The sequence below is a fragment of the Aquila chrysaetos genome, chromosome 9 (assembly GCF_900496995.4).
Source record: "Aquila chrysaetos chrysaetos chromosome 9, bAquChr1.4, whole genome shotgun sequence".
NCBI classification, from domain to species: Eukaryota; Metazoa; Chordata; class Aves; order Accipitriformes; family Accipitridae; genus Aquila; species Aquila chrysaetos.
The window spans coordinates 24,300,167-24,404,588 of NC_044012.1; the positions used below are offsets into that span (position 1 = coordinate 24,300,167).

Consider the following 104,422-nt stretch of genomic DNA (forward strand, 5'->3'; position numbering starts at 1 on the left):
GCGCGTGGGGTGGGCAGGGCATTGAACCCCCCCTGCTCTGCAGCACCCTTGGGTGCAGCACCCACTGCGGCACAGCTCGGGGCAGGGAGGGGGTTTGGCACCCCCCAAGCGTGGGGGAGACAATGGGGAGGGGGCGGGGACCCCCCCGGGCAGCCCGCTGCCCCCCGCCCCCCGAGCGGGAGCGCCCTGTTCCCACGGTGTGTGGTGTGTGTCGCCCCCACCTCCGCGTCCCCAGAGGGGTCCGCCCCCCTCCCCCCCCGGCCCGTTCCCCGGCGGTGCACGCACCCGGACACGCGCACAGGTGCGCGCACCCGCGTGTGCGGCGCCCACGGCGCAGCCCCCGGCACGGCGCGGGGACACGGACACGGACACACGCACGGGACACGGAGACACACGGTCACGCACGGACACACGGTCACGCGCACACGGACACACACGCGGCCACAGGTGCGCGGAGCCACAGGTGCACACGCGAGCGCACACACGTACACACACACACGCGTGTGCGCACACTCACACTCACACGCACGCACACCCTCTGCTCCCCGCGGGCCCTGCCCGGGCCCCCGCCCCCGGGGTTCGCCCCCCACCCCCGCCCTCCGGTCCCGCAGCCCCGGGCCCCCCCCGGCCCCCCCGCCCCGAGGCAGCCGGTGCCCCCGCCCCCGTCCCCGTCCCCACCCCCGATTCCGTCTGCTAGCCCGGAGCAGCCGGTGCTGCCGGTTCCGGTTCCTTCCACCTCCCCCCACCCCGGGAGCCGGTTCCCACCCCGGGTCCCGGTCGCGCCTTACCGGTGGCGGCGAGGAGGAGGAGGAGGAGAAGGAGGAGGAAGGGCGTCCCGGGCCGCATCCCGCGGGGGGCCATGCGGACACCTGCGGGCTCACGGCGCTGCTCGGCCCCCGGCCAGCACCATCCGGGCTGCACCGGGACGAACCGGGCGACGCCGGGACGAACCGGGCTAAGCCTCACCGGGTTAAACCGGGCCGCGCCGGGCCGCTCCGGGCTGCACCGGGCCGAACCGGGCGGCTCCGGGCCGAGCGCGGCGGAGGGGCCGGTGCTGCGCCGCTCCGAGACGGGACGGGACGGGACGGGTGGAGCCGGCGGTGGGGCGGGGTGGCCGGGGGCGGGGCCTGAGGGGGTGGGGTCGGCCGGGCGGGGCCGGGCGGGGCGGACCGGTCCGGCAGGTAGGGGCAGGGGCGGGGCCGAGGGCGCGGCCTTAAAGGGGCGACAGTCACCGACGGGGCGCGGCGGGTCCCGCCCGGGCGATCCCTCGCCGCGTCGGACGGCGGCTCCCGGTGACATCCCCTGTCCCGCCCCGGTACCTCCGGTGTCCCCGTGGGTGCCCCTCAGTGACACACACACCCCCCCGTGCCCCTCCCAGTCCATTCCCCCTGCCCCACGGCCTCCCATTAACTCCTAGGTCCCTCCCAGTTCCCCCTCCCTCAGACCCGCCCAGGGTGAGACCCCGCAACCATCCCTGTTCCTGCCCAAACCCTGGGAAGGGGGAGGGCTGTGAGCTGGCACCGACCCCCCCACACACACAATTTGGGGTCCCCAAATCCCACCGGACACCACAGGGCAGCCCATGGCGGGGGAGGGGCCTGGCAGTTTATTGGCACAGCAAGAGTCGGGGGGGAGGGGGCAAAACAGAGGGGGGGGGGAGGGGGTGGGAGAGCAGGGGGAGCTCAGCCCTGCAGTGACCAGGCACAACTCAGCACAGCAGTGACAGGACACAACTCAGCACAGCAGTGACCCGCATCCCAGGGTGCACCCAGCCGACTCCTGTGGGGAGGAGGGCGAGGGCGGGAGCGGGGACCCCCCCAAGGCGGCTGGGGGCCCTCAGGCACCCACCACTTCAGAGCTCTCTGGAGACGGGTCCTTGGCAGCGGCACAGAGGTGGAAAAGCCCTGGGGGAGAGAGGAGCCCGTGGGGCACGGGGACGGCTCAATGTGGGTGTGGGGGAGCCTTCCCTGCTGCCCCCCACCTGTGGGTGCTCTCGGCACGTGGCCGGCCCCAGCTCAGCCCTGCAGAGACCGGGCACAGCTCAGCACAGCAGTGACCAGGCCCTGCGGGCGCTGCTACCTGCTGAGCTAATGAGGACGACGGCGACCCAGCCCAGGATGTAGGACCAGGAGAAGCGCCAGGCGGTGCGGGCCGGCCCCAGGAGGCTCAGCGTGCCAGCCGTGTACACCCCCAGCCCCAGCAGTGCCAGCAGACCTGCGGGCAGAGGGGATGGGTCAGCAGCACGGGCCGGCCCAGCCTGCGAGCCCCCAGCCGGGCAGGCAGAGGCTAGGCACAGCTCAGTGCAGCAATGACAGGCACAGCTCAGCCTGCAGAGACTGGGCACAGCTCAATGCAGCAGGACTCCGCTAGGGACAGTCCCTGAGTTCCGTGTGCCCCAGCCCTGCCCCCCCATCCCATCCCCACGTACCAGCCAGGAGCAGGGTGACACCGGCCATGCGGGCACGCGCCCGCCTGGCAGCACTGGCCACGATGGAGAGCCCCAGAGCGAGGCCGGCAGTGGCAGTGAGCACCGAGAGCAGCATCAGCACCCGTGTGGCCTCCCATAAGGCTGGTGGGGGACACACACAGGTGTTGGGGACACAGGACCCCGAGCAAGTACACGCCCAGAACACTGCCCCCACAACTTGCCTGCAGAGGCCGGGCACAGCTCAGAACAGCAGTGCCCCCCCCCCCCACCACCCCCCGCAGAGACCAGGCACAGCTCAGCGCAGCAGAACTCCGCCCCATCCCCAGCCCACAGAGGCCGGGCACAGCTCAGTGCAGCAGTGACCCCACACACCCCACAGCGACCAGGCACAGCTCAGCACAGCAGTGCTCCCCCCCCCCATTCCCCACCCCTCAGAGACCGGGCACAGATCAGCGCAGCAGTGATCCCACACACCCCACAGCGACCAGGCACAGCTCAGCACAGCAGTGCTCCCTCCCCCATCCCCACCCCGCAGAGGCTGGGCACAGCTCATCTCACCCGGTGCCTACCCGGGGTGCCGGGGTGGGGGCGGCAGTGCCCCCCGAGGCAGGTTCGCCACAGCCCGAGGCTGGCGGTGCCACCGGGCGCCCGGCGCTGCAGCCAGAAGTGGGTGGCGGTGGCGGCCAGGAGCAGGGCCAGGCCGCTGGCCCCGCAGAGCAGCCCCCCGCCTGCCGGCATCCCCCTGCGCCAGGGAGGGGCTGTGGGGGCTGCTGCCACCCCCGGGGGGGGGGGTGGAGGCAGCACCAGGGGACACGGGGGACAATCGTGGGGACATCTCTGGGGGACAAGGGGGTACCCGGAGGGGGCATCTCCAGGGGATGCAGGGGACAATTGTGGGGACATCTGCAGGGGACGGGGGGTACCCGGGGGGGGGGGGGGGGGGGCGTCTTCAGGGGACCCTGGGGACACCCATGGGGACACCTGCAGGGGCTGTCAGTGGAAGCCAGGGTGGCATCTCAAGGATATGGGGGTACCTGGGCGTGGCATCTGCAGGGGACAATTGTAGGGACATCTTGGGGGGGGTGTACCCGGGCGTGGCATCTCCAGGGGACACAAGGGGCACCCATGGGGATATTTCTGGGGCACATGGGGGGCCATCTCCAGGGGACGCAGGGGACAATTGTAGGGACATCTCCTGGGGGGGGATGTACTCTGAGGGGTGACATCTCCAGGGGACACAGGGGACACTCAGGGACATCTCTGGGGGACATGGGGGTACCTGGCGGTGGCATCTCCAGGGGACACTGGGGACAATTGTGGGGACATCTGCAGGGGACAGGGGGGTAGCCGGGGGGGGGCATCTTCAGGGGATGCTGGGGACACCCATGGGGACACCTGCAGGGGCTGTCAGTAGAAGCCAGGGTGGCATCTCAAGGATAAGGGGGTACCTGGGGGTGGCATCTGCAGGGGACAATTGTAGGGACATCTCTGGGGGGGGTGTACCCGAGGGGGGGGACATCTCCAGGGGACGCAGGGGAAAATCGTGGGAACATCTGCAGGGAACATGGGGATACCTGGGGGTGGCATCTCCAGGGGACACAACAGGCACTCATGGGGACATCTCTGGGGGACATGGGGGTATGCGGGGGGGGGGGGGGGGCACCTCCAGAGAACACAGGGGACAATTGTAGGGACATCTCTAGGGGAGGGGTGTACCCGGGGGGGGTGCATTTCCAGGGGACACAGGGGACACCCACGGGGACACCTGCAGGGGCTGTCAGTGGAAGCCAGAGTGGCATCTTAAGGATATGGGGGTACCCGGGGGCGGCACCTCTGGGGACATTGGGCACTCGGGGGTGGCACCTTGGGGGACACCAGGAGCATCTCCGGGGGACATCACAGGGGACCCAGGGGTGGCACCCCCGGGAGGAGGGTGGGGAATGGGGGACAGACCCCTCCCGGGCACCCACCCCCGGCCACTCACCTGCCTTCAGCACCCGCCAGCCGTGTGCCCCATGGCCGCCTGTGCCTCTGTCCCTCTGTCCCTCTGGGATGGGGACAGGGGCCCTGGGCGGCAGGGGGGGGTGTCGAGGCCGTGGGGACACGTGGCTGTGCCATTGTCGGGGACACAATGCGGGGAAGGCTCTGGGTGCTGCCGTCACCCGCGTGCTGACACGGCAAAAGCTTGTCCCTGCCGGGGTGGCAATGGGGGGGGACGGCAAGGGACACAGCCGGCGTTCCCCCTGACATCCCCCCCCCCCAATCCCAGTGTCCCCTCCAGTACCCTGGGGACAGCGGGTGCCATCACCATGAGCAGGATCAGTCCCAGGTGGGCTGGGGACCCTGCGGCCACTGGGCTGGGGACGGGACGCTGGGAACACGGGGGACCCTGCGGGCAGGGAGGACACTGGGATCGGGGGGTCAGGGGGGCCGGGGAGACATGGGGGACACAGAGGAAAGGGACATTGGGAACACTGGGGGTGTGAGTTGGGGGGGAGCCCCCCAGGGTGGGGTCAGTCCCCAGGGGTGGCCAAGGAGGCGCCGGCCGGGGCTGTCCCCTGGTGCCACTGTCCGCGTGGCACATGCTGGGGGACACACATGCGCTGCACACGCGTGTGCCCTGGCAGGTGGGCACGCACAACCCCTGTGCACACGCTGTCCCACGGGGCCAGGCACGCTTGTGCACACCCCCACCACACACACACGGGTGCGCACACCCCCCCCCAGCACACGCACACCCGTGTGCACACCCCTCCCCGTTTGCCCCCGCACGTGCCCCCACCCCTCACATGCACACCCAGACACACGCACACCCCCCTGTGCACCCTTGCACATACGTGTGCACACACACACATGCACATATGCACACACACTCGCACACTCACACACGCACGGGCACACACTCTCGCCAGGTCACAGGCCGCAGGCCGGCGGCAGCAGCAGGAGGAGGAGGAGGCCGAGGCCGCAGCTGCCGCGGGGGGGGGGCCTGGAGCAGGGGGGGCTGCAGGGGGCACCTGCGGAGAGGGGGGGCAGGGGGGAAACCACCTCAGGGGCTGCCCACGTCCCCAAGGGCCTGATGCCAGGGTGAGGGGCTCCTGCTGCCCCCACCCCCCCTACAGCACCCACAGCCCCAATGCTAGGGTGAGGGGCTCCCACCACCCACCGTCCCCACAGCCCCGACACCAGGGTGAGGGGCTCCCACCCCCCACCATCCCCACAGCACCCACAGCCCTGACACCAGGGTGAGGGGCTCCCAGCATCTGCCATCCCCGCAGCCCCGAAGCCAGGGTGAGGGTCTCCCACTACCCACCATCCCCACAGCACCCACAGCCCCGACACGAGGGTGAGGGGCTCCCACCACCCACTATCCCCATAGCCCCAGTGCCAGGGTGAGGGGCTCCCACCATCCCCGCAGCCCTGACGCCAGGGTGAGGGGCTCACCGCCGCTGAGGAGCAGCATCACCTCCCCGCAGGCACAGTCGTCCTCGCCCAGCAGCAGGCAGGTGTAGGTGCCGGCGTCCTCATCCCGCAGGCGCCGCAGGACCAGCACCCCTGGGGTGTCGGTGGGTGCCGGCAGCACGGTGCAGTTGCAGTAGGGTGGGCCGCAGCGGGGGTGGCCACAGCTCTGGCTGCAGATGGCGGCACTGGGGCCCGCGGGGTCACCCCAGAAGTGCCAGTGCATGGCCCGCAGCTGGCCCAGGGGGGCACCCACCAAGGGGCACCCCAGGGTGATGCTGGCACCCAGTGTGCCGTTGGCCTGTGCCCGGCCCCGGTGGGGGCTGTGGCACAGCCCGCAGACCTTCGAGGTGTCACCGTGGCCCGCGGCCGGCTCAGCTGGGCCATGGCAGGCGCCCAGCGCCAGGGGGCCTGGGGACAACAGGGACTGTCACCGGCACATGGCACCGACCTGTGGTATGGCCTTGGGGGGACCCTGGGGACTGCCACCATCCCATGGCCACACAGGACACTGCTGGGGGACCCTGGGGATGGTCACCGTCCCACGGCCATGGGGGACACTGCTGGGGGACCCTGGGGATGGTCACCGTCCCACGGCCATGGGGGTCACTACTGGGGGACCCTGGGGACTGCCACCATCCCACGGCCTCAGGGACACTGCTGGGGGAGCCTGGGGATTGTCATTGTCTCACGGCCACGGGGGTCACTACTGGGGACCCTGGGGACTGTCACCGTCCCACGATGTGTCCATGGGGGGGACTCACCAGTGTGGGACACTCGGGGACCGCCACCACGGCAGCTCGGGGACGGGAAAGGGACCGGGATGGGGACACGGGGACAGGGACAGGGGCGTGGGAAGGGACAGGGACGGGGACAGGGACATCCTCCCCCAGCCCCGAGCCCCACCGCCTCCCGCAGTGTCGCCGTCCCCCCGCGGTGCTCCCGGTCCCCCAGCCTCGCTCCACGACACCGCAGCCCCCCCCCGACCCCCCCCCGGGACCCACCGGGGGGCAGCAGGGCTGAGCCCAGCCCCAGGGGCAGCAGCAGGACCCACATCTCCGGGCGGTGGCTCGGGGGGGGGGGCGGGACGGGGCGGGGGATGGGGCGGGAGGGGGCGGCACCGAGGGTGGCGGTGGGGGGGGGGACGGGGACGGACGGACACGACGACATAGGACACCCCCACCCTCATCCCGGGGCTGGCGGGGTCTCCCCGGGGTCCCCCGTCGCCCCCCACGCCGGGCGGACCCCGGCGTGGGGGGCGACGGGGGACCCCGGGGAGACCCCGCCAGCCCCGAGGCGGGGGGGGGGTGGCAAATAGGAGGACACCCCCCCGCCAGCCACGTGGCTCCTTTGCCTTGGTGGCCCCAAAATGCACCCACAGCACCCGGCTGTGTGTGTGCGTCTGTGTCCCACCCGAGACCCCGTGTTGTCACCTCAGCTCTGGCCCGGGAAGGGGGTCATTGTGACCCCCATGTCCCACCTAGGGGGTCACTGTCACCCCGATGTCCCACCACTGTCCCCACTGCTGGAGGATGCTCAGGGATGGCACAGGGGAGGTCACTGTCACCCCTATGTCCCATCCAGAGTGTCCTTGTCACCCCCATGTCCCACCCAGGGGGGTCACTGTCACCCCCATGTCCCACTGCCACCCCACTGCAAGCAGCTCGGCCCCACTGGGGTCCCCGCCACGTGCACCGAATCCACTGGGGCTCAGCATGGAGAAAGGGGGCTTCTTGCTGGGGGGGGGGGGGCTGCTGAACCCCAAAGCCACCACATCAACCCCCCAAAATCCTCCCAGGCCCTGAAGATGCTGCCCCCCCAGACCCCCCCGGCTTTCCTCTCCTCTCCTTTCCAGGCTGGAGCAGGAAAGGGACCCCCCTGGGCCTGCCTGGCGAGGGTCCGGTGCCAGCACCCGCGGAGGGAGGGGGACCGGACGCTTCCACCCACCATGGGGAAACCACGCCTGGAGGCCAAGTGCCACTTCGTGCCCTTTATTGGACGGGGGGGAGTCCCAGGGGGACCCCCGCATCCCATGCCCCCCCCTTTTCCTGCCCCTGCCTCAGTCCTCCAGGTTGCGGAAAGCCGCCTGCATCTCCTCGTTGAGCTGGGCGAAGGCAGCCGTGATGTTGGCTTCGCCGTCCTTCACCGGGTCCTGGGGACACGTGGGACATGGTGGCATCACCCCCCGCACCTCCCCAATGGGGGTCACAGCCCCCTGACACCCACCTTGAACTTCATGGCACTCAGCTTGTAGAGGATGTCCCCCAGGCTCTCGCGGATGGTGGCCCAGGTGATGCGGCGCTCGCCCGGCACAGTGGCCTCCACGGCGTGCCGCGCCAGCTCGTAGAAGGTGACCATGTTGTGCAGCATCCCCACCGTCTTGTAGAAGGGGCAGAACCTGGGGGGGGGGGTGTCATCGGGGGGGGTCAGGGCTGGGACTGGGGGGGCCAGAGGGCTGCGGGGGCGGTGGGCGTACCTGTCATAGGAGGAGTAGCCGTTCTGCTGGAGGAAGTCATCCTTGAGGAGCTTCGCCACCTCCAGCGTCACCTTGTCAGCCTCGGCGAGGGACGCCTGCAGGGGGACGGGTCTGGGGTGTCCCCATTCCCATCCCCATCTCACCCCATATCCTATGTCCTCATCCCCAGCCCATCATGACCCCATCCCCATCCATCCCATCCCAATACCATATCCCCCATTCCCATCCTCATCCCATAGCCCATATCCCCATCCCCACCCCAATCCCATCCCATATCCCTGATACCATTCCTCATCCCCCATTCCCTCCTCATCCCCATCCCCAACCCCTCCTATCGCCATCCCATATCCCCATCTGCTTCTCCATCCCCATGCATTATGTCTCCATCCTCATCCTCATCCCATATCCCATAACCCCATCCCATCCTTATCCCAGTCCCTACCACAATTCCATCCCATATCATCCATCCCACCTCCATCCCCTATCCCCTCTCCCATCCCGTATCCCACCTTGCCAACCAGCTGGACAATCTCGGCCAGCTCCTCTTCCTCCTGCAGGATCTCCCTGGCCCGGCTGCGCAGGGAAGGGAACTCGGGGTGCAGCCCCTCGTAGTGGGACTCCAGCGCCCGCAGGTACCTGCTGTAGCTGATCAGCCAGTTGACCGAGGGGAAGTGCTTGCGCTGTGCCAGCTTCTTGTCCAGCCCCCAAAAAACCTGGGGGGACACGGGGCAGGGGTTGTCAGGGATGGTCATGCCTGGATGGGGGGTCCCCGGTGCGTCCCGCTCACCTGCACGATGCCCAACGTGGCCGAGGTGACGGGGTCTGAGAAGTCCCCTCCCGGCGGGGACACGCTGCGGGGGACAGCGGGTGGGGGGCTTGGCAGGGTGGCCAGAGTGGGGATCCCCCACGCCACCCCCCTCCCAGCCGTGGCCCCCCCCCCACTCACGCGCCGACGATGCTGACGCTGCCCTCACGGGCAGGGGACCCCAGGCAGCGCGCTCGCCCCGCGCGCTCGTAGAATGATGCCAGGCGGGCGCCCAGATACGCCGGGTAGCCACTGTCTGCGGGGAGCGCGGCGTCACCAGGGGGGCTGGAGCCCCTCACTGTGGCCTCGGGGCTAGCGGAGGGGCGAGGGGTTCCTCCCACCCTGGGACCGGGGCTCACCCGCCGGCATCTCGGCCAAGCGCCCCGAGATCTCGCGCAGTGCCTCGGCCCAGCGGGAAGTGGAGTCGGCCATCATGCTGACGTGGTGACCCATGTCGCGGAAGTACTCGGAGAGCGTGATGCCTGTGCCGGCGGCATGCGGCTCGCACGCTTGGCACGGCCCTCACGCCCTCGGTGTGCACCCCTTGCACGCTTGGCACGCGCTCCAGCAAGCTCATGGCTGCCCTTCTGTGCACCCATCCATGCGCATGGCTGGGTGCACAAGTGGCCCCACAGCGTGCATGCACACTCACACATGCCACACACACTCACATGTGCTGCACACCCCCACCCCGCCGCGGCGGTCCCCAGCCCACCGGTGTAGATGGAGGCTTCACGGGCGGCCACCGGCATGTTGGAGGTGTTGGCCACCAGCGTCGTGCGCTTCATGATGGTCTCTGTCCTCCCATCCACCTCCATGGTGAGCTGGGGACAGCGTCACCGTCACCACCCGGCCACCAGCCCCGCGGCACCCAGCTGACTGTCACCCCATCACCGTGCCACCCATCCCCACCTCAGGGAAGTCCCGCAGGACCTCGGACATCTCGTTGCCCCTCTCGCCGCAGCCCACGTAGACGATGACGTCGCTGTTGGAGTACTTGGACAGGGACTGAGAGATGACAGTCTTGCCGCAGCCAAAAGCGCCCGGGATGGCCGTGGTGCCGCCCTGCACGCACCTGGGGATTGGGACGCATGGGGACAGCTGAGAGTGGTGGCTGCAGAGGGGGGATGGTCCCCCCACACCACCCAACTACATCCCCATGGAGATGGGAGGGACCCCCATCCCTGTCCCCATCTCTCCTGGGCACTGTTTGGAGTGATTGTGACCCCCCCCCAGTGTCACCCACCAGCCCCCACCCCCCTTTTTCCCCAGCAGGGCTGTCCCCACCCTTGTCCCTGTTCCCAGCCCCAACCCTGTCTGTGTCCCCATCCCTGTCCCCATCCCCCATCCTTGTCCCCCATCCCCATCCTTGTCCCTTGTTCCCATTTCCAGCCCTATCCCCACTTTCATCCCTGTCTCACGTCACTGTCCCCTGTCCCCAGCCCTGTCCCTGTCCCCAGCCCCATCTCTGTCCCTGTTCCCCCCCACCCCTCTCTGTCCCTGTCCCCACCCCCAACCCTGTCCCCATCCCTGTCCCTGTCCCCCATCCCTGCCCCCAATCCCCATCTCCAGCCCTATCTCCATCCCTCCCATCCCTGTCCCTGTCCCATCTCCCACCCTTGCCCCCCACCCCAGTCCCAGTCCCTACGGGAAGAGGGCGTCCAGCACCCGCTGGCCTGTCAGCAGCGGATGATTTGCCGGCAGCTTCTCAGCCACAGGCCGGGTCTGTCTCACCGGCCAGACCTGCAGCATGGTCAGCTTCTCTGCGCTGCCCTGGAAGTCCAGCTCCAGCACCACGTCCTGCGGGGGGGACAGGAGGGGCGGGCAGGGCAGTGGGGACAGGGGACCCCAACACCCACCACCCCGCCGCCCATCACCGGCCTCCCACCCTTACCGAGACGCTGTAGTGCCCGGGGGGTGCGATGTAGGTGACGGTGCCGCGGCTGCGGGGTGGCACCATGATCTTGTGCTGGATGAGCGAGTTCTCGGCCACCGTCCCGTAGATGTCACCACCAGTGACGTGGCTCCCAACCTGGAGGGTGGGGGTGGCCGTGAGGATGCAGGACCCCAGTGGGGACAGGCTGCGTCCTCTCCAGGAGTGCTGGGAGAAGGGGTGTCCGTCCCCACATCCCCAGGAGGCGTGTGGGGACACGCACCCGGACGTCCTTGCTGGGGGTGAAGTCCCAGGCGAGGTGCCGGGGCAGCGCGGGGACGTTGGTGCCCCGCGGGATGTAGATGCTGCGGGTGAGCTGGGCGATGTCCCGCAGCGGACGCTGGATCCCATCGAAGATGGAGCCCAGGATGCCAGGACCCAGCTCCACCGAGAGCGGCTTCCCCGTTCGCAGCACCGGGTCCCCCACCCGCACGCCCGCTGCCCCCATGCTCAGGAAAGGCCACCAGTGAGATGGGGACGGGGATGGGATGGGGGGGGACCAGAGGGGCAGGAAAAGATGGGGGGACAGGGCAGGATGGGAGGGGGCAGGGAGGAGACAGGACAGGACAGGACAAGATGGCAGGGTGGGAATAGGGATAGGGAGAAGGCAGGGAAGGATGGAACAAGGGGACAGCGGAGGATGGCAGGGACAGGGCAGAGGGACCGGAGGGGGGGACAGGGGCAGGTGGGGAGGGGGACAAGGGAGGAAGGGAAGGGCAGGATGAGGAGGTGGGGGGGAACAGAGGGGGACAGGGGAGGATGAGGGGACAGAGAAGGACAGGAGGGACAGGGAAGTGGGACGGGGGACAGGGGGGTACAGGAGGGTGGGGGGGACAGAGAAGGACAGGGAAGGGCAGGGGTGGTGGGGAGGGGACATGGGAACAGGCAGTGCCGGCAGGATACAGGTCTCCTCGTAGACCTGAAGGGTGGCCATATCCCCCTCCAGCCGGATGATCTCCCCCACCAGCTCCGCATGCCCCACGCGCACCAGCTCATACATGGCCGCCCCCGCCATTCGAGTGGCCGTCACCACTGTGGGGACACGCCACCGTCACCGTGACCCGGCCCCGACCCCCCCCCCCAGCAGCTCCCCTGTCCCCAACCCATCGCCATCCCTGTCCCCTCCCCATGACCTTCCTGGCTGCTCCCCCATCCCTGTCCGCTCCCCAGGCCCCATTTTGAGGCCAAAAAGACCATTGGGGTCCCTGTCCCTGTGTCCCCACTGCCAGTACCAGGACCCGAGACACCGTGGACGGAGCCCAGCAGACTCTCCCTCTCGGCCTCCGCCAGCCGCGGCCCCCCAGCCCCCTCCATGGCGTCTCCCGCCAGTCCCAGCGTCACCAGCGTTATATGGGGCCACCAGCTGCAAGGAACCGGCTGAGCCCGGTGGGGGGTGATGCCGCAGGTGGGGCCTGTGTACAGTCAACAAGGGCTACGTCCCCTCCTCTTGTCCCCCTCCTCCCGCCACCGCCCCGGACCCTGGGGTGCCACACGCCGGCACGCGCCGGCACACGCCGACCTCTGCCTCACTCAGGGTGACGGTGACACCCTCCTTCCCTGGTGCCACCACCGGCTCCCCGTCCCCTCCTGGGTGCGTGTCCTGGGGTCTCTGTCTCCCCAGGGACCTGCCCCCCCCCCCCCCATCCCCTGTCCCTGCCTTTTGGGGGGTCCACAGCCCCCAGCAGCACACATGTGCACCCCCCCATAGCACCCACCACCCTGATTTTGGGGCCCCCTCACAGCGTTTCAGGCACTGGGGGGGGAAGGGTCTCCCCTCCCCCAGCCCCACGTGCGGCTGGGGCAGCAGCTCCAGCACCGGTGGTGATCCCACGGCTGCCGGGGGGGGGGGGGGGGGCAAGCTGTTGGCAACCGCCCCCAGGGAAGCACCACAGAGCATTTCTGGTGGCCAGAATAAGAAACCAGCAGTCCAGGCCAGCCCGGTGCCACCATCTGCCCCACCGCATTGCCCCCGAAGTGCCACCTCTCCCCAGGAGAGGGGGACGGTGATACTGGGTCACCTGCGGCAAGCCAAGCCGGGGGGGGGGGGGGGGGGGGGGGTGTCCCAGCCCTGTTCTGGCCTTCCCCAGGGGCTGCACCCCGCTCTTCCTGCCCCCCATCCCCCACCCACCAGAGCCTGGGAAGTGGCAGCCACCCTCAGTGCCCACGCTTGGCCCGTGACCAAAGGAAAAAAAAAACCACATTTATTTAACAAAAACACAAGAGGAGCAAAGCTAAATAACAAGGCGGGGGGGGGGGGGGGCGGGGGGAGCTAGGAGACCAGGACACCGGCTGAGCCACCCTTGGCCCCAGCCCCCTCGGCCCCCTCCTTGGGGGGCTGCTTGGGGTCGTCCTCGCCCACCAGCCGAATGTTGTGCTTCTCCCGAAACTCGTTCAGCTCCCGACCCTTCGCCTGCAGCTGCTGGTTCAGCGTCTCAATGATTTTGCTGATCTAGGAAAAAAAAAAAGGGGGGGCGGTGGGAGGGGGGTGGGGGAAGAGAGAGGGGTCATGGGGGAGCCGGGGGGTCCCCGGGGAGTCCCTGGCCGCCCCTCACCTGCTCCTTGTTGCTCTCCAGGGCGGGCAGCACCTCCTTGACGGTGCGCTCCACCAAGATGCCGCCCACCATGCGGTAGCACTTCCGCGTGGGATCCACCTCCCGCAGCGTCTCGATGACCAGGCTGGGAGGAAGAGGAGGGTGAGGGAGGGCGGCGAAGGCCCCCGCGGCCCAGACGTGCCCCCCCATCCCGTCCCATCCCACCTGTGCTCGTTCAGCTCCAGCTCCAGCTCGGCCGCCTTCGAGGCCAGGCCCCGCTGCTCCTGCCGCAGCCGGTTGAACCGGGCCACCACCTGCGGGGACAGGGACAGGGGCGGGGACGGGGCTGGAACCCCCCCCCCCGGTGCCGGGGGCCTGCCCGGGACACACCCCTCCGCCCCTCCGCCGCCCTCCCCAATTCCCGAGGCCTGCCCGGGGACCCTCTCCCGGTGTCAGGGCCCAGCCAGAGACCCCTCGCCGCTCCCCGGCCCGGACCTGCTCCGCCGTCAGCGCCTTCCCAGCGGGCGCTGCCGCCGGCCGCCCCTTCGCGCTGTCCGCCATCTTCCCCCCCCCCCCGCGCCACCGGCGCCTTCCTGCGCCGCGGGCCCCGCCCCTTTCCGGCCGGCGCCGGAAGGGGCGGGGCCCGTAGAGGGCATTGCCCGGTGAGGCGGTGCCGCCGCCATCTTTGTTGCGGGCGCGGCTGGCGGAGGGGGTGGGACGGGGGACTTTGCCCGCGTCTTCTCCGTGCAGCCGGTGGGGCATGTACGGGCCGGGGGGCAGGTGGGGGGCGCGGGAGACGCTTGGGGGGGAGATTTGGGGCAAATTGGGCCATTGGGGGGGGGGATGATGGGGCCTGGGGACGGGTGGGGGGTTGGCGTGGGGCAGACCTGGGGCAGTTTGGGGGTTCTGGGGCAGTTTGGGGTCTGGCCTGGGCGCTGCAGGCGGGCTGGGGGCAGTGGGGTCACACGAGGGGACTGGCCGGTGACAGCCACGGGGGCCGGTGCCGTCCCCTCGGCCGTGGGTTCCTCCCGGCACAGGGACCCCGCAGCAGCCGTGACCCCCCCCCCCCACACACACACCGGGGTCCCCCCTGCCCCCAGGCTGAGAGCGGTGCCCTGGACTCTGCTGCGCTGCCTGCTCCCAGCCCCCCCCGTGCACCCTGAGATGGCTTCACAGCTCCGGTACCCTGGGCAGGTACCCCACGCTGTGCCACAGCTCCCCGCGCCTGCCCCACGCCATGGCAGACCCCCCCGACGCTGAAGCCGCTGGTGGCCGTGGGCCAGGTCACCTCCACGCCTGACAAGGAGCTGAACTTCGCCGTCTGTGCCGGGCTGGTGCGGGAGGCGGCACATCGTGGCGCCTGCCTCGTCTTCCTCCCCGAGGGCTTCGACTACATCGGCTCCAACACAGCACAGACCCTCAGCCTGGCCGAGGGACTGGACGGGGACCTCATGGGACGCTACGCCGAGCTGGCTAAGTACCGATGGGGACCCCCTCACAGGGTGGTGGAGACAGAGCCGCTGGTGCTGGCTGCAGTATCGCCAGCAGAGCCAGGGTGACCCCAGGTCCCTCTCCCCAGGGAGTACGGCGTGTGGCTGTCCCTGGGCGGCTTCCACGAGCGCGGCCAGGACTGGCCGACCACGCAGCGCATCTACAACTGCCACGTGCTGCTGGACCCTGCAGGTTAGAGCCCCCGGCCCTGCCCCACCGACCTGGGGTCCCCAGCTCCCACGGACGTCCCCCCCTCACACCCTCTTGTCCCCAGGTAACATCGTGGCCGCTTACAGGAAGACCCACCTGTGTGACGTGGAGCTGGAGGGACGCGTCACCATGAAGGAGAGCAGTTTCACCAATCCCGGTACCGAGATCGTGGCCCCGATCAGCACGCCGGCAGGGAAGGTACGGGATGGATGGGCACCTCTGGGGACGTTTGGGGTCCCTGCAGGGCGAGGGCCTCCCCTGGCTCTAGCACCACATCCCCTCTGCTCTCCCCTCACCTCTGCCCCGGGTGCCACGTCCTCACTGATGTCTCTTCCTTGCCCCTGCCAGCTCGGCCTCTCCATCTGCTATGACCTGCGCTTCCCCGAGATCTCGCTAGCGCTGCGGCGTGCCGGTGCCGAGATCCTCACCTACCCTTCAGCCTTCACCATCCCCACGGGCTCGGCACACTGGGAGGTGAGCTCAGCCCTGGCCCTCCCAGCCTCTCCCTTGGCCCTGTGCCCTGTTCCAGGCGGCTCTTGCTGCTTGTCCCTTGTCCTCTGCTGGGCTGGGGACACCCTGGGGGCTGGCAGCTTGGGGCTGAGCCCTCACCCCAATCATCTCCAGCAGCAAGCACACAGGGATGAATCCTGCAGCCAAGAGGGGCAAATTTAAGACAAAAAGCCTCTTTTTTGGGTATTTAAGGGGCAGGTGGCACAGCCAGCCCAGCTGCGGGGCCCCCACCCAAACCCCAGTCTCTGCCCCATTTCCCCCCTACCCGGGGCTGTGGTCCAGCACCACCGGCAGTGCCACGTCCCCCAGCAGGTGCTGCTGCGGGCCCGGGCCATCGAGAGCCAGTGCTACGTGGTGGCAGCTGCCCAGACTGGGAAGAACCACGAGCACCGGACGTCCTATGGCCACGCGCTGGTGGTGGACCCCTGGGGTGCCGTGGTAGCCCAGTGCCATGAGGGAATTGGGCTCTGCTACGCCGAGATCGACCTCGACTACCTGCACCGCATCCGCCAGGAGATCCCAGTGCACAGCCACCGCCGGCCTGACCTCTATGGCACCGTGGCAGCCACAGGGCTGGCGCCAGTGCCATAAGCCCCTCCCTGGTGTGGTAAAATCCAGAGCAGGGCCAGAGCTGCTCTGTTTCAGACTGTTTCTTCTTCTTCTCTCCCCAAAATGCAGCAGCAAGATAGGCTCAGGGCTCCCTGGCCCTCTGTGCCACAGCCAGAAGTGTCCCCCCCCCAAGCTCCCATAGTGCTGGGGGGCGGTCAGAGGTCCCCCCAGCACAGGCAGGGGCAGAAGGAGCCAGCCAGGCACTGCGGTAGATGTTTATTTCAAGAAACCCGAAAGCTACACAGGGAATATGACCATTATATTGAAGTTTAAAAAATACAGAAGTCACAGAAATTACACCAAGTTGTGCCAGAATCGTCCATAAGCAGAGGGGGGCTGCGTGCCCCGGGGCAGGGGAGGGGGGGCACACGCACCATGAGTCCCGGGGGGCTGCCCCCCACCCAGGAGCCCCCAGCAGCCGAGCAGGGACAGGGAGAAAAAACCACAAAACCAGGATGGAGCTGGAAAAAAATCCCCTCACCCCAAGGACCCACAGGCAGCAGATGGGGGGGGGGGGGGGGGGAACACAGCCATTTTGGGGGCTCTCCGGGGACAGGGAGCCAAGGCATGGGCCAGGCAGCCATGCACTGCACACTGCCGGCTGCCCTCCAACACATGCAGGCAGAGTGCAGGCAGAGGCTCAGCTGCCTGCTGCCAGCAACAGGCAGATCGTGCTGCCCCAACCTGCCCCTTGTCCCAGTTTGTCCCAGTTGCCAGCTGGAGAGGGGAGGGACAGAGCCAGGCAGCCACAGAGGGGAGAGAAGAGGCAGGGGGACAGGCAAGAGATTTCGGGGCATCCCTCGGCACTGGTCCTCCCCCCCGGGCCCCCGCAGGGGAGGGGGACACGAAGGCACATGGTCCAGGGGACGCCATGGGGACGGTTTTACTCCTGAGAAACCCACTGAGGCAATGGGGGAGGGGTTGTTATTTGAGGGAGAAACGGGGTGGGGGATAGCACTGCCTGTGGGGCAGCTCCCAGCACACAGGGCCCCCCAGGACGGTGACACAAGGGCAGGAGGGAGACAAAGCCACCCCCGAACCTGGCATGGGCACGATGGGGCTGAACCCACCCCGGTACAAGCCTCCACCAAGCACCCCCCCCCCAGCTCACCCAGCCCTGTCACTGAGGTGCCCCAGGCAGGATTTTTGCCTTTTCGTTTTTAATGGATACAAAATAAAAGAGAAAAAAGGAAAACAAAGTGAGAGAGGAGGGGACAGGACAGGAAAGGGGTGAGGAAACACGTAAGCCTCTGGCGCTCCCCCGTGGCTCCAGCCCGGCTCTGAACCCAGAGTTGCACAGTACCGGGTGGGGGTCCCGATCATCTTTTCCTTTTCTTTTAGAAAAAAAAAAAAAGAAAAAAAAAAGAAGGAAAAAGCTTGGATCCCACCGAGCAGCCATCAGGCAGTCAGGGAGCCGTCTGCAGCATCAAGTTCCTCAGGAGTTTCTGGCGCCCGACCTCGTAATCCTCCTCATCCACATTGACCAGCAGTTTGATGGCTTCGTGGCCCACGGCTTGTTTGAGCGAGTCCGTGATGAAGACGCCCTTGAGGGCTTCCAGCAAAGAGCCATTGATGTAATCACGCCAGAACGCGTCGAGGTAGGTGAGCTCTGAGAATTTTATGTCACAGATGATGGAGCCCAGGTCCCGGGACTTCAGGATGGTGTTGGCCTGGTTGAAGCGCTCAAACTGACGCTCCAAGGGGTCCTGCTTGTTGGAGAAGACATTGCCTTGAAGCGCCGTCTCATGCTGGCAGTACTCAGCTCGGACCCGCAGGCGGATATCTGAAGGAAGCGGGAAGGGTGGTGAGTGCTCTGGCATGGGGCCAGGACCCCCCAACACCCCTTGACCCCCCCCCCCCCAGCGGCTCTTACCACAGGTCTGCTTCTCCTTAGGGTCCGGCGTTGCCGACTTCCTCCTCTTGCGCTGGCTGCTGAGGAGGGTCCTGCCACGGCCGGGCCTCTTGGTACAGATCTGGGGTCCCGCAGAGGAGCAGCAGACCACGGGGTGGTGGGGAGGCACTGCGCAGGGAGAGGACAGGGGTTAGGGGACACTGAGCCCCCCTGCTCCCTGCCTGGGGACATCTTGGAGGAGCCACTCCCCCTCCCAGGCCCTGCTGAAGCTCTCAGGGCCACTTGCCCTTGGCTGGTTGCACTCCAAATCTGTGTTGGAGCGCTTCTGCTCCATCCCCGACACCAAGCTCCAGCCCTCCCCTCCTTCCCACACTGCTGTTGCCTCCCAGTTGTCCCCCCATCGTCCCGGGATGCTCGTCCCAAGGGGCATCTGGCAGCCCCAGGAGCCTGTGCAAGCCCCAAGAAGGGAACCCCAGATTACACCAAGATTGAATGGCTTCCCTGCAGTTATGGGAAGGGATGTCGCACTCCGTGCTCGATTGTCCCCCAAACTGTGGGGGCTTGTGGCAGCAGGGTCAGATGTCACTTCAGCAATGACAGAACAGTTACCACCAGCCAAAGGCAAGTCCCCGCACTCCCAGTGGGAGCAGACAACGCAAAAGCAGGATGGTCCCAATGAATTCCCACAGACTGAACCCCCGAATCCCCACAGACCAAACCCTGAGGTCTGGCAGTAGGCATCTGTACCCACCTGATTTATGGGGGTGGCCGAGCCCATGCTCTGCCTCGCTGTGAGCTCGGGGCGTCACGTAGCGAATGGACGTCTCCTCCAGGTACTTGTCCACCAGGTCCGGACACACTGGAAGAGAAAGGGGACACAGGTCCCTTCAGGAGGGACAGAGGGGACACGGGGAGGCCAGGGCAGGTCTTTCCCAATGCGGCGGGTGTCAACACGTGCTTAAGCTGCTCTGCATCCCCCTGAGCGTGGCTGCACATCAACCAGCTGTTTCTCCAGCCAGTCCTCTCGAAAAAACTCCATTTGGGAGCTAAGCCTTCCCAACTGCGGCACAGGAAAGGCCCTTTCCATTTGTTACCATAGGTAATCCCAACACCCAGACTCGGAACAGACTGGCAGCATCGCACGCACACAACCCCCCAGGAGAAACTCCAGCCAAGGCAGGCAGTGCCTCTGACACTGTGCCGGTGCCGTACCAGGTCGTACATACCTGGCGATTGCTCAGACCAGCCCCGCATTCGTCCCGTGATCCCTACTCGAGCTCCTGTGGCTCGTGTCAGTCTGAGCAAAGGTCTGGGGGAGCAGCCACTGCTCCTCCTCCTCCATAGCCCCGGCAGAGTGGAGCCACAGGGGGACAGTGGCAGTTCCAGGCTCCCGGGATGGACCCAGCTGCTTGAAACGCTTTAGGATAAACCGGCATACACTCAAAAACGTTAAGCCTACATTATTTACCCGACTTTAGCAGATCAAACCTTTGAAGTAACACACTGGCAAGACACGGGGTTTTGAGGAGAGTCAAGCTGCTGAGCAGAAGCAGCTGCTGAGCAAAGATTATGGGGTAAAATTAGTTATTTTTGAGGGCCTGGACATTTTCTGCGGGTTGTTTTTGTCCTGTTTGATGAACTCAGAGCACTGCCCATCCCTGCGCAGAATCCCTCCCATCCCTGCCGGACCAAAGCCGGCCAAGGCTGCTGGTCTCCCCGGCCCCCCCTGCCGCTCTCCGCCTTCGCCCAGCCGGCTCTGGCTGCGCCGAGCTAATTCAGGACAGGGTTTTGCTCCTTTTCAGAGCCATGAATAACGATGAGGCAGAAGGAGACAAGACCTCCTGGCTGCTGCAGGGTCTGGAAGGACACGGGAACCAGAAACGAGCATCAGCTCGTTAAGTCCAGAGGAGACTTCCTTTAACCAATCAATCCCTCCTCTTTAAATGCAAAGCGCTGCACATTATAAACCACATGTAAGGTGCCTTTCTTAATAAAGCTTTTTGGAATGCTATTTTTGCGCATTTAATTAAACAGTGTCCACCCAAGCGTGGCTGGAGACATTGCAAGAACGAGATCTCACGGGTAGGGAGCATCGCTTCTCACATGATGGCGGTGTACGGAGACGCGAATGCCAACCTCTAGCTCCCCAACCATGTGAGTATTGCACTTTAATACCACAATCCATCCATCTCGCCCTGAAAACACCAAAAGCTGACACGGGGAGGGCTCACCTGGCTTCAGCCAACTGAGGTAGAGCAACCAAGTGCCCCTTCAGTTTGGATTTTTGCACAAAACAAGCAAAAAGCTGCTCAAGAAACACAAAAATAGTGCTGTGACACCCCCAAACCCTACACAAACTGGGGGACACAGAGCCATGGATCCATCCAACCTCCTCGAATCCAAGCGCCGCACAGCTGGTCTGCGTAATGTGCCCACGCACCCCTTTCCCTTTTCCTCTAGTTTTTCTTGGCTTGGTGCAGAGGAAGAGCACCGCAAGGTTACACTGGCACCGGTAAACAGCCTCCTACACCCTGCCTGCAGCAAGCCACAGTGCTGGCTGCCCTGCAAGGGGCTCTGTGGGCAGTGGAACTGGCAGCGATGGCAGGGGAACAGGCTGGGATCCATCCCCGGGGCAGCCACTTCCAGAGCATGCGCTCCCACCTCCCAGAAAAGGCCAGAAAATGGGAAAATCCTCATGGAGTCTGGTCTGAACCTGCATGGGTGCAGGGTGTGGGTGCAGGCAGGGCTGCCCTGTGCTCAGGCTCCATCCCATGACATCGAGCAGGGCTGGAAGCTTCTGGCATTTCAGAGCGGCACAAGGCAGCAGCTGCCACCAAAAGGAGCATCCCCGGCCCCTCCCCGGCCCAATGCTGGTTAAGAAGCAACTGAGGAAAAGAACCCATTAATTTTCAAGCCACCCGATCCAGTTTCCCCCTGGCAGGGCAGAGGCTGCAGGCAGCATGGGACCACGCTCCCAGTGACAGCCCCAGCTCAAAGGGTTTGTTCACACCAGCGCTGCTGTCGCTCCTCTCATCCCCCCAAAAATAGGGAGTTTTGAATGCCTGCCTATACTTGCGCTCACCGCTTTCCCAAGCGCTGGCAGGGAACAGCACCATTGCCCACAGTGCGAGCAGAAACTGGGGAGACTCAGCAGCCTGGAACTGCCAAGAAAGCCCAATTATCCTCATTTAAAGCAAAGATGCAAATTTCAGAGGTTGAATCCTGCTGGAGCAGCTGCCTTACATATCCCCTGCAACAAGTGCTCTCTCCTTCATGACTCCTCCAGTTCTGGTTGATCTGGGGTATTTCTTTGAACTGTAAATTAGAGGGTTTTAGTCAAAAAAAGGCACAGGGCCAAGCTGGTGGAGGGCAGGGGATCAGCTCAGCCTGACAGCTCCATGAAGCAACCAAAAACCCATCAAATTACCCAGATCCAAATAGTTAGGTCACTGCTGGGGTTTCTGAGCCAGGAGAGAGCGAGGGGAAAAGGGGCGGCCAACAGAGGAGGGTTTGGGGCATCCCAGTGGAAAATGGGCGAAAAAAAATCTGAATTTGGACACGGGTTTCTCACTCCGGCCTCTCTGCGCACTGCACACCACAGCACTGACAGCACCAACTCGGGGAGAACATGTTGCCTTCCCAAACCTGCCTCAGCCCCGAGAGGACAAGCGGGTTTCCCCCGAAGCTGACGGCACATCGAGCACAGCAGCCACGAGTTTCCCCAGACCCTCCGGGCTCCTTCTCACTCCCCAGCACGAGTCCCCAAGGCATCTCACCCAGGCAGGATTTTGGGCCAAAAGGAGCATTTCCCTAAAAACTAGGGATGAGCAGCAGGAGCTGGGAGTCGCAGGCATGGAGCTGGGAGTCACGGAGCTGCACAGCACGCAGCAGGAATCCCAGTTCTCTGCCGCTAAAGAAAGGAGGAGACCTTGGCACTTGCCAGAAACAAAGCAAGGCTTTAAGCCCCCCAAAACCGTGTGGGCGCTTGCTAAAACCCTGTAAAATACCCCTTTGCCTTCTCTGCCTGCATTTCCCTGCTGTTTTGGGAGCTGTTTGTCCTTACAAGCCTCAGGTTCTTTTAACCACCGCAGCTCCAGCGTGTTAGCAGAGGAGAAACAGGAGACGGCCGAATAACTCGGCCTTCATTAGGGAGCAGGCCAGGCTGCCAGTGGCATCACTTACCGGCCCGTCGCCTCTTGAGGGTGACATAGGGCAGCAGGTCGTGGCGAGTGATAATCCGCAGCAACTGCAGCACCTGTCGGAAGTTGGTCTCGTCGCAGCGGCCCTGCCGCTCCAGCGCCAGCAAGAAGTCCCGGCCACTGCGAATCATCCCCCTCTCATAATCGTCGATCACATCGACGAAGAGGAAGGAGAGCACCCGCACATCCCGGTGGGTCAGGTGGGTGCCCACGATGTCGAACATGCGGTGCAGGCTGTACAGCCCATGCTCCCGATCGCCCCATTCCTCCGGCCATGCTTGCGCTCGGCTCCGTTTGAAGGCAGCCATCTTCCACTGCTACAGGCACGCGCCAGCCAAGCCAGGGGCTCCTCTTAGCACTGCAACCCTAGAAGACAGAGAGGGCCAACAGAATTTAATTCCTTCCCCATCGATACTTGATTAAAAAGCCCACTCTGCACCCGTCCACTGCATCTCCATGCTTGGCCGTGACTCGTCCTCTCCTCTGCTGGAGCATCTTACACCAAAAATCGAGGGCTGGGTACCAGACTGACAGCACCGGGATCTGCCAGCACCGACAGGTCTCTGCCACATTAACTTATGAACCCAAACACCATATGGAAGAAAAACCTACGAGCTACAGGGCTCCAGACCATGACACAGGTGAGGACCAAGGTCCTCCACCCGAGCAAAATGAGTTCTCACATCCCCCGGCAAAGCCAAGTGGGATGTCGACAGCCCCAGCTAAACCCTCTGCTGCCCCACCAGCGGGTACTAACCACACAAAGCCATTCGGCGCAGCCACTGGTATCATGCCAAAACATCAAGGGAGAAGGAAATCAGCCGCTCGGCAGGCCCCGACCTGTTCAGCTTCAAAGTCGGAGGAGCATGAGCCTCGTCAGACTGGCTTCAGTGGCCAACTCAGGGCTCACCCTCCTCGTCTCAGCAGGTTTCTCACCCGGTTACGGCCTGCCCCAGGGAAGTTCCTCGTAGCTCTGCCATCACCCAGCTCTCTTTCAGCAGCACTGACAGCTTCGTTTCTTCACCAAGAGCCACAGGGAGTCAGGCACCCAGCCAAAAAGAGTAGAGACCCGCAAGAATCACAGCCCATGTCTGGCCTCCTTTAGGGATCAAGCGCTGTCAGAGCAAACCGGGTGACATTAAGCCATCCCATGCCCGGGGATGGCACCATGCCACTGCACAGAGTCAGCCACAAGACACGCTGGGAACCGGTGACAAGCCATTTGGCAACACCAGTTGCCCAGGGCACACAGAGATTGGGTTAGGAGTAACCACACCACACAGCTTGCTGGGCACTGGGAGCGGGCTGTGGCCTGGGGCACCCCCCCGAGCTATTTGGAGGGGGCTTCAGACCCCCAGAGCACATTTAAACCCCTGCAGCACATCTCAGGCTAGGGGGTGGTGGTAGCACCCATGGCAAAAAGGCACCTGCCCCGGGCACACCCTCATTGTGCCAGCATGCATGCCGTATGGGGGAGTCACGCCATCGTTGCATCACAGCTATACCCTAAAATGACGGCCCTCGTTAGTTTAACTGGGTCAGGAGGAGTTCTCCCCTGTGAGAGGCAGGACCAGAGGCCGCAGGAGAGCAGAGATCGCAGTCCGATACCAGCCCTGCCGTTTTCCAGAAGGGATCCAGCCCCGAAGTCAGTGGCTCCCTGCTCCACACGGCACCGGGCCATGGCTCCTTCTTCCCTCCAGAGAGCTCACCCGAGCCCAGCCAGCATCACCACAGAGCAGCTTTCCTTGGTTACGGTTCCCAAAACAGAGGCGGCAGCAGCGTAAACACGGGACACAGGCAGGAATCTCCGGTCTATTCCCAGCACGACCTGTGACTCATGCTCTGGCCCCAGGCAGGCGGAGGAACAGGGAGCCCTCGACTGGGCCTGTCGGCCACTAATGCTCAATGGGAGGGTTTTAATTCCTATCGTGAAAAGCAAATAGCTTAAATTAAAAAATGTGTTGAGCGACTGCTGCTCTGAAAACAGTCTGACACAACTCTGACTACTCCAGCTGGGGAGGAGAGGGCAATATATACTGTATAGCTTCCCCCCAAGTAGAAAAGTCATATCAACACAGCTTCTGGTGAAGATATTTCTTGGTACCAACAGCCTATAGCCATCTCCATGCAGGAGAGAGGGGAGAAAAAACAGAATAAAGCACCCCGGTTCTTCTCCAACCACTCCTCCTGCCCTGGGTGCCAAGCCACATCAGCTCCATGGAGAAGTCAGAGTGCGCTGGGCTGCAGCCCGGCACGTCCCAGGAGAGGGAACGGATTTCTCTGGTCTCATAAACCCTGCGAAAGCCAAGTTATGGAGAAGCCTTTACCAGGAGCTGCAGCTGCATCACAACAGAATATCAACAGGCAGTGCACAGTAATTGTGTGAACACAGAATAAAAGCATTAAAAAAAAATTAAGACAAACAATCCCTAGTCTTGATGGTCGCTGTCGTGAGCGGAAAAAACACCAAGAGCAACCAAAGTGTTTGCCGAAAGCCACATTTCAAGCTGACAGTAAAGTCCCCGGCGCTCCTCAGCTGCATCCAGACCGGTTTTGGTGCTGTGCCACTGGTGTCGAGCAATAAATGAACCCACGTGCCGCTTGTTTTACTGGCCAGTGGTTCGAGTGGCAATCGGGCCCGCTCAGCTTGCACCCACAGCTCTCCCTCTGCTCCCGCCCCGCCGCCAGGTTTCGTAGGTGCTGCACGCACGCTCTGGTCCAGGGTTTTGCAGTGGGAGCTACAAATATTCCTGCACACAGTAAAAAACACAAGAAACAACCACATGCAGTGCAAGGTGATGTCTCTGCCTTCTTCCCAGTGTCCTGTAAGCAGCTCTGAGATAAAAAACTGAAGATAAACCCACACATCCGCTTATCAGCTAATTGCCTGGTTATTTACACCACACCATCTTTCTCAGGCAGGCCCAGAAACCCGACCTCTGTCCCCAAATGCAGCGCCCATTCCACCAGCCCTGCACCACAAAACCAGGAGGAACCATCCGAACCTGGGCAATGGCAAGCACCAGGAGCTGCTCTCTGGGACCCTCTTTTATGGCACCTTCATTTAAAATAGCTAATTTTTCTGCAGTCGGCTTTGCCAAGCACTGAATTGCTGTACTGGGTTTGTGGGGCAAGGTTTTGTAGCGGCGGGGCTACAGGGGTGGCTGCTGTGAGAAGCTGCTGGGAGCTTCCCCTATGTCCGATAAAGCCAGTGGCAGCCAGCTCCAAGACGGACCCACCGCTGGCCAAGGCAAAGCCTATCAATGACGGTGGTAGCACCTCTGAGATAAAGTATTTAAGAAGGGAAAAGAAAGTTGCTGTGGAACAGAAACTGCAGCTGGATAGAGGAGTGAGAACATAAAAGAGAAGCAACCCTGCAGACCCCAAGGTCAGTAAAGAAGGAGGGGGAGGAGGTGCTCCAGGTGCCGGAGCAGAGATTCCCCTGCAGCCCATGAGGAAGACCACGGTGAGGCAGGCTGTCCCCCTGCAGCCCAGGGAAGTCCATGGTGGAGCAGATATCCACCTGCAGCCCAGGGAGGACCCCATGCCATAGCAGTTCGTGAAGAACTGCAGCTCATGGGAAGGACTCACGTTGGAGAAGTTCGTTGAGGACTGTCTACCATGGGAGGGACCCCACACTGGAGCAGGGGAAGAGTGAGGAGTCCTCCCCCTGAGGAGGAAGGAGCGGCAGAGACAACATGTGACGAACTGACCACTACCCCCATTCCCCATCCCCCTGCGCCGCTGGGGTGGGTAGCTATTGAATTCAGGAGTGAAGCTGTGCCTGGGAAGGAGGGAGGGGAGGGGGGAAAGTGTTTTAAGATTTGGTTTTATTTCTCATTACCCTACTCTGACTTGATTGGTAATAAATTAAGTTAATTTTCCCCAAGTGGACTCTGTTTTGGCCGTGACAGTAATTGGTTGAGTGATCTCTCCCTGTCCTTATCTTGACCCATGAGCCTTTTGTTATATTTTCTCTCCACTGTCCAGCTGAGCAGGGCAGTGATAGAACAGCTTTGGTGGGCACATGGCGTCCAGCCAGGGTCAATCCACCACGGTTGCATAAACCCAAGGCAGACGCTATCCTTTGATTATTTAGTACCAACCACCCTGGAACTACATTGCATTTTTTCATTCCAGAGAGAAAAAAAAAAAAAAAGGCAATTTGACATTGTGCTGCCTAAACACAAGAAAACATTCAGCAGAAAGAGACTTTATGGGGGGGGAAGTACTGAGTCCCGGGGGGCAGTTCCTTATAGCTGCACCACCCAAAACCACAAACAGCTGTTAAATTTATTTTCAAGCAGGGGATTCCAGCGGCCGCTACTTGGAAGAGATCCCCGCTTCCCCTCGCCTTTGGCTCTCCTCCCATCTTAAACCCACAGGATCGGAAGGCTAGAGCACTTTGCTAAGCACGTACATTAAAAAAAACCTCTAAAATCCTTTGATTTTCATCAAGGAACGGCCCCATCATGTAGGGAACAGGAAAGATCTCCCAGGAAAAGATGAGGAGCTGCCTGTACCCTGGCTAGCTGATCACGCCGTGGTTTTGCCATACTGGGGCAGAAGCAACATGTCCCCAAAGACCCCTGCCCACCCTCAGCACAAACACACACCACATCACACCTGCTCAGGAGACTTTCCACAGGCTCCAGGATCATTAAAATAATTTAAGGTGAACAGGAAAAACAAGCTTTTGGTGCCTACAAAGCTCTGCAGTTAATCAGTCTGAGCCTTACTCAAATATCTGACTTAACCCATGCAGACGCTGGGGATTTTTGCCACTGAAGTTCAGGTCACTATCACAAAACCCCAGCTCCTCACAGCACATTCCTGCCTGGATGGGCACAGAAGTCACAAAAACCAACTTCAAGTTGAAATTTGGCTTTGAGGTGAATTTTCCGGAGCAGCCCTATCCCAGCCTCCTCTGCCCGGCGTGCTGCAAACAGATGCAAGGGAGACACCTAGTCGCCTTTTCACTGCAGACCAGACCTGATCCTGCTCAACTCGGCAAGGACCGGCGGCGGCAGAGCTGGATGAACGGCACTGCAGAGCCTCGGCAGACGCGTGAAGCCCGAGGCAGAACCAGAACCCAAACACCAACTTTCCCAATGCCCTCAATTACCAAAGAGAAGGAAACGCAAACAGAAACAAACAGCTGAACGCTTTGGTTTCACCACCCCAGCAGCAGTTAACCGGGAGATTTCTTCCTCTCCTCTCCAGACACCTTCAACCTGAAACTGCCTGTGCAAAAACCAATTAAGTCTCAAGTCGTTCTGGCTGCCCGACTCACCCCAGCTCTCCTCCTGACAGCTCCTGCGGTCACTGTCAGGCCAAACACGCATTTCTTCTCCTCTCCTTCCTTGGGAAAGAGCTCAGCCACCCCGCAGCTCACTGCACACACACAGCGAGCAGAGGGTACAGATCCCATCCGTCAGGACAGCAGTCCTGGCCCCAAACCTCTGCCTGCAGCCAGTTCCTCTCCCAGGAGCCTGGGACTGTGCTGGACGGGCCACAAGCTCAGGAGCCACTCGGCTGCTGGGGTTTTTTTGTGGGACCAAATACCCAGCCAGAGAGTCTAAAAAATCTTCCCGATTCCCAGGTCGGCAGACAGATAGGACACTGCCCACGGTGCAGCCACTCCGATGCCTGTCCCATCACACTCGTCATCCCAAGGTATCACACCCGCAGGACAGGTAACCTCAGCTGGCAAACTCGCTACAGGACAAGATGGATTAATGAGAAAAGTGGGGATATAAAGGGTTCTGCTGCACATAGGATGAACCGATCAAAGGGAGCTGAGGAAAAATAAGATTAATCCATAATCGTCCTCTTTGGAAGGGCTTTTTTTTTGACCTCCCCCCTGCAGCACTTTGTGTCAACCTTGGTGAGGGGACAGTGGGTCTGAGCCAGTACAATAACGTCTGTAGGGCAGAAAAAGATCCTAAACCCACCACTAACGACAAGAAACCCACTAGTCCCAGCCCAGGAAAATATGCTTGATTTCACTTGCAGAAGACCAGCATGCACAGCCATCCCCAGACACCCCACAGCAGGGAAGGCCAGAGGAGGAAGAAGCATTCAGCCACGCTGCGTCACTGGACAGAGTATTTGTAACCCCACGAGAACGAGCCAGATGCAAAAATAGTTCTGCTAGCAGCTGTTTCGGGGCAGGATTGGGGTTTTGGGGGGCTTTTTTTTTTTTTGGTGCATGGGTTTAGTTGGGGGAGGGGGAGTTTTATTTTTAAGTGCAGGAAGTGCGTCTCACTTCAATTCATCGCCCTGTCTAATTCCTGCCACCTCAACTAAAACCCCAATCTAATTTCTGCCACTGCATGGCAACTACAGCCTTGATTTCTAATGCTGCTAATGCCTGCTCTGACTGGCACCAGCAAAGGGACCCCACAGAAACAAACCCCTCCCATTACTACTGGAGTGCTGAGATGGAGCATCACCACCAGCCAGGGAACAGTGCCTGAGCCGCTGCACGCCGACAGGGGGAAAGAGCAAAATCCTAAATAACACCCCAAAGCTGGAAATTCCCAGCAGCGCTGGAGCTGCTCTCCCTGATGCCGGCGCGTAATCACATGCGACGCTCAAGCCATGGAAACGGGAGCGCGGGCAGGGGATGCGCCGCCACCGACGTCAGCCAGGCAGCGCCCGCCAGGTCCGCTCTGGAGTCCTGGATGGCACCCAGCAGCTCATCAGGAAGGCACCATGCAGCCAGCTTTACCAATCTTGCCCTTTCCATCAGCTAAAGGACACCTGATCAGGGTTCACCTGCAGCCACATTTCCCAAACTTTTCCAAGTCAGGACAATTAGCCCAACCGCAGAGTTCTGAACACAGGCAGGCATCATCTGACCTGAGATATAAATCTCGGCAGGCAGTGAGGCCAGACTCTGACTGCAGAGGACTGTGCCTCTCCCGATCCATCCCGACAGCACAAGGCTCATGCGAGCAGCTCCTTAAACGAGAGGAGGGATGGGCGAATCCTTAGTACATTAGAAAAAAAACCCAAACAAACATACAGGAACACCCACCTTAGCGAGAAGCTCTTCTGGTCTTGCTTAAATCCACAATTCAAACAGCAGCCAAGTGAGAGTGTTTTTAAGAAGTCTTCTATCCCCTTTTCTCCTTGACTTTTTAAATAAACTACCCAACAAAACCGCAGAAGCTCCGACAGAGAGTTTCACGTATGGCTCTTGTAGCGGGGAAGCCAAACTTCCAGCGTCAGGTATCGGTGGTCAGTGTTAAAGCTGGTCAACTTGTCAGAAGCCACCCAATTTTTTTTTCCCCTAAAACCTTCTTTTTTTCCTACTTAATAATTTAATGACATGGGGATGAGGAAAAGGAAAGTCCGGAACTCACTCTGCGCTCTCTAGGTCATTTTGTTTTTTTAAAGACACCACTCCTGAAGAATGAACTCCCTTGTTCCCTTCTTATCAGCAGGGCTGAACGCCGCCCTCGCAAACCCAGGCGACGGACAGGGTGCTCAGAATACCTTAAACCTCGATTTGCTTTCTTAGCATAGCAACTTCTCCAGAAACTGGATCAGGTTAAATGATAAACCTTAACAAAAGAGCTGAGAAAAGGTCATCTGAACTGGGTTACTCTTTTAAGATTCAGCCCATTCCTTCTCCTTTGCCTTTACTTGCAATTAGAGTGCTTGTCTCCTCCCCACCAGCTCCTTAAGACCAGCTTATCTCCCAGGAGAGAGCCTGCCCAGAGAGCTGGGCCCAGCGCTCGGCTGCTCCGTCCAAACCTCTACAGCCGTGCTGCCCTACGCTTGTGTTAAAGAATAAAACCCCTGACTCCCACAGAAGCTAAGCTCAAAGCTCCCAGAAATACAGCGCTAAATCACCAACACAAGGTTACCTGAGGGCGGCTAAGGCTTCGCTCCGCCGCTCACCCCTGACCCCTGCTCAGTTCTTCCCTCCCCGTTACCGGCACATGCTGCAGCCCGGCTCCAGCCTCCTCCCGCACCTGGGGAGCGCCCGGCTTTTTAAAGCCTCTGGAACCAAAGTCCGGCCACCGCGCTCGGGGACGGCCTTGTCCCCCCTCGCAAGGTCCCGGGAACGGCAGGGGCGGGGAGGGCAGCGAGGGGCCACCGGCCCGAGGCGGGGGGGATGGTTCTCCGCGGGCTACCGAGGAGAGCGGCTCGGCCCCGCGGCCACGGCACTGCGGGCCCCCCTAGGCCCCCATCCCCCGGGCACCCGAGGCCTCTCCTGCGCTGCCCCTGCCCGGTACCGGGCCGCGCTGGCAGAGGGGGGAGGCGGCTTGGGCCCGGGCCCGTCCCCTCACCCACAGGGACCGCCGAGGCCTCCCTTACGCCGCCCCCGCCATGCCCGCCGGCTCAGCTCCCGCTCCGCTGTGCGGGCCCCGCTGGCGCTGCGGGGCTGTCCGGGCTGAGGGCGCCGCGGCCTCCCCGTCACAGCCGCCCCAGCCTCGGCGCCGCCATGTTGGCTCCGTCCGCTCCGCTCCCCGCTCGCAGGCGGCCGCCGCGGCTCCGGAGTGACGCAACATCCGGGACAGCGGCCCCGCCCACATCCGGGCCACACTCACCTCTCCACCTTCACTCCTATTGGGAAAGCCAGGGAGCGCGGCGCCCTCTTGGATAAGGGCAGGAGGGTGGGTCCATCCGGGTCACCGGCCGCCGGCTTCAGGGCCCTTCAGGAGCATTGGCGAGCGGCCGCTATGTTGGGTGAGGGCAAGCTGGCAAGGCCGCCACGCCCTTGGGGCACGTGGGGACTTAGCCGCCATCTCGGGAGAGGGCAGGCGGGGTCCGCCCGGCGCGGCTTCGCGCCCATTGCGGCTTCGCGCCCATTGTGGGGCACGAGGGGGTGCCGCCATCTTGACTGAGGGCAGAGTGACAGGAGGGGGGTGTTCTCTGGGGTTGGGGGATTCCTTGGGGTCTTCCTGGGGACTGAGGGGGGTCTTTGAGGTGGGGGGGTGCCCCTAGGGATTGGGGGGGGCTGTGAGGAAGGGGAGGCCCTTGGGGTGGGGTTGGCTGGGGGGGGGGAGGAGGACAGTGGGCCCTGGGGACAAGGGGGTCCCTTGGGGGCTGGGGGGGCCGAGGGGGGGGATCCCTGGGGATTGAGAGGACCTGGGGGGATTGGGGGTGGTCCCCTCTGGAGGGAGGGGGTCCTTGGGGGCCCCCTGGGGACAACGGGGGGGTCTGGCGGGGGGGCTGTCCCTCCCCAGGAAAAGGCACCCCGGGGCCAGGCTCGCCTTTCTCCCCGTCTCCGGCAGATGGTGCCAGGTAGGCAGGGCCCGCACCCACGGCGGGGAGGAGGGGGAGGGCAGGCAGGGCCGGGGAGAGGCCCATGGATGCCCCCCCCCTCCACCTTTGCACCTTTTCGGGGTGGGGAAACTGAGGCAGGGGCGGGCCCGTCCCGGTGACCCCCTGGCTGGGGGGGGGGGGGGTGTCAGCCTGCCGGGGCCCTCAGCACCCAAGGGGGGGGGGGTCCCGGCCCGCCCCCCCCGCGGGACCCGAGTCCTCGGGACGCGAAGGCAAACGGCACCCCGGGGTGCTGCGGGGGCGGCGCGCGCGGCCGGGCGCCCCGCCAGGCGCTGGGTGCTGCCCCGGGGTCCCCACGCCTCGGCACCTAATTAGTCGTAAATTAGCCTGCACGCGCCGGGGTGGCGGCCCCGCCGGCGGCGATGACGATGGGGGGGGGGTGATGATGGGGGGGGTCCCCGGTGTCTGGGGGCGGCCCGGGGGGGTGCAGCGGGCGGAGGGAAGGGGTTAAGGCGGAGCGCGGCCGGGCGGGGAGCGGGTGACTCAGCGGGGCCGCCCCGGCCCCCCCCCCCCCCCCCCCGGTGCCCCCCCGGCCCGCCCCCGCCGTGCCTATCCCGGGCGGCGCCGCGTCCCGCCACTGCCCGCTCCGCGCCGCGCCGCTCCGCACCGCCCGTGAGTACCGAGGGGGTGGGGGGGCGACCCTCCACCCCCTGTTGGGGGCCGAGGCTGCATCCTACTCGGGGGACCCCATCCCTGCACCCCGCTTGGGGGAGGGGGGCGGGAAATCGCCACCCTGCTTGGGGGGGACTCAATCCTGCACCCCTCATTTAGAGGGGGGATTTCCCCCCCCCCGGGCAGGCACCCCGGCGGCAGGGGAGCCCCAGTCCTGCCCCCCCTGCTAGAGGGGGACCCCAATCCTGCCCCTCCCGGTAGGGGTGGACCCTATCCTGCCCCCCCCCGGGACCTCTGGGCATTGCCCCCTCCGTATTAAAGGGGGATCCCGAAGACGGGCCAGGGTCCCCCCAGGGCCACCCCACCCTGACCACCCCCCAGAAAATCGGGGTGTGCCCATGGAGGGGCATACACCCCCCCCCCCAAGAGATGCCCCTACACCCTGGGGGGCTGCATCCCGCTTGGGTGGGGCAAAGCCCGAGCTGGGGGGGGCCAGGGCAGGGCTGACCAGGGGAGCCCTGGTACTGAGGAGGGGTGGTCCAGCCCCCCCTTCCCCGGGGGCCCCCCCAAGTTTTTGGAGGCAAAGCCGCGGGCTGGGCCAGTTCCTGTTTCAGTGGCAGGCACCCACGCTGGGGTGTGGCACCGGTGCCCCCAACCCCGTCCCCACCCGGGGGGGGGCACACGGAGGTTGGGGGGGGGGGGGAGAATCATGGCGTTGGGGGGGTAGGGTGGGGGGCAGCGGACCCATGGGGCAGGGTGTCCCCGTGCTGCCGTCACCCCACATCTCTGCCAGGCCCGGGCATCCCTTCCCAAAATGATGGGTGGGGTGGTGGTGTCATCCCTTGGGGGGGGGGGGTGCTTTGGGGTTGCCCCCCCCCCCCGTGACCCCTCAAAGATGGGGAAACTGAGGCAGGGTGCACCCCACCCAGGGAGGAGACTGGGGGCTTTGCGCAATACCCCCCCATGGCTCGTTGGGGTTCCCCAGGGTGCCCCCGTAGCCCGGGGGGGGGGGGGGAACGACACGGGACACACCCACAGGACGTGTGTGCGTGTGCGTGTGTGTGTGTGTCCCCTCCCCGGCCACACCCCGCGGCCGCAGCCGGAGCTGAGTCATTCCCAGCGGCTGGAAAACTGCTCACACGTGTGATGAGCGGTGCCAGCCTCAGCCTGCAGCCTGCCAGCAGGGCGTGGGGGGTGGGGGTGGTGTGGGCACATGGCTGAGTATGCGCCCCCCCCCCCAGCCCCCCAGCCCTCCACCATGCCATCCCAGATGGAGCACGCCATGGAGACCCTCATGTTCACCTTCCACAAGTACGCGGGGGACAAGAACCACCTCAGCAAGGAGGACCTGCGGGTGCTGATGGAGAAGGAGTTCCCCGGCTTCTTGGAGGTGGGGGGGCAGGATCGGGCCCCAGGGGGGAACCCATAGCACCCCGGGATCCGACCCTATAGCACCCTGCCAGGATGGGACCTCCACAACCCCCTGCCAGGAACAGACCCCACTGCGCGGGGGCTCGGGGGAGCCTGTTGGGTGGGCGCAGCCCCGATGCCGGGGTGACGGGCCCTGACCCCCATCCCTGCCCCCCCTTTCCCCTCCCCCCCAGAACCAGCGGGACCCGATGGCCCTGGACAAGATCATGAAGGACCTGGACCAGTGCCGGGACGGCAAGGTGGGCTTCCAGGGCTTCTTCTCGCTGGTGGCTGGGCTCACCATTGCCTGCAACGACTACTTCGTGCTGCACATGAAGCAGAAGGGCAGGAAGTGAGAGCAGCACCCATGGGTGCTGCCCTGATGCCCCTGGGTGCTGCCCCCCCCATGGGTGCTGCCCCCCACCCCTGGGCGCTGCTCCCATGCCCATGGGTGCTGCCCCCCCCACCTCTGGGCGCTGCCCCGACACCCATGGGTGCTGCCCTGCTGCCCCCTGCTGCCCCCTGCCTCAGTAAAGGTGTTTTGTACTACGCTGGAGCTGCCTTGTTTCTTGGGATCCCCCCCAGGGTCACCATCGCCCTGAGGTTCCCGTCCCTCCAGGGTCCCTGTCCCCTGCCAGCCCCACCTGTGGGGTGACCCTGGCTGGGGGGGGGTAGTGGAGCACAGGCCCCCCCGGGTGCTGGAGCTGGCAGGTGAGGTGGGGTCCCTCAACAAGGCGGGGGTAGGGGGAGTGTGGGGCCATAGGAGGGCTGGGGGTACAGGGCTGGGGGGGGGGGGGGTGTTCAGAGGTCCTGGGGGGGCTGTATAGGGAGTGCGTAGGGCTTCTATAGGGGCTGCCCAGGGCTCTACAGGGGGTCTACAGCAGCCACAGAGGGCTGTATAGGGGTGCATAGGAATCTAAAGGGGCCGTATGGGGTCTATAGGGGCTGCACAGGGGTGTAGAGGGAGTCTATAGGGCCCATACAGGGGTATATGTGAGCATATAGGTGACCTGTAAGTGCTGCGGAGGTTTGTATGGGGCTGTACAGGCACCTAAAGGAGCCATACAGGGTGGTTTGGAGCTGTATAAGGCCTGCAGAGGGCTGTATAGGCACGTACAGATGTCTGTAAGGCCTGCACAGGCCTATATAGGTATGTATAAGGTGGCTATAGTGCCCCAGAGAGCTGCATGGGGGTATCTAAGGGCTGTACAGTGCTGTATAGGGGTGTATAGGGGCTGTATGGGGGTCCGCAGGAGCTGTATGGGTCTGTGTAGGGGTTTATGGGTGTCCAGAGGGGCTGTAGGGGACTGTATGGGGTGGTATAGGGGGTCTGTAGGGGCTGTAAGGGACTGTGTAGGGTCCACAAGAGCTGTACGGGGGTCCATGGGGTGGTGGGGGGGGGGTCTGTAGGGGCTATATAGGGCTGTATGAGGCTGCCTAGTGGTATGTAGGGGATGCATGGGGCTGTATAGGGGTGTACGGGGCTGGATGGGGTGGCATAGGGGTGTGTAGGTGGTCTGTAGGGACTGTGTGGGGCTGCAGAGGGGTGTTTAGGCACTGCACAGGGCTGTATAGAGCTGTATGGGGTGCTTTAGGGGTCTGTAGGTGTCTACAGGGGGTCCATAGGGGCTGTATAGGGCTGTATGGGGGTCCCAGGGGGCTCTATAGGGCTGTATGGGGTGGTATAGAGGTATATAGGGGGTCTGTAGGGATTGTATGGGGTTGCAGAGGGGCATATAGAGCTGTATGGGGTCTGTAGGGGCTGTATGGGGTGCTTTAGGGGGCTATAGGTGGCTACAGGGGGTACATAGGGGCTGTATGGGGCAGTATAGAGCTGTACGGGGGTCCCAGGAGGCTCTATAGGGCTGTATGTGGTGGTATGGGGGCATATAGGGGGTCTATAGGGACTGTGTGCGGCTGCAGAGGGTCATATAGGCACTGCAGAGGGGTGTATAGAGCTGTACGGGTCTGTATGGGGTGCTTTAGGGGTCTGTAGGTGCCTACAAGGGGTCCGTAGGGGCTGTATAGGGCTGTACGGGACTCCCGGGGGCTGTATGGGGTGGTGGAGGACCCGGGGGGTCCCTCGGGGCGGTGCAGGGCTCTAGAGGGGCCTATGGCGGTCTATAGGGGTCCCTCGGGGTGGGGCGGAGCTCCTACGGAAGCTGAGGAGGCCCCGCCCCGCCGGTGACCCGATGGGCGTGGCCCGCTCTCCCCTCTCGGCCAGCGGTCGCCGCGTCCGCGGCCTGGTGCGGGGGGCGCGCGGGGCCGCCGGGGGTCACGAGGTCAGGGGTCACGTGAGCGGGGGTCAGGGGTCACGGGGCGGTGGGTGGCAGGGGCCGGGCAGCTGGGACAGGGACCGGACTGACCTCTGACCACTGACCTGCCTGTCCTTGGCCCCACTGGGGTCCTGGGGGCGGGGAGGGGCTACCGGGAGTGACGTCACTGCCCCTGCCCTCGGCTGGGAGTGACATCACCGCTGGCAGTGACATCACTGCCGGCTTACAGTGTGGCAGCACCATTGGGGCCGCTGATGACGTGTGACATTGCGCGGCAGCAGCAACCAGGCGTGACATCACCCCCAGTGATCCCACTGACTGGGTGTGACATCACAGCCCGGAGCCATGTGAGGCAGCGGCGGGGCGGCGAGGCGGGAGCTGGCTGCTGACGTCTGTCCCCGTCCCCCCGCCCGTCCCTGCCTGCGTCCCCCCTGCCGCGGGGCCGGAGCCCCCCCCGGGACTACGCGGTGCCTAACAGTGGCTGGAGCAACGCTATGCAGCAGCAGTACCGGCACCTCCTCGCCATGGCTGCCACCGGGGCCTGGGCACGGCTCTCCTCCTACTGCAGCACCCACCAACACCTCCCGGGTGGGTGCTTGCCCGGAAAGTGTGTGCACTGAGGGGGGGGGGGTGTCCCCTGTGTCCCCCATCCCCCCCCCCGACCCAGCTCCCGTCCCCGCAGAGGTACCGGCGATGCCGGGGGACACACCGCTCTTCCTCCGCGCCATCAAGGGTGCTGGCGTCAGCTTTGAGTACACCATGTTTCTCAACGCCACTGAGCGCCGCCTGCTCTGCCTCTTCCAGCCCGGCCTCTACCTGGAGGGACGCCCCGGGTAAGCGTCACCGTCGCCGCCGCATGTCCCCCCGCCTCGCCTCGGCTCTCACCGTGTCTCTCATCCGTCCCCCGCCGCCACCAGCCTGACCCACAGTGGTGCCATCGCCGCCATCATCGACGGCACGCTGGGGACCTGCGCCCTGGCGGTGGCCGGGAAGGTGATGACGGCCAACCTCAGCATCGACTACCTGGCATGAGTGTCACCGGGGATGGGGACGGGGGGTGTTCCCAAGGAGGGGGGAACACACGCACACGACGGGGGACCTGAGATGCGGTGTTGTCATCCTCTCCCCAGCCCCATCCCGCTGGGCGCTGTGGTGCTGCTGGACGGCCGTGCCGAGCGGCTGGAGGGGTGCAAGTTTTTCCTCTCCTGCCACGTCCAGAGCGCCGAGGGGGACACGCTGCATGCCCGGGCCACCGGTGAGGACAGGGACACCCCTGGGGACCTCCTGGGGGTGGGTGAGAAAGGGGGTGGGGGGAGGACAGGGGGGGTCCCATCCAGCCTGTGTCCTCCCCACCTTCTCCTCCAGGTCTCTTCATCCAGCTGGACCCCACTGAGCACCGGATGCGGGAGGAGGACGGTGGCCGGTAGCCGTCCCCGGTCATCCCATGTGTGTGTTCCCACCGTGTCCCCCCCCGTGTCCCCCCCCACCCTCAGTTTCCCCAGGTGGGGCTGGGGGGGGCCACAAGGACCAGCACCAGCACCACTGCAAATCACCCCTGGTGTCCCCGGTGTTTCTGTGGGCTTCAGCCGTGTCCCCGGGGGTCATGGGTAGGACCCCACGGCCAGGATGGTCCCCCGTGGGGGAGGGGGGGTAGGGACCCCTTTGGGACCCCCCTGCACACGTGTTCCCCCGCTGCTGCTACCTCGGGGTCCCCCTGCCGCGCTGCCCACGGGTGGGGGGACACCCCCCCGACCCCGTGGGGTCCCCGTGACACGGCGGGGGCCGAGGGTGGGCTCGGCCACGGGACGCCCCCTCCGGCAAGGGGAGGGCGGGGCCGGGGGCGGGGTCAGGCACGGGGTGATGGGCGGGGGGCTGATCGGGTGGGCGGGGCTGCGGCAGCAAAAGAGGTGGGCGGGGGCTCGCGGTGGTGTGGGCGGGGTCACAAGAGGTGGGCGGGGCCGGGAGGGGTTGGTGGGCGGGGCAGGGCGCCCCCCCCCCTCCCCTCCCCGGGGCTGACGGGGGTGGGACGCCGGGGTCCCCAGAGCTGCGGCCTCGGCTTCCTCCGCGAGCCGGCAGCGCCTGAGCCCCCATGGGCACCTGGGGGCGGGGGGGTCCCGTGGCTGCACCCCAAAGGTGGGCGTATTGGGGTGCCGTGGGGTCCCATCACTGCACCCCAAAGGTGGGTGCATCGGGGTGCTGTGGGGTCCCGTGGCTGCACCCCAAAGCTGAACACATCGGGGTGCCATGGTGTCCCGTGGCTGTACTCCAGGGTGGGGCCCATCAGGGTGCTGTGGGGTCTCATTGCTGCACCCCAAAGGTGGGCGCATCAGGGTGCTGTGGGGTCCTATCACTGCACCCAGGGCTGGGCCCATCGGGATGCCGTGGGGTCCCCTGGCTGCACCCCAAACGTGGGAGTGTTGGGGTGCTGTGGGGTCCCATTGCTGCACCCCAAAACTGAGCACATCGGGGTGCTGTGGGGTCCCGTCGCTGCACCCCAAGGGTGGGAGTGTCAGGGTGCTGCGGGGTCCCATTGCTGCACCTCAAAACTGGGCCCATCAGGGTGCCGTGGGGTCCCATCGCTGCACCCCAAAACTAGAACACATCAGGGTGCCATGGGGTCCCGTGGCTGCACCCCAAAGGTGGGCGCATCAGAGTGCCATGGGGTCCCATCACTGCACCCCAAAGGTGGGTGCATTGGGGTGCTGTGGGGTCCCATTGCTGCACCCCAAAACTGAGCACATTGGGGTGCCGTTGGGTCCCGTGGCTGCACCCCAGGGCCAGGTACATCAGGGTGTCATGGGGTGCCATTGCTGCACTCCAAAACTAGAGCCCATCGAGGTGCAGTGGGGTCCCATGGGGCCTGGGGGTGTCAGGGCCACCCCGGAGAATTTGGGGCCGTGGTGACGGTGCCCACCCGGACGCCCGGGTCCCCGCTCCGCTTCGCCTGGGGTCACCGGGGTCACGGGGGGCGGGGGGGTGCCCCCGGCCACCCGGCTCCCCACGCCGCCCCTCCGTGCCTCAGTTTCCCCCCCAGCCGCGCCGTGGAAAGTCGGAAATTTCCAGTGCGTGGGGCCGGGGGGGGGCAGGATGCCGGGGGGGCAGGATGCCGGGGGGGCCCCGGCGCCCTTATAACGCTCGGCCGCGCCGCCCGCGCCACCGCCGCTGCCATGCGAGGTAGGGCCCGACACGGGGGGCTGCAGCGGGGGGCACACGCGTGTGCGGGCGTGTGCTCACCTGGGGGTGCGTGCAAGGTTGGGGGAGCAGAGGGGGGCGTGTGGCAGGGGGTGGGGGGCGTGTGCAAGGGGGGGGGTGGCAGGGGTGCTCGTGCGGCTGGGCACGCACGTGTGCATGCGTGTGGGAGCGTGCAAGTGTGTGGGAGCGTGTGAGAGTGGGCATGTGTACACGGAGGAGCGTGGGAGTGCGCGTGCGTGTGTGCGCGTGCAAGTGGGAGCGTGCTGGGGTGTGCGCACATGTGTGCAAGGGTGTGGGAGCACACAGGGGGTGCACGCGTGTGTGCAAGGGTGTGGGAGCACACAGGTGTGCGTGTGTGTGTGCAATCAGTGGAAGCTTGTAAGAGCGGACGTATGTGTGTGCAGGCATGTGGGAGCCTGCAGGAGTGTGTGTGTGCGTGTGCAAGGGTGTGGGAATGTGTGTGTGTGCAAGTGTGAGGGAGTGTGTATGCATGTGTGTGCAAGCATGTGGGAGCAGGTGGGGGAGTGGGTGTGCAAGGGTGGGGGAGTGTGAGAGCAGGCGTGCAAAATGGCGGGAGCAGGCAGAATGTGTGCAAGGGCATGGGGGCACACGGGGATCCATGTGTGTGCAAGCAGGGGGGAGCATGCGTGGGTGTGTGTAAGGGTGTAGGAGGGGGCAGGTACGTGTGCAAGAGAGTGAGAGCACATGTGTGCAGACGTGTGGGCATGGTGTGTGTGCAAGCAGGTGGGAGCAGCTGTGTGTGTGTGCAAGGGCGTGGGAGCACACGGGTGTGCGTGTGTGTGTGTGCACATGTGTGGGCATGGCTGTGTGCTTGTGCAGGCAGGTGGGGACATGTTGGACTGCGTGTGCACGTGTGTGTGAGTGTGTGTGTGTGCGCAGGGGCAGGGTGCAGGCAGGTATGTGTGCGACCGTACCCATGCACACCTGTGGGAACATGCACATGTGTGCAGACACACATGTGAGTGTGCACATGAGCATGCCCACGTGTGTGTGTGTGAGAGCACCGGGAGCTGCCAGGGCATGGGAACCGTGTGTGTCAGCGTGTGTCAGCATCACATGTGTTTTACAGCTCACACGAGCGTGTTGGCACATGTTACAGCGGGACCATGTGGGTTGTGGCATGTGCAGGCATGTTTTGGGGCACACATGCGATGAGGGTTGTGGAACTGCATGTGCACACACTACAGGGGCTGTGCATGTGTGTTACGGTGTGTCGCTACATGTGCACACGTGTTACAGCATGGTGCTGTATGTGCAACGGATGTTACGGTGTGTAGCTGCGTACACACCCATGTTGCAGGGTGGTACGGTGCGTGCGGCTGTTGTACACGGCTCCGGGTGTCCGTGCGTGGAGCGTGACGTGCACGCCTGTTGCAGGGTGTGCACCCATGTTGTGGGGTGTGCATGCGTGTTGCGGGGTGTGCATGTGCGTTGCAGGGCGTGCACGCACGTTATTGCGTGTTACTGCATGTCCTGGCGGTGCCGCGGTGCCGGGCAGCCCCGTTTCCCCCCGCACCCGCAGCTGTGGCTGCGAGCGCCCGAGGCCGGGGGCACGGGTGCCCCCCAGCACCCATGGGTGCCCCTGCGCACCTGCGGGTCGGGTGCTCACCCTTAGATGTGGTGGGGGCTGGCAGCTGCAAGGGGCCGGCGCAGGTGACACCAACAGGGACACGGATGGGGACATGCAGGTGGCCCCGCTCCTGCACCGCCCCCACCCACAGCCCCCCTGCTTTGGCACTGGGGAAACTGAGGCAGGGGCGCCGCCACTCCTGGGTGCTGGGGCCAGGGTCCCCTGGGGTCCCCTCCTTCCCCTCTGCATCATGGCATGTTGGCCTGTGCTGTGACCTGACTGCCTGTGTCATGGCATGTTTTGCCATGACGCCGTACTGGAGGGGGATCGGGAGCGCTGGGTCATCCCCCTGCCCCAGGGACAGTGGGTGCTGATGGGTGCCAGCAGGTCCCCATGGGTGCTGGTGGGTGTCCCCAGGCCTGATGGGTGCTGGTGGCTGGTTGCAGAGCTGACGGGTGCCAGTGGGTCTCTGTGGGGTTGATGGGTGCTAATGGGTGTCCGTGGGGCTGACGGGTGCCCGTGGCTTCCATGGAGCTGGTGGGGGCCAGTGAGTGCCCTGGGGCCAGCGGGTCCCTGTGGGGCTGATGGGTGTCCGTGGGGCTGACGGGTGCCTGTGGCTTCCATGGAGCTGGTGAGGGCCAGTGAGTGCCCTGGGGCCAGCGGGTCCCTGTGGGGCTGACGGGTGCCCGTGGGGCTGATGGGTGCCCGTGGTTGCCCCTGGGGCTGGTGGGTGCTGGTGGAGAGGATGGGTACCGGCGGGTGCCCATAGTGCTGGAGGGTGCTGGTGGGACTGATGGGTACCGTTGGGTGCCCATGGGGCTGATGGGTACCGTTGGGTGCCCATGGGGCTGATAAGTGCTAGTGAGGCTGACAGGTACCAGTGGGTGCTGGTGGGGCTGACAGGTACTGTTGGATGCCCATGTTGCTGGCGGGTGCCCTGGTGCCCGCAGGTGCGGGTGGGTGCCGTGGGAGCGGCAGGTGCTGGCGGGTGCCGGCGGGGAGGCGTGGGGCTGGGCGAGACCTCGTCGACCTCTCGCCACCGGTTCCCGGCAGGAGCAGCACCCGAAAGCGGCGCTTCCTGGCAGCCGCCGGCGCCGGCACCGTTGACTAATGCGTGTGCCGGGGCGCGGGGCTGACTCAAAGTGTCGAATTCCCAGGGCCCCTCCGGGCCGGTGTCACCGAGGGGGTCCCCGGTGCCCAGCCGCCGGCGCCGGATGCGAGGGCGGCCGCTGGGCCCCAAAACTGGGGCGGGTGGAAAAAGCCGACGAAGCGGATTAGGCCCCGGGGAGGAGGAGGTGTGCGGGCGTGTGCATGCGTGTGCGCGCGTGAAGGCGCAGCTGCGTGCGTGCACAAGCGTGCAAGAGCATGCGCAAGGGTGTGAGGGCGCACGGGAGCGTGCAAGAGCGTGTACGAGCATTGGTGGACGTATACCAGCCTGGGCAAGCATTCCCAAGCGTGCGAGAGCATGCGTGAGCATGCACAGGTGTGCACTGGTATGTCCAAGCACACACGAGCATGCACAAGCATTTATGAACGTGTGCAAGCATGTGTGAATGTGTGTAAGCATGGAGAAGCATGCAGCAGCCTGCAGGAGCGTGCGCAATCGTTGGCAGCTTTGCAGAACCCTTTGCAAACATGCACAAGCACAGGCAAGTGTGCCCAAGCGCATGTGCATGGCTGAGGGTGTGTGCATGTGCCCATGCGTGCTCAAGCTTGCCCGAGCGTGTGTCAGCCCCCCCCCAACAACCCCGTGTGTGGGGGGCAGGAGTGTGCCTGTATGTGCACGTGAGTGTGCAAGTGTGTGTGAGCAGGCAGGAGGGGGTTCAGGCATGTCTGAGTGCGTACAAGCGTGTGCAAGGGTGTGCAGACGTGCATGTACGTGCACAAGCGTGTGCAGGGCAGAGGGTGACAAGCCGGTGGCAGTGGGGGGACGAGAGCTGTCTGGGCGGGAGGGGACTCTGAGGCATCTCCGGGGCTGGGGTCCCCCCCAGCTGCGGTGTCCCCACCCCGGTGTCCCCACCCTGGTGTCCCCACCCTGGTGTCCCCCAGCTCCAGTGTCCCCCCAAGCTCAGCCATTGCCTGGCTCTGGTGTCCCCCCACCTCCCCATCCCCGGTGTCCCCATCCCCGGTGTCCCCTTCTCCCATGGCTCTGGTGCTCCCCATCCCCATGACCTCACCTCATGGCCCCCTGCCCACCCAGTGGGCACAGCGGTGCCATGCCAGTGCCGTGCTGGTGCCGTGCCGGTGCCATGCTGGGCTGTGCCAGGGCGGCGGGCGCCTTCCTGCAAGGTGGGGCTGCGTCCCAGTTGCGGCTTCTCCAGCACTCGCTGCCACTGTGGTTTCAGCAGCCCCCGGCGTCCGGCAGGGCCCACCCTGCGCTGGGGCCATGGGGGGGACGCCCCGGGGGGCACCCATGGGCTCCCAAGGGGGACCTGAGCCCATAGGGGACGTTGGAGCCCATGGGGTGGCACGGGAGCCCGTAGGGGCCACGGGAGCCCTTGAGGGACACGTGAGCCCATAGGGACCAGGTGAGCTGGTGGGGGGCACGTGAGCCTGTAAGTGATGTGGGGGTCCATAGGGGACACCGATGCCCATGGGGGACATGTGAGCCCATGGAGTCCCGGTGAGAACATGGGTGGCAGACCTGGTCCCAGAGAGGACACGTGGTCCCATAGGATCTTCAGGAGCCCGTGGGGTGACATGGGAACCCGGGGGGACATGGGAGCCCACGGGGTGACGTGTGAGCCCATGGGGGATGTGAGCCTACAGGGGACACGTGAGCCCACAGCGGCCACGTGAGACCGTGTGGCAACATGTGAGCCCGTCTGGGACACGCGGTCCCATGGCGGACACATGAGCATATAGAGGACAATGTGAACCCATAGGGGACACAGGAGCCCACGTGGGACCTGTGAGTCCCTGAGGGACACCTGAGGCCATAGGTGCCACATGAGCCCATAGGGGACACATGAGCCCAGGGAGAGCACGTGAGGACACAGCTGGCACACACGGTCCTATGGGTGCCACGTGAGCCCGGGGAGGGCTGTGAGCTGCCCATGAGCCCCGGGGGATCCCTTGGGGCGGGCACCCACACCGTCCCTCCCACCCGCAGCCCACATCGAGGTGATCCCTTGCAAGATCTGCGGGGACAAATCCTCGGGGATCCACTACGGCGTCATCACCTGCGAGGGCTGCAAGGTGGGCCGGGGTGCTGGGGTGGCTGCCGGGGGGTGCCGGGAGGGGGTGCCGGCACGGCGGTGACCCCCGGCACAGGGCTTTTTCCGGCGCAGCCAGCAGAGCAGCCTGAGCTACGCCTGCAGCCGCCAGCAGAACTGCCCCATCGACCGGGCCAGCCGCAACCGCTGCCAGCACTGCCGCCTGCAGAAGTGCCTGCGCCTTGGCATGTCCCGCGACGGTGGGTGCCCACCCCGGGCCACGGGTGCAGCCCCCTCCCCACAGCTGGGTGCACCCCCTCCATACCTGGGTGCACCCCCCCTCCCCAAACATGGGTGCACCCACCCTCCTCAGCCCCATTCCCACCCGGCTGTGCTCCCGTGGGAGCCGTGGCTGCCTGGGGACCGCGGGACGCCCCGGGGGGCCGCGGTGTCCCCGGGAGGAAGCGGAGGGGCCGTGGGTGCGCCCGGAGGAAGCGGGGCGGCGGGGGCCGCGGCGGCACGCGTGTGGGGCCGGAAAGCCCCGGTGCCACGGTTATGTAGGTCGCGGGGAGCCGGGCCGGTGCACGCGTACACACGCGAACACGCGTATGGCATGCGTGTCCTCCAGCGCCGCCGACACCGCCTCTCCTCGCAGCTGTCAAGTTCGGCCGCATGTCCAAGAAGCAGCGGGACCGGCTGCACGCCGAAGTGCAGCAGCAGCTGGAGCAGCGGCAGCGGGAGCGGGCGGCCGAGGGGGCACCTGCCGTCCCCCTGGGGCTGACGGGGTGCCGGGGACACCCGCTGACCCCCGCCAGCACCCCGGGGTGCCCTGGCACCCGCCATGGCGAGATGGAGGGCAGGGCTGGTGCCACGGCGGAGGTGGAGCCGGGGCGGCTGGAGGGGACCAAGCGGGGCCCGGATGGGGACAGGGACAGGGCCGGCCCCGACTTCTACCCCCACCCCGATGTCAGCAGCCTCCTGGAGTCACCCACATCCTCTGGTGTGGAGATCGGTGAGTTGCTGGGTGCCACGTGCCCGTGGGGGCTGGGTCTGTCACCCACAGGTGCTGGATGGTGGTGGGACCTTGCCCATTGGGGACTTGGGCAAGGGCTGCCTGCCCTGTCTCCATCCCCAAGCTCCCGTCCCGCCCTTCCCCCCCCAGAGCACCTCACCCAGAATGTCCTCAAGTCGTACCGGGAGACGTGCCAGCTCCGTGCCGAGGACCTGCAGCTCCGGCGCTGGGACACCTTCTCCCGCGAAGAGGTCTGCGCCTACCAGAAGAAGGTGAGGCCAGCGGGGTGGGGGCACAGGGGAGGGGATGTGGCAGTCCCCAGGGCACCCAGAGGATGCCCGGAGCTCCGGCATGGTGCAGAGCGATGGGGACGTTCTTGGGGGTTTGGCGGGGGCTCTGTGGTGGGGGTGACGGCCGGTCCCGCAGTCAATGGAGGAGATGTGGCAGCGCTGCGCCGGGCGCATCACCGAGGCCATCCAGTACGTGGTGGAGTTCGCCAAGCGCCTGCGCGGCTTCATGGACCTCTGCCAGAACGACCAGATCGTCCTCCTCAAAGCGGGTACGGGGCCACCTTGTCCCCTCATCTCCAGCCCCGGGGCCACTCCGTCCCTCCGGTCCCCAGCCCCACAGTCCCTGCTGCCCCCATCTCCCCAGTCCCAGTGTCCCCAGGCAATGGGATGCTCTGGTCCCATCAGGGAGGTGACAGTCCCTAGAGGATGCCGTGGCCCCATGGAGGGGGGGTGGCGGTCCCCAAGGGATGGTGTGGTCCCATCAGGGGGTGACAGTCCCTATGGGCTGCTCTGGTGCCATGAGGGAGGTGACAGTCCCATGGGTCACACTGGGGAGGTGAAGGTCACCAAGGGCCACCCCGACCCCACCGGAGAGGTGACAGCCCCCAGGGCTGGTGCTGTGGGGGCACCGACCCAACCCTGAGCAGTGGCACCATGGGGCCCTGTGTCCCTGGTGCCACCATCCCTGTCCCCGTCCCACTGCCGGGTGGTGGCAGGCGCCATGGAAGTGGTGCTGGTGCGGATGTGCCGAGCCTTCAACTCCGACAACCGGACCGTCTTCTTCGAGGGCAAGTACGCCGGCGCCGAGCTGTTCCGATCCCTAGGTAGGGCTGGGGACACGGAGGGGGGGACACAGAGGGGACACGGGGGGACACGCTATGACGAGGGCTCCCCCCAGGCTGCCACGAGCTCATCGGCTCCATCTTCGACTTCGCCCAGAGCCTCTGTGCTCTGCACTTCTCGGAGAGCGAGGTGGCCCTCTTCAGCGCCCTCGTCCTCATCAACGCCAGTGAGGGACCCCCTCCACCACCGCCCGCCCCGTGCCTCAGTTTCCCTCCCCAGCCCTGTAGGAACCCCAATGAGGGTTTGCCCAAAACCCCGGGGTTTTGCCCTAAAGTGGGTGCTGGGTGGTGGGCTTGAGTGTCCTGAGCTGGCCTCTGCTGTCTCCCAACCCTGTCCCCACCCTGTGCCTCTCCTGTCCCGCTCTCTGTCGCAGCTGGTCCCTGTCCCCTTTCCTGTCCCCAGCCCTGGCCTATTCCTATCCCTGTCCTCTTGTGGTCCCCATCCTGTCCCCATCCTGCCACGGTCCCGTCTGTCCCCATCTCCATCCCTGTACTTGTCCCCATCTCCATCCTCATCCTGTCCTTGTCTCCATCCTTTTCTGTCCCCATCCCTGTCCCATCCCCATCCCTGTCCCATCCCATCCCTGTCCCCATCCCATCCCTGTCCCCACGCCACCCACCGTGTCCCCTGTCCCCAGACCGGCCGTGGCTGCAGGAGCAGGCAAAGGTGGCACGGCTGCAGGGACACCTGGAAGTCGCCTTCCGCCTCCTGCTGCGCCGGACCCACCGCGAGGGGCTCCTGGCCAGGGTGCGGGCACGGGGAGGGCTGAGGGGGGGCACAGGGTGGGTGCCATGGGCTTGAGGGGGCTGGGGGCACGGGGGGAGGGGGTGGGCTGCCACGGGCAGGGGGTCGCCCTGGGGCATGGGGTGCCCTGCGTGTGTGACACGTGTGTGTCCCCCGTGTGTGGGTGTGACACGCGTGTCCCCTCTGTGTGGGTGCGTGGCGCGTGTCACCCCGCCTGGCAGGCCTGTGACGGGCACGTGTCCCCACGGGCAGCTGCCGCCGCAGGGGCGCCTGCGGGCGCTGTGCTTGCAGCACGTGGAGCAGCTCCAGGCCTTCCGCCGCCTGCACCCCGGGGTGCTGCACGCCGCCTTCCCCCCGCTCTACCGCGAGCTCTTCGCTTCCGAGGCCGAGACCCCCAGTGGCACACGCTGAGCCCCCACCCCGGGTGCCCGGATGCCTGGGTCCTCGCCCTGCCCTACCCCTGCCTCCTGCCTGCCGCCGGCCGGGGGTGGCGGTGGATGCCGGCACCCGTGGGTGCTCCCACGGCCAGGGGGGCGCCCGCAGCTGGTAGGACTCTGGCAGGCGGAGGGGCTCCAGCACCCACGGAGGAGCTGACAGCCGGAGGAGCTCCGTCACCTGGAGGGGCTTCGGCACCCAGCGATGCTCCATCACCCATAGAGGATCCATCACCCAGTGATGCTCAATCACGCGGTCATGGTCTGTCACCCAGTGGGGTTTTGTCACCTGGTGATGCTCTGTCACCCAGTGATGGTCTGTCACCCGGTGATGCTCCGTCACCCGGTGATGCTCCATCACCCGGTGGGGCTTTGTCATCCAGTGATGTCCCGTCACCCAAAGATGCTCCATCACCCAGTGATGCTCTGTCACCCAAAGAGGATCCATCAGTGAGTGATGCCACGTCACCCAGCAGGGTTTTGTCACCCAGCGAGGCTGCGTCACCCGGAGGGGCTCCATCACCTCAGGAGGATCTGCCGCCCGGCTGGGCTCCGTCGCACGGCGGCACTCCATCACCCAGTGATGTCCCGTCACCCGGGGAGGCTCCGTCACCTGTGGGTGCCCTGACCGGGGCCACCCTGTCACCGGGGGTGCCCCCACCCCGCCGAGCAGTTCGGGGTCCCCGGGGCCGCGATGGGTGCTGAGCCCCACCCGCGACGGGGGACGGGCGCAGGCACCCCCGGGACTCTCCCACGGGTGCAGGCTCCTGCCTGTGCAGACACGCGTGGCCCCCCCCGCCCCGGGTGGCCCGGCGGGGTGACGGGGGAGGGGGGGGTGAGGGCGCGGGGGGCCGCGGCTGTACCGAGGTGGAATAAAGGCTTTTTGGGGGACGGCGAGTCCGTGGGCTCCGTCACGGGGGGAACGGGGGCGCGCAGGGTGACACCAGGTGGGACGGACAGGGCGCGAGCCCCGAGACCCCGCGGGGCATTGTGGGACAGGGTAGAGCCCCCCCGCCCTTAGGGACCCCCCCGCCCGTCACTCACGGCTCGGGGCGGGTCGGAGCCACCCCCTCCTTTGCTGCTCGCTGATTGGCTTCAACCGTCCACCGCGTGGCGCGGATTGGCCGCTTTATTCCCAGGCTGGTGCTGTGGCCCGCCCCCTCACCTCTCTCCTGCCTCCTCTAGGAGGCCGTCCGGGGATTGGCCACCGCCCCTCCTACGGCGATTGGTGGGGCGGGGAGAGCGGCGCTATGATTGGAGAGGGGAGGGAGGGGGCGGGGCTAGCGGCGGCTGGGCGCGTGAGGCGGTGGCGGCTCGAGGGGCGGTGGGCGCGTGGGGACCGGGGCGAAGTTGGGCCCGGGGTCCCGGTCGGAGCTGGTACCCGGGGGCTGCACCGCCGGGACCGGGCTCCCCAGGTAGGTTGAGGCCGCCCCGGGAGGCCGGCGGGATCGGGGGGCTCGGTGCTCCCCCGCTGCGGCGGCTCCCCTCCTGGGACGCCGGGAGCTTCGGCCGGTACCGGCGGGACCGGGGCTTAGGCGGGCTCAGGCCTGAGCGCCTGCTCCGCGGGTGGCCGAGCCCTCTGCAGCGGGTGCGTGGGTGGGAGGGGGCCTTAGTGTGCGGGGAGGGGAGGGGGGGGAGGGCTCGGCCTGGGCCCCCTCCCCCCCCACCCGGGGCCCTGGCTGGGGGGAGGCTCCCGGTAAAACCTCTCCTTCCTCAGGCCGTGGGGAAGATGACGGCGGCGCGGGGTTACTGGAACAGCCTGACTCCCCTGCAGAAAGTGGCGGTGGTCCTGGGGATCCCGGCCAGCGCCACTGTCCTCTACATCCTGTACCGCAGGTACCAGGAGAGCCGAGGTGGGTGTTGCAGCCCCTGTGCCGTTCCCACGTGTGGGCTTGAGCGTTCAGCCGCCTTCCCCCCGGACCCCGACCTCCCCTTGCCTTCCCCAAACGTGCTGAGGTGCTCGGGAACAACCCTGGGGCTTTCAGAGCTGCTTTGGGCCCCTTCCCGGGGGACGGGGAGGCTGTTGGAGTAGCTTTGCCAGTTCTGAATTTCCCTCGTGCTGTTTATAACCCCCCCGGGGGTTTTCCTCCCCCCACCATGGGAACCCGCTGCCGTCACTCTGCCGCTTTCCCCTCAGAGGAGCGGCTGACCTTTGTGGGAGATGAGGAGCTGGAAATCCAGATGCGAGTACCCCGGGCAGCCATGAAATCCATCATCGGCCGGAAGGGAGCCACAATCAAAAAGGTAAGCCATGCCAGAGGCTTGTGGAGGTGACAGGGAAAGGCCAAGTTTACTGGGAGCCCCAGTAAATGGCAGACGGTGGGGCTGGATCCCCCCACCCTGTGCCCACAGCTAAGCCAAGAGACGGGGGCTCGCATCGAGGTGGAGACAGAGGACGAGGGTGAGGAGACAGTGCTGCTGATCTCAGGCTCCCCCAGCCAAGTCTGCCGGGCGAAAGCTACCGTCCACCAGATTGTGATGGAGAGCACCCTGGTGTCGGAGCAGCTCTGCGTGCCCCAGAGAGCCGTCGGCAGGATTATCGGTACCTCCCAACGCCCCAGGGAGGCAGGGGACAGCGGGAGGTGTCCCCAATTTACCCACCGGGTGTCTGTGGTGGCACAATTGCTGTTGAAAGGCCTGACGGCGCGAGCATGTCGGGGCAGTCTGTGGGATGGAGGGTGGCTCCTGCTCTGAGTCTGCTCTGCCTCAGTTTCCCGGGGCGCTCTCTCCCACAGGCCGGGGCGGCGAGACAGTGCGGGGCATCTGCCGCAGCTCAGGGGCCAAAGTGCTCTGCGAGCACGAGGCTGACGCCGGCCTGGCCCCAGTCAGGGTCATCCAGCTTTCGGGGACGCGGAAGGAGGTGGCAGCCGCCAAGGTGAGCGGGAGGCAGCGGGGCTGGGGGATGGCTTGGCCCCCCAGCCCAACGCTCTCCTTTTTCCCCCCAAGGAACTCATCATGAAGAAGCTGATGGAAGACGACGTCTTCCGGAAGGAGCTGGCCCAATCAACGGCGATGCGGTGCCAGCGCAAGCAGCCTCTGGGCAGCCGGCGGGAGCAGGAGCTGCTCCCTGCCAGGACACTGGAGCACAGGGAAGAGGACGGGGGCTCGTCCTGGGCTGAAGGCTCGCTCCTGGGCCAGGCTGCCTTTGAGGAGGTGGAGGAGCTGGAGGATGAGAGCGAGGAGTTGAAGGAGCTGGCGGCAGGGCCTGACACAGCAGTACCGAAATTTGAAGGTGAGAGAAGCGTTTGTGTCGTCCCCAAGGGCATAATAGGAAAACTGTGCTGCGGAGAATGTAATTTCCTCGGGTCCCCTGGGAACCTGCGGAGCATCAGGAGCCATTTTAACGGCGCTGGGTCACCCCGGGCTGCCTCCAGCTTTGTCCCCCAGACTCTCTCCCTCCGTCCCTGCGCTGGATGCTGACGTGGCCAGAGCCCAGGCCGGGCCGGATGGCTCAGCTGCCTCCCAGGCTTTTGCTGTTGTCCTTTGTCCCATGGATGGCCTGAGATGGGTCTCTGCAAGTGGGATCTGCGGGTCGGCTTCTGCTCTCGCCTCGTCTTGCATTATCCCCGTCTCTGTGGGGGGCTGGGGGTCCCCTCCGCTGCCCCATCTGGCTCTCACCGGGGCTCCCCGCGCCTCTCCCATAGTTCCCAGTCCCGATTTCAGCTTCCACGCTGATGAGCACCTGGAAGTTTATGTCTCAGCCGCGGAAAACCCCAGCCACTTCTGGATTCAGATCATCGGCCAGCGGAGCCTGCAGCTGGACAAACTGACCACCGAGATGCGGCAGTACTACCGGAGCAGTGGCCACGCGGTAAGACCCCACGGGGCGCCAGCCTTGTGTTGTCCCCCCCCCCCCCCCCTCAGCTCCCCTCACCTGTCCCAGGGAGGTCACCCACTCTGTCCCCCCCACCCTGCCCCCCCCAGGCAGAGCTCTCGACCGTCCAAGCAGGGGACATCGTGGCTGCTCCCTACATGGATGGCAGTGACTGGTACCGAGCCCGCATCCTGGGCACGCTGGAGAATGGCAACTTTGACCTTTACTATGTGGATTTTGGGGACAATGGAGAGGCCCCCCGTGAGGCGCTGCGAGCCCTGCGGTGAGCGCGGGCTATCACCTGGGGAGGGGCTGACAGGGAGGGTGGGTGTGAGTGTGGGGACAACAACAGGGCTGTGGTTGAACGTCCCCAGGGAACCCAATGGCGTGGCGAGGGCTCGCGCCTGCATTGCTGGAGGAATTGGCCGGGGCCGTTCGGTGTTTTTGTGAAGCAGTCACAGTGGGAAGAGCTGCAGGAAATCCTCGGGGAGCCGGGCTTGCGGCCAAGGCGGGCTGTCCTTGCCAGGAGAGCCAGCAGCTCTGGCAGCGCAGTGTCACGGTGGCTTTCTCTCCTTGCCAGGAGTGACTTCCTGAGCCTGCCCTTCCAGGCCATCGAGTGCAGCCTGGCCGGGATCCTGCCCACCGGTGAGTGGGGAAGGAGCGCTGGGGTGAGGCAGGGGGCCGGATCCAGCCATGTCCCTTCCCTGCAGGCATCGGCCGCTTCTCAACCGGGCTCTGCTCACCTGGTTCACCCGCTCCCGCAGGGGCCGAGTGGGAAGAGGCAGCCCTGGATGCCTTTGACCGGCTCACCTACTGTGCCATGTGGAAACCGCTGCTGGCAAAGATTTCCAGCTATGTCCCCTCCGGGCTCAGTGCCCGGCCCAACGTCCGGCTCTACGGCCTCCACCACGGGGAGGTGAGCCCCCGCCGTGCCCCAGCCCTCCTGCTCTGTCCCCACTCTCCTGTGCTGCCGGCTCTTCAGCCCTGTCTCCTTCCGGCACAGAACCTTGACGTGGGAGCGGAGCTGGTGCGGCTGGGCTACGCCATCCCCTGTCCCCAGGAGGAAGAAGAGGAGGGTACCAGGCCGCTGAAGGAAGCCACGGCCAAGACGCCGGTGAGTGGACACAGGACCAGGGTGGGCAGCCGGTTCTCCCACCCGGCCCCCTTGGCAGGAGCTGGCACCAGACCCCCTGGGGCCGGCCTGCCTCCCCCAGCGCCGGGCCAGCTCCTTGCTGCCCTGAGGCCATGCTGGTGGTTGCCGGCGCTGGTTAACCTGGTTCTTCCTGGCACAGGAGAACATCACCTGTGGCTCCCTCGCCAGCCTCACCTCAGAGCCCCTGACCTCTCCAGCTGTGACCCCCCCGGCCCCAGCTGGCCTCAGCCCTTCGGGTAAGCCCGGGCAGCCCCCTCAGGCTGGAATGGGCCCAGTTACCCCAGCAACTTGCCTTCCGGGGCCTCCCCGGCCTCCGGCACCGAATTCGGCCCCCGGGGCTCCCCCCCTGCCCCCCCCTCTCTGCAGACAACGCCTCCAGCAGCAGTGAGGACTTCCGCGTGATGGAGGGCAGCGCCCAGTGACACCGATGCTGCACAGGCTGGCCCTGGGGAGCCTCCCCCCGGCTGGGCTGGGCCCAGCGGGAAGGGGAGACACCCCGCCCCCCCCAACTCCCTTTTCCTCCCCCTTTGACGTTAAAACGGTTCCCCGGTGCCCCTGACCCCCCTCCCCGGGGGTAAGGGGGTCCCCTCTCTGCTGCAGGGTGGGGAGGCTGCGTGGCACCAATAAAACAGAACGTTTCGAAGCTCTCTGCCTGCTCGGGCGTTGGTGAACGGGGACCAGCCAGGGGACAACCGGCACCGGGGGCAGCCCCCGGTTTGGGGGGGGGGGGGGGCGTTCCCTCGTTTCGGGGGAAAGCAGGGGCTGCCGGGCTGGGGTACACGGCGGGGGAACGGGGGCCCGGGGAGCGGTGGGCAGTCGGGGGTGCTGGGGCGCAGGCGCGCGGCGCGCAGCCCCCGGTGGGGTCCTTGGGCACCGGCGACCAGCCCCGGTGGGACCCTACTGCGCAGGCGCGCTGTGGGCAACTCTGCGGGGGGGGGGGGGGGGGGTCTCTGGGCGCAGGCGCGCAACGGGCAGTCCCTAGCGGGAGGTCCCGTGGCGCAGGCGCGTGGTGGGGCAGCCCCCGGCGGGGTCCTCGGGCGCAGGCGTGGGGTCCTCGGGCGGCGCCGGGGAGCGGGGAGGGGGCGGTCATGTTGGGCCGCGGGGCGGCGGGGGGTTGTGGCCTCTTGCTGCGGGCGGCGAGCCGGGCCCTGAGCCTCAGCCACAGCCGGGTGAGGGCCTTGGGGGGAGCGGTCCCGGGTGTGTTGGGGGCTTCCGCGGCTGTCTGGGTACCTGGGTGCGCGTTTTGAGGGGCGGGGGGCGGTACGGGGGTGTCCGTGAGGGGAGGGGGGGCGGGGTGTCTGCATAGGGGCGTTGGGAGTACCTAGGGGTCTGGTGGGGGGTATAGCGGGGGGGTATGGGGTATATGGGTCTAGGGAGCAATTAATAAAGGACGGGGGGGCTGAGGGGAGGTGTTGGGGGTTACCCGAGGGTGCAGCCGCCTTGTCCCCATGGGAGAGGCGGCTGTCATGTCGGATGGGGAGAGCTGGGGGTGACCGGCGGCTCTGCAGGACCCGGGAGGGGGGGGTGTTGTCGCCACTCCCCGGGCCGGAGCGGGATTCGCAGCTGGGGAGCTCCCGCGTTGCTCGGTGCCCGGCTGACCCCCCCCCCTCGGGCTGACCCCCCCCTTCCCGGCCAGGGGACGGTGGTGGTGGAGCGATGGTGGCAGGTCCCGCTCAGCAAGGAGGGGCGGCAGCCCCGCCTGCACCCCCGCAGGCACCGCATCTACAGGCTGCTGGAGGACACCAAGCACCTGCCCAAGACGAATTTGGAGCTGATCCTCACCCAGTCGGTGGAGAGTACGTTGCTTTTCGTGGGTGCTTGCCTTCCTGTGGCAGAGCTGGGTACCAGTTGCAAGAGTTAATTCGGTTTCTGTCCCATTTTGCCCTGGTCCACGTAGGGGAGGGGCAGGATTCCCCCCATTAGGTCCTGTTTCTGATGATCCGGTGGCAGCAGGGTTTCATCCCTCGGGCTGCAGGATGATTGAGGGTTGCAGAACCCTGAAAGCGATAATTTTGTGGTATTTTGGGCCTATTTTTTTGGTTTTTTTAAAACTTCCTTCAGATGGACCTTCAAAGCTGCGGTGGGGGCTGCAGGGCTGGCACATTGCCGGTGCACACCTCGCTAACATCACCTCTTGCCCCTCTCCTCGCAGATTTGGGGAACCGGGGAGACATGGTCAGTGTGAAGAAATCGGTGGGTCGTAACAAGCTCCTGCCCCAGGGGCTGGCTGTCTATGCCTCGCCGGAGAACAGGAAGATGTTTGAGGAGGAAAAGAAGGTGAGTCGGCACACAGGGGCTGCTCCCAGCCCGGCCGGGGCGGTTTTTGGCCTGTCCGTGCTTTGAAATCAGGAGAAGTTAAAAGAGGGAGCGGAGATTTCGGTTTAAAAGGGTCAGTTGTTCTTTGGGACTCTCCCTGTCTCCCTCCACCCACGTGTTTGTGGTTTTGTGGGGTGAGATCTGCTGATTGCCTTAGAAACACAGTCCCGCGATGAGCCCCAATTGTTAATAAATTCCTTTGCAGAGTTTGCAATGACGGGAGAGCCCTCTGGGCCTCTACCAAGCTGCCTTTCCCCCAGCGGCATGCAGGCAGGCTGCCTGGCGTGCGGCGTTGCCGAACCTTCCTTTCATTTATTCTCCTCGATCCTCTTTTCCTCGCAGTTGCGCCAAGAAGGGAAGCTGGAGGCACTCCAAACCCAGAGTGGGGAGAAGGTGAGCAGAGGGGCACCAGTGACTCTGCCATTATTCCGGAGAAATCCCTGAGTCCTTGAAAGCGCCAAGCCTCCGCTGGAGCCTCTTGGCGGGTGCCGGGAACCCTCTTCCCTCCAGCTGCGGCTCAAGCAGGCAGCTGCCTGCACGCATGTCTGCACGGCTGCTGACGCGTGCGTGAGCTTCTGGGTCGAGGGCCAGGGCAGCCCCATACCCCCGGCACCCCCTGCTCACCTGCCCGAGCCCCTCAGGACCTTGCTGGCTTCCCACCTGGAGTGCCTGGAGCACCGCACTCCCCGACACCTTCCTCCCCGTCTTTACAGACCATCAAGTTCCTCAAGAGCTGCCGCCTCGAGGTGGGCATGAAAAACAATGTCAAGTGGGAGCTGAACAACGAAATCGTGGCTCGCCACTTCTTCAAAAACGTGAGCGGTTGCCCGGACCCGGCCCTGCGCCGGCCGGGAGCTCTTTGCTGGTGCTGGGAGCTCCCATGTGTGAGCCACAGGAGTTGGTTGTGGGGGCCCAAATCCTGGCGGGAGGGATGTCGCTGAAGGGTTTGAGGAGCCAGCGGCGCGTCCATGCCTGGTCTGGGGCTCAGCCAGCGCACGTGCCGAGAGCAGCTCAGCAGAGGGTTTAAGACCTCGAAGGGATTAAGAAGGGAAGATGATAAATCGGGGGATGAGGCCGCGGTCCTTCCCATGGCACACGCCAGGCCAATGCCGGCAGGAGCCCCTGGGGGCCTGGCGGCTCTGCTGTCGCCAAGCTGGGGCTCCTGTTAAGGGGCTGGGGAGCTTGGGGGAGGGGGGCTCACCGCGGGCTGCCCCTGCTCCCCAGCCTTCACTCCTGGGGCTTTGTTTTATTTCTCAGCTGCGGGTTTTTGTGCCTCCCCATGCGCTGAAGCTGCCAGATGAGCCCATCACCAGGTGGGGCGAGTACTGGTGCGACGTGACGGTGAGCGAGCGGCCCTTCAGTCCCCACCTCTCCGTCCCCTTCCCAGCTGGGCAAGCGCGCCCCCCCCCCCCCCCCCCCCACCTCCGCTCCCCTTCTCGGCACCTCTCCACCCCACACACCCCCTCCCCACCTCCTGCGAGGCTCCCACGCCAGCCGTCCGCACCAGAGAAACCCGGCAGCGCCCGTCCTCCAGCACGGCGTGTGAGGAGCAGAAATACTTTCTTTAAAAAAAGAAAAAAAACAGCAAAAGGAGGAAAAAAAAACAACAACAAAACCAAACCCATCCCCACGACCTAGATAGACGAGACCATCTCGCCCATCGCCATTCATCTTTTGTCCTTCCTGGGCCCTCCGGGGAGTGGAGCCGGCTCTGAAACTGCCTGCTCTAAATCGGTGTCATCGCTGATGGGCGTCTCCCACTTCGTTCACTGTGCCGAATTCCTGGAGTTGGCAGGGAAGGGAAGGGGCGAGGGCACCCCGCTTCCCTCCCGCTTCCCTCCCGCTTCCCTCCCGCTTCCCTCCCGCTTCCCTCCCGCTTCCCTCCCGCTTCCCATCTTTCCCCCATGTCTCTCCAAGCTCAGATCCCACGGGGATTTAGGGATGGAGCTACCGTGGGTGCAGAATGGGGGAGAGAGGCAAGAGTAGCTGCATGCCGAAGCGCAGCAGCTGCTCCCCCCTCCCTGGGGGATGTCGGGGGGGGGGGGTCCCCGGCCGTGACCCTCCCCTCCCATCTGGCAGGTGAACGGGCTGGAGACGGTGCGGGTGCCCATGTCCGTGGTGAAGTTCCTGCGGCCCAAGACCAAGCGCTACAAGCACTGGCTGGCGCAGCAGCAGGCCCAGCTGGCGGCACGGAGGGAGGCACTGCTCTGAGCCCGGGGTGGGGGCCCCACCAGCCCCCCCGGACCCCAGTTTGCTACTGGTAGGCACTGGGGGAACGGGGCGGGGGTTCCCTGATCTGTTACACACACCCCACTCCCCCCCCTTGCTGGCTGCTGGTACTGAATAAAGGGCTTGATGGGGTTTGGAGCGGGGTGGGGGGGGGGTCTGCTCCTGGGGCGGGGGTGGGACATGGCAGGGGGCGGGGGCAGCTCCCCGGGGACCCCATGTAACCCCCCCCCGCCGTGTGCAGCCTCCCTCCCAGTGGCACCTTCTCCTGCCCCCCCTGCCCCGAGAGCACTGGTAGGGAATGGTGACACCACAGCAGCACAGGGTGTGGGGTCTCACTGCCTGTAATTGGAGCGAGACCCCGCTGTCCCCCCCCTCAGGGCACTGCTCCTGGCCTCCCCAGCTCCTCCTGGATCCGGCCTGGCAGCTCTGGCTGGGTGAAGTACGCTGTGGGGGGGTGGGCAGAGGGGTGAGTGGGAGGCCGGACCCCCTCCCTGCTCTGCCCGCCCCTCCCCCCCCCCAGTGCTTCCCCCCCCTCACCTGCGGCGAACTCCAGGACGTCGTCAGGTCGCCGGAGCAGCAGCTCCCTGCAAGGGGGGGGCACAGGGGTTTGGGGCCGTTTTCGTGTGGTTTCCCGCAACAGAAAATGGCAATTTTTTTTTTTTTTTAAAGACGAATTAAGGTGTTTTTGTGAAATTTCTCGGGGGTTGTGGGGGGGCCGTGTCCCACCTGAGGAAGCCCCGCAGCAGCAGCCGGACGGCCGGCCGGGCCCGCAGGTACCGCTGGCTGCTCAGGCAGAGCATGGTCTGCGGGGGGAGGGGGTCTGTTAGCGGGGTGGGGGAGGAGGGGGCGGGCGGGCGGCCCCCGCAGGACCCCCTCCAACCCCCCGCAGCACGGCGGGGCGTCGCCCAGAGCTGCACACCCACGGCGGGGGGGTGTACCCCCGTGGGTGCGTGTACCGGTTCCACACACGCCTCCCACCCCCTCCCCGGCACCTGGTGGGGACGCGGCGATGATTGCGGCGACGCCATGTTGGCTGCGCCCGGAGCGGCCCGTCACCATGGCAACGGCGGGGAGGCGGGCGGGGCTGTGTGCGGCGGCTCCTGGCGATCAGCACCGGGGACAGCGCCGGGCGGGGCGGGGCACGCGGGTTCCCGCCACCCACTTCCATCCACCACCATCACCCGCGTGCGCGCGCGCGCACAGGCACCCACCCGGGCTGCGCGCGCTCCCCGTGTGCGGACACGGACGCGCGTGCGCGTACAACCGGCCCGTCTGCACACACTCACACACACATACATACGCACACACACATCACACACACATACACACACCCGGACCGCCCCCCCCCCCCCCCCCCCCCCCCCGGCGGTGCCGGTGCCCGGTAGCCGGGACACGGTCCCGGTCCCCAGTCCCGGTCCCCAGGTCCCGGTGTTCTCGCCGGTACCCGGTGCCGCTCTGACATCAGCACCGGGCGGGGCGGGGCGGTCCCGGCCGGGGAAGAAGAGCGGCGAGGGGGGTCGGGCCCGTCCGGACCCGGACCCCGGTGCCGGTGCCGGGGCGCAGCGGGCGCGGGGCTCCCGCCGTCGCCGGGGCTCTTGGGGAGCGCGGCCGCCATGGGCCGGGCCGGGCGCTGAGCCTCCCCCTCCGCCCCCGCCCTCGCCTCTCCGGTACCGGGACCGGGCCCCCCGCCGCCTCCCCGCCTCCGGGGGCACCGGGGCGGCGAGCGGGCGGTACCGGCAGGCCGGGCGCTGACGGCAGCCGCCGGGATCCGGGGGGGCCGCCGCACGGGAGGCCCCATCGGGAAACCGCCGGGACCTACCGGGAGCGCCGGGAGCGCCGCCCCCCGGGCAGAGCTGCCCCCGCCCCGCCGCGCCCCGTCCCCCGGAGCCGAGCCGAGCCCCGGGGCCGCCTCGTCCTTTGTGTGCGCCGCGGCCGGGCCGGCACCGGGCGACCGGGGTACCGGGGCGACCGGGGCATCGGCAGCCGCCACCGGGGGAGCCGAGCCCGGGCGGCGGGAGCGGCACCGGCGACCGCCCCGGCGATAGCGGGAGCCGCGCCGAGCGCCGGGAGCGGCCCCGGGGCCCGGCCCCCTCCCCGGCGGCCCCATGAAGGAGCCCGACGCCATCAAACTCTTCGTGGGGCAGATCCCGCGGCACCTGGAGGAGAAGGACCTGAAGCCCATCTTCGAGCAGTTCGGGAAGATCTACGAGCTGACCGTCATCAAGGACAAGTACACCGGCATGCACAAAGGTATGGCCGCTGGCAACGGCCCCGCGAACGGACCCCACGAACGGGCACCGGCACCCGGGAGCGGCCCCGGCCCTGGGAACGCGCAGAGCCGCACGCGGCCCCCGCCCCCGGCACCGGGAACAGCTCCCCGGCATCGGGAACAGCTCCCCGGCACCGGGAACAGCCCCCGCATACGGCCCCCGGCACCAGGAATAGCCCCATGTACAGCCCCCAGCACCGGGATTAGCCCCGTGTACAGCCCCCGGCATCGGGAACAGCCCCATACACAGCCCCATGTACAGCCAGAGGCCCCGACCACCACCCACAGCTCAACCTACAGCCGCAGGCCCCGGGCACAGCCCCACGTACAGCCCCGGGCACCCCAGCCCAGGGCCCAGGTGCCACTATAGCCCCAGGCACCGGGTACAACCCATGCGGGGTGTCAGGGTGCTGCGGGTGTTGGGTGACGGTTGTACAGCTGCGGGTGCTGGGGCCGTCGTGCCGGTGGAGGCCGTGTGGGTGCGGATGTTGGGTGTGGGGGGTGTCGCGTGGGTGTTTGTGCGGGTGATGCCCAGCTGTGCGGGTGTTGGGGGGATGAGGGGGGTGGCCGTGAGTGGCTGTGCAGGCGGAGGGTGTTGTGTGGGTGGGTGTTTGCGGTGCTGGGTGACGAGTGTGGGCTGTGGCTGTGACAGCTGGGGGGGGCGATGACGGGGGAGGGGGCGATGGCAGGGTGTGGGGTGCCATGGCCGGGGGGAGGTAGCGGCCGGGGGGGTGTTGGCCGAGGGGAGTGCAGCGGTGGCAGGGCTGTGCTGCCCCTGGGGGGAGGTCTGTCTGAGGCAGGGACCCCCCACCAATGTCTGACCTCCATCCCCCAGCAGCGGGGGGGACCCTGGAGCCCCCAGCCTCCCCCTCCCCACCAGCTGTGCCACAGGACAGGCAGGGGGGAGGCCGAGGCAAGCACAGGCCTGAGGCCGGGGTGACGGGCACCCGGACAGCAGAACTGGGGGGGTTTCAGCACCAATGCCCCTGGATGCCTGAGAGCCCCCAGGCTGGAGGGGGGTATAGGGACACTGCCCCCCCCCCACCCCGGGGGTGGCACCGCCCCGAAACATGGGGTCTGGGTGCTGTATGGGGACATGAGTGCCATATGGCCTCTGCGTGCTCTGTGGGGCCACCGGCTCTGGGTTCGGGGGCCACGGGGGTCCCGCATCCCCCCTCCCGCCACCCCCATCCTGTCTCTCCCCCCAGGATGCGCCTTCCTGACATACTGCGCCCGCGAGTCAGCCCTGAAGGCGCAGAGCGCCCTGCACGAGCAGAAAACCCTCCCGGGGGTGAGTGGGACCGCGGGGACTCCCCCCCAACCTGTGACACCCCCCCCAATCTGTGACAGCCCCCACCACCACCCGTGACACCCCCCCACGCCGGGACCCCGCCATCCCCTACCCTTGGGAGGACCCAGGTGTTCGGGACCCCACCTTTGGGGGGGGATATGATACCCCAAGAACATCTGCCGGCGGGGGTGTGTTATAAATAGCGGGCAAGCACCGTGTCGCCTGGAGACGGCCTGGCGCTAACGAAGGCCTGGTGCTAACGAAGGCCTGGCGCTAACGAAGCGTTGCCAGGCGAGTGGCGGGCACTGGGCAGCTGAGCTAACAAAGCCGGGGGGGGGATGTGGAACCCAGGCATTTGGGTGCCCCCCACCCCCATTGCAGCTGGGGTGCTGGGGGGGTCCCAGCAGCTGAGGTCCCTCCCCCATATCCCCCCCCATCGTGGGTGGTGGGGGACCCGGGTGACTGAGGCCTCGTGGGGATGGTTTGGGGGGGGGTCCCAGGCGTGGGGCGGGGTGGGGGGGCAGTGTGGGGGTCCTCGGGTGCGGGGGCAGGGGGGGTCAGTGGTCCATCCGTCCGTTCCCCCCCCCCGCCCCGGCTGGGCTGCGCATGTCCCGCCGGCCCCGGGGGAGATTTGGCTTCGCCGGGATAATCCGGGGATTTGGGGGCCGTAAATCCCGGGGGGGATTTGCGGGGGGGGGGGGGGGGGTGGATTAGGGGCGGCACCGCCCCAACAGCTGCCCCCACCGCACCGAGATGGGGATGGGGGCGGGACCCCCCCGCACACCCCAGGCCTTGGGGCAGGGGGGGCGATGCTGGGGGGTCCTGGGGCAATTTGGGGTGTTGGGTGCCTGGTGACACCCCACCCGCCCGCGCGCCCCCCCCCCCCGCCCCGGCCGGGGCTGATCCCGGCCCCGTGGGGGATTAGGGGGGATTAGTGCCCCCCGGGGGGGCATTTCCAGCACCATCTGGGGGGGGGGGGGGGTTGGGGCCACCTTCGCTTTCGGCAGGGGAAAGGGGCCGCTCGGGGTCAGCTGGGGCTGAATCCGCCCCCCCGGGCCCCCCGCAGCCCCTCGACATGGGGCAGGGCGACGGCCCCCCGGCATCCTCCCCCTCGCATCCCCCCCCCGCATCCCCCCCCCCGCTCCCCAGTCCCGGGCCCATCCCGGGGGGAAGGGGGCGGGGTCACGGCAGGTCTGGGGGTCCCCTCCTCCCCCGCCCCCCTCCAATCTCCACCCCCCCCCCGCCCCCCCCCCATCCCCGTCATTGTTTATAGCGAGCGCTGATGATGTCAGCGGCGTTGCCGGGCAACGGGGATGGGTAAATTGGGGATGAGTAGGCGGTTGCCATGGAGCATATTCTGCCGTTGCCACGGTTACCGGGCATCTGCGCCCTCCCCCCCCGGTCTCTGGGGGTTACGGGGCTGGGGGGGGGGGGGGGGGGGGGGGTTCATCCCCCCCTAATTAAAGGGGGGGGGGGCGGGTGCTCATTAGCGCATCATTGGGGCCCCTCAGGCCCCCCCATTGGCGGTCGCCACGGCACCCGTTGCCTGGTAACGGGATGCAGGGCCAGGGTTGCCATGGCGACAGGAGCATCTTTGGGGTGCTGGGGGGGGTGTGTGTGTGGATCCGTGCACCTACCGTGGGGGGGAGGGCCCCTGGGTTCCCTCGGTGGGGGGGGGGGGGGTGGGAGGTGCTGGATGCCTGGGTCCCTCGGGGGGGGGGGGGGGGGGGGGGGCTGTGTCCCCATCCCCCCCTTTGTCCCCCCCAGATGAACCGGCCCATCCAGGTGAAGCCGGCGGACAGTGAGAGCCGAGGAGGTACCAGCACCCCAAAACCCCCCCCCCCCCCATTGTCCTGTCCCCAACCCCTGTGTCCCCAACCCCTGTGTACCCAATCCCTCCCTGTGCCCCCCCCCCAGGACCCCAGGGCCACTCCACGTCCATCCCCAGGATGGGTGTCAGCCGGGTGTGGTGTCCCCATCCCAGGGGTCTGTCCCTATGGTGGGGTGTCCCCATCTCTGTCCTCCCCGCCATGTCCCCCTTCCCCAGGGGGGGGGTCCCCAGCCCTGTGGGGTGTCCCCATTCCCGGGGGTCCCAGCCCATCACAGTGTCCCCATATCCCTGTCCCTGGGTCCCAGCCCTTCACGGTGTCCCTGTGGGGGGGTCCTATTCCAGTATGTGTGTGTGGGGGTCCCCACCCCGGTGCCCCCTGCCATGCCCCCCCGTCCCCACAGAGGACCGCAAGCTCTTTGTGGGGATGCTGAGCAAGCAGCAGGCGGACGAGGACGTGCGCAAGATGTTTGAGCCCTTTGGCACCATCGACGAGTGCACGGTGCTGCGCGGGCCCGATGGCACCAGCAAAGGTGGGGGGGCTGGGGGGCACCCCAGGGGTGGGGGGGGGGGGGGGGGCACCCAGGGATCCCTGACGGCTCTGTGGGGTGGGGAGGAGGGAATCTGTGGGGCAGGGATGTGAATTGGGGGGGGTGCCGGGGGTCATGGGAGAGGGATGGGGGTAAGAGGGTCTATGGGGGGGGGGCTGGAGAGGGTTCAAGGGGGGCCATGAAGGGGTGTGATGGGGGGGGGGCTGTCCAAGGGGGTCACAGGGCATGGAGGAGGGGCTCAGAGCACCCTGCATGGTGGTTCTTGTCCCCATACCCAGGCGCCCAGGTCAGGGCCCCTGGGTGCCATTTTGGGGGTGGAGAGGCCTGGAGGGGGGAGACGGGTGCCCTGGTCCCCATGCCGGTCCTGACACGCTGTCCCCAGGCTGCGCCTTCGTCAAGTTCCAGAGCCACGCGGAGGCCCAGGCCGCCATCGCCGCCCTCCACGGGAGCCGCACCCTGCCGGTGAGACAGGCACCGCCGGGCACACCGGCCCTACCATCGTCCTCTTCATTGTCCCCATCATTGTCCCCATTATCATCCTCATCATCATCCCTGTCATCGTCCCCATTATCATCTTCATCATCATCCCATCATCCCCATTATCACCCCACCATCGTCCCCATCCCCACCCTGTTGCACCCTGGGGGTCCCAGCAGCCCGGCACCAGTGGCCACCCACTGGGTGACGGCATGTCCCCTTGCAGGGTGCCTCCTCCAGCCTGGTGGTAAAGTTTGCAGACACGGAGAAGGAGCGGGGACTGCGGCGGATGCAGCAGGTTGCCAGCCAGCTGGGCATGTTCAGCCCCATCGCCCTCCAGTTCGGGGCCTACAGCGCCTACACGCAGGCGGTAGGGTGGGCACCAGGCACCAAGGGAGGGGAGGACAGCATGGGCATGGCTGGGGGGGATGGTGTTGGACTCCCGCCATGGTCCAGCATGAGATCGTGGGGGTGATGGGTGTCTGGTGATGGACACTGGGAGATGATGAATGCCCTTGATCATGGATGTGGGTGCTGAGTATTGGGGTGATAGACACGGGGAGGTGATGGACCCCGTGGTCCAGAATGGGGGCTGTGGGGTGCCAGGTAGCAGGCGGGTGATGGACCCCATAGTTCAGGGTAGGGGCAGCAGGTGATGGGCATGGGGGGATGACAGACCCCAATGGTCAAGGATCATTGGGTGATGGATGTTGGGGTGGTCCCCATGGCCCAGGATGGGACACTGGGGTGACAGACACTGGATGATGACAGACCTCCATGGTCCTGCATGGGGATGCTGGGGTGACGGGTATCGGGGTGGGAGCCACGAGGAGATGACGGACCCCATTACCAAGGCGGGGTGATGGGCGTTGATCGCCAATGGGTCACTGGACACATGAGGTTCTCCCTCGGCGGGAGGGCCTCGCTGCTCTGGGAGGGGACTCCGGTGCCCGGTGCCAGGCGCTGTCCCCACAGCTGATGCAGCAGCAGGCGGCCCTGGTGGCCGCCCACTCGGCCTACCTCAGCCCCATGGCCACCATGGCCGTCCAGATGCAGCACATGGGCACAGTCAACCCCAACGGGCTCATCGCCACCCCCCTGCCCCCCTCCTCAGGTAGGTGGCACCTGGGACGAGGGGGGTGACGGGAATGCCGGGGATGGGGACACGGGACGTGGGAGCACCTGGGAAGGGAGGACATCAGGGATGGGGACATGGGATATGGGGGACACCCAGACATGGGGGACATCAGGAATGTCCAGCGATGGGGGGACATGGCGGGGTGGCACTGGGAGATGGGGCTCCCGCAGCTGGGGACATGAGAGTGGGATTGAGGATGGGGACATCAGGATGGGGGCAATGGGAACAGAGACGTGGGGACGTGGAAGGGACACAGGGGCAGCAAGGGGAGATGCAGGGGTGACAAGGGACATGGGAGCACAGGGAGGCAGTGGGAGGTGAGGGACAGCAGAGACGGTGGCACCAGGGATGGGGGCATGTGGGGACAGAGGGTGAGGTGGTGCCACCGCGGGGGTGACGCAGGTGTCCCTGCAGGAACCAGCACGCCGCCGGCCATGGCCGCCACACCGGTGCCCGCCATTGCGGCCCCACTGAGCGTCAACGGCTACAGCCCGGTGCCGGCGCAGCCCGCGGGACCCCCCGCGCCAGAGGCTGTCTACACCAGCGGGGTCCCCCCTTTCCCAGGTGCCTGCCGTCCCCCCCCCCGCGCCCCCACTGCCCCCCGCCCCCCCTAACGGCCCCCTCTGCCCCCAGCCCAGAGCCCTGCCGCCCCCGGGGACCCCCTGCAGCAAGCCTACGCCGGCATGCAGCACTACACAGGTCTGGCCCTGGGGAACTGGGGGCACTAGGGGGCGGGGGGGGGGGGGGGCATTGCATGGCACTGGTGGGTGCTGGGAGGCACTGGGGGGCATTGCATGGTACTGGGGACACTGGGAGAGTACTGGTTGGGGCATTGCATGGCACTGGGAGGCACTGGAGGGACATTGAATGGCAGTGGTGGATACTGGGAGGGTACCGGGGGCACCTGGGAGGCACTGGGGGTGCATCTGGGAGGGACTGGGGGGCACTGGAGGGGCATTGATTAGCGCTGGGGGGGGGGGGGGGGGGGGGGGCGACACTGCAGTAGCAGTAGGGGACCATTGCATGGCATCAGGGATTACTCAGGAGGGCACTGGGGGGACACTGGAAGGCTGGGACAGGTACTGGGGGGGCACTGGGGGGGCACTGCATGGCTTTGGGGGGGTACCATGAAGTCCTGGGAGGGCACTGGGGGCCATTTGAAGATACTGGCGGGCATTGCATGGCTTTGGGGGGCACTAGTGGGCACCGGGAAGGGCTGGGCTGGGGGGTGCTGGGGGGCGGGTGGGTGCCTGTGGCCCCCCCCCCCCCCCCCGGTGCCAGGCTGATCCCATGTCCCCCCGCCCCACCCCCAGCCGCCTACCCAGCAGCCTACGGGCTGGTGAGCCCGGCCTTCGCCCCCCCGGGGCCCCTGCTCGCCCCCCCCGCCCCCCCCGCAGCAGCAGCAGCGTGAAGGTGAGCGCACCCTGGGGACATTCCCCCCCGGCAAGGGACCGTCCCCAGGGTGCTGGGCTTGGGGTGCCCCATGCTGCAGAGGCAGGATGCCCCAGGGCATTTGGAGGGACTGGAGGTGGCTCATGGGGGTTGTTGGGGTGCCTCCCCCGCTGGGATTTGGGGGTGCCCCATCAGGGAGGGGGGTTTGGGACTCAGGGTGCCCATAGGGATGTGGGTGCAGGGCAAGGTTTCGGGGTGCCCGTGGGGGGGCCAGGGTCCCTATGGGTGCCCAGGGCCAGGTTTCGGGGTGCCCGCAGGCGCATGGGGCTGGGTTTGGGGGCGCGGGGCCGGTGCCCCCCCCCGCCCGCTGTGACGCCGCTCCCTCCGCAGGCCCCGAGGGCTGTAACATCTTCATCTACCACCTGCCCCAGGAGTTCGCCGACACCGAGATCCTGCAGATGTTCCTGCCCTTCGGCAACGTCATCTCCGCCAAGGTCTTCGTGGACCGCGCCACAAACCAGAGCAAGTGCTTCGGTAGGGCCACCGCCGCCTGGGGACACTGGGGATGGGGACACCGTGGCCAGGGCTTGGTGACATCCCAGCCAGGGACACCATGGTCAGGGCTTCGGGACACCATGGCCAGGGCCACTGTGGCCTGGGGATGGGGACACCACGGCCAGGGCATGCAGATGCCCCAGCCAGGTGCCGTGGGGTCACCTTGCCCCATGGCAGAGCCCCCCCAGGGCCGTGGGACAGAGGCAGGGGAGGGTTGTGGCCACCCCTGTCCCCACGCCTGATGTACCCGCTGTCCCCACAGGCTTCGTGAGCTTTGACAACCCGGCCAGTGCCCAAGCGGCCATCCAGGCCATGAACGGCTTCCAGATCGGGATGAAGCGCCTCAAGGTGCAGCTCAAGAGGCCCAAAGATGCCAACCGGCCGTACTGAGCCTGGTGAGCCCCTCCCACCCCCACCGGGACCCCCCGCTGGGCATCCCTTGGCTGGGAGCCCCACCTGCCCCCCCAGCTCTGCTTAATGCCCCCCATCTTCCTCCCACCCCAGGTCCGGAGGCTCTGGAGCAGCACCCATGGGTGCCTCCCTGTTGCAGAGCAGGCCCCCCCCCCCAGCGGTGCCCACAGGGGGCTTGGTCCTGCTGGGGGGGGGGACACAGACCCCCACATGCTCAGGAAGGATGGATCCCCCCCTCCAGGACCCATCTGGACCCCCCCATCCATCCCAGTCCAGGCAGGGCTGGGTGGGCCCTGGGTGCCAGCACCCCCCCCAGCATCTGGGTCCAGTCTGCCCTGGGGGACACCCCACCCCCCCCCCCCCCCCCCCCCAAGACCCCCCACTCCCCACAGGGACCTGCCCCCCCCCCAGGGGAACCCTGGTTGGAGCTTTTTTCTCACCATACAGGACCAAAACCAGCTCCAAGCCAGGAAGGGGGGGGGTCCCCACTGGGGGGGGATGTGTGGGGGGACACACATGCCCACGGTTGGGGGTACCGGCCCTGGCACTGCCACCCCTCCCAGGTCCCCTGGGTGGCTGTGCCAGGGCGCAGCGGGACCCCCTCCGCGACACACACTGCCACCCCGCTTCGCCCCCCCAACCTGCCTCAGTTCCCCCCTTTCCCCATGAACACCGGTGGCTGCACTGGCACCAGGTGGGGGGGGGATGCAGCCCCACGGCACTGCCATGGCCAGGGTGCGCCAGATGCTGCGTGGGCACGCAGCAGCTGAAATTGCTCCAACACTGGGGTGTTCCGCCATGGTGATGCACCCGGTGCCGCACGTGGCCGGCGTGGCTGAGCCAACGATGTGCCGGGTGCTGGATGGACATGCAGCGGCTGGACCCGGGACCTGCCAGGCACAAACCAGCCAAATCTGGGAGACAGGCACAGCCGGCATCAGGAGCCACAGGGACCCGGAGCAGCTGTAGCAGAGACATGCTGCTGGCATTGGACAGACATGGGATGTGCCAGCGGACACGAGGCCTCCGGCTCTGCCCGGAACCGCTGCAGCGGCCAAAACTGGGGTGTGCCGGGCACCCACCAGCCAAAACGGTGCTGAGTCCAGCACTGTCCAGCCCCGCAGCCTCCCCGCCCCCAGGGACGGTGCCCCGGCATCCCCTCAAACGGGGACAGTGCCCCCGGCCTCCCCCAGCCCCATGTTTACACCTGCCGCTCCCCGCTGTAAATAAGGTGGTTGGGGGCGCGGGGGCAGGGGCGCTCTCTCTTTCCCCCCCTTTTGGGGGGTTTGGTACCTGCTGAGTTGATTTAGGGGGTGGGACGGGGTGGGGGGGCACAGGGCCGTTAGCGCGGGGCGGGGGACGCAGACCCCCGGGAGTTGACGTCTGCGGTTGAGATGCCGCTGCTTAACTTATTTGCTATTTATTGCAGTTACTTTGGATAATTTAATTTTTTTTCTCTTTTTTTTTTTCTCCTCTTTTTTTTTTTTTTCTGTCTAAATAAAATAAGTTAAAAAAAAAAAAAAGCTTAAAGGAGATTTTAAAGCATCCCCAACCCCCCCCAGGGGTGCTGGGGGGCAGGGGGGGAGGTGGGAGGGAGCAGAGCAGGATCAACCCCAGCACCCACGGGGAAGAAACACGGCCATGGTTCCCAGTAGTTTCATCAATAAATCAATTTATTTAAAAGAATATGTTACAATTAATTACACTAAGTGACTTTACCAAACAACCAGCATGGTTAGAGACCAAGGAATGAAACACCGGGAGCAGCTGGGGTAGGGAAAGGGGGGGGAGGATTTTTTTTTCTTTTCTTCTTTTTAGTTGTTTTCTTCACATTTCTGACTGACAAATAAAAAATACAAGATACTGCAGTGAAAAGACAATTAGAGTTCTCTCAAATAAATTAAAGAGGATGTGGATGGTAGCGAAATCGGGGCGGGGATGACGACCACATTTCACCGGCTCCAACTCGAACAGGGTCACGGGCGCGATTATTGCTGAGACCTGCCCCTTTCACGCCACTGATGAGCCCTGGCACTGGGTGGGGGTGGTGGTGGTGGTGGGTCCCCGCATCTCTCCCAACCCCACCCCACCCCGGGGCCTCCAGCAGCACAGGGCTCCCGAGGACAACGGCCCTGGAGCGGGTGAGAGACACGGCCGAGCTCAAATCCAATTACTCCGGCGCTGGGCTAATTAATTCCCTGCTCACGGCCTTTGCTCTCTCCCAGCGCCCTGGCTGCCTGAGGAACCAGGAGGATCCCCCGCACTGAGCTGCAATTTAACCCAAAAAAACAGGTGGAGGCTGGGAATACTGGCAGCCCAGTGATGGAGCAGGGGTGGGATTGCGTTCCCGTCCCCCCCGTGCTGGGGTTTTAAATCCATTTTTTCCTTAATTGCCCCAGGCCACCCTGAAGAGAGAGCGGAGCTGGGGTCACAGCAGCCAAAGGCTCCCACAGGGAACACACCGAGCCCGGCTGCACCCCGGCATCCGTCCCCGCCTCGTGCCTTCTCCCAACCTGGCGAGGGGCACACAAACCCCTTCCCAAAACACGGGCAGAAAGGGGAAATCACTACGCTAAGCAAACGCACAGCATTTTCTGCTTGGCATCACCTCCCTCCCACACCCACGGTGCCTGGGGGGCCGTGAGCATTGCCAAGATGTTCACCCATGCTTGCCCAAGCTCACTTGTGTTCTACATTAGCGTTTTGTTCCTCATGGTGGGGGAAGCAGCAGGACCAGCATCTCCCAAATATCACAAAAGCCACCCCAAACCCAGGGCTACCTGGGGAAGCGATACAGAAACCAGCCCCAAACCTGCTCAGAGGCAGGAAAAGCAGCTTTTCTACCTTATTTCTCCTCCTCGGCACTGCTCGGCCACCCGAGCCACAGGCAGATCACTCGCCACCATGGCTGAAGCCGGCTGGTTTTTGGAAGCGCTCTCTGATCTCTCCCAAAAAGCCCAAGGGTCTTGAACCACTGCCCAGATCTGCTGGCCCATGGGGGCAGCGAGGGGAGCGGGCAGCACCCCCCACCCCCCTCTTCAGGGTGCCGGGGCGAGGGGACTGATCCTGGAACCCACGAGATCCTACATCCTGGCCATGCCACTGGGCTCCCCTTGCTCTTGGAGCCGGACATCCCCCACAGTCGCTCAAAGTCTGCATGAAAATACCCAGAACCAAACCAAAACACAGGAGAAAAAAAAAAGAAAGTCAAGAGCTTGTAAACGTGTCAAGGTCCTTGTGCCAGGAGAGGTATTTCCCTGTAACATTGCTTCTCTGTTGTTTTTTTGTTTTGTTTTGTTTTTTCCTTTTTTTTTTTTTTCCTTTTTTTCCTCTAAAGTTAGTTTTTAAAAAAACACGATGGGTTGTGAAGAGAAATGCGTGTAAAAATGCAAGCTTAAAAAAGGTACTGCCACCAATATGAAATTTTAAAAGAAATATATATATGTATATACGTGCACAATATTTGTATATATAGCTTTTTAGGGGCGGTTGGTTGATTTGTTGGTTTTTTTTTTTTTACATACATACATATATATGTCTGAACAGTGCAAATGGATGACATTTCTAGTTCCAGTTGTAAAAAATAAAAGCACAGTCCATCTTCTGGAACAGGACCCAAGTGGAAGGAAGAGACGGAACACCCTCGGGCGGTTGCTCTGCCATCCAACACTTTTTCCCCTCTTTTCTCAGCCAAGCCTGTCATTTATCCTAGTTGCTTAATTCCATAAACATGAAGTTCACAAATGGTATTATTAATAATATTTAGTTTAAGGGCTTTAATACAATAACAGAATTTTAAGTGTTAATTGGGAAGGGGGGGGGGGGTTACGTTCTTCCATGACGAGGGGCTAAGTGGCTGCGTCCCTCTGCTGTGACCTGACCATCTGAAAGATATTCTGAAAGAGAAGAAAAAGGACATTAAAAGTGCGATGTCACTCAGGAAGAGCTGGGTTCGACTCTCCTGCCAAGCTACACTGCAGCCCTATGAGCACAGAAGGGACCAGGGGGTGACCTGTGGGGGTCTGCCTGTCCCCCAGCCCAAGCACGAGAGCCTGGGGATGGCCAGAACTGCTCCTGGTCCCAACACCGACACCACACAAAGCAAGGGACTCCCTGCAGGGCAAACGTCCTCCCAGCAAACCCCCTGCAGATCCCCCCAGCCCCTCTCCACCCCGGCAGCCCTCAACCTTACTGGCAATGATCCAACGAGCCGGCTCAGGGAGCAGGCAGGGCAAGGAACCAAGGGGCTTGCAGCCAAAGTACATCCTACATCTCCGAGAGTTCCCCCCGAGGCAATACTGATACTCCGGGAGCAAGGAGCCCTCCCAGCGCCAATGCACATCGCATCCCGGCTCGGATCGCCCCGGGCTCTAACTCCCTACTGCCGCATCCCAGCTTGCTGTGAGCTCCCAGCCTATAACCAGGATGGCAGGAGGGGAGAGGATCTACCCTGCACACACAGCTGTGAGGCTTCCCTGTGCTAAGGGCTCCCAGGGAGCAGATGCCTTCGCTCAACCTGGTGGCGAGACCTGGGGAAAGCCAGATCTTACAGGAGCAGACAGGATTTAGGCACCTGTTCCTAGATGGGGATTTGCCATGGCCCTGATGGAGCAGCAGGTTTTGGGAAGGGCAGCTCAGGGGAGCCACCCACCAGATCAAGCCGAGCTGGCATAATTTTGCCACCCTCCTTCTCTGGGCCAACTCTGGGAGAAGATCCCACCTGCACGCTCCTGTGTCCTCGGTGCGGGACCCCTTCCCCACTGCCAGCTTCAGGGCTGCTGAAGTACCCCTGGCCCGGGCAGACATCCCCACCGTCAGTCCCGCTTCCATCCGCCTGCAGGGTCATGTTGGTGTTACCCTTCGGTATTTCAGCACTGAGCAGCCCCACGATGATTTAAACATCCTGCTCTGCCCACCTCTGCATCACACCAGGGTGCTAGACACCCTCCCGGCTGTCCCACTGCATCCTCTGGCTTTCCAGCAACACCTTCATCCAGCCAGGACCGGAGTGGTCCCAGCGGCTGCCAGGATGCACCGTGCATGAGGATGCCAGTCGCGTTCAGGGGGAGACCCCGAGCCAAGGGTAGCTCAGGGATAAGGACGAGCCTAGGGTTCAGACACACCAGGGACCTCCTGCTTGGTGTTTGTTGCTCTGGAGAGCCATGGCACTTGCTGGAAGCCCTCGATCCGGCATATCCCAGCTCCTCTCCGGCACTAATGAATCCTCCCCGTGCACACGGGGCCACGACAGCCAGAGGAGAAGGCAAATAATGCCCTGAAGGAAAGTGGCTCAGCCCGATGGCTGAAGCTCGAGCAGGAGATTAAAGGAGGGCAGGAAGGAGGTCAGGAGGAGCCCTGGGAATCGGACAGATCCCCCCAGGAAGCCCCGTTCTCTCCCAGCTCCACAAGCATCCCTCCCTCTAGAAAAGGGCCAGAGGCTGCAAATAACCCAAATTACGCTTGCAAGAGCTAAACCAAGCTGAGTGGCAGCTCAGCTCTCCCAAAAGGAGGACAGAGCTGTTTCCTTGTGTCCCCCCTGCCCCAGCTTGGTCACAGGGGTCACCGGTGACTGCCCTCCAACCCATGGCATGGTTTCTCTCCCACAACTTCACCTATAAGGTCTGAGCCACCCCAATGTCCCCAAACAGAGCTTGTCACCTGCAGCAAGCCAGCCTCATCCTCCAAGGAGCCATGCACAGCTCAGCCTCCCTCCTGAGAAGGGACACAACAGGGCCACCATATCCCCTCAGCACCCAGCACGAGCAGCAGGGACCACAAGGGTCCGACAAAGAGCTGGGCTTTTATTTCTCATCAAGACGGCAGAGCAGCAAAGCCTCAAACCTGCTTTTCCCGAGCACAGCCAGCGTTATTGGCCAGCATCTGCAGTCTGGGAGGCAAGTCAGCAGTTTACAGAGCACTAAATATATCTGTAAAGTATCTGCCAAATTCCACCAATCTTTTTATTTTACGCTGGGGAAAGAAAATTACCAAGTGACTGGTCAGAAACAACCTTCTCTCACCTAACACTGGTGGTGGGATTGGTAGGAACAGGCAGCATTTGGGGGATACACCGTGCCCCGAAGGGAGCATTGGGGGTGGTGGGAGCTGCGGTGGTGGATCCACAGAGCACAGCCCAGGGGAGACACCACCCTGAAGCTGCAGCCAAAGCCTTCTCTCGTTATACCAAGTGAAATCATGCAGACATGTATAAATTGAATGGGAGAAAAATCTATTTCCCTGGCAGGGAACTAATGGGATGTTTAGTACTGAGGAACAACTGATTTAAGAGGGAAGGAAGAGCAATGCCCCTGGTTTCCATTTCCAGATCCATTATTGCGGCCCCAGGAAGAGACATCACGGGCTGCGGGGAAGAGGCGATGCTCAGCAAGTGCTGTGACCCGCTCCTTGACGAGCCCTTGAGCAGCAGCCCCGGCAGGAAGCAGAACCGAGCCCAACGCAACCCACAGCCGGTTCCTGTGCCCGTGTGAGCCGGGCTGGCACATGAGCTGCGGCCGCTTGGCTCCCATCGCTCCCTGTGGCTTGATGGGCGCTGGGGCTGCAGCAAGGCATGGGGCCCAGAGAGGGGAGAAGCGATGGCAGAGGCTGCTCCTTGCAGCTTTTGCTGCATTCCAAGGCTGCATCACAAAGCCCAGAGCCTGGCTCACAGTACCCAGCTCGCTGGCTGATTGCAACAAATCCTCCCAGGGAGGTCTGTCGCCCTCACTGCTGCCGCTGCCTCCTCCTCCCTGGAGGGAAATCAGTTCACTTGCTGCTGGGGATAAGCAAGGGACAAGTTTTAAGCAGTCCCTGGGAGCCAGCAGCTCTGAGCACAGTTCTTCCACAGCCCCCAGCTCTCCCGACTCACCCACCAGCTCCCCTGCTCAACAAGGCCATTTAAATTTCCAGAGCCAGACAATCCTCGGTCCCTTGCCCTGAGCAAGGCGAAGACAAGCAGAGCCCCAGCACAGCTAAGGCAAAATGCGTGTCTCTGTTTCCGCAGAGCCACCCTGTTCACCTGCGAGCAGCACGAGCGAATCCCTCTCGGTGTCTCCAGGCTTTGTAGAGAAGACATCAAACACCTGCTTTTAAGTCTGAAGGGGCAACACAGGAGCACACACATGACTGTGCACACAAAACCTTCGCCTTTTTTTCCTCAAATACGCCCCATGCAGCACATGCTCGGTGTTTTCGGACTAGAGGGTTTACCCCAGCGCAATCACAGGGAGCGTTATCGTGCAGGATCTGTTTGGCAGCGGAAGTATTACACAGGGCGGGAGGCTCCCACACCCCCACATTTCACGGCTCTTGCCTTAACAGGTGACACATCCCACACCGTCTACTACAGCTTTCTGTTCAGTCAGACAGGGGCTCTTGCCCTCTTTGACGTCCAATGCTTTCTAGCCAACACAACACAACTCCTACCCGAGAGTACCAGTACCGCTGGGGTTAACAACTTTCAGCCTCACTACACGCAATTGCGCTTTCTCTCTTACAAGTTAAATAACCTGCGGCTATTTCCGATGCCTCAGCAAAGAAGTAGTAAAATTTGAAGTGGGAGTACAGCAAAGCGCTGGGTCCACAGTGGCAGAACGGCACTTCTGCATCCCCGCGGAGGATGCTACGAGCCTTCAAGCTTGCAGAGAGGCATCTGCAAAGGCTGTGGCTCCTGGCACACACCACCACAGCAGGGCATTACAGTGTTAGATGACTCTCTGCAAGCCTTGTCCATGTGTACACTACAGCAAAAGTGCTTGGATAAAAGCCTACAAGGGGATATCCTAGAGACAGGCAGACAACATTCACGGATGCTTCCTGGTGCATCTTGAAGCAATTTAAAGTGTTCAGCTTTAAATCCTGTCCAGGCTGAATGTGAAAATGGCCGGGCAGAGAGCAGCACGAGGAGGGAGGTGTATTTAGAAGGTGCTACAACACAAGTGTTTTTGCTCCCTGCTATTAAAGCAGCGCTGCGAACGGTATTTGTCAATCCCTAAAGGTCTTTGCTCCACCACTGCAGAACAACAAGAGAAAAAAATCACATGCCACTAGCCTGTGGCTTGCAGGATCAAGTCTTTGGTCCTTTAAAAGAAGTGCAGAGCCAAAGCGTTTGTCCCCTTTACAACTGTGCCCTTTCCCTCTCCTCCGGGGAGGCGAAGGGAGCCGCGGCTCAGATCTCAGCCATCAGCTGCAGTGTCACATTCCAGGTCATCCAAAGATTGGCAGAGTCCAGGAGACAGGCAAGTCGGGACCACGTGTTTCTACCATCAGGAATGAGGCCTTTAAGCGCAAAGCCATCTCTATCCCATGAAAAGCAGCAGTAGGGTATTTTACTTTGCGGGTTCCCTCCAAGGAGAAGCCACTATGAAAGGACACTGTCCTACGCTAACAGGAACTGGAGCAGAGAAGCAGGAGAGACACTACATCCGCAGCAGAGCAGCCAGACTGGCTCAGAGAGCACAGATGCTGTTTGTTTTCAGCCCAATTACCTTGCTGCACATATTGTCTTTACTGCAGTTCTTGTTATCCTTGTCTGTTGCTTCCTCCTCCACCTTTACAAGGGAAAAAAATAAAAAGGGTATAAATAAAAAAGTAGAGCCGGGGGGGACAGGAGGAGACTGAACAGCTGGTGTTGGAGCAGCTGGGAGAACATCGGGATGGGATCCAGGGTGCTCCACGGATGTTGGACACGGGGAGCTACAGAGGAGGTGGGATTCAGAGAATAAGCCAGGCAACCCACTCAGGCAGCTTCTACTTCATGAACCAAGAGCCACAAAGACTTTGTTCCTAGGAGGTACAGAGATGTCACCCCCAGCTGAGACATGAACCCCAGAGCCAAGTTCCTCGGCTCTGCACATGGTGCACGGGGAGCATTCAGTGCTTTACAAAGCCAAACTGTGTAACCACACGCTATTGAGCCTTTCAACCTCCCTCCTACAAGGCTTGGGGCTGGGACAAAGTGGGTCTGGGCTCCGGGGGGGCTCCTGACTCTGCTCCAGCAGTCGTCCACCAGGTAAGCAGGCTGATCTGGGACTCTGCAGACTCTGGAGCACAGCCCAGCACCAGGAAGTCTCCTTGCCCCTGCCGGCGTGCAGGTGTCTGGTCACTTGTGGGAGATTCAGCTTCCATCCCTCAAGCTAAGGCAAGCCAAGAATCCCATTTTCTTATTTCCTGGAAAACTGTTCCAGGTTTATATACTCCTCCATCCTGCTGTGAATATCCTCCGAAGAGCCCAGCTGCTGTGGTCCAGACCCTGCACTCTCTGCACGTCTCCCACATGCCCCCCACACCCAGCACGGTGCCAACCCCGGATCCCAGCCACACTGAGGATAAGCACCAATACCCCTGCCCCAAGCTGATGCCCAGCAGGTAGGAAACTTCCAGGTAAGGAAAGAGGGAGGCATCATTCCCATTTAGGAGCCTCCAAGACCAGGCAGCTGCGGGGCAGATTTTCCTGGATTGCCATTTCAGACTTGCCGCGTTTAAGCCTTGTTTTAGGTACCCAAATCCATCAGCTGGCAGAGATAAGCCATCAGCGGAAAGGGGAGGGCTGATGCCAACAGCACTGATCAGATCAAGAGCAAGAAGAGAGGATCCACCCTCCAACAATTGCTTATCTCTGACCCCACAAGGGAGAGCAACATCTCTGGGACAGCAGAGGCACGGGATGGTGATTCGGTAGCCACGCACAGGGAAAACCTGGGCCAGAGCACCCCAGGGCCAGCTGAGCAAGGTGATTGCACATGGCTTTTCTAGCCGCTCTCTGCCTCTTCCCTGCAAGCAAAGCTGATGGTAGCAGTCCCTGGGGATGACAGGCAACCCCAAGGAGGAGCAGCAGATGGACGCAAGGTGATAAAACGTCTCCCTCAAGTGGGAGGAGAGGACAGGGAAAGCGCAGCATTAGGGATGAAGGCGGCAGGGCAGGCTGGCTCACGTGCATCTCCCCACCCGCGGCTCAGAGCCAGGTCTAAGCGCAGCTTTGACAGGAGAAGGCTGAGCAGGCACCTCAGGCTGGGATTCAGAAAAAAAACCCCACCAAACCCCAAAACCTCTCTGCACTTCTCAGCAGCTTTTCGGTGAAGGCTCTCACAACCCTTTCTGAATAATTCAGCAACCTGCATAATCTCTCTGGAGGATGGATGTTTTGCCATCTGCATTCGACAGCAGATGCCGGGGAGCGACTGGCCACAGTCGCATAGCCTGGGAACTGGTTAACCTGGTCAGCCACACCTGCGTGAGGCTTTCCCAGCACCAGGAGCTCCTTGCTCTAGCTGCAACATGAAACACCTACAAAGCCCAGGCCTTTGAAAGCCAGCCAGTCTACCCCCATGCTCCCTAGAGACCTGGTATCACTGCTCTAAGCATCCAATTACTCCCCATACAAACTGCTGTTAGGGACCAGGCGGAAACACTTGCCACTAAAAGCCTCCTGTAAAAGGTGAAGCCGTTCCCCTGCAATTACAGGTTCTTACCTCCTTCCTCCACTTGAGCTCGCAGAAAACCCGTTCGAAGCACTCATGCATGTAGTTGAACTGCAAAGAGAAAGCAGGCATCCCTCAGAGCAGCAAGCAGCCCCAGACAGCTGCCCTGGCTCCCAGCCGGAGAGTCTGGCACTGGTTGCCAGCCCAGAGCTCCCCGTGCTGCGGGCTCCTCCTGGCGGCCACCGGCCCCTGCATCACCTCCCGCCCCAAAAGCTGGAGCACAGGCTGCTGCTCCTCCAGCTTCTAGAAGGAAAACAAGCAGGTTCTGGGCTTTTCCTTAGCAAATCTGCAAAGAACAGGGCTACTTACATAGGGGGTGAAGATTTTAACCCATCGGGGTTTCTTCTCTCCTCGTGCATATTCGAAACAAAATGCCATTCCCTCTTCGTCCGTGTCCCACCGCTGCATTTCGTCCCATTCAAATGCTATTACCTGGTTCTGAAGGAAGACGAAACCCAGGTGAGGCCAGAGCCCCGCAGACCATGAGGAAGGGGAGGTTTAAGGCAGATCAGGTGGCAAAAGCAAAGCCACACGAAGGGGGAATGCGGATGCCTCAGACAGCCTTGCTGCAGAGACAGGTATGAGCCAGGGAAGCAGCAGTGGAAACACACACTAGCACCCACAGAGCAGCCAGATAAACCCCTGTGCTCCAACCACTGCCAAAAATCCCTTTGGAGGCCTCTCAGCCGCAGTCCCGAACGCCCAGAGCTTTGGGGACACAACACTGATGCTCTCTGCCTATAGAAAAGTCGAGGTGGAGGCCAGGGGCTGAGCCCAGCTCCCCAGGACCTCACAGAAACCCCCTTACCTCCAGCTGGCCCTCCTCTGTGCAGGCATGGAGTTTAAAGTGCTTAATGCTGATGGCTGTAATCACATGTCCCTTCCGCCGAGAGTCACAGGAGCAATGGGGGAAGCTGATCTCGTTGTAACCCTCACATGTCCGTAACATGTTTAAATACTGCAGAGAGAAAGCTGCAGGCATTAGCTTGCTCAGATGAAGGGGACCCCTGCATCCTCCTGCTTCTCACACCGCCTCCACCTTGCGCATGCCCTGGTGCTAATCACCCCCTTGGAAATCCCTGGCTTTACCGCAGCCCAGGGCGGCTGGATCCCCTCCAAAGGAAACCGAAAACCCACAGGCAGCAGGGCTGTGCTAGGGGAAGGAAGGAGACCCCTCCAGCTGCTCAATTCCCCTCTCCAAATCATTAATCTATCTAGGCACAGATACACACAGAGCATCTCGTGGCTTCGAATGCCAAAAACCCTTTCCAGGAGAGCTGGTGCAGCCAGAGTCACCAATCAGAGTGATCGTGCTCCCCCCGGAAGGGTACAGAGCTGAGCAAACAGCTAAAGCAGCCCCAGGACTGAAAGTACCACTCTTGCTAGATCCATCCTCCTGACCGTTGCAGGCTGAAGATGAGATCAGAAAAAGAGGCTGTCGGGCAGATGTGGGATCCAGGTTTCTCAGAGTCCTTCAATGCAAATGCTCTTGAAACTCATGAAAAGGTCCAAAGAGGTATTTTGGCTATTTTTCTTTCTTTCTGAGTGTAGCCCAGACAAAGCAGCACTGTGAGGACACTGGAGAAGTGCTAGGAGCTCTGAGTCACAGCATGGGACATGGGAAAAGCCAGGAGCTTCTCCAGGGGCCGGTGCTCCAGAGCCTCACATCCTCTTGTTGCATGAGAAAGGTTTACACAGGGCAGAACTACAACAAAGTCTGAAGTGACTCTTTAACCAAGGAACAAGCCACATCCAGACCAGAGGAAGGAGCCAAATCCTCAAGCATTGTGCTCCAGGCAGGACCCTTAATAGCATGGGGTAAGGTAGAGGATGAAGTACTTTGACTTCACAGGGTCTTTGGGACACAGACATTGTCTTCTCGACCTCCTGCTAGACCACGGCCCTACTGCACCTGGTGTACGTGTGTGTGTACATAGATATATATATATATGCTGGGATATACCCTTTCCAAAGATTCAGATCTTTCTTGGGTCATTAGAAAGCCAGCAAGACAAGCAGAAACAAAAGAGCCATGAGATAACCCACAGGAGGAAGCGTCTATTTACTGATCCTTATCATTAGTTAATAATTAACCTTCTTGGCTTAGCATTTCAGATGACCCTTCCGGGGTCTACCCCAAGGTAGTCCCCCAGCAGGGACCCCTCAGAGCTACTGCAGTCAAATGGGCTTTGAGGAGGGGCCTGACCAAGACCAGTCAAGCTGGAGAAGGGGATCCCAAGGCCGTTGCTCTTTGAGAGCAGCCAAGCTGGCCACAAGAACGCAGGGAGGGTGCAGCAAGTCAGGGAAAGGGCAGCCTGCATTCGTTCGGTACCAGCAGCCCCGAGCAACCCAGGAAGTTATTTACAAGTCAGATTCTTCTGTTGTTTGATCTTCAAGCCAAGCCTGAATCTGGCAGATGAGCTCAGGACATCCCCTTCACTCCCCCACGTCCATGCCAGGCAGGCTCATCAAGTCATACCAAGCCCCCAAGCACTTGCTGGGCAAGGTGATAAAAGGCAGAAAATCCCTGACCAGACAGCAAGCTCTGACACAGGATTTACAATCTGGGAAGACTTGTGCCGGACAAGAAACCCCAAAAAACTAAGGCACGGAGGGGGCAGCAACTCACGTTACGAGCAGGCCAGGACCCACCCCTCCTTTGGCTAGCCCAGAATCACCATCTCGGAGGCAGTCTTGAGGCAGAAAGAGACCTTTGCCTCTCAATTACTAGGAAGAAAGAGCCATCCCCGAAGGGCTGCAGATGAAGGATTGCTACATCACATGTTAAGCACCTCACCTTTCAACATTGGCAATAACCCACAAGGTTTTATCGCTGCCTTGTGTGGAGCCAAGTCAATGGGTGATCTTGCCAAGGACAAGCCGCTGTTCAAACGTGCCAGGCACGAGGGGAGGTTTTGGTTCATGCAGCGGCCGACCCTCGGGCACGTCCCAGCCCTGCGCCTGGCATTCCTGCATGTCTGCACACCCTGCCAATCCCTCCTGTGCTAAGCCCACACCCCCCCAACTCTCCACAGTTATTGCTTTCCAAGAAAGAAGTGTTTTTCAAGGCTGTGTGCATAGAATGGTTTGGGTTGGAAGGGACCTTTGAAGATCATCTAGTCCAACCCCACTGCCATGGGCAGGGACATCTTTCACTAGTCCAGGTTGCTCAAAGCCCTGTCCAACCTGACCTTGAACACTTATAGGGATGGGGCACCCACAACTTCTCTGGGCAACCTGTTCCAGTGTCTCCTTTCCAAACACAGCATTGCAAACAGGAAGGAAAGCAAACAGGACAGGTAGGATAACTCACCATGACCATCTTTCTCTGCTCACACAGCTTCTGTAACTGGTAGGACTTCTCCTCTGCTTTGATGTAGCCTTTCTTGACATCATCAACAGCCTAAACAGGAAAAGGGAAAGGAAACCCAGGAGGTCAGACTAGTGGACTGTTCACTGAGTCACAATGCTTTGCTTTCCCTGGCTGGCCCTGAGGCTGCTTTGAACAGCCAACCCCAATTCACAGCCCCAGAAGGTGACCAATGTCCCCAAACAGGCAGAGGGATGAAGAGGCTCAAAGAGGTGGTTCTCTGCACTCACTGGCTCCTGCCACGAGCCTCTGATTGCCTCGGGGAGCATACAGATGCTTAAGCATCTAGTCGGACTTTGGAAGAATGTCCCCTGGCAAAAGAGGATGGATCTGGAAATGCTGGTACCTGGAATCCTGCTTTTGCCTTCAGGCACAGGCAGGGACAGGCTGGTACAACTCTTCCGCTCCAGACACACAGGCACAGCCACCTCCAGGAGAGCCGTGCTGGCTTTTACCCACTGTGCTGCTGGAGTGTTGGCAGGAAAATGTGTTTTTCCTTCAGGACTGAGCAGGTACACAGCCCCTTCCTTTCACTCCTCAGCTGCACGTCCCAGCAAGAACTCCTGCCCCTGGCACAAAGCGGCTTGTAAAGCTGCCAGCCAGTAAAGATCCAGTCTAGGAGATCAAAGAATTTGACAAACTACTGTTTTTATTTCAATTTGTACCAGAGGCTGGTACAGGCTTAGTTCAGAGAGCACTAGAACAGCATTTTTGGTGGTTAAGACAGAGCAGGACTCATCTCACTGAACTTTGCAGATATCTACCTCTGAGCTGGTCATCCTAGACTGGCTTTATACAGGCAATGGGAGAACATGGCTCTTCTCGGACTCGCTTCATCCCAGAGAATCTGCATAAAGTGAAATCACAGGCAGGAACATCCCCTTTCCTTATGGTGAACAGCGAGAAGTCTGTTCCCCGTCTTCACTGACAACACACAGAACTGAGGAAAACATATCTGACCCAAGGAGTGCAGCCTCCCGCGATCCTTTTAGCTTGCTCTGGGAAGGCAACTTCCTGCAATGACAGCGGCAGAGTCCTGCCTCCCAGTTCAACTGTGACTTGGCCACAAGTTCACCACAGCACCGCTGATTCACCCAACCATGGAATTCTACTCCTTGAAGTTACCCAAGCAGGACTGGCCCTCAATTTCATGCTCTGTTGCCAGTACGCCAAAGGACAGCAGTGTTTGGAGCAGTACTGGGAGCCGGGCACTTGTGTTGCCTTACCTCCAGTAAAAAATTACAACTCTTGGGCACCTACCTGATGGAAGAAGTAGGTGACTGCCAGGTCATTGTCATTGAGAAGAACCTCCTCCTCTGTAGTGAAGAGCCATTTTCGGATGGTCAGGCATGTTCCCGGCACCGCTGAGGTGTAGTTCTGCACGTAGAGTTTGTGGGGGAATTCATTGGGCGCCAGTTTGCGCACTGAAAAAAAGCACAAGACATTGAGGTCAGCACACAGCCCCACACAGCATCAGCATCATCATCTGTGACTGGAGCCTGGCTGCTGCACAAATCAATGTTGGCGATGCCCTTTAGCTGAGTCAGCCAGGATCGGGAGCTCCAGCTCTGCTCCAGGGCCCTTTCTTCTCCTCCCTGACCAAATCCAGCTTTTTTCAATACCTACTTCCACACTGTCAGGACCACACCAGTCCCTTGCAATCGCCTCTAGTGCACAGGCAGGAATCTGTGTGAGACTGAACTCCTCTCGGTCGTTGGAGAGCTCAGCGCAGCTCTCAAGCATCAGTTCAACAGCCTGACTTAATTCCCTGCTGTGCACAGGGAGGTCCATCCTCCCTAAGCCTTAGGACCTGTGCCCTGGACCTATGCACTGTGCCCACAGTGGAGAAGGTCCACCCCATCATGGCAGGCTGCCACCAGAGCCTGGACAAAACCCACTGCATTGCTCAGCCAAGCTGGAGCAGCTGGGCCACCAGCAAGTCCCTGTCGAGACATTTACTGTGTTCAAATCTGCTTTACCCAGCTATGATGGACAAAAAAGGCGGGTGCCAGTATGTCTCCATCAGGTAAGGATACGGTCATTATCTTACTGCAGATGGAGCTTATGGTTTCCAGAGAAATTAAATGGAGTGTATCCAGACAGGAATAAATGTGGATGTTCACAGTGAGTGTCCAAAAAGCACAAGCCATAAAGGTTAACTGAAGTTTTTACTTTCCAGCGCAGTTTGAGAAGTGCAGCACTCACAGGAACAAGGAATTAATAGCTCCAGTTAGAGTCTGGCACCATAAAAGCTTCCTGCATGAGACTGCAAGCGTGCTGCAGCGTCCCATCTCCCAAGAGCAGGCATTCCCAATTGAGGCTCCCCGCACAGCCCTGCTTCGGCAATGTTGAAACACGTTGACCCTCCAGCCCTGGTCTTCCCTCCCTGTGTCCGCGTCCTGCTCTGTCACACCAGCACCCAGTAACTCTCAAAAAGTGACCACAAACCTGATGGCAGAGGCAGTTCTGTGATACCAACACTTTTACAGGACACTGGTGACCTTGGCTGCCCCAGGGTCAGCATCTGAATGCAAACCCAGCTTGTTCTGTGAGATGAGTCATTTTAGGAGGTCTCAGAAGCTAAAAATCACCCCTTCTGTTCAGCCAGAATCTTGTAAGCACAAGCAACAGCCCTAGAAATCTCTTCCTACAAGGCATTTTGCTGTAACAACAGGATGAGTTTGAGGCACATAGAGATGACAATTCAGAAATGAAGGTACCCAGCTGGGAATGAGAAATACACTTGGCTTAAAACCCAGCACAGGGGAAAAATAATACACAAACCAACCACTACACCCATTTTGTGGTGTGACCGCGATATTTTGCCCTCTCTACAGTTTCAGTGAACCCAACATAAAGCTGGGTGAAATCAGAGATTGCTGCGGCCAGGGATCTGAACAGCAGCCAGGGGACCCCAGCACATGCTAGGCTGGAAGGATGGCAATTACTTAAGTGCCAAAATGATCGCCCAGAATCCCACAGTCAAGCCTCAAATACCATCAGGATTTAACCACAGAAGGAGAGAAGAGAAGCTAAGATGCAGCTCACAGCACCCCCCTTCTTCAGGACCTGGATATTGCCCCACACTTATGTGTGTACAGACTGAGGGTGCCCTCAATCCACTTTCCAGCACCTTCGCTCTGTCCCAAGCCACTGCCCCCCCTCTCCAGAGACTGCCACATTACAATGACACTGCCCATTTTTTCTAAGCTTGCTGGACCCTTTCAACTAAAGTAAAATGCATCTCTCAGTTTAACAAAAAGCTTGTCTCCTTGAACTGCTTAAGAAAGGGAAAGTTAAGTGGCAACAAAAAAGCCATCAAACTTTGAGGGCTCCTCACTATCAGAGCCTAGTGTGCCTGCCCGATTCCTCCCAGGGGCTCCTGATATTGTGAGTAGAGATAAGACCTAAGTGAGAGTGCCACTGGGCTCTGCTAGTGCTGCAGAGCTTTCTCCCAGTTGCTCGTCAGCACCGAGGGGATTAAAAGACTTACCAAAGGAGTGATTGATCACTTCAAACAAGGCGAAGTAGTTTGCGGTAATACTGTCCATTCCAACTTTCGCAGCCACGGCCTAAAGAGCAACCAAATGGGAAAATGGGGTGAGCCGAACAGGAGCCAGCAGCTGTCTGTCCCCCTCCAGGGCAAGGCTGGCTACATACAGGTTATTCCCAAGTATTCCCTAACCCGAGGTGTTAGTCACCACAGAAAACCTGAATTTTACTCTTCCAGTAAAACCAGGTGTTTTCTTATGCAAGGGCTTAGACTCTCCTGCTTTCACCTTCCTGTAAACTGCTCTAGATTTTAAGTGCCACCATGGCTGACAATTAGGTCATCTTTTCTTCTGATGCCTCCAGCTTCAGTTCCTAATAGAAGAGGTGTGCACACTTCCCCTAGGAGTTTTCTCCAACAATGCTTCCATCCTGCATGCTAATACCACAGCCAAAACTCACAGACCTCGGCACAGGTGACATGAAATTCAAGAGGCTGTGTCCCAAACACACCCTGCACTGCGAATCCTATCTACCCAAAGGATTCTGCTGTGCAGATCTGGAGCTCCTGAGAGCCTGCTCTTTCACAACCCTCTGGGGCTCCCTTGCTTGCAGCAACATTTCTAGTTCCCCTTTCAAAAAGGGTCTCCCTTGCATCATCTTATTCCCCCTAATCCATTGACAGCTTCCACTTTCCCTCCTGTGGTGCTGGTTGATGTCAGTTCTCCTTAGTTTTCTACTTAAAGCACTGGGCCTCTGGCCACTTGCAAACCTGTAATCTGGCCAGAGAATCCCCCAAAAGGGTCACTACCCTTAATATTCAACTTGCTGTCCTGCCACACAGCCACAGTGAGACTCGTGTGTTGGCTGCTGGCAGCTCTTGGATCCAACTCCTCCACCCCAGCCACTGCAAGCCATAATACACAATCTGTCTAGTGCTTAGAGCCATCCGCCAGCTTTAAGATATTATCAGTGAAAATTAATTCAGCAATGACTGTCCTTGCAGCCAAACCTGCAAGCGAAAACGCTGCTTCAGCACAGCATAAGGTTAGAGTTCTCTAGCATCCCTATCCTCTCTGCTACAGCAAAGCAGCGTCACTGATGCCCACCTGCACTCGAGAGGAGCAGAGAGAAGCAAGTGGGTGCCGGTAGGGTCTTGGTTAACATCCAAATTATGTTAATCTTCCAGTCAAGGCAAAAAAAGAAGTAGCTCACCTGGTACACCTGGTCTGTAGTGCTGTTCTTTTTGACTCTTACTGTCACTGTTGTTATATCTGGTAATGCTACTCGGAGCTCCACATCTGAGACACCGTTGTAATTCTGAAGGAGGGTAGAAGAGGGGACAGAAATCAGCATCACACAAACTGAGGCCCAAGCTCTATTTATTGCCTTGCGCTGGCTAATTAAAATGGTCACTTCTAACAACCAGCTGCTCCACAAGCCTCAGGAATCCCATTCCAGTCTGCACCACAGAAATTCTGAAAGAAGGCTCTGCTCTGAGACAGGAAGCTGAGCGAACAGTTTCAGGCCACAACAGGGTAGGATTTTACATTCACAGGTTTGCCAGTGAAGAGCGAGAGAAAGCTCTGGGACACAACAACTTCATGCACCATGGAAAGGTTGGAAAATGAACAACAGTTGAAGGGCAAACAGCAACTCACTGCTGCTACCTGCAACTCAAATCTTGGGAGAAGCAACTCAGACTGGTATTCAGAGTGCCTGTTGCCTTTCTGGCCAAAGGCCGACAAATACAAACAGCTCACAAATGCAAAGCCACCTGGGCTGCCACCAGCACGGAAACCAGCAGGAAAGTCAGTGAATGTGTTTTTTTGCTGGGTCTCCCCTTGCCAGAGCGCCAGGGTATGCAATGAGGCCTCATGGCTGGTTCTGCTCTGTGCACGCCTTCAAGAGCAGCACCAAAGCTGCTCTTAGCTGCTGCTATGGAGAAAGTGTTTCCTATGTGCAGTGACAGAGAGCAAACTGCGGCCTTGATTTTCTGCCGTGGTTTTCTATTCAACCAACTGAAGCTTTGGCAGGGAACATCTTTGCTCTCTGATCCAGTTTTACCAAGCATTTATGGCCACTGTACAGGGAAGGTCGTGGCAGAGCTTCAGCGCCGTCACCTCCTTGCCTACCTCATCTGACTCCGACAGGAACTCCTGCATGATGTCGCTCTCCCCAATGACACGTATTGAACACACTGCAGGACAGAGAGCGCAGGTTAGTAGGGTGCCCGGGGGAAGAGGGAGCCCTCTCCTCCCAGGACCAGCCCAAAGGTGACATGGAAATAACAACTGTCTGTTCTGTGGGCGGCATGAAATGAGGCTGGTATCTCCAGCCCTGAAAAACCTTATCAAAGCAAGTGCTTTCCAGGCTGTATCAGGTGTCCTGGCACGAATACTGATCCAGCCTGAATCCCCTACAATAGCAAGTGAACAGTGGTGTTGAATAACTCACTGAGATATTCCCCGTGGGTGAAACCCAGGCCCCAGGCACATGGCCAACAGGAGGTTTAGACTATACTTAAAAGTGGGCAAGAATTTCATAAATAGTACTTTTGCCTCAAACAAAAAAAAGTTATTCCAGAGGGACTGAAACTATTTGGGAATTTAGGCCAAGTTCAGCAAATAATTTGGACCCCAACTGTATCATGTTGCCTCTAAGATGCAACCAGTCTGCCCGCTCCTCCAGCCAGCTGGTAACCAAGGATGAAGATGAACGAGCTCAGCAAGGCAGGGCTGAGATATCAGTGGGGTGGGGAAAACCTGACCCACATCCATCTTATGGGAAGAGGGGGCTTCACTCCCAGATGCCAGCAAGGGAAAAGGCTGTTAAGCTCACACAAACTAACTGAGCTGCTTCCAGGCAACTAAGATAACACAGCATCACAGGATGAGGGGTCATTGCTCCCTGAATCTCATCTACAGCCTCTTCACTGCAAAATGCAGGGTCAGATCTTTTAGCCAGGCACCCTGATACAGAGATAAGGTCTTGCACCCACTTCCCCACCATCTGAATTCAACCTAAAGGAAACTCCTGCTGCAGGTATTACAATTCTGATTAAAAAGGACCAAAGCGTTCAGCTGTGAACAAGCTCAGGTTGAGCTGAGCTCCCCTGATGAGAACAGCCTCAAACACAACATTCTCCCTGCTCCAAAGCTTCCTTCCTCTGCCTCCTGCCCATGCTCCCTCATCTCCAAGATTACTGGCGAGCAATGTGACACTATAAAAAAAGGCTTGTTGTGCGTTAAAAACTAATTACACATTGTGTTGTTGGAAGTATACTGCAAGCCAGTAACACATGCATCATTAAGCCGTGGAAAGTCTGAGCTCCCCCTCGCCACCTTGGCCATAAAATCCCATCTAGCTACAAACAAGCTTCTTTCCCTCACAGGTAAACAAATGCCTGTGAAGTTTTGGACCACCCGTGGAAGGATGTACCCTGAAGATTTGTTTCCCTCCTTGCGAGGAAGGCGGTGTACAGCTCCCAGCTCAGTACCTTTCTCCAGGTATTCCTCCAGCCCTCGCCGCCGGGCATCCAGCTGCTGCTCTGACAAAGAGAATGGCCACTTCCCTGGGAGACGTGGAAAAGTGAAGTTGGCAAATTCCCGTTTCAGGTTCTGGTGCAGGATGGCAAATTCCCGGTACCGCTTTGAGCAGAGCTGGCGGCCCGCCATGTAAACATTGTAGACCTGGAGGGAGGAGAAGAGGCTCACTGGGGTGAGAAAAGCTTTCCAAATTCAAACTGGCACAGCTCTGCCTTCCCAGACCCACAGGTAGCACAAGGCTAAATTAGGAGGGTTTGAGCTAGAATGAGAAACTGGTATGAATAAATACACCACTGCTTATCCCTGGAGCTGGGGGATGTCCCAACTACTACCTCATTCTGACAGCAGCCGGATCGGCATGAATTCAAGGCACCTTTCTATTCCAAAAGGAGAGGAAAAACACCCAAACCCTTTACAAAAGGCCCCAAGCCTGATGCAGCCATCATGGCATTCACCTGGATCATGTCCTGCACACAGGAGGGTCCCTGAGGTGCACCAAGCCACCACCAGACAGATGTCACAGCAATACTGTGCTGACTGCATCAGCTGTTTTCAGCAACAGGAGCCTCATCACCTTCCAGATGTGCTTGACACTACCACTGAATTTCCAGCTTGTTGCAGAATTGAGCCTCTCATTGCAGCAAAAACTCCAGAGCTCTGGATTCAGGTTCACAGCTACTTCCCCGAAACCCAGAGAGGTCCCAAAGCGAGCAGGAGGCTCGGTTTGTGTTTGGACACAGCCCCTGGCAGCCATCAGGCATCAACCATGGGGCAGATCCCAGGGGAGAGGCAGCATGAAATCTTTTAGGAACACTCCATGTCAACTAGTTTTTTCATTATGCTTGCACTCTTCCAGTTTCATTCTGGACACTGTTAAGGAAGTAAGACTCTGATCCCAAAGAGGGGAAACCCAGAGCAGAGTTACAGTCGCAGGACATTTCTAAGCACTGCGATGCTCTTCAGGGAATTCCCTTCCCATTCATTAACCAGTTGCCTCCATTTTTAAAGCCAATCTGCTCAGTCTTGCAGGCAAATTAAACAAGCTTTTATCTAGGCATTGCTAATATGCCCTCAGTGATAAGGAGGTCCCAAACAGCAGCAGTTACCTTAATTAGCTTCACACCAGTAAAGGGATGCAGTGGTGAAAAGAGTAGGTTCACGCTTTTCCATGTTGCACAAAGGAAGTGTTTGCAATGACCACCTTTCCCCTTGAGGAGAGGAGCATCACCCTCCACTGTCCTCCTGAAGCCAAAGGGCTGGCAGAGCACAGAGGTGGAGTGTAGCAAGAGGCACATGCCAAAGATGCACCGAGGGTGGCTTCAGCAGCATTCAGAAGACTCAAAACCCCAACCTGCTCCCCAGATGAGGGCTGGGAGCAGTCCCAGCTCACTCACTCTCCACATCTGTGCTCCAGATACCTGCCTGACAGCCTTCACAAGGGAAAAGTGCTCCAACAAACCCACAGGTTTTTCCTTAAAAAGAAGCATGCATTCAACCCTTCCAGTGTCACCTCAAGAGAAGGTGCTGGGATGGAGCTGGATCCAAACAGCAGCAGCTATTGTCAGTCCAGAGAAGAGGCTCCCTTTGACCCCCTGCCCTGCACTGCACTTCTTTAAGAGCCTCTGGTTTCTAGGACCCTTCTTCTCCTGCCCCATATGGCACACCTTATCTGACAGCATCCCACCAGGGCTGGGAGAGCAGGGTGCGGGGAAAGCACGTGCTCCCCGTGAAGTGGCGGATCTGGAAGGATCCCATCTGTCCCCTTCAGAGACACGTGCCAGGATGACATGTTGAAGTGACATGCTTTGCACAGGAGCCTGACTCTTCTGGCAAGCCGAGCACTGCTGAACCCTTTCCACCCTTCCTCTCTCACACACACACGCTATTTCTGCAACACTGATGATGGCTTGTGTCTTCATTGGGAAAATGCCTCAGTCCTCAGCTGGGAGAGGAAAAAGTGATAAGCCAGTTTGTCATCTGTCTCCTGGCACTTCACATGATGACGCAATCATGTCCCAAGGGCAACTGCTCCAACCAAACCTACCTCCCAGTCTGGGAGGGTGAAGGGACCGGACCCAGCATATGGCACAAATCTTCCAGCCACGAGTCAAAGCAATGGCATAACTAAAAAGCCCCAATACTCGCCATCTCGTCCCAAGGCCCTCCGCCTCATCGTCCACCCCCACCGATGGCCACACAGTTCCCTGGCTCTGGAAAAACGAAGACAGCACACAGAGCAGAAGAAAAAACATGGTCCGGACATGGGTAGGACTGTGCTCCTAACAATAAGCAGCTATTTGCAGGGGGAAGAATACTGCCCTTGTGGCAGGCTTCTGTCTCTACCAGTCGCTGATTGAAACTCAGAGCCAGCTGGGGTTGGGCTGCAGGCTCTGCTGACCCTCACCACAGCTCAGACCCGAGGCATGCTCAGAGCAGCGGCCAGCAGCGAGACACAGGGTGCTGGAGGGCAGGGCAGTCAAGATAGTTTGCAAGCAGAGCACCTGTGAACACTACACAGCCAGGCAAGGAAGCAGAAGAGCCAAGCAAGGCCAAGCCAATTGAGGAGGTTAAATACACCCCAAATGTTGCAAAAAGAAACAGTTCTGCAGATGAGTGTCTTTGTCCAACCTGTTTTGGGTCCCTCTCCAAACATTTCCTTACCAGCCACAGACAGCCATCCCTGATGAGCCAGAATCAACCTTAAGCCTCGGAGGATGCACCCATATCAGGTACTTAAATGACAGATCACATCACCTAGGAAAATGACTGCCAGCCTCCCCAATAAATGCAACAGAAGAAGCAGGGAACCCAAAGGAAAAAGACTTTTTACAGCTATTTCCCCCACCACTCCCTAAAGGGAAAAGAAATTCTGGAGATGGGAAGCTATGCTTCAAGACATCTGTTCCCTTTGCTTTTACATCTATCACAGATGTCCTTAACACTTGGTGTAAAACAGGAGATACAAATATGAAAGCTTATATGAACAAAACAATAGCTTCATACTTAATCTTTGTAAGAGATCAAGCTATTCCAGATACATTAATAAAAAAAAAGCTTCCCAACACATCGGAGATAGCTGCAAAAGAATAACCAAGCACAGTAAGAGTGAAGACAGGCAAGCCTAAATAAGACAGCGTCAAAAACAGTCAATAATAAATTAACATGCCTCCATCCCGAAGACAAGAAGAGAGTGTTGCCACTAACAGCAAGGAGCATGCCAGCTCAGGGCGCAGATACCCAGAGATATCCAGAAAACACTGTCCAAGCTGATACTTACCACAAACTTCTCGCCATTCTGCTCCACATGCTTGTACGTGGGGATGGAGATGGGCACAGCTTGTTTTTCTGTGTAGTCGTAGAATGACTGCCCCAAAGAGTCATCACTCGGATCAAGGTTATCTGCCTCATGGGGAGGCACGGACAGCACTGTCAGAATTAACTCCTTCTCTCCTGCACGAATCAGGTCCACCACTTGCTTGTGTGTTGCTCCTTCAACATTCACCCCATTCCTGTGAAAGAGAAAGCAGAAAAGCCATAAGCAAGGCAGAGGTGACCACAGAGCCTTCAAACCACACCAGGACCAGCCCAGAGATCCATCACATATCTGCTTCCCCTGAAAATCCCTCCAGCCTCAACTGCTCTGGTTGCTCCAGTTTCAATCTGGTCTGAACTTCACTCATTTTTCCTATTGATGATTTCTCAGGTTATTAGTTACTGAATTATGTTTAATGACTACAGACACAGCTAAAACTTCTTTAGAAGGTTCATGTACCCCCTTGAATATTTAAAACAAGTTTTGCGGTTTTCACCATTTCTCAATGATACGACATGGCATGTTCGTACCCAGAAAGCAAGCCTTTTCCCATCAGCTAAAAGCAATTACAAGGAGACCACAGAACTGGGGAAGAAAACACTGAACGTATAATACATACTAGTCTGCTAGGGCAAAGCCCATCTCCTGATCCTCTACAGCTCCAAAACGTAAGAGGAATTCCCTAAATCTGAATTGAAGCTTCCATCTGAACAAGAATGAGAAAGCAGGCAAGGAGGCTCAGAGAGCAAAGGTAAGCAATTTCAGAAGCTGGTGTTCCCATCTGCCAAGACACAGTACCCATGAGCACACCTGCTTCAGTGCAACATAAACAAGACGTGTGTTCATTTCAGTTACTTCTAGGCAAACTGCTCTGCCTTGCCCCAAACAGCCCAGGAGCACTGCTGCAGCAAGTAACATGTTTCTGCTTCCTAAGCTGCTCCAACCTGATCACAAGAGTTCGTCCCAATTATGCCCAAAGCCCTCCAGGAGCCCCATAGAAGCTCTGAAGACCCAAGACATGCCCAAGCCACCTCTAGAGCATTCCTGCCATTCGTGGTCTCCCTGCAAGCTCAGTTAACCATCACCTGGCTCTTGCTTTGCCCAGAAGATACAGACCAGACCTCAGCCAGCTTGGAAAGATGCTGGACCTATGACTTGATTTCAAAGCGAAGAGCGCTGTTAGGTTCTCTTCCAAATCTGGGAAAGGACAAGCCTGTTTTTCCTCCTGATAAAAGCTAAATTTAGTAGCGAGTCTCCATAAACTCGCAGTCATTGCAAGTGTCTCTGTGAAGAGTTTGGTATCCAAAACATTCCCTGTATAAACAGGAACAGGCAGAGCTTCACGCACCGCATCCCTACCAGTCAGCCTGGCTGCGCTCCTGCAAGGTTGCCGGAGAGCCCATGGACCATCGGAGACGACAGGTGCCCTTCACCTCTGCTTCCTGAGCAGCTGCTTGGGATGAGCCTGGAACAAACCAGCCAAGGAGTTTCACGCCGCTGCTGAAACACCGGCAACCATGCCACAACCGCAATTTGTCTTCACTCACACCTAGGAATTTCTCCACCAGAAAACCCAACATCGCCCTTATTCTGCACTGCTGGCTATGGCCATTACCTGATGCTTCAGAGGAGTGCAAGAGGAGGGCAGCCTGCACTTTCCCAGCCACGAGTCCTGACCATGGAGGGAGAGAAAATTACTCCTCCTGGCAAGTCAGCTACTCCTTCCCAGAGCCTGGGAACAGACTGTCATCATCTCGCCACCAAAGATGTAGTACTGGTCACAGAATCATCCCAGCTTGCCTTAAATCAAGCACGGGATTTAGCTTTCAATCCCCAGCTCTCAAATGAAAGAGAACAGCTCTTACCGCTTCACATCAATCACTTTTTACTGAACTTTTACTTAGAAAAATCACCCTGAAAAGATCTGATCTTGACTTGCAAGTCTGGGTGAGAGATCCCACACTCTGAATCAAGTTTAAAAAAGCCCCAAGCGGTGCTTGTGAGCCAGAGACAGCACTTATGCTTTGCCAGGAGTTGGACAAAAAAAGCTTTCCCCAGCTTGGACACTACCCATGGTTATCAGCCCTCTTAGAGCTCCTGTATCGTTTCAGGGAAGGGATAACCCTCGGATGCAGCCCCTGGGCTCTGTGCGATAAGAGTGCTCAAAGAGCTGTATGCAGCTTTTACAGCAACGAGGCTGTTAAGTTCAGGAAGAGGGAGAATCCCCTCCTCACCAGCCAGCTCTTCCACAGGGCAGGAACATGGCCTCCCAAGCAGCAAATCTGGTCACAGAGGGCAGCCCTCGTTACCGACTCGAGCCATTAGCCACCAACATCGTCACACTAAAATGACATTCGCGTTTGTTCCACCTGACCGATGCTCACATGCTGCTCACTTATCCCAGATCCCTTCCACTCGCCTAGAATAAACCCAATCTGCAAAGTCTTACAGCACCGCTGCCCAAGTATGATTTTTGGTGAATGGGGGTGAAAAGCCAGAGACTCCAGTCATGTGGAGAAGGCTGTTGTTTGCCTGCACCAGGAAGGACAGCAGGCCAAAAGGACTCTCCTCCATGCATCCCAGTCCTATCCTGAAGAGAGAAGGACGAAGGCAGGGGAGTATAGTCACCATCCCACACTCAACCTCGAGCCCATCTCCAGCCAGTGACAGGCAGAGCTGCCTCCAGCTGGCAGCAGGTGCTTTTGGATGACCCAGACTGCAGGACGCCCCACTTAGTCTACAAAAGTCAAGGCTGGTTTCTAGTTACTCAGCCCCAGCTAGGCTGGAACTAGGTCCTCGCCTTAACTTCCTGTCAGGAAAGACCTCAGACACCGTGCTTTCCCTTCTGCCAGCAGACTGAGAACAAACACACTGCCGGCTTCCTCCTTTTCCTCTCCTTAGCCCCTGGTGACTTCTGCTGCCACCCATTTCCTTCCCAAGCCAACACCAAACCCTGGGAGGTGGCAAGGACAGGACCTGGGACTCCCGACAATAAGACTGCAATGCATCATTTCATTCACAAAAACCTGGTAACACCCACTGCCAGCTCTCCATCGCTCCCAGCAGGTCTTTCTAAGATCAGATGCTGCTTTAATAGCAGCCCTGCTCACCCCTTCGCTCTGCGGCGCAGTAGGAAGGAGCAGTCGGTACCGCAGGCGCAGGGGGCTGAAGGACTCGTACCTTTGCAATAAAGTCACCATAGCAACTCAGGCTGGAATCATTATTGATGAATCAACAAAGAAAAGGAATGGTAAATCATACGACATAGGCAAATCAGAGCAGCTGGCAAGGTGAGAGGAGCACAGCTGAACAACATGCTGTTTACACAGCCACAGACCTGTGGGTTCTGAGAGCTGAATGCACTTTTCCAGAGACAACAGGACACTCGGGTACTTTGCTCCTCAAGCTTCTGCCTCCATATGAAGTCAGAAAAAAAGATCCAGGCATTACCTTTACCCTTCCAGGGGACGCGCACGGTCCCAGAAGAGGGCTGCTGAGCTGACCACAGGGCTGGGTCCCTCCATACCTTACAGAAAGGACGTCCAGGTACAAGAGCGGCAGATGACAACCAGATCTAATGAATCCTTCCCTCCACGAAGGAAGTACCGCAGATGGCAAACAGCTCTCTTCTGTGTGGGACAGGAAACAGAGCAGAACTCTGCTCACGGCAGAGCAAACTGCTCCAGGATGGAGACCGCAGCCAGGCACACGCAACCCCCAGCCAGGTCTGCCAGACTTCAGCAGCACTCGAAGAGCAACTTCCTCCAACAAATCACTTCTCTCAGCTGTCTGCCACCAAACGTGGATGTGGTTAAACCAGGAGCACGAGGTTCTGCCATGTTCCACTGCAGCACAGCGGGTGAGTCTTCTTCCCTCAGTGCCCGGCTTCCTCTTCACCTCACTGGGGATGTGAGCTGCCTCGCAGGAAGGTTACCACAGGAAAGCTCTTTACTGAGTAGGTAGAAGCGATGCTGGAGCTGTTCAGCGTGCTGTTGGACTGGGCAATGTGGAGCCTTCTCATGCTGTTCCCCTGGCAGGGGCATCCCTACCTAAACAGGGCTGCAAGGGGCTCCCAAATGCTCTTGCCACCCCCCCAGTGAGCTGGGAAGAAGCTGTTTTCCTCCTGGTGCTGGGTAGGGTCGGTCTAGCTCAATACTCACCATGACTAAGGGCTCACGTTTGCTGAGCTGAGGACAACATAACCCCAAAGCACTCATTACCACATCTCTGACGGTAATCATCTCACCGCAGCAGAGGGAACACATGCCTGCGCCGCAGTCCACAGTCCAGCACGATGCCCAAGACACCTGCCAAGACAGGCCTGGGCTGAGACTCCGGACTGTGACCCAAGGCAGCTGCATGCTTTGCTGCCTGCTGACACCACTGCGCGGGCAGAAACCCTGGCACACGCGGGGCAAGATCAGGTGCTGCCAGCCTCAGCACTTGCCCGTCAGGGCTTGCCTGGTGCTATGGGGGAAGCCAAGCTCTGGGAATTACAGCAGGTTATGCTTAACAAAAGATCTTTAGTCTGTGGTTCAGCAAGCTCCTGCCACAAAAAAATACATGCTGGGGGGCAGAGCAGACTGGTGTTTGTTCACCGTAACGAATTCAAAAGCTTCTCTGAGACTGAGTTTTCAAAGTACTAGGCCAAAGACAGTGAGCAGTGGCTGCAGGCTGGCACGGTCCCCTGGCTAGAAAGAGAATGAGCTGCTGAAGCACCCCACTCGCTCCCCCAAACCTGAACTCTCTGCCAGCACAGTGTGGAAAATGTCTCACTCAGCAGCTATGTTTGAACCCAGGAACACCTATCGGCAAGTGTTCTCAGCAAGAAAAGGAACTTCTGGCAAACACCAGGAGATCCTGAGGACAAAGCATGCATTCGACAAAGCAAAATTCCCCATCATGCCGATGCTAATGAGCAAGATCCCCGAGATACAGAGAAGAACATTTCACTTCTCCCATTTGTACGCTGAATGACTCATGTTCTGCAAAGACTTCTTAAAATTTCCCAACTATCTGTCTGTCAAGAGATGACAAGGAAATTTACTGCAAGAAAGTCTGCAATAAGCGTCCTGGAGATTCAGACCACAGCCTGTCTTTGTGCTTCATTCAGGCAAAGTACTGACTCAGCTGACATACCATCCAAGGAAAAACACGCCAGAAACAACTCAAGTCATCTTTAAGGCTTTGCTTTTTAGCAGATGAGCACCTTCAGCCATCCCATGCTCTCTGCAGGGCCACCATGGCAAAGCACAGGTCAGAGCTCTCCCACCACAGTATGACAGAATCAGGTTGGCAAGGCCATGTAGATGTGGCCTCGGAAGTAAGGCTGGCAGCAGCTATTCACACCACAACTTCACGTGTCACTTGTCTCTTAGCAGGGATGGGCTGCCAAGTCCCCGTCTCCCCCACCCAGTGCTTTGCATCTTCCAGCTCCTGACACTTGGCTCAAAGCACATCTGGCTCCAGCTCTGTCCAGGGCTGTACGTTAAGCCCATAAAATTCCGTATGTCACCAAGAAGCTCCCTGCACTCCTGCCTCTTCTGTAACACAACGGTTCTCACGAATATTCAGCTGCAGGAGAGATTTTAAGTGCGGTGCTGAGACAACAGATTACTCTCCGCTCTGAGAAGGGCTGATGAAGGAAGAAGAGTGCTGAAGACGAGATCCAGCAACAAGGGCAGTCACCACAGGGATCAGCAGCCTCCTTGGGAGAGGCTCTGGAAATAAAGGTGAACAGCTAATGAGCTTACTGGACACAGTGGTGTGGGACATCTTCTCCAGGCTTCCCATAGCAGCTGCAGAAACGGGCACTTCATCATCTTCATCCCTCTCCCTTCTCAAATCCAGCTAATGCCAAACACCGAAGCAGCTCCACACGACACTACCGCCAATGCCTTATGGGGTGCATTTGCAAAGGGGCAGCCACTGCGATGGTGCTGGCTCCCTTCCACCACTCCTCAGGAGAGCGACGTATTCAGTTGTTTCTCAGTTGCATGACACACCCGAGACCATTCAAGCTAAACAGTTTCCCCAACAGGCAGTGTGTTTCCCCCACTCCAGCCCTGAACTGCTCAGTCCCCAAAGCCAGCCAGCTGTCAGCACAAGCCTTCCTAGAACTGAACCATGCCAGGGCTGTTCAACTGAGGCTGAAGCAGTATTTCCCCATTTCTAATCACCCAAAAGAAGGGAAGCCAGCCTTCCTCTTCTACAGCTAAGAAATCCAGACTCTGTCCAATATTATTCCACACAGATAAAAAGAACCCACGAAGACACTAACAAGTGCAATTCCACTGACCTTTCCTATTTCTCTTACATGGGAGAGACTAGAAGAAGGTTGGGATAATTACCATTTTCACAGAAGCCTCTTACAACATTTTAAGGAAGTTTTAATGTCCCTGTGCATATTGACACGCTTTGCTCTTGCAAACAGTGCGACTGCCATTCACCCACTCCAATCATGAAAGCAATGATTCCTTGCAAATTAATATTTCTGAAACACCCTGAAAGAAGACAAAGAATGTTAACATTTCAGAAGGTTAAAAACTAACTACTACTGAACAGCAAACAAGTACTGACTCAATAGGTGGAAAGCTCTTAGTCTTGCTGAAAAAGGAACAACATTTTGGACACTTCAGAAACCAAGTCTGTATCAAATCCACCCTGGAAACTCAGGAGCAGTTAATAGCAATCAGCTTCTATACCAGCAATAGGAGACACGATCTAGGTCAAGGCCTCCTTGGGTTTTCCTTCCCTGAACCATCAGCAAAACCACCCTGAGAAGACCAGAGATGGACAGGGCTGCTAGACCACAAGCCCCAGTGCTAGCACAGAGCTGGACTTTTAAGCATAACCTTTCTGACCAACATCAAAGCAATGATTCTTATCTGTTCTTTTTGTAGACCCAGATTCTCCTCTGGCTCTGTTCAAGCTGCTGATGACCAAGTTCAAGCCTGTGACAGTGGCTTTGGTTTCCCAGCAGCGCTCTTTCACAGAGCTCTGAGCAACATCAGCGAGCCCCTGAGGGCTCTGGAGACCACACGCTGAAAACCACTGTCACGAGACGCTCCTCCAGAGATGTCAGTGAAGAGCCCGGCAGGGTCTCGCGCTCCAGCTCTTTGAAACAGCATCCCAGTCCAACAGCAGCCTGGAGTATGAGTGTTCACGAGGCCTCTCAATGTTTCGGTTTGCAGCTCACATTTGCAAGCACAGGTTTGAATCCCAGTAAAAGGAAACTCTCCCGCTGCCTTACCATTTTGTCCACCGCTGCTTCCTCAGTGCTCAGACTGGTGAGCAAGGAAGGGTAACTATAGGTACAAAAAAGCCACCGCAAGATGCCAGGCACCAACGTCCAGCACATCCCCAGCAGCTCTTCCCCATCAGGAGCGGGGCAGCCGCTTCCACCGAGCCCATGGGGTCTGACCCATTTGCTTTGTTATCTCAAGACGAACAAAGCAGGAGCAGAGAGCACAGGTGGCAGAAATGGGTTTAAATTTCTCCACCTTCAGTCATCGTGCCCATTCCTAGGCACCTATAGAGTTCTGTTTAAGTATACTGCAAAGTGTTAAACCAGGGTAGATAAAAAGGCTCTTGCGTATATCTAATTGTACACTTAATGAAAAACCCAGCACACGAGGGTTCTCCATTTACCCACTGCTGTTATCTCTCAAGAAAGAAAAGACACATTTGCAGTTTTTCACTCCAACAGCCAATGCCAGCCTTATTGAGCACACCGAGCACAGGCTGAAAGGCGCAATCAGGAGACCCGAATTATTCCCAATTCTAATCTACAGCCTTAACCAGGCAAATCCACTCCCCCTCCTGTGCTTCAGCAGCCCTGTTTGTAAGAGGGGAAGAGATGCTGACCCACAGTAAAATGCTTGGAAAACACATGCAGGAAAGCGAGGGATGGAACCTGGAAAGGTTGGGGTGAATTCAGGAACACTACCGGGAAGACAGTGTGTTTAGAGGTGGTAGAAGGAAAGACATCTATCAGCTGGTGATTAGAGGGTTTTTAGGTTTGCCAGGCTGCAAGCCAAACTCAACATGTTTCACGAGTTCCTACTGCTGCAACCACAGCAGAACAACAACCCACCTCTGAAGCAGCGAGGGGGCCGTGCATCCCCACATGTCTTCCTCCTTCTCACCTTCCAGGTATGCAAGATAAAGCTTCCAACACTGATTCAATCCACTTCCTAAACTGTCTGAGGTTAAGGAAAGAGACACCCTTAAAAACTTTGGCCAAGGTAAGGCCTGCTGACCACTTCGTAAGGTGATTTTCTGGCAGCGCACCCTTTGTGCAAGCAACAAAATTCTGTGAATAAGCAGAGCACACAGCTGCTGCCTCCCTTTTACAGACCATTCTGGAATTTTCCAAAGCAGAACCAGCTTTTTCTGTCCCAAGTCAATACACAAAATTAGACTTTAGACCAAGAAGAGATAAAGAGTTTAATCTCCTGAGGGAAACACCTTTACCCCGCAAACCGGAGTCACTCCCCATGAGGGTTAGGAAGAAGCCATCTCCGTCGGGGGTTATTCCATCAAGACCTGTATTGAGGGGTATGACACTTTCCCTCAAAGCAGAAGGTACTGTGACCATTTCAGACATTTCTGAAACAGGAATGCGTGATGGAGACCAATTCTCTAGTCTGGTGGGGTACGGTACCCCCCTGCCCTCGCAATCATGCCTAGATCGGACCAGGTTTCTGCTGCACACAGTTCAACGATATTGAGAACAAATCCCTTCTTTATCTGTTCAATTATTTTTGAGCGAGCTTCCCTGCTAGCAGAGCAAACGCTAGTGAGATTTTCTTCCCTGTCAAGATTAGTTATGATTGTCATTCAGGGTGATAATCAAGAACTAAATTAGCTTTCATTGTCTGTCTCCAATGCCCTCAACACCCACAAACACAAAACCAGCTAAGAAGATTAGAGAGCATGCCATAGCTACATTGCAAAACCAGCCTTTGAAAGCAAGAGGTCTGAGCTAGATGCTAGATACAGGAGCGTCACGCAGTGAAGGATGGCAATAAAGGACTTTGTAGCGAGGACAGGACTCTAAATAAACCCTTCAGACAACACTTGAAACATCCTTTGGTTTTGGATGAGGACTGAGAAGCAGGTTGTGCACCTGGAAAACCACACTCCCGTCACTGCAGCCGGAGCCCTCAGCCATGCAGGGATGGAAGGTCTGGGGGTCTTCCAGCACCGCACATGTCCAGAGCGAGCTGGGGAAGAGATGTGGGGCGACAGACCCCACAGACAAGTTACCACGTGCTAAATACTCCATTACTCTGCAGCAACAGCCTCAGTAATTCCATCAAGACCATGCAATGGAAGAATCTCATCTCTCAGGCTCTTGCTCCAAAAAACTCTCTCCCAGGCCAGTTTGCTCGGAGTTGCAGGAGGTGGAAACAAAGTCCTGCTTGGAAATAAACAGCCTGTTCAGAGAACACCTAACCTGCACGTGCTTTCAGCACTCAAACACAACATGAGATCTGCAAAGATGCCAAGCAGCCAGCAGTTCCTCCCAAAGCCACATCACCCAGCTCCAGACCCACAGCCCAGCTTTCAGCAAGTTCACTGCAACTGCCAAACCAGCTGTGGGTCCTGTGGGCAGATGAACCGGGCACCGGGGCCAGGGTCACTGTGCTGGGGAGGCGGCAGCGGCGGCAGATGGGCCCCATGCCTCCCAGGGAACCCCACCCCCACCATTGTGCGCAGGGTGCTGCTGTGGAAAGGAAGGGAAATCAGAGCTATTTTTGGAGTCTTGTTTTATTGTTTTCTACTCCAAGTCACAACCGTGCTAAGATTTACTTGCAGGAGTTTGATTTTAATAGACCCAGTGAGAACGAGCGTCCTCTTGGCAGAGTGTGCAGAGACACAGGGACTTCACATTGCCAAAATGTGGCTGGTACTGCGTAATATTTTTCAGGCAGATTTATGTAGCCAGGTTAACAAAAGCAATAGCCGATACTGGAAAAGGGTGAGAGCCAATCTGGCAGTGCTACAAGAAGATACATGCGCAAATTAAAAGCGACTTCTCCCGGGAGATGAGAAGTGGCAGATAATGCAATAGGAAATCCCCCATCCTTCCAGCCGCAGTTGCTCCCTGTCCTGTGGAACGGGAAGCCAGGGGTCCAGAGAGCCACAAGCAAACACCCCTCATGCCACCTCATTAACCATTGTTATCTGCAGGCCTTAACTCTTTCAAACACCGCTGCGTGGTTTGGCAACAGACTAAAGGTTGGACCTTCGCCTTGCACTGGCCAAGACGCTGGGGACCGAACCCCAATTCCAGCACCGGCCTCAAAACCTACCTCTGATTTGAAACACGACATTTTAAGTGTTTCCCCACAGCGGGCACAAGGGAGAATTTTAGCTTGGCACCTTGCAATGCATACGAAAGTACTTCCCCTTGGTCAATAAATGCTGTTCTCTCAAGTAGATCCTCCAGGTGCAGAATTCACCCCCCCAAACGGTTCTTCTGCACAGAAAAAAAATCAAAGCGTAAAGTATTTGGGTCACATGAGAGAGAGCCAAATCCCAACAGCAAGCTTTCTGCAGGGCACGGCCAGCTCTCTAGCCACGGGCTAGTCAGAACAGATCTTCTCTGCTGGGCCCAAACACATGCTGTTGTCCTTCACACACTGCAGCCTGCAAAGACTGGCAGCAAAGCATTCCTGCTGCTGTGAAATCCCTGTAATTAATAAGTAATTGAACTTAACCAACTCAGCATGAAGTACAAATACGTAAGGATCAGGAGGTATCGCACAGCTCGGCACGGGCAGAACCAACCCTAAGAACCACAAGACGAAGGGGAACATGCTGAGAAAAATACACCTCAACAGGCTAAGGCTACAGAAAACCCTGAAAGAGATTTAACCGATGTCAGTCCGCAAACATGGGCTCAAAGCCTAAGGGGTTTTTTTTGGGGGGGGGGGGGGGGGGGGAAGATCAGTTTCAAGACAGCTGAAGCATTCCCATGGAAAGATGTTTTCAGGCTCACATTACAATTCTTGCTGTCGAGAAACAGCTACTACACAGCCCTGGACAACCCGCAGTCCCAGTGACCAAGAGGACAAAAAACCAAGCAGCCGGTCCCATCCCTGAGCATGCATTTCCACCTCTGCCACCTTCTGCAAAGCTGCATGGCTGCGGGGTGGAAGGCAGGCCACCAACTCCAGAGAGCATCCCTGTCTCATCCCAAAGGGGTTTTTTTTTTTGTCCCTCTCTTTGCCCAGCCATGCCTGCAGCAGCAATCCTGCCATGTCAGATCTCCTCCTCCCTCCACAAGCATTCCCCTGCCCTCCCCAGGAAGGTCTCCACGTTGAAGACTGAGGGTCCCACTCACCGGCGGAGGGTTTGCACCCTTGCACACCTCATCCTGGCCCATGCCAGCTCTCTGTGAGGGCACCCACGAGCTCACCCAGCCCAGTACATGTTTGTGCCAGCCACAGGCCCTTCCCTCTGCTCTCCCCCCCCCCCCCCCCCCCCCCCGCCCCCGACTTTGGAAGGAAGGGGGAGCTCACCCTTCCTTCCAGCTACCTCCTTTCACATCTCCTAACCTACTTCCCCTCCTTACCAGGGATCTCTCCTGGGAACAGCTTTTCTCCAGGAGCTCAGTGCCACCCCAGGCAAATTCCCCACTGCGGCCACCCCCTTCCCAGCCGGGAAGGCAGATCCATGGATGTGGCTCCTACAGGTATTTCTGCTGCTTGTGAGCCCTTCCTGCTCTGCAATCCAAAGGACGCCCCCAAAAACAATGGTGGGGGGAGAATCTCCCCAGGGATGAGCTAGTGAAGGGGACCCCCTGATTCACCCCCCAAGGGAGGGGCTCCTTCCTGCAGCTGTGACCCTCAATCCCTCCACACACCCCACAAAGAATGGGAACCTCTAAAGAACCCCCTGAAAAATGAGTGCCTCACCTTCAAGGAGATGGAGGCTGTGTCCCTCCACCCCCAAAGGGGTCCCCCAAAGCCCTCAGGGAGGACAATGCTGGCCCGCATCCCCCTGTAAGAAGAGGCACCCTAAAACCCTCAATGAGGGGATGAAGACAGCCACACCCCTCTCTGTATAAAAGGGTCCCTGAGGATGAGAGGCTAGCTCAGCCCCCTCAAAAGGGGTCCCCAAAGCCCCTAGTGAGGGGAGGCTGGACCCCCTAAGGGCTCCCAGTGAGAGGAACTTGGGCCAGCCCCCCCAGTAAGGGCTCCCCCAAGCCCCCAGTGAGAGACCAGACCAGGCCCCCTCATCAGGGGCCCCCAAGCATCTGGGCAGACCAACACAGCTCCTCACAGGAGCCTCCCCGGGGCTCCCCCAAAGCCCCTGGGGAGAGTAGAACAAACCAGCCCCCCCAAGTCCCTGGTGCGGTCCAACCACCCCCACGAGCCCCCCCACATCTGCAACGAGGGGAAGCCGGCCTAGCCCCCCATTACAGGCTCCCATAAGACCCCCTCCAAGCTCCCAGCCAGGCTCAGCCCCTCCTCACGACTCCCCCAGCGAGGCTCAGCCCTCCCCCCCTCAAAAGGATGCCCCAATGCCCCAGCCAGGCTCAGCACCCTCAAGACTCCCCCCAAAGCCCCCAGCGAGAGGAAGACACCGCCCCTCACCCCCCGCGAGGCTCAGCCCTCCCACAGCGGAGGGGGCGGCAGCGGGGCGGGGGCGGGCAGCCCCCCACGCCGAGCCGGGCTGGGCAGGGTGGGCGACAGCGGGGCGGCGGCCCCCCCGTACTCACACCTCCAGGATGCGGTCCCCCTTGCGCACCCCAGCGCGGTCGGCCGCCCCGCCGCCCAGCACGGCGCTGACATGCTGCAGCGGGGCGTAGAGCTCGCCGTTGATGCTCCGTAGCTGGCCGCCCTCGCTCACTTGACCGCGTACGTTAAAGCCGTAGCCAGACTCCGACTTGACGATACGGACTACGCGGGGGCCGCCCGGCCCCGCCGGGGCCCCCTCACCACCGCCGTTCCGGTGCGGCGCCGCCGCCGAGCGCGGCAGCCCTTCACCCTCCTCGTCCGCCATCTTGGCGAGCAGCGCCCGGCCAACACGTCACGCGACCGCCGCCGCGCCGGCCACCGTAGGACACCACCCCCACCGCCTTTAAGGGGGGACGACGGGAAATGTAGTCTCGAGGCACGCCCTACCCGCGGGCGCGAGGGACGCTGGGGAATGTAGTCCGGCACAGCGGGAGCGAGGCCTTCTGGGAGTTGTAGTGCCGCGCCTCCGAGGCAACGGGGCGGGGCGCTGTGCCCGGCGGCGCCATACCGTGATGTCACTGCTGTGACGTCACGCGGCTTCATAAGGCAACAGGTGGCAGAGAGGCCTTACCACAGGGCTGGCGGCCAGGCCTTGGGCCAGGCCTCACTGCCAGGCCCAGGGGGCCCGCAGGCCTTGCCACCACCCCAGCAAGCATGGGGCAGGGGAGGCCCCTGTCCCCAAGGAGGACATG

The 104,422-nt window shown here is 61.2% G+C and overlaps 13 protein-coding genes and 1 long non-coding RNA gene across 35 annotated transcripts; 8 read left to right on the plus strand and 6 right to left on the minus strand.

Moving 5' to 3' along the window:
- Positions 1–1,599: 1,599 nt before the first annotated feature.
- LOC115346518 (lens fiber membrane intrinsic protein-like) lies at positions 1,600–5,142 on the minus strand. 2 transcript variants are annotated; one of them, XM_030026616.1, is made up of 5 exons: positions 4,270–4,935; positions 2,998–3,265; positions 2,429–2,569; positions 2,080–2,214; positions 1,600–1,904 (listed from the first exon to the last, which is right to left on the minus strand). In XM_030026616.1, the coding sequence occupies exons 2-5, from the start codon at positions 3,164–3,166 to the stop codon at positions 1,837–1,839; spliced, it is 513 nt and encodes a 170-aa protein (XP_029882476.1). In that variant the 5' UTR covers positions 3,167–3,265; positions 4,270–4,935; the 3' UTR covers positions 1,600–1,836. The 2 variants fall into 2 exon arrangements, with proteins under 2 accessions (XP_029882476.1, XP_029882475.1); XM_030026615.2 differs by having other exon boundaries at positions 2,998–5,142.
- A 2,729-nt stretch (positions 5,143–7,871) lies between these two features.
- On the minus strand, positions 7,872–12,412 carry LOC115346515 (V-type proton ATPase catalytic subunit A-like). Its single transcript, XM_030026613.1, has 14 exons — positions 12,331–12,412; positions 12,002–12,130; positions 11,322–11,536; positions 11,060–11,197; positions 10,814–10,965; positions 10,078–10,240; positions 9,881–9,989; positions 9,525–9,647; positions 9,307–9,421; positions 9,148–9,211; positions 8,870–9,073; positions 8,361–8,455; positions 8,111–8,282; positions 7,872–8,036 (listed from the first exon to the last, which is right to left on the minus strand). Exons 1-14 carry the CDS (start codon positions 12,410–12,412, stop codon positions 7,944–7,946), a joined length of 1,854 nt encoding a protein of 617 aa, XP_029882473.1. The 3' UTR covers positions 7,872–7,943.
- Positions 12,413–13,277: 865 nt separating this feature from the next.
- On the minus strand, positions 13,278–14,233 carry PFDN2 (prefoldin subunit 2). Its single transcript, XM_030025470.1, has 4 exons — positions 14,125–14,233; positions 13,855–13,943; positions 13,651–13,774; positions 13,278–13,547 (listed from the first exon to the last, which is right to left on the minus strand). Exons 1-4 carry the CDS (start codon positions 14,188–14,190, stop codon positions 13,368–13,370), a joined length of 459 nt encoding a protein of 152 aa, XP_029881330.1. The 5' UTR covers positions 14,191–14,233; the 3' UTR covers positions 13,278–13,367.
- Positions 14,234–14,284: 51 nt separating this feature from the next.
- NIT1 (nitrilase 1) lies at positions 14,285–16,447 on the plus strand (the record flags this gene model as incomplete). Its single annotated transcript, XM_030025471.2, has 6 exons — positions 14,285–14,383; positions 14,817–15,106; positions 15,209–15,312; positions 15,395–15,528; positions 15,679–15,804; positions 16,150–16,447. Coding segments are annotated over 6 exons (1,035 nt in total), but the record flags the coding sequence as incomplete, so codon positions are not given.
- Positions 16,448–16,650: 203 nt separating this feature from the next.
- On the minus strand, positions 16,651–31,012 carry DEDD (death effector domain containing). 3 transcript variants are annotated; one of them, XM_030025467.2, is made up of 5 exons: positions 29,543–31,012; positions 23,258–24,423; positions 22,484–22,866; positions 19,053–19,160; positions 16,651–18,469 (listed from the first exon to the last, which is right to left on the minus strand). In XM_030025467.2, the coding sequence occupies exons 3-5, from the start codon at positions 22,806–22,808 to the stop codon at positions 17,856–17,858; spliced, it is 1,047 nt and encodes a 348-aa protein (XP_029881327.1). In that variant the 5' UTR covers positions 22,809–22,866; positions 23,258–24,423; positions 29,543–31,012; the 3' UTR covers positions 16,651–17,855. The 3 variants fall into 3 exon arrangements, with proteins under 3 accessions (XP_029881327.1, XP_029881328.1, XP_029881326.1); XM_030025468.2 differs by lacking the exon at positions 23,258–24,423 and having other exon boundaries at positions 16,651–18,232; positions 18,323–18,469; positions 29,543–31,007; XM_030025466.2 differs by lacking the exon at positions 23,258–24,423 and having other exon boundaries at positions 29,543–31,010.
- On the plus strand, positions 18,011–20,312 carry LOC115345939. The gene is made up of 2 exons (XR_003924972.2): positions 18,011–18,253; positions 18,344–20,312. It is a non-coding gene; the product is annotated as an uncharacterized LOC115345939 (long non-coding RNA).
- Positions 31,013–31,115: 103 nt separating the features above from the next.
- S100A10 (S100 calcium binding protein A10) lies at positions 31,116–34,371 on the plus strand. 3 transcript variants are annotated; one of them, XM_030025492.2, is made up of 3 exons: positions 31,116–31,203; positions 33,654–33,802; positions 34,017–34,371. In XM_030025492.2, exons 1-3 carry the CDS (start codon positions 31,197–31,199, stop codon positions 34,176–34,178), a joined length of 318 nt encoding a protein of 105 aa, XP_029881352.1. In that variant the 5' UTR covers positions 31,116–31,196; the 3' UTR covers positions 34,179–34,371. The 3 variants fall into 3 exon arrangements, with proteins under 3 accessions (XP_029881352.1, XP_029881351.1, XP_029881353.1); XM_030025491.2 differs by lacking the exon at positions 31,116–31,203 and adding an exon at positions 31,741–31,761; XM_030025493.2 differs by lacking the exon at positions 31,116–31,203 and adding an exon at positions 32,315–32,412.
- Positions 34,372–36,144: 1,773 nt separating this feature from the next.
- Positions 36,145–37,780, plus strand: LOC115345946 (acyl-coenzyme A thioesterase THEM4-like). Its single transcript, XM_030025485.2, has 5 exons — positions 36,145–36,686; positions 36,781–36,931; positions 37,016–37,126; positions 37,229–37,353; positions 37,464–37,780. The coding sequence occupies exons 1-5, from the start codon at positions 36,593–36,595 to the stop codon at positions 37,523–37,525; spliced, it is 543 nt and encodes a 180-aa protein (XP_029881345.1). The 5' UTR covers positions 36,145–36,592; the 3' UTR covers positions 37,526–37,780.
- Positions 37,781–38,016: 236 nt separating this feature from the next.
- On the plus strand, positions 38,017–48,196 carry RORC (RAR related orphan receptor C). 7 transcript variants are annotated; one of them, XM_041126167.1, is made up of 10 exons: positions 39,195–39,272; positions 43,994–44,079; positions 44,202–44,296; positions 44,692–45,048; positions 45,199–45,320; positions 45,475–45,607; positions 46,055–46,162; positions 46,237–46,347; positions 46,819–46,928; positions 47,178–48,196. In XM_041126167.1, exons 1-10 carry the CDS (start codon positions 39,266–39,268, stop codon positions 48,062–48,064), a joined length of 2,016 nt encoding a protein of 671 aa, XP_040982101.1. In that variant the 5' UTR covers positions 39,195–39,265; the 3' UTR covers positions 48,065–48,196. The 7 variants fall into 7 exon arrangements, with proteins under 7 accessions (XP_040982104.1, XP_040982101.1, XP_040982105.1 ...); XM_041126171.1 differs by having other exon boundaries at positions 44,155–44,296; positions 46,237–46,310; positions 47,178–47,582; XM_030025479.2 differs by having other exon boundaries at positions 44,155–44,296; positions 47,178–47,438.
- A 447-nt stretch (positions 48,197–48,643) lies between these two features.
- TDRKH (tudor and KH domain containing) lies at positions 48,644–52,969 on the plus strand. Of its 3 annotated transcripts, none has more exons than XM_030025472.2 (13): positions 48,644–48,774; positions 49,077–49,212; positions 49,497–49,603; positions 49,712–49,901; positions 50,095–50,234; positions 50,306–50,591; positions 51,004–51,170; positions 51,284–51,456; positions 51,754–51,818; positions 51,938–52,089; positions 52,177–52,287; positions 52,466–52,562; positions 52,693–52,969. In XM_030025472.2, the coding sequence occupies exons 2-13, from the start codon at positions 49,089–49,091 to the stop codon at positions 52,746–52,748; spliced, it is 1,668 nt and encodes a 555-aa protein (XP_029881332.1). In that variant the 5' UTR covers positions 48,644–48,774; positions 49,077–49,088; the 3' UTR covers positions 52,749–52,969. The 3 variants fall into 3 exon arrangements, with proteins under 3 accessions (XP_029881332.1, XP_029881333.1, XP_029881334.1); XM_030025473.2 differs by lacking the exon at positions 48,644–48,774 and adding an exon at positions 48,789–48,947; XM_030025474.2 differs by lacking the exon at positions 48,644–48,774 and having other exon boundaries at positions 49,080–49,195.
- A 393-nt stretch (positions 52,970–53,362) lies between these two features.
- Positions 53,363–57,545, plus strand: MRPL9 (mitochondrial ribosomal protein L9). 3 transcript variants are annotated; one of them, XM_030025483.2, is made up of 8 exons: positions 53,363–53,495; positions 53,963–54,122; positions 54,479–54,603; positions 54,985–55,035; positions 55,356–55,457; positions 55,900–55,983; positions 56,722–56,902; positions 57,223–57,545. In XM_030025483.2, exons 1-7 carry the CDS (start codon positions 53,415–53,417, stop codon positions 56,851–56,853), a joined length of 735 nt encoding a protein of 244 aa, XP_029881343.1. In that variant the 5' UTR covers positions 53,363–53,414; the 3' UTR covers positions 56,854–56,902; positions 57,223–57,545. The 3 variants fall into 3 exon arrangements, with proteins under 3 accessions (XP_029881343.1, XP_029881342.1, XP_029881344.1); XM_030025482.2 differs by having other exon boundaries at positions 57,249–57,545; XM_030025484.2 differs by lacking the exon at positions 55,356–55,457 and having other exon boundaries at positions 57,249–57,545.
- RIIAD1 (regulatory subunit of type II PKA R-subunit domain containing 1) lies at positions 55,994–58,143 on the minus strand. Of its 4 annotated transcripts, XM_030025489.2 has the most exons (4): positions 57,864–58,135; positions 57,598–57,674; positions 57,409–57,455; positions 57,053–57,315 (listed from the first exon to the last, which is right to left on the minus strand). In XM_030025489.2, exons 1-4 carry the CDS (start codon positions 57,897–57,899, stop codon positions 57,245–57,247), a joined length of 231 nt encoding a protein of 76 aa, XP_029881349.1. In that variant the 5' UTR covers positions 57,900–58,135; the 3' UTR covers positions 57,053–57,244. The 4 variants fall into 4 exon arrangements, with proteins under 4 accessions (XP_029881348.1, XP_029881349.1, XP_029881346.1 ...); XM_030025488.2 differs by lacking the exons at positions 57,053–57,315; positions 57,598–57,674 and adding an exon at positions 55,994–56,424 and having other exon boundaries at positions 57,864–58,143; XM_030025486.2 differs by having other exon boundaries at positions 57,053–57,455; positions 57,864–58,111.
- A 152-nt stretch (positions 58,144–58,295) lies between these two features.
- On the plus strand, positions 58,296–68,280 carry CELF3 (CUGBP Elav-like family member 3). The gene is given in 14 exon segments (XM_030025480.2): positions 58,296–59,121; positions 60,349–60,431; positions 62,199–62,247; positions 62,664–62,792; positions 63,193–63,272; positions 63,514–63,657; positions 64,263–64,401; positions 64,840–64,989; positions 65,059–65,124; positions 65,739–65,802; positions 65,804–65,838; positions 66,208–66,351; positions 66,635–66,767; positions 66,877–68,280. Coding segments are annotated over 13 exon segments (1,356 nt in total). The 5' UTR covers positions 58,296–58,976; the 3' UTR covers positions 66,763–66,767; positions 66,877–68,280.
- Positions 68,281–68,438: 158 nt separating this feature from the next.
- SNX27 (sorting nexin 27) lies at positions 68,439–104,029 on the minus strand. 4 transcript variants are annotated; one of them, XM_030025476.2, is made up of 14 exons: positions 94,089–94,203; positions 92,338–92,443; positions 90,943–91,174; positions 87,617–87,809; positions 86,253–86,317; positions 85,333–85,437; positions 84,122–84,200; positions 81,889–82,052; positions 80,572–80,661; positions 78,067–78,216; positions 77,568–77,696; positions 77,250–77,309; positions 75,267–75,329; positions 68,439–70,679 (listed from the first exon to the last, which is right to left on the minus strand). In XM_030025476.2, exons 2-14 carry the CDS (start codon positions 92,379–92,381, stop codon positions 70,632–70,634), a joined length of 1,422 nt encoding a protein of 473 aa, XP_029881336.2. In that variant the 5' UTR covers positions 92,382–92,443; positions 94,089–94,203; the 3' UTR covers positions 68,439–70,631. The 4 variants fall into 4 exon arrangements, with proteins under 4 accessions (XP_029881336.2, XP_029881335.1, XP_040982106.1 ...); XM_030025475.2 differs by lacking the exons at positions 92,338–92,443; positions 94,089–94,203 and adding an exon at positions 103,712–104,029; XM_041126172.1 differs by lacking the exon at positions 94,089–94,203 and having other exon boundaries at positions 92,327–92,346.
- Positions 104,030–104,422: the final 393 nt, after the last annotated feature.

Coding starts and splice junctions, on each gene's coding strand:
- LOC115346518 (XM_030026615.2), bottom strand. CDS start 3,331: ATGTCCCCACAATTGTCCCCTGCATCCCCTGGAGATGCCCCCTCCGGG. Junction 2,215..2,428: donor TGTCACCCTGCTCCTGGCTG/GTACGTGGGGAT, acceptor CTCTGCCCGCAG/GTCTGCTGGCACTGCTGGGG. Junction 1,905..2,079: donor CGTCCTCATTAGCTCAGCAG/GTAGCAGCGCCC, acceptor TCTCTCCCCCAG/GGCTTTTCCACCTCTGTGCC.
- LOC115346515 (XM_030026613.1), bottom strand. CDS start 12,412: ATGGAGGGGGCTGGGGGGCCGCGGCTGGCGGAGGCCGAGAGGGAGAGT. Junction 10,241..10,813: donor GTGCTGGACGCCCTCTTCCC/GTAGGGACTGGG, acceptor CCCAATCCCCAG/GTGCGTGCAGGGCGGCACCA. Junction 9,990..10,077: donor TCCTGCGGGACTTCCCTGAG/GTGGGGATGGGT, acceptor CGCTGTCCCCAG/CTCACCATGGAGGTGGATGG.
- PFDN2 (XM_030025470.1), bottom strand. CDS start 14,190: ATGGCGGACAGCGCGAAGGGGCGGCCGGCGGCAGCGCCCGCTGGGAAG. Junction 13,944..14,124: donor AGGCGCTGACGGCGGAGCAG/GTCCGGGCCGGG, acceptor CTGTCCCCGCAG/GTGGTGGCCCGGTTCAACCG. Junction 13,548..13,650: donor TGGAGAGCAACAAGGAGCAG/GTGAGGGGCGGC, acceptor TTTTTTTCCTAG/ATCAGCAAAATCATTGAGAC.
- DEDD (XM_030025467.2), bottom strand. CDS start 22,808: ATGGCTGCCTTCAAACGGAGCCGAGCGCAAGCATGGCCGGAGGAATGG. Junction 19,161..22,483: donor CCTCAAGAGGCGACGGGCCG/GTAAGTGATGCC, acceptor TTTCTCTTCCAG/TGTGTCCGGACCTGGTGGAC. Junction 18,470..19,052: donor CGGCCACCCCCATAAATCAG/GTGGGTACAGAT, acceptor CTCCCTGCGCAG/TGCCTCCCCACCACCCCGTG.
- S100A10 (XM_030025491.2), top strand. Junction 33,803..34,016: donor AGTTCCCCGGCTTCTTGGAG/GTGGGGGGGCAG, acceptor CCTCCCCCCCAG/AACCAGCGGGACCCGATGGC.
- LOC115345946 (XM_030025485.2), top strand. CDS start 36,593: ATGCAGCAGCAGTACCGGCACCTCCTCGCCATGGCTGCCACCGGGGCC. Junction 36,932..37,015: donor TACCTGGAGGGACGCCCCGG/GTAAGCGTCACC, acceptor CGCCGCCACCAG/CCTGACCCACAGTGGTGCCA. Junction 37,127..37,228: donor CTCAGCATCGACTACCTGGC/ATGAGTGTCACC, acceptor TCCTCTCCCCAG/CCCCATCCCGCTGGGCGCTG.
- RORC (XM_041126165.1), top strand. CDS start 39,202: ATGCCGGGGGGGCCCCGGCGCCCTTATAACGCTCGGCCGCGCCGCCCG. Junction 39,273..43,993: donor CACCGCCGCTGCCATGCGAG/GTAGGGCCCGAC, acceptor TCCCACCCGCAG/CCCACATCGAGGTGATCCCT. Junction 45,049..45,198: donor ATCCTCTGGTGTGGAGATCG/GTGAGTTGCTGG, acceptor TTCCCCCCCCAG/AGCACCTCACCCAGAATGTC.
- TDRKH (XM_030025472.2), top strand. CDS start 49,089: ATGACGGCGGCGCGGGGTTACTGGAACAGCCTGACTCCCCTGCAGAAA. Junction 49,213..49,496: donor CAGGTACCAGGAGAGCCGAG/GTGGGTGTTGCA, acceptor CTTTCCCCTCAG/AGGAGCGGCTGACCTTTGTG. Junction 51,457..51,753: donor GAGGCGCTGCGAGCCCTGCG/GTGAGCGCGGGC, acceptor TCTCCTTGCCAG/GAGTGACTTCCTGAGCCTGC.
- MRPL9 (XM_030025483.2), top strand. CDS start 53,415: ATGTTGGGCCGCGGGGCGGCGGGGGGTTGTGGCCTCTTGCTGCGGGCG. Junction 54,604..54,984: donor TGTTTGAGGAGGAAAAGAAG/GTGAGTCGGCAC, acceptor TTTTCCTCGCAG/TTGCGCCAAGAAGGGAAGCT. Junction 55,036..55,355: donor AAACCCAGAGTGGGGAGAAG/GTGAGCAGAGGG, acceptor CCGTCTTTACAG/ACCATCAAGTTCCTCAAGAG.
- RIIAD1 (XM_030025486.2), bottom strand. CDS start 57,899: ATGGCGTCGCCGCAATCATCGCCGCGTCCCCACCAG. Junction 57,675..57,863: donor CATCGCCGCGTCCCCACCAG/GTGCCGGGGAGG, acceptor CTCCCCCCGCAG/ACCATGCTCTGCCTGAGCAG. Junction 57,456..57,597: donor CTGCTGCGGGGCTTCCTCAG/GTGGGACACGGC, acceptor CCCCCCTTGCAG/GGAGCTGCTGCTCCGGCGAC.
- SNX27 (XM_030025475.2), bottom strand. CDS start 103,995: ATGGCGGACGAGGAGGGTGAAGGGCTGCCGCGCTCGGCGGCGGCGCCG. Junction 87,810..90,942: donor AGAATGGCGAGAAGTTTGTG/GTAAGTATCAGC, acceptor TCCTCCCTCCAG/GTCTACAATGTTTACATGGC. Junction 82,053..84,121: donor AGTGATCAATCACTCCTTTG/GTAAGTCTTTTA, acceptor GCTTTTTTTCAG/TGCGCAAACTGGCGCCCAAT.